Genomic DNA, 121,896 nt, shown 5'->3' on the forward strand with positions numbered 1-121,896 from the left:
TCAGGTGAAGAGCAGAGTGACCCTCTTACCTCAGACACACAAACATACAGATGACTGCACACAAACAGAATCAGTAGCCAATTGGATGAGTGATGCCCCATGCGTGCCAAACATGCAAACACAGGATGTAATGTGCATTTCACCAGGTGTCTTTCTAATTTGTTTTACTAATTCCATGTATAATCTCCTTGTTGTCTTCAGTGCTGTTTAACTACTTAAGTTATGCACCTTAAACTATATATTTCTATGTATTTTATATATGCAAGTGTCTGTTTATAGCTCAAGCATGTTCCTCTTTTGATGCAACTGATGATTGTTGTCCAGATACAGTACTTTAACAATCTTTTGATAAGATCACTCTTCTTATAGACTGTTTGTTCCCGACAACAGAGTCTTGAGTCATCACGCACTTCTGTCTTGTTTTGTGTCTGCTTGCTTGTGTCTCCCGTGACCCTTGACGTTCTACTATCTCATTCACACAGACACGTCAAACCTACACTGGTCAGCCAGCGGCCTTGCTCCCCTATTGTCTCCCATCCCACCAGTCGTGACCCTGACGATCACACTGCAGGGGTCTGTTCCTATTTATAATGGGGGGGGTTTCCTCCTCTTGTATTGTTGCTGTTTGCCAGCACTTCCTCCTTTCATTCACTGACCTCTTCTCTACTTCCTGTTTGTGCGGTGGACCAGTGGTCATCCTCAGGGTAGTTTGGTAAATCCTCTTAATTACTCCGGGTAAAAAGAGGGTGTGTTTGAGGCAGAATTGAGTGGAGGAAATCAGTATCAGAGTCATGTCTGGTCAGATCATCCTGTTGGACCAAAGTGATGCACATTATACATGTGTTATTCACTGGAATTATCTTATTAAATTTAATGTCCCAAGTGACTTTCTTGTGACATGTGAACAGGAGGAGCTCAGGCTCAAACTACCAAACTATTATGATTTAAGGTGTTTGCTCAAAATGAACTAATTTGTATGATGTGTCATCCGACAACATTGGAAGGCAAAGGTGTTTATAGCTGTTCCAAATGGCCACACCAGAGGACAGGGTAGAAACTTAGTAAAAAGGTATAGAAATTTTCGAATGCAGCCCCCCAATTCCGAGGTTTTAGATGCTGTTCGGCCATCTGACAAGCATACTGACACCTTAGTTTTTCTGCCAAGCTTCAGCTGCCTGTAGCAGTCTGCTATGGACAGAACATACTGTAAAGGACTCCACATGTTCTTTGACATCTTTGCAATAACAAGCTATCTCATGCTTAACATCACAGTAATTTAGGAATGTTGTCATTGCGATACCTTTCAAACAAAGTTGTTGTGCATGCTTTATTTACCAGGGAGGTTGCTTTCAATTTCTTTAAATACAATATATCAATAAATCATGTGATGTCAATCATGTCTTCAATGTTTTTTACTTAATACGATATGTAATCCTAGTAAAAAAGGCTAAATCTACCGCTGACATCAACAAATCCCTCAATTAACTGAAATTCCTTCTATGAATCTGAGAGCAACAAATATAATCCACTGACCTTTAATGAAATGTCATCAAATGAAGTTAATTCTGGTTCATTCAACCCTCTCAGATGTTAAGTGCCCAGTTTAGAAACCACAGGATTTTTTTTATATCTTTAGCAAACTTCATCATCAGCATTGTTTGGTAAAGTCACACAGTAGCCATAAATAGTGATGCTAACTTTTTAACAGCCTTGCTTAGAAAATCCATATGAAATTACCTATTCACATCTTTACTCTAAGTAACTTTTCTGTAACTTTTGCATGCCACCAAGGACCCATTATTTATCAATTTATGAAGATCCAGGCTGGTGGTGTGCAGTCGCCTCTGATTGCAGAACAATCTGTGAGTTCCACTTCAGATCTCATGTCCCAAGAGAGACCTTTTTATAGTTTAACAGGAACCAACCCTCCCTTGTGGCTTCTACTCATCTGCGCGAATGACATAGTTTTCTTCATAATTTATCTCTGTTATTTTCTCCTCTGTTTTATGTTCCTCATGCAAAGTAATCAGCAGGAGTGAGTATACTTTTTGTGGTGATGGTGAGGCAAAGGGTTAAAAACTGGAGCACAATAATATTTCACTGCTGAAATTCCAATTTACAGTCACATACATACACATTTCTGCTAGTTTCGTGTCATTTTCTTTTATTTTGTTTTTTTCAGAAACAATGTCCGCAAGTGTTTAGACAATTGAAAATAAACAATACAGTTGACACTGCAATTCAATATCAAACAACAATGAGCTAAGTCATGGGCAATATGAGTAAATGGCTGACCATTGATGCATACTTCACTTTGTTGCCCAGCCGATGTTAAAACTATGGCAGGAAATGATGTAAATGGTGACCTGGAGAAGCAAAAACATTGTATAAAGGGAGTCTCATGAGAGTCTGGCTGACAATGGATCAAAATGAAACCAGGAACAATGGAAACACAAGTTACTGACAACATTCACAGCCTCAACCAGATGCTAGTGTGAGAAGAAAAAAAAAAAACTCTGTAGTTTGATTATTTGGACCTTTGAGCTGGTGGAGCCAAGGCTACAGCCCACCTGGATGTTACAAAGCCTCATCACACAGAGATGGGAGGCTGAACTCTAACTCATAGGCTCTTATCTCATTCCGACATCTGTTTGCTCTGGGTCTTCCAGATGTTTCCTGCTTGGCTTCTGCTGATTCTTAGCAGGGCCAAGGGCCTGCACACTTGCCTGTCGTCCAAGCTCAGTGTTGGTGCTAGACCTTTGGGTCCCATCAAATGTGTTTACCTAAGGCCCCATGCTGATAGTAACTTGGCGACAAGGCTAAATCATATTCCAAATGTCATCATCTGTTAGTGGGAGAGGCAAGTTATTTTTGATACAGGGCAAGTGCTTTGGCCTTCAAGAGGCGCAGAAGGGAGGATTTCTCACTGAGTACTTTCTTATCCAAAGGACCTTATGTAACTGTACTCTTGATATCTATGTGCTGAGGTACAGCTAAAATAGTCAATCAAATGTGATAATCAGCCAGATGAAGTGTAGTCATTCAGGCCTACGTGACACCATTCACTGCTCATTTCAAGACCTAATAATGTCCTTTGTTTTGTTTTAGCTATATATTGGATGGCAGCCAAAGTCACCTTTTCATTAAGTGCATTTCCAGACTGAAATATGAACAATAACTCCATGGTTGCATTTATAACTGATATAACATTTGATAAACACTCAAGAGTCTAGACACGTACACAGCCTTGTTTTTATAGGTCAGTGAAGCATCATGTTTTCAGAATTTTTGTTGGATGAATGTGGACAGAAACTGGAAATGTGCCATTCAATTAAGGTCATTATGTGACCCTGTGAAGTAGGATTGAGTATTCAGAACCAGCTCTGAATATATATGGGGATTTGCTGAGAAATATGCTTTAAGTTTAGACTTACTCTGCTCCCCTTAATTCTACAGTTATCTAATGTGTCAAACAACGGTACAATATGAGCAAAATGTGATCACCATATATGAAATAATATCATGTATCATCTAGTATTTCTAACATACTTCCCCTTGAGCATGGAACAACATCATTTTTTGCCATCATAATAACCAGAATTAGCAAGTTAAATTTAATTTAAATGAAACTGAATTGAAGTAGTAGGCCCTACCATGAAGGTGAATGAGAAGAGCATTAACATCATATTTCCCTCTATATGAGACATGTAAGCACATACTGTATGTACTGCTTAGCAGTTAGGATAAAAGCATCCATCAAGTAGTTCTCTCTCATGCAGTAAGACTGCTTCAATTTCTAGTTTTATTGGGGGCTGACTTTGCAGGTTGATATTCTACTCTTACATTCACATTAGTGTATGCCTAGTATGGAGTTGTCATGAACCAACTGTAACTCTCCACCTCAGAATCACTACTGATGGTGAATTAGTAACTACTTTATGTATCTGTCCACATGGACTGGTTTCGGGCTTTGATCTTCTGGTTCAGCTGCAAAACTAAGATCTTCAGGCTCTGTATCTGAGCAGCGCAGGGATCAGTGTTTTACTGCAGCTTGATAATAGTTGGAGACAGTCGCTTACAAAAAGCTGAGTTACTCTATCATCTCTGACAGCAGTGGAGACTGCTTGCCTATCTCCTGTCTCATCCTGATATACCTCTTCATCCAACTCTGTGTCTCACCCTCCTCCCTGCTAAACCATCCTCCAACTCATCCTTATCCCATTCATCCTGTACTTCCTACTTTCACTCATCCCTCTTTGCTCTGTCTTTCCTCATCCTCTTGCTTTATTACGATTTTTTTTTTGCCCAAATATAGAACACATACCCCTTTCTAAGCACATTCTTGTAACCATGCTGTGTTTGTATGTAAAGCCATATACATTTTTTTTTCTAAATTTGGAAAATAACATCTGCTGAAATGCACAGCAAAAGGTGTCTGTCATGCAAGGTTGCAGAGCTGCAAGGCAAGGCAAAGCCTGAGGACAAAGCGTAGCACGTATTACATCATGAAATGAGTGTCTGAAGCCTGCAGACAGATCGCAGAGACATTGTTTGATGGTTCGGCAAATGCGTAAGTGCCACTTCTCTTCAACCCACACACACAAACAAACCTGGAACCCTACATCACCCCAGAGAGACTGCGGTTCATGATGATTTCTTTTTCTTCACTTTTTTTTAAAATCCCATTTTAGATTACAAAAAAAACTTTTGGAGGAAAATTATTGTCATTAAATGATAGAAGGCTACTTAACAGTGATACAGATTAACCATCACATGGTTCACTCAAACGTTTTATATAGTGTAGTAATCTAATGAGGGCATGGTTTCACACATTGTTTTGTTTTGTAGGTTTGTGGTTTTTAATTCTTATGTCACGTTGAAACTCCATTTATGTCATTTTTCTCGCTTGCTGATTTGAAGCAATTTCCAGAGAAGAGAGATGACAAAGTTTAGTCACTTGGAAATGTACTGACAAATATGGTATACTCGACAAACAAAGACGTATCCTGTATGTACATGAATGGCTGCCAGTTAAATGTGACAAAGATGTGAGATACACTGTATAGTTGTAGCAGAGGAAATTGTAGCCAGTCTAAAGCCCTGTATATAAATCTGTTATCAATTTTGAGTTATTTCTAGTAAGCGTCTATTCGTGGTGAGTTACTGTACTTACACCACTGGCGCTGATATACATTGGCTTTCAGGCAATGGGATCTATTTAATATCCTCCTACGTTTCATTTGAATTATAAGGATCAGAGCATATTTATAGGATGTACTGCCAGGATGTGTGATTCTTTCCAGACCGTTTGGCACAAGGCTTTGCAGAGTGCCCTGCAGATGGTTCTTTTATTCACCTTATCTGCCTTTTTTTTCTTTTTTTTCTCATTTTTCTTTCATAAAATGCTTCGGCTCAGTCTTTTTTGGAGAACGAAAGAGGAAATCCATCAGATCTGCAGTGGTGCACCGTACCTCTGGGCTCATAAATTGTACATGCCTCAAAGTAGCAGGAAGTACAGGCCTAATAGGGTGTATCCTCCAGGTTTCCTGTTAGGTTAACCCATTGGGTCTGGGGTATTCTACTCTGCCATTGGATCATAAGACATGACCCCCTCTTGCCCTAACACTTAAAATGAATGGGCCCATAATGCAGTCAAGCTGCAAAGCCATGACTTGTATTGTATTATATTGTAATGTTGTGTATTTTTGCACTGTGCTTTTTACAGCAACAAACCCTGAGCTATTTTAAAACTGTGGTCACTATTGTTGCCAGTTCTAGTAGGGAGAAGTTGATCTGTGAGCTGGACTGGAAGGATCTCATTCCAAGCAGCTCATGGTGTTACCATTAATGTCTTGTTTACATGGCAAAGAACAATCAAGGACTCACACTTGTCACACAGTTATTCAATTTCCATATCATTAGAGGAATCACACATGTTCGGATACACACACGCAGACACCTTTTCTCTGTGTGATTCAATTCCCAGCTGCCCCCTCAGTCTCCAAGGGATGAAGTGTTGTCAGCATTGAAAGGGTTAGATCTGAAACTCCAGCCAAAGAAAGAGAGGGAGAGAGAGAGAGAGAGAGAGGCGATCAGGTGCCCCATCTGGATCCAATCACCTGGGCCCAGATAAAAATAGAGGCTGGGTGATGGGCCATAGGCACACCAGTCCTTCTTCTTCAAAGGTGTTAAGGGGAAGTGTGTGGGTCCACAGTTGTCCTTGATACTGACCCACAATTTCCGCTTAATTTTAAATTAGTCTATTTTTACTTTAATTTCATTTTACACAACTAATCTTTTTTTTTTTTTTTTAGTGAAGCTTCAGGAAGCCTTTCCTCGTCTCCTCCCTTGGTTTTCTTACCCCTCCTTTCCGTCCTATGGACGGGTTGCAGGTGTTGGGAGGAGATTTTCACGCAGTTGGTTGGTGAGGAGTTGGCCACGGTTTCATCACTAACTTGAGGCAGGCCTTTGAACCGTGGGGGTCATCCCCCTTGTGCCTCTTTTCACAGATAAAATGCTCAGATAGGACATGTTGAAAGGATATGTTTCCAATTTGACTCGTGCCACCCTTATCCCTCTCAGCCTCCTCATCACCATCATCTTTCTTCCTATCTCCCTCCCTCTGTCTGCCTCCCTTTCTGCCTTGATGCATGTGTCAGACAGCTGATTAATTCCCCCGAGGAGGGAGGGGGGACTGAGAGAGAGTGGGGAACAAGAGGTGAATTGATAAATCATGTCTTTATTCATCCACAGGTAAATAAAAAAACATGGCCATGCTCAGAAATACATAGATCTAACCCCTGACACCCACAGATGTTCTGCATTAATGTCTTTGTGGCCTCAGTGTAGCACGATAATTTATAAACTGCTTCTACATGCAGACCCCAGGGATGACTCTTATTTTTGCTGCACTCATATGCATATGTGTCTAGTTGCTTAAAGAAGGATTGTGTGCATATAAGAGTATCATCTCATTCTAACATTAATTTATAGCTGTTTTCAATAATTTGGTACATGGCCACAGGCCACTGGCAATAAAGAGCCAGACCTTGGTCTAATAGTATTATAAAACAATCTTTGGATTTGTTTAATAGTTTCGAATAGCAAAGCCTGAGATTCATAATATGAGATGATTTTTAAAACACATATTTGTCTTTCAGTCGCATACTCCGTGTGTTTCAAATTTCTGTGTCAGCAGTTGCATTGTATTGACATACAGATGTGGCCAAACCCATCTGATGACATCTAATCATGATTAAAAACAAACTGATTTAAGTATTTCCAATTGTTCACACAGATTCAGACCCAGCTGTACAGTCTCTCCAGTCTCTTCAACACCAAAGCCCCTTTTTACAACTGCTATCAACACTGTGATTATTATTCATCACTCTTTTGTAAACGTTAACTCGTAGCCATAATGAATGCGTTCCGTGCAGATTTCTTCCTGTAAACGTTGTTCTAATTATATTTAACAAGGTATGAAATATGCAACAACGTGAGAATTGTGTTATGTCAATTTGTTGAAAAGCCCAAGTGGGTTTAGAGTTTTCCTTTCGAGCTATGGCTGCTTTTTATTCCCACCACCTGCTCTCTCTCTCTCTCTCTCTCTCTCTCTCTATCTATCTATCTCTCTATCTCTCCATTTTTCCCTCTTTCTCTCTCTCTTACTACACACACATACACAAACTCACACATACATGTAGACACATGCACATATATAGATGATTTCATGTAAGTTGGACATACTAGCCTTGCAAGCTGGTGTAATCTCATTCGCAATGGTGGACAGTAATATGATTACTTTTTATTCAGTGACAAGTGTTTTAAAAGATGCAATTACAATACATTACAGTTTCCAGTGCTCTGTTGGGTGGGAGGTTAATATCAGTCTGATTTCTCTGGGTTCTGTGAGGAGTAGAGGTATACAAATACAAATATGTTATTTGGCAAAGCACAGATATTGGGTTTTGTACGAATATTTGTTTCATACAAATATTTCAAAAATTATTTGTTTTTGGGAAGAAAAAAAAATACATGTCAAATACCAGCGCACAGGTCGGTTACATTGCTATGTCAGTCTCTGTCCTCCGCTCCACTGTTACGTCTATCAGCAGGACTCAATGAGGGGAGTCACACCCACCTGCTACATGACGCACATTTCCTAATTTGGACATCACTCCCAGAGTTGGGGGTGTTCACCAGAGATAAAGTTGAGCTACTGACACGCAAAGTGCTATCAAGGGACTCTCCATAACCTGTCGGTCCCCTTTTCCTTCCCACAAAGTTAGGTTGTAAAAAATAGGCAATGAATGAAAAGAGCAAAGCAAGAATCGCCTTTGAAGTTCTTCCCTACACGACTACACAGGGTGCTGTCGCTGTGTTATGGGTGTATAAATAGGTAGAGGTCTGTCTGTATTGAGGCAACAAGTAAGGTTTTAGCTCAGTACTCAGCCCATGAAATATGTATCCAAAGTTGTCTTGGGTCTTAGTTAGCTAGCTAGCACTGATAAGCCTGCATCCAGGAATCATGGTTTGTGTAAACCAGGGATGTGATCAAGTCACTATTTTAGGGGTTATAGGCCAACTTGGGACCAACAAGTCCCAAAGTCAACACTAACAATTCTCAAGTAAAGTCCAAGTCCTTGACCTTGTGTTCCGAGTCCTAAATAAGTATGTGGCCTAGTTAGTATAGTACATTTACAGAAATAATAAATGCCTTTCAAGATTTGTACTTCTAACTTTTGAATTTCCTATCAAATTTAAAAGCAAAATGATCGGGTGTACCCGAGTATGCTACTCCTTGGACTAGGATTGACTGTTTGAAATTTGGATTTCATATAATTTTATCAAATCTGAATCTAGTTATTGAATCCATTTGACTTCAACTTTTAACAGTTGTAACAAAAAATAAAATAAATAAATAAATAAATAAATAACTAAAACCCAAAGATTTAATTGAGATTTGTACATCTTGTTGGCTGATGAGGTTCAAGTAGGTTATGATGATTTTTTTTAACCCATATAAAAGCTGAAAATGATATGAGCAGCAGAAGACATAAAATGTTGATTGCATATGTACCTGACACACTGAAATAACACCTGTAGCCTACTTACTTGACACACTTGATTTTTCATGAGGAGGTGCTGATTCATAACTATTTACTTGATCTGCTGAAAATATTGATATGATATGAATTAAACTGGGAGATTCCAAAAGCTGAAATTGACGTAAAGTAGTTGGCTTTTTTTCTAGAGAAGAATCACCACAAAAACATACAGATGTTACAGCGTGATCCTTCTTTTACGTCAATGATATTTGAATGAGTACAGACAACAGCTTGCAGAGAGCACTTTAACCAGAACACAGCCAAAAGTTGAATTATGACCATTTGGCAAATATCTCTAACCAGCAACAGCTGATACAATACCTGAGAAGTTTATCATTTTCATCAACTAAAGATAAAAATTAGAAGTCTGCTTACCCGAATATAATAAGTCCAAATTTGATAATGTGGTGGTGTGCGCTGCCAAATATAACTTTCCCTCCTGCTTGTCCAAGTGAAGTCATAAGCCACTAGTGTTAAAGTCAAAGTCGGGTAGTGAGTCTTTTTTTGATTTTGTCAGGTCGAGTTATAAGTCATCAAATTCAAAGGTTCGCTTGCGCCACATGTGTTAATTACCAATGCTGACACCTAAAAGTTATGTTTATGTTCTACCAATTTGCAACAGTAAATTTAGAAAGAAACGTAATTCTTCCAGCATTACAACTTTATCAACATAATAAGGAAATACATCGAATTAAAATATCTGCAAAGCCACAAAATGTTCACACTGAAAAAAAAGCCTACTGATAGGGTGCTTTCCCTACGATATCCGTGCACGGCAAATAAACAGTCTTTAATGATTTTGTATGTAAAGGTCATTTCTAAGAGATGTGTTTGTATATACGGAAAATGTGACGTGTGGTTGTGTTGACTTTGGAGTTGTTGTAAGGCACTTTTGGAGCTGGGCTGAGTTACATAAAGTAATGTAGCGAGTAATGCGCAGTAACAATACTTTGTGCTGTTGAGTAATTAGTAAAGTAATGCAATTACTGTTAGTGTTAAACCTATAATGAGTAATTAAACACATTATTCAAGTGGCTTGCCCAATGCTGCTTCACTGCGTTAAAAATCAAAGTCATCAGTGAAATTAAGTCAGTCAGTGCACTTGGTATTGTCACTGGAGCTCCTTGAGCTCAAGAGCTCACTTTCAAAGTTGCAGCCATTATTGCTGTTGAGGGGCCCATCAGCACAAACCAGACTCTTTTGGGAGAGAAAAGATGATTGTGTTAATACATTGTTTTTATACAAGCAGTGTTCCATGCTGTTGAACTTGCAGTCAGTGAATATGCAACTCTTTGAACTTTTGTACTGCCAAATAAGAACTCTTGTGCTAAACATCTGACCAAAATTAAAATCTGACCATTCAGAAAAAATGTCATTATCAAAGTAAAACCACTGTATGACTCATTACATTTTTAACTTTTTTTGATCTGGGGTTTTTAACAGTCAAATAACATTCAATCAAAACAAAGGTTGTCTTGCTTTGTGTTTTTTTTTTTTCTGTCTTTCATTTCTTCTGCAGAAATGTTCTTCAGAGAAGGATTGTGGTGCAGGGCCGTCACAGAGCTGATATTTTAGTTCAAGCCGGTTGAGGCCTCACAGCTTTGCGGGTACAGCAAAAAAGAACTTCTGGGGTGGAGTTTCTGATAAAGGTGGTTTCCTGTATTTGCTTCTTTTAGTGTGCGTATTTGTGTGTGTGTGTGTGTGTGTGTGTGTGTGTGTGTGTGTGTGTGTGTGTGTGTGTGTGTGTGTGTGCGTGTCTTTGTGTTCGAATGAGAGATACAGAGAGAGAGAGAGCTATTGAGGAGAGCGATTCCTGCTAAACGAAAGTGTAAAGGTTTGTCAAATCAGCAGAGATGATCCTCTTGGTCATTCCAGTGTCACAGTGTGTGTGTGTGTGTGTGTGTTTGTGTGTGCCTGTGCGTGCTGATATGCATGTGCAACCACTCCATTTCCAATGCATTGTGTTTACAACTGTAGAGCAAGTTGCTAGTAGTTGCCTGGTCAATGATCCTCAAAACAGACCACCTCCCACCCAGTCTCCTCCCGCGTGCCCTGCCTTATCTCTGCTACCACTGCCGCCCTCTCATTTTCATCCACTAACAGAGAGGGGTGACTGAGTTTACAGAAACTGAAAGTGCTATATCTGTTTTAGCATTTAACACTGCACACACATTGATTTCAGAGTTCATGTTTTATATCCTGTTTGTCAGTGTGTTAGTTAACATGTTAACATAAACAATAACAGTACCGCTTTGTATAATATACTATATAATACTTTCTATTATATACTGTGCCAGTCAAAAGTTTGGACACACTCTCTCATTTGATGTGTCCAACCTTTTACTGGTACCATAATAATAATGTGTATTATAATGTTATTAATACTTGTAATATACATTATATGGGCTTGTTTTATGACTATTCAAAAATGACATAAATTTTGATTCACATGCCACTCATAACTATGACCAAGAATAAAATGCACATTTAGATATATTCAAAAGGAATGAAATACATTTGAAAAAGCATAACGTGAGAATGATGTGTTGACTGAAATAGTGAAATTCATGTACTGCACTCACACAGGATGTAAAAACCTGGAGGTATATGGCTACCAATGACTTGTAATTTCATTTCTTTCACCAACTGGAACATGAGAGGCAACGCTGGAGCATCAGGGGACGTGAGGAGAGCAGCCACACCCAGGCTCAGACCCTCCTGGAGGGCCTATAACAGCTTGTCAAAGTTCAGAAAATGTACAACAATGCAATAAAGTTAGTTTAGGGTGATTAAGCCTTATCATTAATCTGCCTTGGTGATGCTCTATTTTGCTCCTGATTGAGTTTTAAGGCTATTTGATTTATGTATGTATGCATGTTGCACCCGCTGCAAGAGTGAGAGCAGACATTACGGAAACTCATCTGATACCAGAATAATGTTTCAGATTAATACTTTTCATTTGATTAAACTGACTTCTTATGCAGATGGATATATATTTATATTCTATGCATGTCTTTAACACTTTTAGATCCATTCATAAGTGTATCTTTAAAATGAGTTAGAATTCATGTATACTTCACAAGACAACATGACATGCTCTGACGGTGAATAACCAGTGAGATGACCAAGTGAAATCAAATCAAATGCTGTCATTAATTTTTAAAAAAAATCACTTGTCTCAGTACACAGAGTGTAAGCAGAGACGTAAGCATGAGGTCCACATGTTGCGCAGGCACGCTGAGTTGTTAATGTTATGCAGTTGTCCGATGAGTCACATGAAAAGCATGGCTACAGTTTAGCTTTGGATATGGGAACAGATATAAACACAACTTCTACATCAGGAAAACACTGATGTTAATCTAATTTATCTTTCCAACAACACAATAAACTTGTTTTTTTTTCCCAAAGTCAAGACCAGTGTCCCTATTACCAGTCGCTCTGCTCTGCTTTGTAACAATCTGTTATCACCTGACAGTGAGTCCCCTCTCACCGCACATCAGCTGCCCTGTGACTCAGTACTCTGGGCCGATTTCCTGACCACACATTGGCCTCGGGTATCTCTTCCTTTCTCTGTCCATCTCTCTCTCTCTCTCTCTCTCTCTCTCTCTCTCTCTCTCTCTCTCCCTCTCTGCTGGGGTAGTGACTACAGGGGGAGATGGTGAGAACAGTGGGCCGTAGCCTTTCCCAGCCACAGCCCAGAAGATTGCTGTGGAGCACCTCTTGCCTCAGCCCCCGGCCCCCAGGCCCCCAGTGATGTGGGAAAAGCTTGGGAGGGTGTCCCACTGAGCGTGCTCAGGCAATCGTCCCAGGCTGCAGACCTATCACTACAACCTTCAGTCGCAGCACCAGTCAGCCCAGGCCAAGCTTGTTAAAGATAGCTTGCTTCATGAGTGTTTTCTTTGCAGTGTTGTTTCACCTTGCCTCAGACCAAACAGAGAGTGCCACACAAGTTGCAGTGGGAGTCAGAGAGGTTGAATTGCGCCAGTGAGACGTGACTTCTTGTTGCCACTTAAAAAGATCTGTTTAAATATCTGTTTGGCTTGCCAGAAACAGACACGAGAGGGCTATTGATTGACATTGTTTCGTCAGTTGTTTTCCAGATTTGAATCTCTGGTATCAGTTTTTGTTTGTTTTCCTTTTTTTTTACTGCTTTTGAAACATGCAGCTGTTATAATCATTACTATGATAACTGTATTAAGTGTAATGACTCTTATCCAGTTTCATGACTAAAATTCGAGAATTACAGATTACACAGTGTCCGTGTGGAACAAGAAGGACCGTATGGTGGCTTGGTGAGTAATCTCCTGCTAGTCCCTGTGTGTTAAACTGATAAAGAGCAGGAGGATCTGCGTAATGTCAAATCCTAAAACAAGCCAAACACAAGCGCACACGAGCACATGCACAGATAAAAAAAAAAACTTCACACCATTGCAGAGGATAAGAGTGCCAAAATATGAGGAAAGAGAGAAATAAAGAGAGATCACAGACCATCATCTAGGCTTAGAGAGCATTTTCATTTTAAGATCCTTGCATGTCTCCAGCAGCAGTGCTTGCCATGGGAATGAGGCTTGCTCCACAGCTTACACCTCCTCTGTCACAATGTTTTCATGTGAGCAGAGCACATCAAGGAGAGCTAAACTTCTCTGAAGTTCCAAGTGCAATGATTTTTCACAAAATACACAAAGAAGCATAAATCATCAGTGCTATGTATGTTCACATGCACACCCCTCTCTAAGCTGAGAGCTTTATACTTTTCCAGCCAACCTTTTGCACTGATTCAGTGTCCATATGCGAGGGAGCGGATCTTTGTATGGGAAACTCTGTGACCTGAGGAGCGCTTGTCTCCTCCGCAGCGTGTGAAAGCCACTATCCTCCCTCCCTTTCCCCCACGCTCCCCCTCTACCCGCTTCATGCTAAACATGGCATTATATTTTTCTCTTGTCATATTTAAGTCTCATTGTCTTGGAAAAGTGGTGGCTAGTTGGCACCAGACCACCCTGTGCCTGCTTTACATGAGCTATGAGTCAGCAAGGAGAACCCTGTTTACACTGACTGAGGCAAGTAAGCTGGGGAAGACAGCCAGGAGAAACCCGTCTTCATTCTTTTACAGTTGTTTTTTTTTCCCCCCAAGTTTCATCTTGGATCTTGTGAGGTACGTGCACTGTCAGAGTCTGGGGGGAGGCAGCGTAAGCAGATTGTATGTGTGTGTGTGTTTGTATGTGGGGTGGGGCATTGGGGAATGGTTTGTGGTTATGTGAGCAAGAGCTTCTTGGCACATCATCATATGACTTTATTCTCTCTCACACTGTGAGAAAAAAGGGGATGTGATCACACAGATTGTTTTATTGTGGAAAAAACTATCACTGTTGCACAGTCACAGTAAACACATGATTACATAGCAACCGCAGCAAGTTTTTACAGCATTTTATGTAAATATAGGTGAGCTGTTATTGACTCTGTGGGTTTCCAGGATATTCACTGCTCGTTTAAAAATACGGTGATGATGTGGTCCTGTGGTTATGATTAGGGGAGAAATATTATGCCGATACTGCTTACATTATACCTGAACAGTACTTAGAAAGCAGACAAATTTGCTCATTTTATGTCTTTTTTTTGGTTTAATTTTGAAACTTAACATAGTGTGTTTAGCATAAACACACAGAAGAAGACTTAAGAACTTCCAGTTTACACAGCAGGAGAACATTACTGCACACACAATAAAATAAAGAAAAACACAGCTTTTAATCATAACATTTAAGAAAACAGACTCTGAAACTCAGGTCTCATGTTTTGCAATAAAAGTGAATTATATGAGAATTGTATAAGAATTTAATTCTCTTTATTCTTACTTTGGGTAAGGTGATGGGAAGGTTCTTTTGAGGTGGAAAACAATCATTATGTAGTGAACACAAATTAGAGTTTTTAAGGAACATATTATTTCATAAAATGTTGAGAGGCCTTTCATGTAATTAAATCTCTATTTGTGATCTTAAAATCAAAGTCACAGATAATTACTATACTCTGGCTTTTCCAAGATAAATTCAGTTCAAATTAAAACATGCCTTTTACCCATGATTCCCAGGAGCTCTCTATATAAAATCACAGACTGGCTACTTTTGTCCTCCGGACCTCTTGAGTCCCCCTCAGTTGCCAAACACAAACACATTTCCGGAGACGAGAAGCTTAAGCCTTGGAAAATGACGTGATATCACTGGACCATGTCTTTCCACAGCCTGATATGGTTTAGGATGGTAGTTAAGTCAGGAGTTGGTGTTTTCGGTGGGGTGGAGCTGACCTTGGTGCAGCACAGGTAAGCTCTGTGACACACCTGCTACACTTCAGCCTAGGTGCTGGAGCTCTTCAGCCCCTTTGGTCTCACATCACCCATCCAAAAATGAAAGTATGACTGAGGTTTAGTCAAAGTGCAACATTAACTTCTAATAGTTTACTGTGGTTTTGCAATAGTTCCAAATCATTCACTGAAATGTAATCAGCCTATTTACTTGGAAATAATACTCATAATTTACGAGTAAAACTCTTGCGTATGACCAGAGAACATTGAACTGTCTTTTATACACTTATCATTTTTTCAAGACACCCCCTGGTGACCTGTTCACTTCTCTGATGACTACTCTGGTCTCAGTGGCCTTCTCCCTGAGTGCCAGGGGAGCTGCCCTTCTCACTTCTCCCTCCCTTCCTCTACTCTATGCTGTTATAGCTCAAGGCTCAAGACTGAGTAAATGTATTCACTGTGTTATTGCAACAAAAATAGTTCATTCATGTTGTATACATGTGCCTTCACACAAACCCCGGGTGTTTCTGTCCTTTCCCACAAAACTTTAACCTCTGAAGTGCTAAAGGTTGGAACAGCTTACTTTACTCACTGCAGGCTTTGTAGAAGGGGTTGGTCTTAATCTCTCATGGGTACAAAATATTTAGTAGCTCTCTAGTCTTCTAAGCAGGAAGAGTTGACTTGACAACTGGGGAATTTTGCTCATAACTAAAACTATTAATCCCTTAGTCCAACCTTTGATATCTTTCAAATTTATCTTGTAAAAAATATACAACAAAAGTGATCTTATATTGAGCTCATCTGTATGGAGAGTTTACTGAGTCATCTGTTCCTTAAGGTAAGCCAAAGCAGAGCAGGCAACATGTCATGAAGCATATCTTCAGCCAGTTCTAATGAGTCACTGCTAACAGGTGCTGAGATATGCTGAGCTGTTCATAGCCTCCTCCCTATCCGCTGTACAGCTTACTTAGCCATGTTTGCACAGATAATATTTCATATCTCTGTGTTTTGTGTTTGATGTGCAGGGCCCAGCGAGCCGTGTCAAAGAAGCAACTGAAACAGAGAGTTAAGCCGGACAAGTGTCATGCAGACTGCAGTGAGCAGGCAACCTGCAGTGAGCAGCATGCACAGACTGAGGGGGAAAAGGGCAGCGCCACTGAGAGTACCAAAAGATCCAAATAAATTGCAAAGACACTCTTAAGTTTTACATTGCTAATATCTACTTTGGTGTAACGAAAGAGTGGCTGTGCCTAGAGTGAAAGATGTGAAAAACAATAAACAAAAGTGTATGTAAAAGTATATATTTCCAAGTACAGTAGATGAAGATAATACATCTTTACTCCAACAACATACAAACATATAACAAATAAAGGTGAAGAGTGGAGTCTGGGCTGTTGATTTACAGCTGATGATGTTCACTGATTTTTCTTTACCCACAGGGTTAATCTTTTTCCCTCGCTCATCATCTCAAGCTCTCACTTACCCATTTACTCTTTTGTATCCATGTTTCCTCCATCTTTAACCTTTTCAATCTTTCTGTAGCCACTTGCAAAAAGGCTGGTATGGGCAAATGTAATTGCAAGTGAGTTACTGAGTGGAATTATGATTCGTAATTGGCATGATTATATGAAATTCTATGGAGGGAGAGCAGTCAGCTTAGACATAAGAGCTCTCCTTACACAATTGTGTTATTAGTTTTGACTGGCATTTCTTCTCTGTAAATGCTTGGCTGATTTTGCATGTATTGTTATTGGTTAAAAGTGGTAGTCTAACCCCACTCACTCCCACAGTTTTGTTTTAACATGTATGTGTGAAATATACTCTGAAAACTATCCCCACAACAATGTAATATAGAATTTACAGAGATTGTTTGGATGCTGTAGCAGATGTCATGTAAAATGTTGAAAGCCAAAAAAAAAAAGTAAGAGAAAGAAAGAAACAAAGACAAAGAATGAAGGAAATAAAATACACTTTCCATAAATCCTGTGCTGCAATCTTAAGGTTGGTCTGACCCTCTCTTGGAGTGGCACACTATAGATTTATTAGCTCGGTTTGACCCAGGATTACTCCTGAAGACCAGGCAGCACTACTGCGCTGTAAATCAGGCCTTGCTCAGCAGGAGCAGGACCACAAAACCAATGGTGTTAAGGGTCAAAGGTCAATGGGAAGGAAGCTCAAAACTAGGCAGCCACAAGTAATATCTTTATCTACTCTAGAGGACACTGTTTGTTCATTAGGAACAAGTTTAAAATGTGGTTTTCAACACCATAAGAATAGCGGTTATGGGTATTGTGTAATTCAAAATATCCTGGAAGCTCAGTAGTATTCAATTCCACTTTACTTTTTTTTTTTTATTGTTGCCTGTGAGAAAGATTTGTTGGGGGAGCCTCTACAGTTTGGTCCAGCTGTAGCAGAGAACTGTTAGTAATAACTCCAACATTTCACTTGACCAACCTCATAACCTCCAAGTTATTTCTCCCATGATTGTTTAGCTGTGGGGGCCAAAGCCTATTAAGCAGTTTGCTGGCAGAAACAACACAGTCAGCCTTACTGATAATAGCGAGCTATTGCTAAGAACTGGAGTAACTGCTGCTTACATTGTGTGTTTCTCTTTGGCTACAGTGAATCACCATGCTTATTTCTGAATATCTGTGGAAAGTACCTGCTATAATAAGCTGGGTTTTCTACAGTTTGTTGACTTGTTGTAGTTGAAAGTCACGCAATAAGAGCAACAGTAATGACCACACAGGAGGGCCGAGCTGTGAATGAAAGAGAGAAATAAAGTCAGAAAGAACAGCAGAAACTGACGCTTGTGGTCAAGAAAGTTGACCCTTAGTACTACTTTCTCATGAAAAGGGTGGGATGAAGTGCTGATGGCAGCAGTCATAAGGTTGGTTAATGTGTGTGTTTGTGTGAAAATAGTTTTCTCTTTACCAGTTTCGGATCTTGTTGCTGTCATTCAGTTCAGTCAGACTGATTCATGAATAATGACGTATCATTCTTTGCAGTCAGATGTTCATAACTGAGTGTGAGTCTGTCACCTATAAAGAAACAGAATAAAAATCATATTATAAAGACAACATTTAGAAAGGTACTTGAATGAAGTCTGTAAAATATTTTTAAAAATGCATGTTTAATGTTGCTCACGATGACGCTTACAACAAGAAAGCTCTATGAAAAAGGTTGTCTGGTGTGTGTGTGTGTGTGTTTGAGTGTGTGTGTAACCCAGACAGCAGGGAGAAAGAGAAGTGGTCTTTTCACTAACGTTGATTGGAAGCAGATGTTGGCGAAAGCCAAGACAGAGAAGAAAATGTTTCGGAAAATTCTCAGGGCTCAGCCTTCCCTTTCTGGGCCCTGGCCCGGGCAACCAATCACTGCACAGCAACTGCTGGTCTTAGGGGTGTAAGAAGCACTCCTATTGGATGAAGATTCAAGCGTGGGCGTTGGGAGCAGATGTCCTGGGAAAGTTGCTGAATCCCAGTCGACTCACAGTAAAAGAAAAGCGAAAACATTTGCTTGTTCAACTGGACAGTGACCAAAACCTGTTTTAATCCAGCTGAACTCCCCCTCCCTCTCTTTCTCTATCCTAATGCTTGTACATACACTATAAAGTTTCTGAATGCCCCAGCTATGCATATAGACCCATAAATTTCAAATAGAATGGCTTTCAAGTGGTTAGTTATTCAATTGCCTCACAATAGAAACCCTAAGAATAATCTTTTGTAAGAAAAGAAAGTTGACTTTAAGACCCCTCTCCTTTCTGCTGTGTTCTTTCATCTAGTTTGAAGAAGACGTTTGAAATGAATGCAGTTGAGAGCTTCCACACCTTTGCCATCTCCCACCACTCTACCCATCCCTCCACTCCTCTTTCCCCCCCTTCGCCCTCTCTATATTCAACCTTTCATTCCATCTCTCATCTCTCTTCGTCTCCATCTCCAAACCCCCCTCTCGTCTCACCTCTCCTCTCCTCCCATCATCAGCTCCTTGATTCAGTCACACTCTAGTTCACATACGGCCTCACCTGCACACAAAGCCCCATCTCACTCTTTTATTGTGCCAGTCTATTGCCTATTCACAGCAACAGCACAGCACAAATCAATCATCTTTCCTAATGGAAAGTCCACATTAACATGAGAGGACACTCCATTTCCGTCCCAGAATGCCAGGTCGACTGGTACCTGAGCTTCAGCCAATGCAGATCCGGAGGCCAGCAGGCACTCTCATTTCAGGTGGGATAGCAAGGTGATGCCGTTAGGTCCAGGGGTGGCTCTGGGAGTCAATGGTGTATTAACTGAGGATGCGACAACGGCAATAAAAATGCAAATTACCAGCTAAAGCAGGGGATGGCCTGGATCTGCCCTTCATAAGCCTGGATAATACAGTCACCACACCTGCCAAGACATGTGGTTCAACACATCTCAGCCACAACAATACATGAATGAGAGGAGGGGAAGAACAGGAGAGGTTTAGAGTGTGTGACAAACCTTAAGAGCATAGGTGATATAGCAAGGGAAGACACCTTTTTTTAATCTGTGACAGCCATTGTAGGTTTGGGAAAATGTCTCCATTATATTTATTTGGTATCGAGTTTAATAAGAAAGTTATCATAAACAACATCAGACATTTGTTGTTTCTTAAAGATCCTCTCCAGACATGTATTAAGACATATAAAAATACTCTGCTTGCAACAGTTATGTGTGTTTGATATGGTTTTTCCACAAAACAAGTATAACTACCACTTTCAAATCCTTAAAATGACATCTACTCCTTCTCCCTCATTAAAAATTCCAGAATCTATGAATATGCGAATAAATTCATGGAGGCGCGCAACAGTGCAGTGGCTTCTCTAGCTCCCAGCTATGGTGTAAAGAGTGTTAGGGACTCTTCTCTTAACGTGACTAAGTGTGCAGATAACACGACCAGTGCAACTGGAAACTTGGCTGACGGAAACTTGGCTTTAACAGCAATATGCTAATTAGCCAAGAGTCTACCACCTTAAGTCTTCCTCCTTAGGAAAACCCAAGGAGATAGACTCTGCATATAATTATCTTTAATTATTAATGATTGGTTCCTTAGATTTGTGACATAGGAAATCTTGCATGACTGAATCTGTGTTTATGAGATTGTTCTTGGTACAGTGCAGTTTCAAAGCGGAAATGCTCAGCCATGGTGTTGACTGCTTATTTCTCTCCATCTTAATTAAAACGTGTTAAAATGTAGCTGTACTGTAAACAGAAACAGCAACAGGATGCTCATCTGTTGTATTTCTAGACATGATAGTAACTGAAAGAGTATTTGCTGTTGTGTTAACTCCCACTTATTGTTACTACCAGTAATCATGGGTGTTGCCAATTCAATCAGGACTGAAATATTAAGGATTACAACTTTAAGATTAAAAATTACTTTTACCCAAGACAAGTGATGTTTGAGTCTAGAAAAGAGAGACTTTTGTCTGAGTGAGTTTGGGCATCAGACTCTCAATTCTGAGCATAATTCTGCACCATCATTTAATCTATTGAAACAGTTTACGCGCTTCACAGTTAAGTTGTGCTGGTGTGTCTTGATGTGAAATGAATAAACGGGGCTGCAGAGCGCACACTGCTACCAATTCATGGACATGTGTAGAGTTGAAGATGCAGCTGCATTGAGAGTGTTGATATCAAAGTATAGCTTCCCCAAAGTAGCTAATAATCTCTCAAAAGCTTGGCCACTTGCATGACTTTTGATGCAGCGGTCCGATTTGATTAATTTGTTTTTCAATCTGTGTAAAAAGCCCTAAGATAACACTTTCTGTGATATATGGTGCACTGCCCAGTGTATGTGTGTCTAAATTCTGAGGTTGGCAATAGATCAGATCCATAGGCAAATTATTCACCTTTATCAACACTAAACTCTCTGTCTGGTTGGCTGTCTCTCCAGAAACCATGAGAAGGGTCATATTTGGGAGGACACGCTGGATGTAACTCTGTTTATGGTAGTCCCTGGACATATTGGCCTAAGTCAACCCAACCATGAAGGACAATAGGACATGGATATATCCCCAGGCAACTGCGTCTTAAGTTGGGCCATGGATGGGGGCCCTCAGGGACACATTGGTCATATTTCACAACTTCTCTGCGTAATGGAACCACTGAGCTGGTCTTTTGTGCGTCACAGGGATTCTCTATCTATGAAGAAGAAGTTAATTTAAGGCAGTGAAGATAGATATAGTTGTGTTTACTCCATCATAGCAGAAGGTCTTAAATCCGAAGACTGTAGACGTACAAGCATCATGACTGAAGCTAAGAGCTGACAGGGATGTTGCAATGTTGTAATGACATCTAGACTGTGTAATATTCATGACTTAAAAATTTACTAAAAATACCAATACAATATTTCCTTTGGAGTCAATGGGTGGTCAAGTTTTACTTCAATGTCATTAAAATACCAGTTCTGCTGCACTGATCTTTATAATTCACTTAGATGACATACACATGTACTGTAACATTCTCATATGGGGATTTATGTAACTTTCTGTGGGGATTTATGGTGTACAGACACATTAGTTTCACCATAAAAGCAGTTTCCTCTGGTACGATTCACCACCCCTGATGAGTGTGACTGGTTTAAGAGATATGGGGACAGATTTACTAAATCTACTGCAAATTACTGTCAGGACCACAAAACTTAGTGTTGCTAGCTGCCGCATGTTTTCAATTTAGTATTTTGTATTTGCTACGACTGGTTTTGTAATTTGGCTCAGCTGCAGTGCTGCCTATTATTTCATTTGAATGTTATGCTACTAATTAAGACTAAATCCAAGGCAAGGAATGTGTTGTGTGCATTTCTTGAAAGCAGTAAAGCGCGTCAGAAAGCTCTGCTACTGAGCTCAAAATATTTTAATGGTGTTAAATAGTGCTGTCAGCTTGATAAAAGGATGAGTAATTAGATAGAGAAAAAAAATAATAACTGGTACTTATCCCAGACCTTCAATCACAGAGACAGTTTGCTGTGCTGCAGTGGTCAGTCATCATTTATAAATCAGTTTCCATTGCCTCATCTCATATTTTGCACTCCCACACAAGACTGCCCTAAAATACATGTTGCATTAACTCAAAACTCTGTCATTTTGCTCTCCGTAGTATGGACAACTGTGATTTGACCCATCAGTGTCTTAAAGTGCCTCTGATTTTTTGTAAAGCAACCCCATCATGTTTCTGGCTTCCTATACTGCAGTAGTATAGTTGTAATTTAAGAAGTAGACACAGTATACTAACCCCTGATCTCTTCTTTAATGATATGGTTGTAGAGTGAATATAGCCATGAGTGGTGTTGGAGAAGTAGATGTGAAAAAGAAGCAGTTCAAGCAGTGCATTCACAGTACTTGCATATATCCCACATTGCACTGTTAATGTGATAATGGGTTTTTCTTAAAATGGGTTGCATGCCAGTATGGTGAACTCAGACAGACCAGGTGCAGACAGACAGACCGAATCATCTTGATGCACCAAATCCTGTACTAGGAAATACACGTCCTTCCATGCACTGATAAGATAAATCTAGAGGGTAGTTACAGTGAGTTATTGATTTCACCTAATAAATCCTCTTCAGAGGTTTAAGTTTTTGTTGGAATAGTGTTATTAATATGGCCACCCCAAATATTTCCCAATTTCATGGCTACACCAGTGCATTATTTAAGCTCCCTCCCTGTCTTTTCTAACTCATGTTAAGACTACATGCAGGAGACAGATGTAGCATGGTAAGACCCTTTAGATAAATATTTAGGTTTGAAATCTGACAAACGAGCCGTACTCCAGTGTCAAGAGAGCTCTAAGCTGCTGACGACAGGAGGTGAGAGGCAGAAATCATCCGACATCTTTCTGAGACTGCCATGCGTGACAGTTCTCACTCTCTGCACAGACTTCCTCTTTTCTTTACGTCTCTCTCTCTGCTGTCTTTCACTTTAAAATGTCACTTTAGATCAGTGGAAGCTGTCTTTAGATGAGGCGCGGGAGGGGGGGGTAAATGGGCAGAATATATCTGTGTGAGCCAGCTGTGTGTCTGGGTTTGGATGTGAAATAAGCAGGTATGAGTGGTATCATAATTGTTTGGATTCTGTTCCAGGTCTGTTGGAATGTGCACTGTCCGGGCAAGTATTTAAAAACCTGCCTAGCGGTCCCGTCTGGTCTGGATCATCAGCCCAGTAAGAGTGAGGGAGGTGGAACAGGAGAAAAACCACCTGGGTAACCTCAGTCTGCCCTCTGCCAAGAACACCACCAACAGGTCCAACAGGAGTATATGGGTCTGATTTTGACAGAAGACAGCTCTATTGTGGAGTTAGCTGTGGGCTGAAGTATGTGAAATCATTCATGTATGTGTGGTACATTCAACTAATTTACATAGTATGTGTCTTTTTTGATCAGCATCACTGTCATTTTTATATTTCCATGAACAGTGTAATAATTACATTTGTCATTTATTTTAATTTGTTCCACCTTAAATACACATTCTTAAATAGTGTCTTTCTGTAACATGCTCTGATGTGCATTTCATTTTGTTTCTACATTCAGGCTGACATTTTCTGAAACTGAAAATCAGCCTGTTCTACTGGACCTGTATTTTGGCCTTATTGCTAGACTGCTGCACCAGGGCCAAACAGCTGTGCTGTTTGGGGCAACAGGCCACAGCCCTGTATGTTTTCTATCTACAGTGGAATTTATATGAGCCCGGGGTTACAAGCACATGAATGGGCCCCAGTGTGCTGGTTCTGTTTTGACGTCACCTCATCAGTGCGCGTGGGACGTACTCGTTAAACTGGGACACACCATGGCCCGCTTGCATTTCAAAGGAAACCTAGGCCTCCTTTGAAGGACCAGAATGTGTTGATTGGAACAAAGGGCAGATTTGTATGAACAATCTGACACAGCCTGTGCCACTTTGAGTTAGGAAGTATTGCAGAACCAATCATTCATTCTATCTATCTATCTTTAATATTTAATGCACACTGTATATGACTCTTAATGAGTTTTCCTGCAGTATAGAAACAAAACAGCACTATGTTGCCATACAGAACAGTGAAACTAACAACAATAATGTTCATAATACTAAATTAGTATAGTAAAGTAAATAATATATAATAATAGCATGTTATAATAGTACTAATAATAGTATATTATTGTGGATCAAAACACCAACAACACACACAATTATGAAATCTTTGTTCACATATATTTTATAACATTTTGAAGTACATTAAGTACATTTTAGAAATAGAAGCTACAGTTTATAAAACCTTTCCAGCAGAAATCATTGATGGGCCAGCATCAGCCTTTTTTCTCTAGCAGACAGGTCTATTTTCTATGTAAAAAAAGAATAAAAAAAACAACAACAAAAAAAAAAAAAATCGCTACATTATTTTGTCCTGCGCTACCTTTAAATTCCCATGAAAGCACCAGCTGTCTGCGTCTCTTGTCTTTTATAAAATATAAATTATTGAAAAATATTCAAATGTTTGTGAACTAAATACAATAAAAATGATCTCATAACAAAAATACAGAGACACTATAAAATATACAAAAAACATAAAACAAAAATGGTTTTCCTTCTGAATCCATTCTGAGATATGCATATGCCACAAACTATTGGTATGTACTGTATACACTTGCCCAACAAAGGTTCCTTAATACATAAATCCTGCAGTAGATTGTGATCTGTGACATTTAACAATAGACAAAATAATTTTCAAAATATTAACATTTTAGGTAACAGAATGTTTACTCTTAGCGCGTCGATCTTTTGAAGCCAACCGTACTGACACTACTGTGTGACCTTTTGTTGAGAACAAAAACTTTTTTTCCAGGGCATTGTCAACCATTACAAGTATGTTTAAAAATCTGTAAAGCTCTCTCTAACATAAAACACTGACATCAGAAAAAAAAAAGAACCTGAACAATACAAATAACAGTGTTTTGAAACCATGACATCAATGTGCAGAAAAGAATGAAAGTACAGTGCAGCTTATGACAAATTAATTTGTTGAAGATCCAATTATCTGTGTTGGATGAAAAGCATGGGTGAGGGTTTGCGAGTCACTGCTAGATGATGATGATTGACAAGCTTGTTACCAATTTAACATTATGAACATACACAGTATCTCTTCTCACAATCAGTGGGAAACCCCTATCAACGAAAGGCGTTTCTTTTTGTCCTAAAGCTGTGTGCTTCCAATGTATTAACAAAAGATAAAAGAAAAGTCAACACTTTCCAAAGAATGTGAGAGAATTCTGGTCCCTGTCTTCTAACGTTGTGGACGATACCCAAAGCACCGTGGCCAAAGACCTCACATGGGTTTTGGTTATTATTCCTGCTTTGTCTCTTGCTTATTTGTGTAATCTGGGTCTCAATAAAGCATTATGAAATACAATCTGTACAAATAGACATCTCAAAAGCTATTTTCATCCATATGGGTAACATTCAGCCACTGTAAACAATAACATTGTATTCTAAGATGATATTCGACTTTGGCATTTCCCATAAGGCCAGTGTACAGACACTGTTCCCACTGTTGGGAGGAAACTGCTGCCAATTTGCTCATACAAAACCAGTGAATCTTTATGCATGTATTCTGAGCAAACTGCACATATAAGGGTGGAATCATACATAGGTTACTCACTATGAGCTGAAAATGATCTTGTCCATAGATAGGCAACACAGAAACATAAAAATTAAATGACTACCACTAGTCCTAATAGGTCTCCATTTGTGATGGTGTTTCAGCTGAGAGCTGGAACAAACCTCGATGGCAGTGGCAAACAAAGTCCTCAGTACACAACACATAATGCAAACCTCCAAACAGTGCCAGCTTGAATCATTTCTGTCAGTCATTCTCTGTCAGATCTCACAAGCGATCCTCACTTGCAGCATCAACATTTTCTTTCAGTTACTTCCATCTGTCACATACAGCTTCCGATTCTCTCTCTGAAGTCAACATTTTTCTATTGCCTTTCCCTTTTTCCTGCACTGTACCTTCACAAAATACTGCATCCATCGTGATGAAAAAAAACAAACAAAACTCTCTGACATTCTTAGGATTTGGTAAAAATCCCTCCCTCAATTACTTCACTTGTGATTTTATTGTACAGACAGACAGACAGAAGACTATTCAAACACTTCTAAAGCAACGCTAACATGGACAGTGAATTGACAAATTATACTTCTAATCTGCACATTAAACAACTCTTACCAAGGACTCCTGAATTTCCCCACAAAGATTGTCTACAGTTTGCTAATACTGGTGGTATATGCAAAAATGCATAAGTTTCAGTCACAATATGTGTGTCTCTAACAAGGTGGCAAACATGTACGTAAAGGTGAAAGCGTCAGTTTCAAAAGCAACGGCTACTTTCAGTTGTCTGTCTATCAGATACTCTTGGTATGAGTGATCTCAGTGGGTCCTCACACCATATAAGCACAGGGCCAGAGTCTATAGTGTTGTCTGATAACGAATCAGTACATTTCAGTTTAAGGCTTCCTAGATAACAGAACAATTAAACTTGGCATCTAATGTTTGGTTCCACTGTAATACCTTCATTGACAACATAAGAAAAATACTCTTTCCAATATATGCCTGGTAGGTTTACATTGGGTGTTTTCAACATCAATAATATAATACTGGCACAAGCATACGCTCCTCAAACAACAGACTATAAATGACGCTTTTTGGTCCAAGCTGAAAACTCTTTCCTTGCAAAAGAGAAACAGTGAGCATGTACAGTATGTAAATATGACATTATACCTTCCTCAGTTCAGTTTTTACATTTTGGCAACCATTTTCTTAGAGGGAACTTTCCACGCTTACCCCACCGTTTACCCCGACAATCATTTTATTTTTCTCTTCCTCTCTCTTGACTTTCTGTCTCCTCTTGTCTCACCACTGTGCTACTTAGGCAGAATGGAACCTGAACTCTACCTGATAGCACTCCATCTGCCTCGAGCTGCTAAATAATACCGGTATATATCACACATACGCACGCTCACACACACATGCGCACGCTCACACACACATGCCCACACACATCTCAAATGCAACAGGGTATGAATACAGGCTTTTGGCTTGTGCCTTCTTTTAAAACATGGTCTGAGAGACAAGAGCTTCAAAGATGACAAAGACCACAGTTAGTCATTAAAAACATTTTTGGTCCCCAAAAAAATGGTTTACCGACTATCAAACAGTTAAGACCACTTTATGAGCCCCAGTCCACGTGGCTTCTTAACTTTTGTCTTCACCTTCTTTTTCATCTTTGCTTTCACTCGTCCGTATCAGGCTTAACGTCCAACATTGCATGCAGCTCCTCAGGAGTGTACCCCAGCAGGCTTTTTAAGTCACAGACAAAGCGGTAGACATAGCGTTTCCCTGATGTCTTGTGGATGATATTCTTGTCATAGTAGTAGCGCAGGCCACGGCTCAGCTTCTCATAGTTCATCTTGGGCTTGTTTTTCCTCTTGCCCCACCTCCGAGCAACCTAAAACAAAACAAGGAATAAGGTGGTTACTATGTGCCATTCACAACTGAGAAACTACAAACAACTAATTCATTTAGTTTCAAATTAAGCAACCATTCTTGAAGCTTAATTTAATCTGGTCACCTAATTTAGTACATTCATTTGCATCAATACATGCTTGCAAAACAGCAACAACTCAGAGAATGCCATCATCTAATTTTTTTTAATAGCAAAGAACACTACTTTGGTTTTTGGTATCTTTAAGTTATTTTGAACTAAAACACTACATTTGTAAAAACCAAGCCAATCTAACCTTTCCAAAAGTAGTAATTGAGCCAAACAAGGCATGCAATCTGTTTACAAAGTAAGAAGACATCTTGTTCATCTGGCTAACTACTTAGGACCTCCCAGCACGTGTGCCAGTGAGCAGCGGGGTCACAACCTCTCACCTCATCTGGGTCAGAAAGCTTGAACTCCCAGCCGTCGCCTGTCCAGCTGATGAAGGACTGGCAAGACTTGTCGGTCAGCAGCTCCAGGAGAAACTGCCACAGCTGGATGGGGCCGCTGCCTGCAGAACAGATGGAAGAGAGAGAGAGAGAGAGGGAGAAAGAGACGATGTGGTTTTTAAGAAGAGCTATTTAGACTGAGAAAACACATTGTTGTTGGTGTAGACGCTGTGTGAGGATTTAATTAGCAAAGTGTGACTTTAGGGCAAAGAGATCCAGATTCAGGGAGTGCTCTCATATTCTGCAGTCTTATTTTTTGTTTACTGCTCCACAATACTCTATTATGTATAATATTGCATTTCATCTAATGTATGTTAATGCTAAATGCAGCTTAAGCGGTTCACGGAGTGGTATGTGACATACAGTATGAGCATAACAGAGTTTAGAGCAATGAGGCACATTAGAGCCATGCAGAATTTCTGTTTATGTGCTGCAAAGATGAAGAGGAGATTGAAGATATTTGAAAAGCAAAACTACAACCCAAGTCCAAAGGAGGAATATGCTCCTCTATACTTCTGCTATGTATAAAAGTGTTAAATATTCATGCCAATTATTCATTTAGGTCCGAAGAAAGACAAAGTAAACCTTCTAATCTGGGTCAGACTGAAGTACAGCAGTGGAACCAAATGTCCTCCTAAATACAACAGTCCCATTCATCATGTATTCCCTTGTCTGCCAGTTGCCCTGTGCAGTATGTGAATCTAGAGTCTGTGTCTGTATGAGTTCCACACTGATGAAATCACTAGTTTAAAATAAGAGGGGCTGCCTTTAGACTTCAGTAACATCTCTGGGACTTGAATACAGACTGTGTGTGTCTGTGTGAGAGTGAGAGGGGTTGTTAAGTCATCTATAATATTATAGTGGAATGTATTATTTGATAAATAAAGACTAATATAATAAGCAGTTAAAACTGAACTTCAGTGCTATTACAACAACTTATTACATCTTGTGGAAAAAGGAGGGAAAGCAGAACAACACCAAAAAAGGCTGGTTTTGTTTCTGAGCTAGATTCACTGCAGTACACTTTGATCTTGTGGTTTTTCAGCATATGCACTAACCCACCCACTTTTGAGGCTCGCATGTTGAAATCACACCTGCCTATGCAGCACACCGCCTCAGCAAAACTGAAGCTAAGCAAAAGTCACCTCAGTCGAGTGCCTCAGAAAACCAAATGTACCCTTATACAACACAAACAAAAGCTTTCAGGGAAACAGATGCGTGGGCTGTACTCTTGAAATCGTGTTTCTGAGCCCTCTTTACTCCTGTTAGGATTGGAGAAGGTGCCTGACAACAGCCTCCCCGACTTTGGAAAATACATGGTTGCAACACTGGGTCTCTTTCAGACAGAGAGCTTTGACTCGCATTCCAAAAGTCTGCTACTGTAACAGCGTGCCCGTTTACCAGCCCCCTGTGCTCTCACGCCAGAATGTAGGCGACCCCTTTACACACAAAAAAAAAAAAAAAAAGTTTCCAAAAATATGTTACAAGTCTCCATGCACAATGGGCCTCATTGAATAAGCATACAGTGTGCCAAAATGGTGGGTTGGGTGGGGGGGTCACATTCACAGCAGCCTTTAGTCTCTGACCCCTGGCATGCTAAATGAGTCTTGAGCATATGCAGCTAAAGTGAGAAAGCAGGGTGGTGATTGAAGCTGCAACTACTGATTATCATTGAATCTATGGTTTCTATAAAAGTTAGTCTATGAAATGTAAAAAGTAATGACAAATACCAAAGGGATACCATAGACCAAACTCATAGAGCATCTTAACTTGAACATACAAGTATTTGAATTGTGATTCTTATATTTGAAAAGGGGGAACCAGCAAATATTTTAACTTCATGAAGAACTTGAAAACAGTAAATTATCAAAATTATCACTGATTTACTTTTTGTCACTTAACTAATTATTTCATAACAAGTGGCGATGCAAATAAAACACAGAAGTTTTATGATATAGACTGAGTTCACCACGTTGTAAGGCTGCTTAGTGTTACTGTAGGCTGAAGTATAAATGATGAATTGTCACAGGAAACCACGGAGATGACAAATGGAGCTTTACTTATCTCTCTGCAGCCTTATCAGGCTCCCTGTCCTCGCTACAAGTGTCACCTGTCACCCCGTGACTGGGACAGGAAGCCATGCAGAGCAAACTGTCAAGCTGTCATAAACATCGATTTGGAATTTTACAAAAACCTCTTTCTTTATTTTGAGGTTTGATTTCTTCTTTTTTTAGGTTGAGGTTTTTCTCTTTTGCTCGCCCTCTCCCTCTCCCTACACCTACACGTACCTACACGGGCATGCGCATACAGTACTTCTACACTCATAAAATGCTTCCACCTTTGAGGGCCTACACTCTCCTTACACTGTTCCTAATAACAGCTAGGACAAGAGTCGGCTGCCTGACATTCTTCTCTTTCAGAAAAATCGAGGTGTTTAAGCATGATTTTTTTTCCATCTTTCCCTTTCCCATTGTGTAAAAGCTCAGAGGAAGCACATTCCCCTCAGTGAGAATACATTACTATGCATTAGGCTGGAAACACTCGCCAGGCTTTCACACATGAGCTCTTCGGAGTCATCTGTCCTGACATAATAACTGATACTTCAGATGTCAGATTGAAGCGGTAAATGGAGTCAGAATTTTAGGACTGCATGAATCTGGACTGTTTGCCTGGATGTACATTTGCAAAGGTGGTGGAATAAGATATTTCCACATGGTTAGGTTCACAATTTGATAGAACACTGTGATTTCTGTCAAAGAAAATTCATCAAGGGCGATGGAACCATAATATGTTTGCATGATATATTATCTTCTGCATTTTAGTCTGTTGGTTCAGTCAGGGAGCGTCACTGCTTCTAATGGTCACTAGAGGGGCTTTTAGACTCTTAGTCTTACTCTTCATTATTCGATTATGTACATTACAACATCTTTCCAACATCATTACGAATGAATGACTCATTGTTCTATACGCGTCTTTTGAACTAATAACCATACAGATGACCAATTAACTTGTGCATACCAACTTTGGGACAGTCTATTGAGATCTGATGTATGCATTGTTAGTGACGTTGAGAAATTTGCTTGGACTTCCCCTTCTCCAATGCTGGCAATCTTGCAGCCTTGTGACTATAATTTAAACACAGTGGAGAAAGTCCCAAACACTTTGGAGCGATTCAGTGTCTACTCTGTAACCGTTTAAACCTCTTTATAATCCAGTTTTCAAGCGGCAATGCAGGCTCAACTTGAACTACTTAATATTTATTTTCTTATGCAATGCATGACTTGGAAAGTATCCTCTTCATGTGTAGAAAAGTTAATTAACATCGGGATGCAGTTTGCACAATTTCAGAAAAGCTTTAAAGTTATTTATATCCATTTCCTATGCTCGTATAATTATAGATGAAGCATTTATGGCTCAGTGTTAGCAGACATCCTGGTAAACTGTTAAATGTAGTAACACACTTTTTTTTATGCACCTTTTTCAGAACATAAACCATGACAGACTCTAAAATAGTGCATTTGCTTTAGAGGAGCATGTGAATATATCTCCACATCTCATTGAACTTGGAGAACATACATAAACCAGCTCTTTGAGCATGTTCAAGTATGAAGATGCCTCGTGAGATGAAGAGATAATTTCACTCTGGTGTTATGTGCAGGGGCAGGCGTAATTTCTATGTTTCACCACCGTTGCTAGGACGACCTGGAAAAAATAGGTTGAGATGCGGGCTGCAGATAACAAGAAGGTAGATGAGAAGTGAAGACAGAACAGAAGAGAGAAAGAAAGATAGAGGGAGAGAGAGAATACAGAAGAAAAAGAAGAGTGTACGAGCAAAATCTATTTTGTTTCCTGTAATGTGCATGACTCGGGCTGCTTGGGTAAAAGGTGTTTTTTTTTGTTTTTTTTCGTCTAAAAACCATTAAGGCACCCCCATATCTGGGGCTTTTGCAAAGCATCAACAAGTGTGTTACAGCTGCACTGAATTCTAGTCCTTATAGAACTGGTGGTAGGAATGAAATCATACACCTTGTGAGAAAATTTCACCCGAATTACAAAAAAAAAGATAAAAAGTAGCAAAGCAACTAATAGTTTGGCTTTTATTTGCCCTGATTTTGAGACATCCACTGCTGAGACTTCTGCCATCCTTGGAAATTCAATTTTGTTTGTGATGCTCACAGTATTAAAATTTTTTTGATTTGCTCCAACCTCAATCTGTTTTTGCAATACATTCTGTGAAAAGACGAGATTAATTTTGTAGTCTACTTTTTTGTTTTGTCTTGTTATCTTTTTTCATAATGTCCAAGGTTGGATGTCAGAAAATGTCTTCTTTTGAAGGTAGAAAAACAAGACATGAACAAAATCTCTAATATAATTCTTTTAATGAAGAGCTTAAACCCTTATCACGTTCTACTCTAGATCAGGTCTGTTGAAATGGTTCCTTTTTTTTTCTTGCCAGTGCAGTTTAGTTAGAATCAGGCTTGGTAGCATACAGTATGTGTAGTTTAGTATAGCTCTACATGTCTGTATGTTTTTTTAGGTGTACCAGTGTCAGGGCCTTAGTATATGCATGCAGGCTTACTGGCAGACCTAAATGGAACATGTCTATGATTGATGTTATTGGCTACCCTGTGCTTGAAATATGTGACATTTTAAAAATGACTGCAATGTGAAAGGTCTATAAAATGCTGTAGCACTTTTCAAGGTAGGAATCTATACAAAATTCGAATGTATAAACTATGACCTTTAGCCCTTTTACCTGTGTATCCTGCCAGTGCTGCAGCTGGGATGACAGGTTTATCCTTGCTGAGGTCTGAGCGCTCCCTCACATAGTCTTTGAAGGTGCCCTTAGGCTTGTGGCCGTGCAAGGCGGTGGGGTAGTCTTCTGAGTCAAAACTGTCATATGAAGGTACCCGCTGCAGGCTGCTGAATGAAGACTGGCTGCTCCATGACTGGGTCAACCGGTCACAGCTCTCAAAGCTCTCAATGCTCTCAAAGGAGTCCTGGCCGCCGAGCTTACCTGAGAGGAAAGAGGAAAGAGAAATCGAGTTGTTACAAAGCAGCAACCTGTAATTTGTAAATTTAAAAGCCCATCACAATTAAAAATGTAACAAAGTCTGAATTTGTTTTGAAGAATGGACGTGTAACTATTTTTCAATATATACACTTAAATGCATAAGAATTTAAATTGGTATTGGGCCTCTGAAAATGAAGCTATATTTCTGATAGTGACATAAAAACACCTTGGGAGTAAATTAAGTTCCTTCTCACTAAGTTATATTGTTCTCTATGATGCCATGAATCTCTCCATTTCACACCTAATTTCACTTGTACAACCACCATTTGGATTTGATTTTAAATGGAAGACAATCACACAAATTGCCTTGCTATTTTTGGCCTTGGGAAAGATAAGAGGAGCCTTTCAATGGTGAGTCATTAACAAATGACAGATAATGCAGCGCCTCGATTGATGCTGAAATCTTCAACTGCTGAAATTGAAGCCACATGTGGATATCAGTTGTGCTACAAAATACTTTCCCATGTTGAGAGAGCACAATGCAATGCTGAAAAGCTTGGTATGTGTGATGCATGAGGATTGGACCTCATACCTTGCAGGCAAATGCCTAAAGCACCGGAGGGAGGCTTGTATAGTGTACATGGCACATGCTATTCATTTATGCAGCTGGGGATTTGTGAGAAGAAAATCCTAGCTTTATGGCTATAAATGTAAACCATGCTGCTAATTCCTCTGCAAACTATCACTGGGAGAGAAAACAAGCCTAAGCATTCAGAAAAGCAAACAGCTTCATGAGAAAACCCCACGCTTGCTGAGGATGACACCTCTATCTCCTTACCCAGAAGTTTAAGGTTGAGTCGAGGAAAAGAGGCCAAGACAAACGAGAGAGAAAAAAAAAAATTCTTGAAGGTTACACCACTTGAACTATTTTACATAAAGGACAGGCGGTAAGAAGAGAATTCGTTGTGGCTTTGTTCGTGTATCACTCTGACAAAAACAATTGAGTTTTTTTTTCTTTCCAAACCCAGTCTAGAGTGTATGAGGCGGGTTTGCTTGAACCACAAACCAACCAGAGGCCCTGTTTTTCTTCTCTTCTAATACATGCACACTGATGTGGCATGACAAGATTCTGGTAGCTTCAGCACAATCACACACACGCAAACACCCACAGAAACACTTAACATTTACACGCACTCACACATGCACTCGTGGACACATTTATCAAGCGCTCAATCCAAACTATTGAGTGCAACAGAAATTCACTGCAATGGTCTCTCTCTATGCTTTAATCTCAGATATGTTTCTCACATCTGAAGTGTGACCTCTCACCTCTGCTGAGGCGTCCCACACACATGTTGTCAGGGGATACCACCTCCTGCTTGACAGAGAAGTAGTCCGCTTGCAGGGGGTTGAGGGGTGTGTCCCGTAGGATGACAGCAGGGTATTCACTCTCATATTTGAGCGTCAGCAATTCTTCTGAGCTGATGGGATGAAGCGTCTGGTAGGACTCTGTGATGAAGCCGGGCTCTGAGTATTCAGAAGGAGGGACACACTGAGCATGCTCAACACCATAGCCTGGAGACACAAAGGGGAATATGTGTAGATAGAAGGCAGAGCAGGAAAGCGAGGAGCAAAACAGAGAAGGTAGATCAATCTTAAGAGAGCGGAGTCTTTATCCCTCTTGTGTTGAAGTGCTACCCAAAAACCTTAGTGTGTGAATAGTCCTGAGTGCATCAGATGAATCTTGCACATTTTAGGCAAGGTTAGACATGTACCTAATCTTGGCAAAACATGATGCAATATTAATTCTTATGAAATATGGCCGATATTTACAGCTACACAGCTGCACAGCTGTACTGGGGATCCATATCAAAAAAATGTTTAATCATTTTATCATGTGCAATAAGAAAGGATCCATTTTTCTAACATTAAATTCTCTTTTATTCACAACACTAAATCACTCCTCTTTTCGCCTTTCCATACATATTCTAAGCATGTATCTTGTGCTATTATGCAGTGATTGACAATGGGTGTGATGAGTACTTACTGACAAAGTAGTCTGAGGTATAACGGGATTCCTGGAAGTTGGAGGTCAGTCCATTGATGGGGTAATGCTTTGTATCCTCTTCATGAAAAATAGATAGAGAATGAGCGTCAGTGACCTCGTCATTGATTTCATGTATCATGTAACTGCATCCAGCATTATCAAAAATTAATGGCCTGAGCTAAATTGTTTCTTCCCGTTTGGCTCTTGTTACTATAGCAAATGCCTACAGACTCCTAAATTGGTGCAAGTAATGATATCACCCTGTGTGGTACAGGTTTTTCTCACATACAGTAAGTGAGAAAAAAAAAAAAAGTCTCTTTGTCTCTACTCCAAACCATCTTATAATACATAATACTCAGAACATCTCTATATATTAACTTGTCTTTAGATCAATGTAGCCTTACCTTTTTGAAGCATTTCTAAATGTTCCCAAAGGATGTCACCCACAAAGTCAGGTGCTAAGTCCAGGAAGCGTTCCTTCCCCATCGCACACAGGGTGGCTCCATTCATGCAGAATTTGTCAAAGTCAACATTCTTCAGACTGAACTCGTTCACTGTCCACGTTAGCCACTCAGCTACATTGTTCTCTGTCCACTGTCTGGGATCTGAAGAGGATCAAAATTGGTTATTGTTATATTCACTCTTTACATCTGTATGCCAATTATTTTGTTTAAAGTCACTCGTAGTATAGTATACATAAAGTATATAGGTGCATTTACTCTCCTTGCTGCATATACGACACATACACATTAATTCAAACATTCATATCAACTTGTGACCATTCAGATTACGTTTCCCCTTTTTCTGGCTCTAGCACTATGAACTACAGATCATATTTCTATGCATACATACATATTATGCTCTGGTTTCAATGCGAACCAATCTAAATCTTTGGTTATTCCGCTCACTTCTCTCGAACCTCCTTTGTGGTAAATATACCTGCCCATAACTAGTCAATCAAAAACAAACAGGGAGGCAGCAGTGGATGTAGACAGCTGTAGTAATGACAAGCCAAAACCATAGTTTGCAGATAAAGCACGATAACACAAACAGATACTGAAAGTCCTGCTGTTTCCAAAGAGCATGAAGAGGCTCTGCGGTCGGCCTCAATTTAGGAAGCTAACTCATTATTTTACTGTCTGTCTTTGTGTCTACATTCTGTGGACGCTGCAGTCAGTCAGTCTGCCTGGACTGAAATGTATGTAATGTAAGCCATTTCTAAAATAACTGGGTGTCTCTTGGTTTTCAGTGAATCCTTCTAAGAAATGTCTTGTGGAGGGATCTGATGAATGTGCATGCCTAACATGTGACAAGCTGTGGTGGTTTTGAGTGCTTATGCTTTACTGATAAGATGTAGGTAATTTCCTCAATGAAGATGTTAACTGGGACTAATGAGAATACAAGCAGCTAACAGTCTTACCTTTGGGAATACCCAGCCGCTGCTGCTCCTTGGTGAAGCCACTGAAGGTGGCCTTCAGAGCCTGGGACATCATCTCTTTACTTCCAGGAGTTAGTAGGGGGACATCTCCACACTCTGGATCTGCAAATAAAGAATGACAAAGAACAATGATTATGATATTATTTTGAGAAATAGCATTATCTGTACCATGTGGGATTTTAATTACTCATATGCTAACGTCATATACTGCTTTAATTATTATTGACAACCCAAGCCACGGCAATGCATCCTGTATTGTATTTCATGCCAATGAAGTTTACTAAATGGAAAATTTAGTTGAGACAGAGAGAGGGCGGGAAAGAGAGACTTGTGTGGCTCAATTACACACACACACACACACACACACACACACACACACACACACACACACACATACTTACTCAAACAAAATCAACACAGTTGTATCTGACCGTGATCAACAACACCACTCAACAATTACATCCCGTCTAGACAGACACTGTCTCCGCATCAGATTCAATCTATTTAAACAAGAGCCGTCACTCTGTTGGATTGAGGGCAAGATGAGTTGGGACAGTTCAGAAAATGTCATACGGTTTCTGGTATTTCAGCAGGGTCCTATGGAAAATCCCATTCATCTAACACTCTGCATTAAAATAAACACACACGTTTATTTGCAAATTTTGCAAACACCATCTCTCTCCAACCCACACATCCTGGGTGGGAGTGCAGCGCCTGGTGCCCATAAGTGACACCATGACCCCTTCCAGCCCTCCTACCATGTTACCCCTACACAGTGGGCCTACTGTCACCAGACCAAGCATGGGGTCAAACACTGAGAGAGGTCAAGGGTCGAGCGATGAGGTGATGATGTCACCATGGCTGCTGGCGGGTGGCTAGGAGAGCTGGGGGTGGGCTGTCTCGAGGGTCTCGGTCGCACACTAGGCTTACTGTTCTCTACTCACAGCCAGTGGGCACCCAGTAGGGAACAGAACTCCCTTTGATGGCTTTAAACAGTGCCTGATGACTCGCACTTATCTAATTAGATTGACCAGGCTACAGAAGTGTGGGATAAGGGGACAAAGGAGGGAGATGATGAGGGAAGAAGGGGAAAGACCCCTAGGCCACTACTACTAGAATAGACTGCTAAAAACTAATCGGGCCAAGACTCAACAAATGACTTGTAAATAGACACAAAAAGTCTCTATAGAGTTCCAATTAACTAGCGTGTCTTTATCATTCAATCTGCAAAGCGCCCACAAAGCGCCTACACAAGAAAGACAGACATATATCATGATTTGTTAAAATCTTCAGTATGACATAAAGATATTATCTTGTCTGATCAGCTTGGGTGGTAAAGTGTTTTAAGTAAAATTTTAATAGACCACAATAGGATATATTGGGGGCTCAGCAAGTTAAATCATGAGTTCAAATCAGCATAAAATATTTGCAGCATGTCTTTGTTTTTAGCTCGTCTTTCCTGTCTGTACTGATTGCATGTCAATTAAAATCGTTAAAAACCAGATCACAGGAGGCTTGGCTGGAAGGCAAACTAGTGGTGAGGAAAAGTTGTGTCACTCTGCTCGCAGCACCACCATTCGTCGAACCCAGATGTTCTGGCATCTCCACTGGCTGGTGGTTTTATCTGCCAGCAGTACACTGGGGCAACGTACAGTTCATGCTTGTTTTCACCACTCACTGACGTCTCGACCTCGTCTGGAATGCACAGCAGCTGTCCCTCCTTCGCCCATGTAACCAATGTCTGTCTGGCTGTTTGTAAAATTAGGTCTCCCATTTTCTTTTTTCTGTCTTTGACTTTTTTTCCCCCTCTTTTTCTCTCTCTAGAGAAAAAAACCCTGCAACAGACTGAAGACAGAGGACAGACAAGAGCTCTTTGCTTCTCCATGTGATTCAATTAGGCCTGTAATAATATATTGCTCTCTGTTACACTGGTGAACAAACACAAAGTTATTCATTCTAGTCTGAAGTAAAATCAAGGTAGAAGAGTTTTACAGTCTCACATAAGACCTCAGTTAAGCCATCGTCAGACAGGTCGTACATCAAAGTAAAACATGCAGTTTCACAGTGAAAATAAGACCTGAGCGAGCTGTCTTTGTGTACAAGTCGCCCCTGACAGCAAGGTTGTCTGGGTCTCTACTGAGCTCATTTTGTCTTCTAAGAAGCGTTGGTAGTGCAAAAACGTACATGTTGCAAACGGCTGCAAACTGAGATGGGGTTGGGGCTCAGACAGTCTGCGCTTTGATGTGAAGGCAAAGGCGAAATGTGGCAGTTTATTTAAGCTGGATCGAGTGGAGTTTGGCTGCAGTTTCGAGCCGTTTACGCCCCTCCCTCCCCATCACTTTTATCAACCCAGCCTGTACTTGCCCACACAGTCTTGAACCCACTTTAACACTAAATCCTCCATCAAAGACACTCAACACCATAGTGCATGAGAACTACCATTAGGCATTCTGCAGAGAGAAATATGTTAACCATGATTATAGAGCAAATTGAAATGCAAACTACAATTTGTGTGATTTCTTTTGTTTGTTTTTTTTTATTTTAAATTACTTCTTTAAAATGAGTTTGAAGTGGCATTTTTGTTTACTATCTTGAAGCAATTCAAAGCACAACAAAAGTTTCAACTATTAGGTGACAGTGTTACAGATTCTAGAAAGACAAATTTCTTTTTTTTTTTTTTGCAACATTTTACTTTTAAATAGTATGTAATGTATGAACGTTGCTTTGCTGGGGTTTTGTATACTGAATTGAATTTCAATATTACAAAATGTGACACATAGGACACAGCACCGCTGAAAGACAAACACAAAACCTAAATGTGCCATTATAATAGAGCAGTCTCCATGGTGAATGATCCATAAGAAAGTTATCTGCGGCAGAGCTAATGTACAGTGTGCATCCATTAGTGAGAGAGGGGAGCTAGGATCCAGACAATCTTGAGTAAATGATGAAGTCCTGATAGGATTTCAATGCCTGTGAGTCCCATTAGAAACAGAATGGTCAGTATGTACTGAGAGTTAGAGCATCCACAAGTCATCACTTTCCGCATTAGACAGTGTGGGTCTGTCCACAAAATGAGTCCCATCCACTTAGCTCACAAAATGTGGGAGCGGGTGTAAATCGCAATATTATGGCATTCACATTTCACTAACAAGACTCAGAGTAAAAAGAATGTCTGCAGAGAAAAGTATGAAATAAAACCAGTTTCTGTTAATGATGAACTATTCTAAGAATCACTGATGAAGTGAGACTGAGGTTGTCTAGATGAACAGTAAAAAGGTATTGATTAGCCACTCCCCTCTTGCCATGATATGAGTAATGGACAGGCTGCTGAGTGCGACAATGATATTTTCCCCCAGGGGATTCCAACTGACAGACTGTGCACCTTTACTGCCCTGCCCTTGTGACCAAGCCCCAACCCAACTTTCGACGAAGGTTGTATTCAGCACCTCAGGCTGTTAAACTGACACACATATAAACATACACACACATGATCTAAATTAGCAACCCTCTTTGCCTGTGCACCAGAGCGTGGGCGTGAAATTGGGATTCTTGCTGCTGTAGCCAAAGTCTATGGGACTGGAAGAGGCAGGGCTGGGTAGGACAGGACAGGGCTGGGGAAGATAGCAAGGGAGCATCTCGGGTGGGTGAGGGGTGACTGAGTAGGGGGCGATGAGTCACCAGCCTGTAATATGAGCCCATCACAGGACAAGAGAATCGGGGGTGGGCACACACAGAGAGGGAAAGAGACAGATGAATGAATGGGAGGTCTCATAAAGCTCCCTCTCTTCTCCTTGTCTCTGGAGTGACATCACAGTGGGATCAGTGCCATCTCCCAGCCTCTGGCGGAGACTTGGTTCATTCATAAAGCCTGGACTGCTGCCTCCACTCAGAATGATGCAATGATACAAGCAGAGCAGGCAACCAGACCCAACAAATAAGGGACAATATGCTTTCTATCATGCGATTGAGCTATAAATAGCCCTATAGAGTTATTCAATCAGTGGGTGTGTGTTGGTGTGAGGAGTGGGCTGTGAAAAAAAACATGAGGACAACATCTGAAAAGGGTATGTATGCCTTTCTATGTCCCTCTATGCTAAAATGTATGGTGGGCTTTCTTAAAATCAGTTCAAGAGTCCATTTCCTGTGGCTAAGTTGCCACTTCCTGTGGGAAGTGAGGTGAGTTGTGGGTTCAGGTGAGGGTCAAACATTTCAGATCCACCACTAAGGCCTTCCTGAATTTCCCTACATGCAGGTACATATCAGCGGGGTCACGATAAGGTGCAGGGAAAAGGAGCGGAGGTCCTGGCTACTTGCCAAGGACTTATAATTGGCTCTTTAAAGCAGACCAGTCTACCCACAGCAGACCAGAGGTGACAGTGGTATCTGAGAGAGAGCCTTTGATGGCGATCCGTATCTGGACCCCTGGTCTGAGAACGCGGGGTCATAAACCCGACCAACATGAAGGGGGCCCATTCAGCGCCACAGGGTGATAAAGTGGTGGCTGAGGGCTGCAGTGGAGCAAGAGGAGGAGGACGGGGTGGCAGTCTGGTTTTGAGAGGGCTGCTTGTTCAGCCAGCCGCTTTGCTGTTTAGATTTCCATCTCAATGCCAAGGACCAGGAATAGAAGTGTAGGGCTGGCTCAAGCCAAAGTGAAGAAGCCAGACCAGACCTAGACCATGCCTGCTCCAAAAGCAGGACAGTGTTAACCTAGAGAGATCCAACACACAAACCAGGGCCATCCCACCCTCACGAACAACGGTGCTGAAACACTAGTTTTATTCTTAGGCCTCCACCACTGCCTTCTGGCTGCACTCTTGCAGCACAAGCCTGTGGTGGTGTAAAGCAGCTGTATGGGACGAGGCCACTACTGCTGACATCTGTCTTTGCCCATGAAACTAGAGTTGTCCAGGATCACCACCACCACAGACACACCGGCTACTGAAGCAGACAATAAGTGAGACGAATACCCCATAGCTGCCTTGCTGTCTTTCTTTCTTCCACTCCCTCCATTTCTGAAATCATATTAGCTTATGATGTGAAAGTGCATTAACTCTACTGTTTATGCCAAAGTCTGAGCACTTGATATGACATTACCTCTGAGTTTGAAATGATCCGCGCCACCGCCAACAGACGCTAGACATATTTTTGCTGAAAGCTTGATGGAAATACTTTCCTTTCCAGAGGAACGATGGGAAACAGAGACAAAGCACTTTCAGCAGGATTTGGCTCCTTATTGCTTGTTTAACTGCCTGCAAACTTTGTTGCTCTGTGATCTTCAACAGTGTGAAAAGGCCTAGTTTTTTTTAGATATGCTACAAGTATCAAAGATTGAGCAACAGTAATGCACTTTTCACAACAGCCCATTGCACAATCTTCAAGTTCTCTATTACTTCAAAGAGGCAGACACATAATATTTCTTTTTAAAAAGCTAAAACTCGATATGCACTAAAATTATATACCTACAGTAAGAGATCTGACAAATCACACACAACTTTGTGGTTTTCTGTGACCTCCTTGTATGTTAAATATTTATAATGAAAGCACTACTTGATCCAAAAACCTTGTTTTATCCATCTCTTCAATGCATATTCCCAAACACTGTGGCAGGGAAAATAGAGCTGACATCTGACTACTGTACTGGAGAGTGCAGGTGGTGCTATCCTAGCCGTATCCAGGCTAGCTGCACTCCCAGGCTCCATCCCTGTTGTAAACAGACAGGGGATGCTCTGGAGGAACTGTTTAGGCGTTAAACCAAACACACGACGTATCTGACAAACAGTTTACTCTGTGTGTTGCATTTTTTCCACAAAACATGGGGCCTGCCCCATTTCTTAGTCCAAACTGATAAATTCCACAACCAAGTTCTTGATATAAGTGTGAATTATGTGGGACACTATACAGCCACACATTCACACACAGCCACTCGACCATTCTATTGTACACATACAGTGTGCACGCATGTACGTCTTGTAATGGCTGGGTCTAATTATACATCATACATATATAAGAAGCTTGTTGCTTGTTTGAAGGCGAGCTATGGGCGACAGATGGATACTTGATAAATAAATTCCCTCCAGACCGCAGTGTTTTCATGTTGCGTGCCTCACATTCCACCTCTGTTTTACAATCACTAATGTGCTTCTCACAGCTTTCTTGTTTTCCTCTAATGTGACCAAAAATGACTTGTGGTCTAAGTGGCAAAATGGTTTCAGCTCAAGATGATGAATTACTCTTCTATTTTAAGCTCAGCGTAGACTCCATGGCTAATAGAAGTATAAAACATCAAACATCTGGCCACATCTCTCTTTCTTTATCTTATTTAAGATATGTGTGTTATTTTTCATGACGGTGTGAAACACCTCAGCTTTGGCTGACTGTGCTGATGAAAAGATCTTAACCACAGTTTGATAACTGGAAAGTTACAACTCAGTGTTTTGCAATAAGAGATGGAAGTGATTTCCAAAACATGCACATATCATTGCAGAAGTGTAAACTCAAGCTCATCGTGTGTTTCCTATATCTGTCTTGCCAACTCTCTCTCTCTTACACACACACAAGCACGCACAGACTATGACTCATTCCATCAAAGAATGACTGGACTTCAGGGGATATCGTGCTGTTTCAGTTGACAATGTGACTGATCATGATGAAAGCAATGACCATATCTTGTAAAATTCCTGCTCAATGACTCAAAATTTGACCCCGTTGCCATGTAAGTATGAATAAAACAAACACGTTTAAGGCAGCAAACCGAGCATCTCTAATGAGCATTTATGTGAAGCCCTTAGTTCATTTTCCACCGACACAATGGCATTTCTGTAAGCAAATACTGTCAAGTTCTCATTATGTTGTGGATGTGTGGGCCTACACCAGATGTAGTCAGTAAAAGTAACTCATTTCAATATGTAAAAAGTGCAGACATGAGGGAGGTCAGGCAGACAAAGCTAAGGAATCCAGCTGCTTTTACTCTCATAGCAGCAACCCCAGCGGCAGCCGAAAAACTTCCCATTGCTCGACCTCCTCCATGGCTGCCAGAACACATGTGCCTCCCATTTGACTGCGTCACTGAGGTCCAGCTCATCACGAGAGCCACGGAGTCACACCTACACAGCAGACCTGCCACCTCCTCAAACATACCCTTCTTTATCAGTCTTTGTTTTGGCAGGCCAATAAATCAATACAACTTTTGATGCTTTAGGTCTGATACACATACAGTCTGTGGCTGTACACTATTTGTTCACCTGATTACAAAAGCAGCACGCAATGCATACTGACTCCAAAAACAGGTGGTGTGCAGAAAACACAGACAAAAGAGAAAACAGGGGAAGAAAATCTGGAACATACACTGAACAGAATGAATGACATAGCCTCGTTGTGGACAGATGAACATCAGCGGTGAAACAAACCTGCTGCCTTTCGGGACAGTAGACTGATTCTCAAAGCAGGCATGTTTCTAAACTAGCCCACTTTCCATTCCATTATAGGAAACACAGCTCCTAAATGTGGAACTATAAAATAGAAACAGCAACAGAAACAGCAGGAGGACGAAAAAAGTTAAAAAGCACTCAGGACGATGTGGAGATGCGTGGGTGTTGTGGAGCCATTCCGGGGCAGCTTCAGGCCAGTTAGGGTTCACAGTCTGACTGGTAATGTAGGAAGGACAGAGGCCTGTGGCAGCACAAACCGGCAAGCGAGCCAAGCAGACGCACAGTCGGACAGCCAGTGGCGTGTGGTGCAGCAGGCGTCTAGTGCCATGACTCAGGAATTACAAGCAAGGAAGGAGTGGGGATGGGACAACATGCAAACATCAGGAATGCACTATACACCACATCAAGGTGACATGAGAGAAACTCATGTGGCCAGCAGAAAGAAATAGAAGCAGAGGAAGAAAGGGAAAGGAGTGGGAGGAACACTGGAGGGCGAATTGGGTGAGTGGGTGGGTGAATGATTGAAAAGATTTGTGTGTTACAAAAGAAGCTTGTTAATGCCTTATTTCTCCCGCCAAGGAACATATTTTCCTTTGTTTTGGTCGTTGGCTTTTTGCAGAATGTGAGTAAAACGAGAAGCTGTTGAAGATTGATTGCTGGGAGAGGCACTCTAATAATTTTAATCTCTAATTATTTCTTAGCATAGCGAAGACTTTTCACTACCATCAAATCAACCACACCTTGGAAGGTCTCTCTCTCACCCTGACCCATATGCTTACTATTTAGCAGACTGCTGTATCTGGTGCTAACACGCCTTACTTTATGACTAAGCTTTATAAGCAAAGATTAAGGCGTGTAGTCACTAGGGAAGCGTCAAGATAGGACCCACGCAGTAAAATAGTTTTATGTTTATATGGGCAACACTGCAGATGACTGGCTGAAAGAATAAGTAATGAATGAAATGCCAACTGAATGGGGGGATAACCCATTTGATGTAACACAGTGGCATCAATGAGTAGTGCGGGAGGGAAAGAAAGACAGGGTCATTGTGGAAACTTACAGACAGCCACTTTACTACTACTCGCCTAGTCTGTTGACAAGCCTGACCAGCACAGGGAGGCTTATTGAGGATGCTGGTATCCATTGCCCTTTAGGCATAAACATGGCCTGGTCAAACACTACCTAATGACATATGGGTGATGCACTGAACACTGGGCTGACTAATCAGGTTTTGAGCCGGCAAACCATATCGCCCTCCGTTTGACATGGCGCATACAGATGAAAAATGGGCTTGTTTGCTCCGTTTGGCCCGATTCATTGACAGACCACATCAAGAGAAGCCTGGATCACCCAAACAGTGTTTGCACAGCTGCCAGGCAGCAACGCACACTCAAACATTGGCATATATTACACTGCACTACTGAAGGAGTGCTGACACAAACACACCGAAGCAAAAATCTCAGGCTTATGTAACACTGTTCTGACAGAAACTACCCTTCTCCTCACCAAACCAACATGGGAGCCACCTCGGGAGATATAAGTCACCGAAGCCTTTATAAGAGTCATCCGTGTGGTATGGCCTGTGTGTGCTTGTGCGCATATGCAGCAGGCGTGGAACAAGATGCCATATAAGGGCTCTCAACAGAATCATCAGGAACGCCAGCTATAACAAACAGCAGTGTTTTGATCAGATAAAAGTGAGACTCCCCCTCTTGCTCCTTCTATGCCTCCATGCATGCCACCCAGCAGGGCATGCTCACAAACATTCCTGTCAGTTACTGAACCCCGACCTGCAGGCCTGATGAACAGAGAAGGAAAGTAAAAGAGGGACGAGTCACTCAGGTCTGAAACAGACAACTCCTTGTACTGTAAATGATTGATATCTTTCTCGTATTAAGTATTAAATCAATACTTAGATGACCTTAAATGATAGTTATTTCACAATCCAACACCTTCCATATGAAGTAATGTTCCACCCATCTTTAAAACTTGTCTCTGTAGAGCTGACAGTTTTGTTTTGACTACATGATGCTTTCAATAATAAGCTGCTATGATCTGGGTTACACTGAAGTCAGTGCACTGTATCAGGATTTGACTACTTTAACACTGAACAAAGGAATAAAAAGCTTGGTGGAACGTTAGAAGGCTTGTTTGGGTGCACCTCTGACCCTGGCAGTGTGTGAGCGCTTTAAAAGGAATTACCTCTGCTGGAGAGAGATAGAGAGAGAGGACAGGCCATGGGTAAGCTGACACTGGCTACACTTCCGTCACAAAGGAAAACAAACAACATAGTAAGGTGGGCTGGAAACCACTTTAGCCTGTTATGTATGTATGTACAGCATGTGGTTTCAGGAGGTCGGGCAAAGAAAAAAGAAAAAACAGCATCTGAGATTCTCACGATGCCATAGTTCTGTGCTGGAGAAAAAAAAACCAAGGAGCCATGTCCACTGGGAGAGCTACTACTTCCCCAATTGAGCCAATCAACAAATTCATTCTTGTAAGTTGTAAGCATCACTGTTGTGTCTTTTTGGAATCAGGAACAGCGAGGGCATTAGTAGCACATTTATCTTGTAAGCACAATAATACGAAGGAGTGAATAGAACAATGTGTGTGTGTCTGTGTGAGTGAGAAAGAGGTGGAGAAAAGATGTGCTTGTATCAAGTTGTGAACTGCTCTTTGGCAGCCTCAGCTTGACCCGAGTGCACCCAAGTTGAATGCAAGAGGGAGTGAGCATTGCGAAATGGTTTTGCAAGATAGCGCTACGCTTTGGCAACTTAACTGCAGCCATCAGCACTTTTAATGTGAGTTTGTGAGATGTGTATGTGAGAATCTATGCTGCGCAGGTATTGACAGTGAGGAGAAGGTGGTTAATGTGGTGAGTCACAGCTCCTTAGTGGGTCAACACTTGCAATTAGTATCAAATTTCTGTGATGCATCAGTGCTGCTTACTGCTTTACAAACACCACCTGAGCTGCAAAAACACAGGGGATTAGTTAATGTAAAAAGCTGCTAAATGCAAATTATCCAAACACACCACCATGTGTACCATCGCTCTGTGTAAAAATACAATCACACAAAATGAGAAGTGAAACCACACAAAGGTTTAAACCCAAACCCAAACACAGCTCACAGTTGTGGGCTTCCCTGCCCGTGCCCTGGACTACCCCTGCAGCAAGCCAAGTCTTCCAGGCAGCAGGGTCAGAGAGGCAAGCCTCAGCACTGCAGATTCATCACCTCAGCCTGCCTCTCCTTCCCTCTGGAAAGTCAGTTTCAACCACTGAAGAGGAGGGGGGGAGATAGAGACTAAAGGAGGGAGGGAGGGAGGGAGAAAAGACAGTGGGGCTGGTGGTGGAGGGGGGGCAGGAGGGGGGTGATTAGGCACCACGGCCTGTCTCCCATGCCGGCTGGGCAGAATGCCTTGGCTCTCCCAGTGTGGCACTGACTATAGTCAGAGATGGGAGAGAGAGGAGACGGAGATATATAGTGAGATTAAAGGCATAAAGGAAAGAAATAGAGGATATCATTTGTACAACAAATCTACAAAGCATAATCAATTCAAGCAGCACCAGTCCAAAACCAAACGTGACAAAACTTAAATTAGACAACTGTTTAAGGATAGGCTGTGTGTACAAGCAAACCTGGAAAAGCCATTAGTGTAGAACATGATCAGTGTAAAACATACAGCGCGTCTGAAAGTGTGTCACTTCAGAATATCAACACTGAAAACAAAATCTTTTGAATGAAATTAACACTTTTTGTTGCTATGCGTTGTGCCTGCACGACATAATCAAGTCTGCTTTTGTCATCAATGTCTAAAAATGTCTTAACTCTTGTGTTGTAACTTTTTTTCATATTTGCACCCTGTTTCACAGACAACGTCATGTTATGTATTATAACACGGGCACACGGGTCAGAGCATGATTCATTCAATAAGAAAAAAGAAACACACTGGTCATACTGTACAGCATATTGCATGACTGTAGAACCCTCAGGCGTGATTGCATTTCCCTGTTGCGTGTTGTCCAATATTGAGCAACCAACACGTTTTCACACTGAAATACCTTCGGGACGTTATGTCCCTCACAGCGCATCTGTTTACCGAGAATTATTACTGTAGTTAACATCACAGTAATCACCAGCCAGCAAGCTTACAAACATTAAAGGAGTAACGTTAGTCTCGTGTTAACTGTCAAGCTCTTACAGAAGAGTTGTATTACTCACCGTCCATTTTTTCAGCCTTTATGATCGTTAACGTCGGTTTCATATCGACAGCTGCCGTCATGATCATCAGATCAGTGTGACTTAATAACGCCGCGTCCCTCTTTTATTCTAACAGCTCCAAAAACACAATATAAGGGAAAATATTGTCTTCCTCTGGCGCCCCGGTCAGTTGTACTGGCAGATTTTTTTTTTAACCTTCCCTCTCACACTGAATACCGATTCCGTTTCTTGTACTCCTAACTTATCTTTCTCTTTCCCTCTTTCCCTCTCCGGCACATATACACACACACTCCCTCTTTTCCTCGTTCTTTCTTACTCACTCACACACTCACTCACTCCTTCCTCTATGTTTCTGGCTATGGGCGTTGCATTGCAAAGAGCGGAGTGCGACGACAGCTGAAGGGGGCGGTGTTTGGGGCTGACTTGCCAGTTGATTCACAATTCAATTATAATGCCCCCCAACCCACCCACCCCCCCGCCCCTTTACACACACACACACACACACACACTCATGCTCACACACACGCACACACGCACACACTACTGCTACTACCACCTCCCCCGTATCTCAGTGAGAACCTACTTGTACCCCTTCACGTCATCAGACGTAGTTAGGGGTCCGCATGTTCCCGCAAATTACTCTCGTTTTACAAGGATGAGAAATACTCAGGAGATGTCAGAGCTGTGAGTTGCTGAGAAAGAACTTTAGTAAACCTTATTATAGGGCACACCATCCTAACATGACAGCAAATACTTCATCATGTTATCTTTTATGGCAAAACACATTGTGAAGTTTTAAAAAAAATACTATTAAAGACTACTTTTATAGTGTTGGTCCCTCTAGGGATATTACTGAAATGTTACAGACATATTATAAGAACAAAAACAACATGGAGTACAATATGGCTTCTAAATTTGCACCAGAGAAACACTGTGAATCTCTTTAGGAACTTTATAGGAATAGTAGTCTACTGTTGAAGATTATTTCCTGAGTGTATGTAAGAAGCAAGTCCTTGGAGATCGTTTTTGATCTTAAAATAGTTACATACGGATGAATACCAGCAGTTTAGATGTAGTAATGTCCGAAGAACTGGTGACTATGAGCTAAAAGGAGAGACACGGCTGTCTGTGTCCTATATTCTGCACTTCCAGGCGTCCTCATAACTTGTAACTCACCCTCATAAACACCTCAGAGTATTTCCTGTTCACCTTGTACTGATCAATAAAAACAAACTATGTCTTTTTTTTCTCCCTACATAGCTAATCTGGTCTAAATCTTTGCAATTACATACAACATTAACTATGAAATTTTTCTTATATAAAAATGAGACACATAAATGTTGCATGGTTTAAAAATAGGTTAGTCATACAAATATTAAAATCAATCAGACTCGGTCTTATGTCACCAAGACCATCAATGAAAATCCAGTTTGAACAAGGCAAACTGCCTGTTCTAATTCTCAGTTTGCATTGCTTTTTTTTAGACTTTTGTACCTTCTTATCTACAATAATCAGGAACAATGACCATGCCTTACTGGAAATTGAATCAAAAATTTGCTCTGCCACTGGAAAAGAACAAAGACAAGGGGAAGATTTGGCTTTTTAGCCACAGTACGGCTCCACTCTGAGCAAACCACTACCATTAGGGAACACCTCCCATGGCAACAGAAACAATAATAACAGATTATTGTAGTAATTCTTGCACAAGTTCCAGTGGAACCTACTGCTTTTAACAAAAGCGAGAAAATCGGGCTCCAGCAAGAAACACTGGAGGAATAGTATGGACTCAGGTTAACGCAAATGCTTTCCTTCTTTTTTTCATTAATCAAACAAGGCAAATAGTTTTCTTGAAAACACCAGACCTCTATTTCCATAACTCCACCCTCATCATAAGCAACCTTGTTAGGGTGAGTCATACGGCGCACCCTACGATGAGCGTAAATATGATACTTCTGCATGTACTGTACGCATGTACTTCTAAATGGGATGATGTGGATGGAGGCAGGGGAGCCAAGGATATTGATCATACATGGATTTTTAAACCGGTGGTACTTCACCGGTTCCATTAGCAGCCCCGGATCAGGTTTCATTGGCCTGATAGGAGCCTCGTCTGGGAAGAGTGCTGGTGGGTTCTGTGGTGAGAGGAGCTGCATCACCAGGGGCAAAGTGGAGGGGGTGATGGAAGGAGAAGAATGGACGAGGGAACAGTTCCTCTCACTTCATCCGAGTCAGTCAGTCAGTCAGTCAGTCAGTTAGTCTCTCTGACTAGACCTCTTTGTTTTCTGTTAATGAACTCCCCCGTATCTGTTCTTAAAAGGACAGCCTCAGTCCTTTTGTGCCTAAGGGCAGCCATTAGAGGTTTAATGGTGTTGCTGACTAATACCTGGGCTGGCGTCACTGTAGCTTGTTTCAGTTTGTGTTTTCTTCTGCCTGTCTTCACATCTTTACATCTGATACTCACATAAGAGAATTTAGATGGTATTTCCCAAAACACTTCTGAGAATGCACACTAAAAGTGATATGATCAAAACCAAATTATTAAACTGAAAATGTAAAAAAAAAAAAGAAGTGAATGTGCAGCTTGTTGACAAAGTGATTACAATCAGCATTGTTGCTTTAAATTCCTGTTGCCAGGAAACATCTGAGCATATTTCTGTTCTCGTATCGCAGTGCAGTATGTTACTGATCTGTTTCTCAGAGCAATGACCATTTCTATTGCCAAAAGACAACCGGGTGTACAATGACCCTGAAACCAAACACATTTTTATGAAAAGGACATACTGACATGAGGAAAATGATTCCCATAAAAAATGTAATTGTTAAATAGCAAACAGTCAGTTTATCTCCAGAGAGATCTCAATATCAGCTACTTGTGTCAAAGTTTTGCACAATACAAACCCAGAAAACAACTATTGTTGAAACAAACTGTGTCATTTCCCTTTTAGATAAAGAGATTGTTAATTGTCTTACTGTCTCATAAAACAACCAGCTAGTGTATGTACCAGTACGTTTGAGGACAGATGTCCCAGATCAAACAAGTTTTGGTTTCAGTGTCTCTTTTCTTCACCTGGCAAATGCTGTTGCCATGGTTTTGACAGTTAGCTGGCTTCACTCATTTGCGTTGCAGTATAGCACCCCTAGCTGAAGCAGCTATCTCTCTCCTTGCTGCTCTCTCCTGCTGTCTGTCTCACCCTGGCACATCTGTGTTGTCTGCCTGTCTATAATCCTTAGATGTAACCGTTGCACCTGCTACTTTTCACAGAGTTAACTGAAAGGTTATTCGATTTAGAGCAATCCATACACCTGTCAAGTGATATTTTGTCTTTGATGTTGGAAGAATTTGAATTGCTTTAAGTATTCTGCTTTCAACGCTATTCATTTTTCTCCCCCACATTTACAAATATAAAATATGAAGTGAAGATTTAGCCAGAATTACTTGGAAGAGTTAAACTTCTCAGACAATGGATACATTGTGTGAATAGACAGCATTTAGCATGCAATCAATCAGTCACTGATTTACAGACACTCAAGCACAAGCACAGATGGGTGATGGACACACACACACACACACATAGAGAGGGAGAGAGAGAGAGAGCAGACAGTGAAACAGTAAAACAGTGGGGTCCTTGTGGCCTCGGTCTAGTGGCTCAGTCTCAGCTCTATCTGTGGTGGATGCTGTCTGAAGGTGCCACAGGCTGGATGCACTCCTGCTGAGATCAGAGGGTTGGCTGGGACAGGAGCGGTGTATCCCTGTGTGTGTGTGTGTGTGTGTGTGTGTGTGTGTGCGTGTGTGCTTGCTTATGTATGGTGTACTGTGCTTGTGTATGTCTTTCCCTTGTGCCTCGCATTCCAAAGTCTGTTCAGACAGAGTGTATGTGTGTATATGTGCGTGTGTGTGTGTGTGTGTGTGTATGTGTGTGTGTGTGTGTCAGCGTGTGCACTACTAAATTGTGTGCATGTAAGTGCACTGGGAAAGTAGCAGGGCCTCCCTGAACAAAGGCTCAGCTCTTTTCTGAACAATTAGCTTCGCTAAAAAGGACATCTCTTCCTCCATTAGCGGCACCACGTGCCCCCCATCACTCCATTGTGCAGATAATTCAATTATCCCCACCCCCCTCTGAGTCTCTTTGCCTCCCAGACCTCCCTCTCTTCGTCTTGCCCTCCCTCTATCCCTCCCTCCCTTTTACCAACACGCTCTCCGATAAAGCTCCACTAGTCTCCACAGCTGAAGGGAAAATACATCAGTCTGTGGTTTTAATTTGTTTCTCATTTAATAAATTGTGTATTACAGTAAGGAGCAACACTCAAAATAATGGTATACAGAAATGAAAATAATCCTGCTGTTGTACAGTTGCTGGTTGTTGTTTTTTTTTGGGGGGGGGGTTGTTAATTGTTATATAAATGCTCTTTATATTGTGAGTTATTATGGGAAATAATTGACCTTTCACTGAAGGACTGGATTCAACTGTGAACACACATAACAAGACAAAGTAAGAGGTCTTACCGTCACTGTTGTACACTCATTGTAGTTAACAGTCTGTGAATATTGCAGAGCTCACAATATAAACATTAAAACAATGGGAGGTCTCTCTTAGGACTCATTAAAGCGCCACCTTTCCTGATGAGCTGGCATCTGTTGCATCATCACCCGTCAGTGATTGCATGTGTTTCAGTACTGCATGTTCTCCAACTGAAGTGGTTTGTAATTAGTCACTGCGCTATCAAGAGGAACTTACCACACTAACGCTTCCTAGAATAAAACTCTAGAATTCTGGGAAAGTTCAATCTGAGTATTTGGCTGATGCTCTAAAGCAGAGCATCTTTAAAATAATGGTAGAATAATGACTCTAAAATAAGAGGACCTTCAATAGATGTCAGTTAGGGCAAAATTCTGAGACATTTCATCAAGGTCAAGAGACTCAATCTTAAAAAGTACTTTAAATGATTTTTCAAAGAAAGAAGAATATTCACCAGAAATTAGTCTTTGAGATGATCCTTTTAGTTCTGTCAGTTCTTTTAGTACTTTGAGATACAAATTACACACTGACTCTGTTGTAAACACGCCATTTTAATGTGCAATACATCCACTTCTCAGAAGTCTAATGTTGAAACTCAGTCAGATAGTTAAGACTTCTAAAAATACTATAAAATTGACACACATACAGAGAAGCAGCAACTGACTACCTCTTTCCTCTGTTTATTGACTAACACCTCTTTCCTCAGAACTATCATTATACCATGCGGTTCAAATCTAGGACCACGGCAGTGGTATAGACCATTCCTCCACAGTTGTCTGTCGCTTTTCCGTGTTTCCACTCTTGTTTTGTTTTATTGTTGGAGGGGGAAGTGTGTGCCGGCCTGATTAGCATCACTGTTTCCTCCTTTCCCATAACCCCCCAGACCCCCGCAGGCTGCCTGTTTACTTTAAGAAATAAAAAATGGGCCTGCACCCGTGAGGACGTGCCCCTCATCAGAGGCGAAGCCCCCCGTCCCCCCTCCCCCCCCCCCCAAGGCTCCACATCTCAGATCCTCCTCCCCTCGTCTCTTCTCCTCCTACCAACGCCAGTCCCAGTCCTGTGACTTATCCCTCTCCTTATCCGTCTTTTCTCCTCATACTCTATTCCACCCACTCTCTCTTTTCTTTCCACCCTGTTCCCCTCCTCTTCCAACTGCCCAGCTGTCAAATCACATCAAATAAAACACAGGCCAATGGTCCCTGAGTGCCAGATCACAGCTGTGTCTGCGTGTACTAAATGGGAGTGCATGTTTTAATGTACAGTGAACTCACGAGTGCCTGGGAGTTGATGTGTGTGTGTATGTGTGTGTGTGTGTGTGTGTCTGCTTTACTGAATGGGAGGATGCTGTAATACAATACACACCAGAGTGCAGGGTGCGAATTTAATGAATGAATATGCGGAGTTTGCATCACTGCAGGATGTTTGCTGGAGGTTGGAGTGCATGTGTGTGATATCTGTGTCTGGATTTAGATAAAATTGGACACAGAAATACGCACTCACTTTTTTTTTTTTTTTTTTTTTTTTTTCACACACACACTCGCACATTGTGAGTTTCTACAATGGGAGTTTACAACAGGCTCTGTGGTACGAGTGTTGGATAGTGAAGAGTAGAGCTGGGTTAGTGTAAACATCACTGTGGCATGGCTGTTGTCAGGAAGCAGTGTGTGTGACATTGGGCTCTGGGCCAAACATGCAATGGTCCTTTAACATCCAACATCCCCGCCTCACATCTGCTCTGTACTTTTTCTTTCTCACACAAGCACATTTCATTTTAACAACACCCAATCCATTGTCAAAGAATAAAGTGACTTCAACTGCAAAATCATAACCTACCTCACTTTATCATCCAATCATCATCCCATACATCCAAGAAAGATTTGGTTTGTGAGGAAGTTGGGGGATCTTGGCAACTAAGAACTTACCTGCTTTAAAAAAAATATCAGATTTCATTTTCATGTCAACTATTGTGACCGTAAAATATTTTGAAATGGTTAATTTATCTTTTCAGAATATCAGTTTCAGTCTTCTTTCACTGAAGAGTTAAAGGAAGGGAGGAGTTTGCATTTACACATATTTATCTTTTCATGAATGTACTGTTGCTGATGACAATTTAAGCTCTATACACATGAATCAAACGAAAAGAGGTGCCTTACAAGCCCTGCCTGCCACATGACCCCACAGGTGAAGCCATTATTTCCAATTCAATCTGAACAAATCTTCAGCTGATTTGATTGAAGGGATCTAAGATGCTTCCTAGTTGATTAAATAAAACTCCTGTGTACTGTTAATGAGCAAAAACATAATCAAAATTAAAAACTGCCACAAATTTGTTGGTAAAAAAGAATGGTATTCACACATGAAGTTATCCAAAGTGTCAAATCACTAAAACAGCAGGAGAAAGCCAAAATCATGTGTACCTTCAAGTGAATATGAATGATTTGACATTTGCAAGCCTAAAATATTCAAGAGGAGGGTATGCTTTCAGTTTGAGAGAAATGAGTCAAAGCAACGGCTACAGGGTGTGGAGACTGTGTCAGAGGTTATTTAGCTGCTTTGAGGTTAGCACAGACTCATAACGCCGTATGCTGGTGGCACAAAAACCTCAGTAGCACTTTATGACACCGAAGACAAGAGCTAAATGACTCTAACAACATCTCCAGGTGGCTTCAATGCTCTTAGACCTGTGGTTTGCATAGTGTAGGATTTAGGAGGAGAATGAGAAAAAAAAAAGGTCAGAGCACGGTCATTTTTTTCCACTCAGCAATGTTTATGTCAACGGTTTAGCGCTGGGAGCAATGAAGTGAGGGCTCCAAAGGAGTGTGTCTCTGGCAACAAACATCAGCAAATCCCATCAAATCCTGACTCCCTCTCATACATGCACACACACACACACACACACACATATGCACACTCAGGCCCCCTCCACCTCTCTAGAGACCAAACCAGAGGCTTGGGAAAAAGATGGCCGCCCTTTGGCCCCCTGTCTTGCCCCCTGCATCCAGCTCAGGGAGGTGACGGAAGAAAGCTTGTGCCCCCCAGCACCCCTACCCTACTCCCGTGGCATGCGTCCCAGTTCGCCAGCATCAATCACTTTTGAGGACGAGAAGAGGCCAGAGTCAAACACAGGCAAATGCACTGGAAGGAATGTTCCAGTTTAAAATAAAACTCATTCGAAAAAAAAAAAAAAACCAAACAAACAAAAACAAAAAAACAAAAAAGAAAAAGAGATGATTGGAAGCAGAAAAATGCAGGGCATTTGGTTGTCCCCACAAGAAGAGTGGATATACAGAGGAAAAAAAGGAGAGAGATGGTGTGGGGGGTGGGGTATCTGGTAAAGGCATTGCCCTCTGGGTCAGCATCACCAACATCCCTCGTGCAGCAGACGCAGAACAACAGGCCAAGTGGAGACTGTGCGTGCATGTGTGTGTGTGTCTGTTCAGAAAAACTAAATGAGGGAATTTAAATGTGTGTGTCAAGATTGCAGGCATGAATGTCGGAGTGTGACTGATTGTCGATTTAGCATTACAGTCAACACAAAGTCTTTTGTTAAGTTGTTTATTCGCAGTGAACTATTGTCTGTTTTTGATGCATTATATATTGAAGCATATACAGTATAACTAAAAAAAAGAAGGTAAATTGTTTTTAGTGATTTATACGTATGAATTTTTTGGTTTGGGTACATACATGAAACTGTTTTGATCAAATATCATCACGTTCAGTGGTATGAACTGATCATGACTGAACATATGTTTGCTTCTTCTTACAGTATCTTGTACCATGTTTCAGGTCAGACTGTCTGTGTCCATGTCCTACCTGTAGGGCACATGTCATGTCCATTGGGTACCTCCTGCAGCGGTATATCCTGGGGGTAAAGGGGCTGTGATGGGTAATACTGTTGCTGAGGGTGAACCACACCTGGGAGCTGGGTCTGAGGGCCCACTGCAACCCCTCCACTCTGCCTCTGGGAACAAACAACACGTAGCAACATTACACATTTTTCATTTAGCCAAAGCATTAAAGCGAGCTTTTATCTATTAACCATTGGAAACACTTATTTTTCACTCATTTTCACTACATCCTGAGGGGACGAAGCTGAAGCTGAAAACAACTGATCAAACTTTCCAGTAGCGTTGGCCGACAGTACAACCTTGGATTTTGAAAACTATTTTTTTCATTGTTTTCCTGCACAGATAACCCTCGCGGCTAAATTTGACTCATTCAGTTTATCTTTGCTGTGTTGTTTTATCCTGCTTATCACAGCAAAGTTCACGTAAGAGGTTGCACCACGGGGGAAGTCTAAAGTCAGCACTTGACAGGGGAGCCAGGAGAGATATGAAATTCTATGTGGATACAAGAGATAGTAGGGGGGGAAGATAGCCACTTGGCCATTTTTAGCATATCAAAACCTTCATTTGACAACAAACAAAACCCTCAATAGATATTGTTGGACGTTACTGTTTGACAGTGATGTGAACAGGGGATTGGCGTTTTTCTCACAAGAGTGTAGACAAATGAGCAAACAGGATTTTTGCTGTTTTTCATTTAAAATTTGAGAATCAAAATAAAAATGTTTCTTCAGCTCATGCTGAAATAACGTATTCTCCACAGTTGTGTACACAGCATGTAATCTGCTTTCAGACTTTATGTACATTTCATTTTGTTTCTGAGCCAGTCATTCAAAGGCGAGAATTGATCATTTTTATTTGTAATATGCTAAAAGAGACTCAGAGCAATACCACAGTTAGTCTTGGCAATGTAGCCTGCACTAGGGATGTTAGAGTATCATATGTCATATGTGTAACTGACAGACTGCCGATCTGATAAGCATTCCCTGTTTAAGCACAGCAGCATTTATCAGTAGCTGGCCAGCTTTATGGATGGCTAACCTGACCAGAGGATCAGGGAGGCAGTTTACGAGGCTCTTTAGGGGTTTGCGTGGGACGCTACCATCTCCTATCAGGTCAGTCAGTAAGGAGGGAAAAGTTACATAGGCATGGAGGGAGCCACATGGATAATTTATGGATTAGACAGATAGACTGATGTTGATAGCAGTGGAGATAACAGCAACACCATGTTCTTTGATCAGTTCCTCTTAAGTGTAGGGTAACTTTGAATGCAGCATACAGTCTACAATTTGAAAATTGAACAGGGATGGCTAACAACAACCTTCAGTGCCTTTTCAATTTGAAATAAATAATAGTATAAATACAGTACCGTACTATTTTTGTATGTATCTCCACAAAAACTTAATATCTGCAATATAAAACATTTAGAGGAGTTTCCTCTTCCTCATCTTGTCGAAACAGTGTTATTTATTTTATTTGATTTTATTAGCTTGTTTTTTGTTGTTTTGTTTTTGTTTTCTCCATACTGTACTGTACAGTGAAAAAAGCAAAACAGACACATGGCATTACACATGACTTCAACTATAAGAACTAACATGAAAACAATTATTTGGATGTGAGGGTATTACAGGCAAAACATTTGTGACAGGACAAGTTAATTGTCATTTTTGAACAATAAAAAAACAATGGTACATCATGTAGAAAGCACTGAGACCATAATTTACTACAGTAATAAACCAACATTTAAATAGAAAAAGACCAGAGGACATACATTTTCACTCCTGCGAGGTCTGACTGAAACGGCACATGTGCACTTTTTCTGTGTTTTGCAATATGGGAACATCAGAATTTCAGCACGCACTAAAAAAAAAACCCAAATTATAATTGATAGCTAAATTGACATCAAAGACTCATTGTTCTCGTATAGTGAATCAAGAACATACATGTACACAGTCATTCATTCATTTTTTTATTCATTCGCCATTTGTGTTTAGTTTATCTGCCCCCTGCTGGCTCTAAGAAGGAACTGCTGTGTCTACAGTTAACGGACAGGTGTAATTAAACGCACCTGTGCGTTAAAAGGAAAAGCACAGGTGTAAATTATAATGTCTGCCGTTCCAGGGCTGTGATGTTGTGCATGTTGGCTAACTGGAATCATTTGCAACTGATTGCCTTCGAAATGAGGTGTCTTCTGGAATTTTCTATTTAATTAAAGTTACAGTGCTGCTCGGGAGCCCTTATTTTAATCCACTGTTCGTTGCATAAAGTCCTTGTTAAGCATATAAGACACTGAGAATCACTTAAGAGTAAACATAGAAAAGAAAAAAAAAAACTTCAGAACTTCTGCTTTCTGCTGATAATTCATGTAAATTCAAGAGAATAGAGCTACTGAGGTGGCCTTGGTTCACCTTTTGACCAAGTCTGCCCTGGTACACAGTAGTCTCAATTTCAAAGGCAAGCCCCGCCACCTGAGCCAATTAGGATCCAGGGAGCTATATCCTTCTGTGTTTTCTATCAGGCCAGGGTGGGGTTGCCATTTGCATATAACCTCAGTCTCTTATCCTAATGTGCCGGCGCTCTGCATACAAATGGAGGCATTTATTTTGCCGCTCCTTGGCCTTCACCCTTCAAATGCTCACCTGACAGGAATCCCAATGTTCCCAGCTACCACTGTCTCTGACTCTGTATTCAGCTCTCTCATTTGGGAAGCGTTAAGAGCCTTGGTGTTCTTGCAAACAGACTGTTGCAAAGCACTGAGCGGGTGGCTTAGCTGAGAAAAGTGTTATTCGTTGGAAATGGTCTGACTCCAATTTGATTGGTTAGTGGCAAGGTTGGAGGCCTACAGGTCTCAATATTTACAATATTACTTTGCTAAAGAGAAGTGTCTTGGCGCAGGGTGGTTGTGCAACACAGAAGAGTTCATGAGGGTGATTTCACAGCCTTGTAGAAAATTGTCTTGTTCAACAGTTCTGTTTCCTAACTTTTGATGAAATCATGAGGAACATCATGTACAGGGACGCTATTAGTGCAACACTGGTGGACCATACTCAACAGGAGAGATGTTCAGATAGAGTGTGTTCCTGTGAGGTGATGGAATCCAGAGTTGCTAACACACATAGGAGCACACCACTCATATGCTCCTGCACACATTCCCACACTGCCATGTGGCTGAGCAGCTAACACACATACACACACAAACACTCATTCCCTCACACCAGCCGGCTGTGTGGTAGGTAGCTGAGGCAGCCTTAGCATGGAGGTAATTTACGAGGGAGGTCTTACCATTGCGCCCAGACGGTCACAGGGGTGAAGGGCCGGGTAGGAAGAAACTGGATCCATGTAGTAACTCATCACGGACGCTGTGGACAGGAGAAGCAGGGCCTGCTGAAGGGATCAACACGCAAACAGACGAGGCAGGGTGGAACGACCTATCTATCACACGCTGTTTACACTTTGTGTGTGCAAGTATGTGGTATATACTGTGTGCGTGTGTGTGTGTGTGTGTATGTGTGTGTGTGTGTGAGTGTGGAGAGAGGGGTGGGGGGAGGGGGGGGGGTGAGTATTTGTGTGTGTATATGTAGGTGTGTGGGAGAGGAGAGAGACAAGGAGGGAGAGGGAAGGGGGTCAAAGAGAAAGAGAGGGGAGAGAAAGAAATTTGAGCTGGGTTTCAATAACCTGCAACATCAGCTGCGCAGTTCAAAAGGGTGAAAACAGTGGTTTGAGGCTTTTTGAGAAGACAGTATCATCTCATACAATCACTGTCTGATTTAGGTTTTAGGGCTGGCAGGAGTTTATCATATTTAGAGGTGTTTCTGTTGAGGTACCGGATCTTTTTTTTCTTTCTTCTTTGAAAAAAAAAAAAGGATTTCAATTGAAGCAAATCCAACAATCCAGAGGCTTGTCAACTTAATGTTTCCATCACTTCTGTCTCACCGTCTCTCCCTCCCTTCTCCTTATGAGACTGCCTCCTCCCCTCATCTGCCTCACATCTTCTTCTCCTTCCTCTTCCTCTCCTTCCTCCCCTCCTACACACTTTGCTTATCACTTAACATTGTTTACTTGGAGCAGCATCAACAAAAGAGACTGGAAACTGAGCTGGAGGATCACATTAGAGGAGGAATGGTGTACATGGGCAGTGGCACGTTGCATACAGGTCCCATCCTCCTCACATTCATATGTTAAGCAATTTGGCATATCTGGTTTGTGGCAGCTGTTGACAGACTGAGGGGAAGATGCGCCAGCACTCAATGCTTGCAGATGTTCACCAGCTCAAAAAGATTCAGATGCTCTTGTTTCAGAAAAAAAACTACCCATACACAAAGTGAATAATGTGCAAATCAGTTATGTCATTCAAATGCATGCACTACCTTTAAGCTTTCACTTAAATGTCATTGATTTGCTGGAGAAAAGAAATCAATGGGAAATAAAAGAGTAAAGCAACTAATTATGCATTTTTTGTGATATAAATAGGTCCTACTTACATATTGTGTATTTTAATATTATATTTAATCATAGTTGGTTTCGGGTCTATAGGCTAAAGGAAATTTAAAAAAAAACAACTATTGGAGTAAAATTAATTTTTAAAAGAGATGAAAATGTTCAGCCAACTGTAATTTGTCATTTTGAACGCTGCTGTAAACTCGCTAAAATAAGCAGAGATGAAACAGGTCGAAAGCAATGAAAAAGCGCGCTGCACGCTTTATGAGAATTCCTGACGGGAAAAACAGAAACTTTGAAGCCAACACTTTCCGCCTGATGAATGAAACGATCTGACCGACAGCCGATAATATGACACGTTCTTTCATTATATCAATTCATGTATGGTAAAAAATCGATACAAAGAAAAAAAAAAAAAACTTTGCACTTACCGATTGTGAAGTTTCCTGTGAGCTGGAGGCGCCGGGCAGCTGAGTGTGACAGCTGAGCGGTGGACTGCAGAGATGCTGTACCTGCTCGCAGCGAGTCCCACAGAGGAAGGAATATTATGCACACTTTTAGTCCCTCCCTCAATCATACGGTGATCCTCTCCAAATCCCTTTTTTCCTCCTGTATGTAGTCTTTGGACTTCACATGCAGTTGTGGTTCACATGCAACCACGTTACAGGTGTAAAGTTGTAGAGAAGCTGCGATGGTCAATAATGGGTTTGGAGACACCTCAGGAAATGTACAGCACTTTTTCAAACTACATCCCGACAATATTCACTTTCTTGGAATTTTCCAAAGTATTGTGGGAGAAGTGTATTTATTCAGTGTCCATCTAAAATGAACTAAAAAGTGTCTGTGGAGCCTCACAATGAAACTGATTTTTCTTTACAGACTCTTTGTTCCTTCAATAACTCACATATATATTGTTTCCAAGTTAAGGTTTTGTAAAAATGACATATTTTAATTTCAGATGCATTTGAATTCAGTTTGTTTTATTTGTTTATTTGTTTGTTTGTTTTAGCCCATATCTTACTGGGAAAAATAGCAGGAAAGAGGCAGGAAAACATCACATGGAGACGGGGGTGATGATAATGACAATGGCTGATCTTCCTGTGATGTTGTCATCTGAAAGAAAGAAAAAAACATCTGTGTGTATGTGTGTGTGTGTGTGTGTGCGTACGTGTGTGTGTGTGTCACATTAAGTACATGTGAAAACACCAGATGGGTGGGATTTACCATTTTTGGACATTTGTATCAAGCTAATATTTTTAATTTGCTTTAGCAAATATCTCTTAACATACACTTGTATTGTCCTGCATGGTGAACCTCTGAAATCTGGCATCAAACTAGGCTAAAATGAATCACTTGAAGAACTGTCGCTGTCAAATCAATTTGTCTCAGGTCTTGCCAGAATGCCCCTGAGAAGTTTCTTCTTCTTCTTGAATATTTATTTACTGTACATCACTGACTATCATATCATCCCCCGCATCCTACCTCCTAAACCCAACCAACAGCCAGTGCATGTGCGACACTGATTAAAGCTATGACAGAAACGTTGACCACTCTTCTGCGAAATGAGAAGTTCCCCCCAGTACAACACAAGATCTACAAGCACCTGCTCTGATAGGGGCAGGTGATAACCAGGTAAGAGTGAGAAGGTTTATCTGTCTATTTGCCTATTTATCGCTTTATTTGTTTATTTATTTACACGCTGCAAGCGCACAGGCTTTACACTGCATTGATACCTAACAGCATAGAGCGCCGTCTCTCTACCACACGCTCACTCTCTCTCTATATCAGCTTAACACTCAACACTTGTGAGTCATCTTAAACACCTTGTGGCACCATGATAATTCCGTGACCTCAGTGCAGCATTTGTTTGAATTAGAAAGTGCACGGTTCAAACCTCCTGACAGCCACTGCTCTTAACAGTAAATCTTGAAGTCTGGGGGTAAGGAGATGTGTGTCTGTGTGTGTGTGTGTGTGTGTGTGAGTGAGTGAGGAGGTGAGGGCGGGGAAGGTGGTGGGGAGGGGGCGTGTGGGGGGGTCAAGTCCAAGGTGAGAGGCGTGAAGAAGTACCATAAGGGGCTCAGTGGCAGGCAGCCTGCATTTTCTCAAGACCTCGTCTGAATCCCTCTTCGTTCCGTGGGCCTCAGCGCCCTGGGCCCCCAGGGGACACAGATGGGCAACACGTCGAGGGCAAAAGGCGAGGGTATGACTTATTGCCATGTGGAGAGAGAAGCACGGGACGCGCCCTGTGATGAGACCAAATTGAATAAAAGCGGGGATGAATGTGATCCAGATCCTCAGCCGATGCCCCGGCAATGCTGTTTCAATTAACTGGCTCACCAGTTCAAAGGCGAGGCCCTCGATACACTTCTGCTCCGCATGAAGCCGCTATCATCACGTTGCCCCCTTGCCTTTCACCTCCCCATTATGGTGCCACCTTTTTCCACTCAGAGGCTCCGTCTATGTGCTGGCTGTGCTCATGTTTTACATTAAACAGACAACGCCCTGCCATCACAGCCAGTGAAACCCATCAGTCAAAATACCTGCAGGGGTTTATGGCCTTCACCACCACTCTCTTACTAAAGTCTTCTTGGTTTTCTTGCATCTACATCAGCTCCGAATTAAACTGATATGAGTCCATTTCTATCTGAAAATCTAAAATCTTTCAAATAGCACTTGAAGAAATCATCCTCTATCACTACTTTTCTTTTTTTTTTCCCTTTTTTTTTTGATAGATGACAGTGTTCAATGCCACATTCCTCACTTTATCCCATCAGGGGTTTAAAATCTTGACCGGATAACTTAAACCCTGAAACAAAGATTTCATGACAGGTTCATTCTCTGCCTTGAAAGATACAGTATCTGGAGTCACATAGGGGTCATATTCTTATCCTTACCATCTGTCCAGAAGTGACAATCCCACATTGAAAACACAGAAAAAAGTCCCATAAACGAAGCTATAGTTTGCTTTAAATAAACCGAAAAGGGTGAAGCAAGCTTTGAGACGTACTACCAGTCCCACAAACCCAATGTTTCAGCTAAGGAAACCATGTTTTGTAGATGAAATATTAGTAATAATAAATGGGACAGTTCTGCAGTCCTTGTGTTGTCATTATCAAGCGACATTGATGGATTTCTGTCATCCCAGTGCTTTTTTTAAAAAAAATCAGCACACCAAACCATACCGCTGTCTTTCCTCCACCAGTTCCTGACGTCTTGGTGAACAGCTCCAGACTGTGAATCCTTTTGTCTCATTTTCTCATTTTGGATCTTCCAAAGATAGCGCTGACAGGTGATATTAATGGTCTTTTATTAGCATCGTCCTGATTGCTACAGATTTTTGGAAGCAAGAGATAGAGAGGGAAAGAGCAAGAAAGAGAGAGGGTGGGGGGGGGGGGAGAAAGAGAGTCCTCCGCCCACCGCTTCTCACAGGAGATCGCCTCTCTCTTTGATAGCCTGCCCGAATCTGTTCCCCCAATAGAAACTGCCCAGCAGATGTTGTTGCTGTATGTCGACTACAAAGAAGGAGCCCTTTATGAGAAGAACATCTATTTTGGGCCTCAGTGTTTCCGAGCTGTGGTGCTCATTGCTCAGTGAGAAAAGTACAGGCCTAATCTTTCTGCTGCTGAAAACTGTTTTATTCCCTGCCCATGATATTTTTAGATTAAAGCCCAGTTCTAATGAATAAAGTGAGGATGTAATATTTTATGACAGTATCAATATGGCATCACCGCGGTGGGCTGGGGCCTGAAAAAGCCTGCGTTGCTATTGGCATCAGCAGAGAGAAAAAGGGGTAATATGGAGTGCTAACCTCAGTGAAATAAAGAACATGGGGCAGCCTTTGCATCAGGCCTGACTAGATTAATTTAGAAGTGTTCGTGGTTAAGAGTCTCACCCTCACCCAAAGAACCGTGACTTTGTTGCACTGTTGACTGGGAGGCAAAGGTCTTGGGGGCAATATTAGCTCTTGATATTATCTTTAATTAAAGCACCAATCCCTCAGCCAAGTTGTCCAAACAGTCCTAAATAGGCTCTGTAAATCAGACAAACATCCTCAATATTTGATGGGTCGAGAGTGTGCACTATAGCCTCCAGATGGTTTGTGTTTCTCAAGCGTTTCACGAGGGATGGTACGGGACAGCGATCTTCTGTTTGAGTGTGCCTCTTGACAGAACGAGTTCCTCCAAATCACATGCTGAGTTGTTGGATTTCTGCCTAGGTCACTCTCGCTCCCCTTTTTGTGTTCTGTGCGTAGGTTTCTCTGTATGTGTGTGTGTGTATGCGTGTGCTGTAACTTCAGTCTAATTCTCTTATTTATCAGTAAATGTTGTGTTTATTCACTGGCATACCCCCAACACACTGATTCAAACTAACACTGCACATTTAGCATTTTATGCAAAGAGCCAGTACAGCACACAGGACAGTGAGCAGCGACAGATCATGAATTTGCATGTATTTTATGTCATACATGATGACTCAGAGAACAAGTGTCGTTTTCAAAGCTTATACAATCTTTAACCCTTACATACTGTTCATATTCTGACCCTTCACAGCATTACATTATATTCTGCATCACTTTTGGGAAAAGTCATAACATTTAAGTGTAAAAGAATGGTGTTAAGGGTGTTTTTACTGTTGTCAAATGTAAAAAATTGGTCAATTTGATAAGAGCTAATAAATTTACAGTTAACATTGCGTGGCAAAATAATACCCTTACACTGATCTTTTGTGAGAAAAAAGATGAGAGTATAGTAAGATGAAAGGAAAAAGCAGGCTGAGGAGGGAGGGAGAGAACGAGCTGCTGAGTCCAACATGCCCCGGTTGATAAGCTGCTGGCCTGGCGCCAGAATAACCCCCCACCCTCCCCTCTTCAATACACATATACACACACAAACACCCCACCCAGTGGCCAGCTTGACCCCCCCGTCCACCCTCTCCCACCACCACCACCACCACACACACACACAGTCACACCACCACCTCCACCACTCCAGTGGCGTCTACAGCTTGCTATTCCTCTTCATTAGTGTCCCAGAACGAGATGCTTGTCATGTAATTAGCAGAGGAGGTTTTCTGAATGCCTGTGTAAAACACACTCTCATTAGAGGAGCGAGGGAAGGCTGGAGCGAGAGAGGAGAGGTGGAGAGGCAGGCCTGGGAGGCACGGAGAGGGAGAGCAATCAGTGAGACAGATGGGGAGAAAGACAGAGGGACAGAGAGAACACGCAGGAGACAAAAAAAAAATTGCTGAGAGCAGCAAGAAAAAAACAGAAACTTACATGATGTGAGTGACAACTACTTGGTCTGGACAAAATTATAACCTCTCACCTCAGTCAACTGGTATTTTCTGCAACAGGTATTTAATCCAGAATGTGTTTGCTCAGTTTTAGTCAAACTCAAATGTGATAATCAATGAGTCAAGTGAATCTGGACAATCGGAGATAACAGGGATAATACATGAACTTCCAATCCATCCAGGACTGCAAACACAAACATCCTCTAAGTTTTGTAGTTTTTGTCCACTCTCTACATCACGTACACTCTGCTGAAGTGGTTATCTCCTCTGAGAAGAGATGGCTCTTCTTCACAGTGTTAACCCATTCACACACCTTTTACACAAAACCCAGGCTGATTAAAGTCCACTAACCTAAATCCATCCTGGAGGTAATTAAAAGATCTCAGTGATCCCATTTACACTGACCCTCAGTATTTCCCTGCTCACTGTTGTGAGAAAGAGGTATCATTAGCTACCACTACATCCTTGTTGTGTTCACACTGATAACAACATCAGTGCTGCTAGTAGACCTGTCAGCTTCGTTCAGTTCACCCAGCCTGTGATGAGGTGTGGTTCAGGCGGCAGAGGAGGGCTTATCGGGGTGATGAGAGGGAAGAAGGAGCAGCTTGTCAGTGGCTGGTTTTCACCAGATCTGTCTTGTGTCCTGGGTCTGGTCTCCTTTCCTGTCTTATGTATTCTGTGCAACCCGCTCATCCTCCAACTCTCTGTCCTTGCCACACCTTCAGGGTTGGAAAGTATTTGGAAATACCTTTTATGTCTTGTTTTACCACACCTAAATGACAGACAGGTAAAATAAATGTAAAGCTTATTTTAGAATTCTCCTGATGTGATAAACCCATCCAACCTGGTAATATAATCATGAAACAAATGCTATAATAAATTTATTATACTCAGGTCTAACCATGACCAGTCTCCCTAGCAGATACTTGCTAGGTTACTATCTCTTAGTCACTCCTCTGCGTCATCAGAAAACATATTATAATGAGGTCTAAGAGAGATAAAGATCATATATTGATTTTTTCTGAAGTTTCTGAAATGATTGTTGCATATGGCCATGGAATTTTTTTTTGTAAACCACCAGCTTACAAGAACAGCTAATTGTATTCATGAAACTAAACTATTCTCAAGTCCCCTTAAAGTGTAACTAGCAATTATAGCTGTCAAATAAAAGTGGAGGAAGTAGTAAATGCACTTTGTTAATGGCGTCTTTATGATCCCTTGAGCCATTGATTGGTTGTCTACCAATGTCTCTTTGCTGATTTTTCCCACTAGCTTTCTAGCTGCAGCAACATCCCTGTGCTTGCTCATGGGGGAACTGTTGGGTCTCTCTAAATCTAAGAGTACGGCCTTGACCTGCTTTATGTGAAAAGTGCCCTGAGATGACTTTTGTTGTGATTTGGTGCTATATAAATAAAATTGAATTGAATTGAATTGTGATTTCCAAGTCAGTCCACAGGTGAACGCCACTTTGATGCTCTGCCTGAGCCAAATTTCATTCAGGGTTGAAGACCAGAGAAAAAGTCTTTCCAAAAACTAAAAAGTATGGACTTCTTAATCTCAGAATATCTTTATCATTTGCTTTTGTGTTTACCAAGTGAAAGGACTATGATAACTGGGTTTGTGGAGTTCTCTCTCCCACTTTAACTCTCTTACTCCGATACTATCTCTCTCCATCTTTGTCTCCCTCTCACACACATGCACACGCAGCCGTGCAATCTCTAGCCCATCTCTCATCACCACTGTCTGGCAGGGTGGTGCGTCTTTGTTTCTCTCCAACTTTTCACTCCCAGTCTCATGCTCCGATTCCCATTTCCAACCACCAGCTGCCCTCACTCACCCACACCTCACTCACCCCTACTCCTACTCCCACCTCTTACTGTGCAGAAACGAGGGTTATTTTTAGAGCGCAGTTGATGGTTTAAGGATGTTAAATCCATATAGTGCCATGGATTTTCAGTGAGGAAACAGGCTGTTTCTCTTTTTGCCCCGTAACTTCCATTTCATTTCCTCCTTTGCATCCTCTCTTTCCTTCTCAGAAGCCCTCTCTCTCCAGAACCCCCCTCCACCCCCCCAACACTTTCTCTTTCTCTTACCATAAGCTTACCTTCTCTCTAACCACTCGATTGTCAACACAGCACCACCGCCATGTTATCGCCTCCCTCCTCACACCTACACAACTCATTTCTCATTCTCTGTTTCTCGTCTTCATCGTCTCTCTTCCTAGCAGTGTGCTTTCTTTTTTTTTCCCTGTGCATGCAATCTGGGCCTGTCATCATTCAGACTGCTAACCAACTCTGCTGTCTGTTTATGGATGGAAGATGCTTTCAGTGTGGCACTGCAGAGTGATGTGTATTACCATGCTTTACTTTACATGGTTCATGTTTGTGATGTAGGTAACATCCCGAAAGCAATCAAGAGCACACAGCATATGTCTCCTTCCTTTCTAGGTATATCCATGTTATATCATTAAATGCTGAGATGACAGTAAACATTTTGATTTGTCTTCCAGACGGTCAAACTGTGGTTTTGCACACTATGTACCTGTATGCATGACATAGATTAGTATCAAGTTGAGAGAATTTTAGAGGTCTGCCACAGCTGACTTAAAATGTATTGTTTTGTGTTACTTGTGAAAGTAAACATTACTATAAAGGCTCCAGGAGTAATGTAGTTATAAGAATAACAATGTTGAGTTTTATGTTAACGGTGCAAACTTTAAACTAAATGCATACATTGGCATACTCAAAGGTTTGCACCGTACTGAGGAAAGTTTCAAACACAAGCCTGTTCGTAACACGCTGCTGCTATCACACTTGTTTCACAGCTCAACTGTGCCCTCTATCACTGGATCTCTGAAATGCAGATACAGCACATCTTCAACAATCATTTTTAGCACAAGCATGACACAAACAAACAAAAAATTGATGTGAAATTTTGAGGTGTCTTTTGACATTTTATTAGTTTCTGTCACATTGCATAGAAACAAAATATCTAAACCTTCTTTTTTTTGTGAAACGATATCTGACATAGAGCTGGAATGCTCTTCTGTCAGGATGCAGTCAGAAAGCTGGCATGGCCACCTACTGGCTTCTGTGCGTCTCACCAGCCGTCTCAAATGGCCCTCACCATGTGTTAACACTTTACTCCCCAAATACCCATGATGACAGCGTCGCTCTGTCTCTTTAAGACCTGGTGTGGAATGCTGTGGTTTGCCTAGGCGTTTGGGGTAGTGCCCTCACCCACACATAAACACAACCCTAAAAGTGACTGTGACTCACTCTCCTTCTTGCTGTCTCTCTCTCTCTCTCTCTCTCTCTCTCTCCTCTTTCATTCTTAGATGCTTTCCTTGCCTCGTCCTTGCATGTGTAAGAATATGTTGTTTTGTGGCCTGTACTTTCATTCTGCTTCACTCGAGTGTTTGAAAGAAAACAATGTCCCGCTCTCATCTGGCTGGCACAGATTCAGTGCACGGCAGCGTGTGCTTCCTGTTTCACATGTTTGTTTGTGCCACAGGTGAAGGGGAGGGTGCCATTGTTTGTCTTTGGCCTCAATAAGCCCACAAAGGCTGTTTTTTTTAAAAAAAAAAACTTCAAACAGTTCAGGATAAGAAACAAACTTCTTATCTTGCAGATGTCAATCTCTTGAGTCAATCACAGGTATATGTGCCTTGATACGCAATATAAGCAAAATAATAAAAAAAAGAAAAAATGATTAACTTAAGAAACTGACACATTTTCATCATGAATCACCTGCTAATTTGCACAAAAAAATACTTGTTCATAATGTCTCCCATTATGAACAAAAGGGCACCCAGAGCCTCAATGAGCTGCTTCTAGCTTGAGCCAGAGAGCCCTCCAGTGGTGAGAGTTGGCATTGCATTTTCCTATGAATAGGATCAATAGGCAAGCTCCCTTTATTAGATCCAGATTTGACCGTCTGAAGGCACAGATGAATGATTTTTGTAGTCTGGTGAGCAGCCCACATCGAGTTCAGCCTGTCAGACATGTCTGGGGGGACGTGGGGGAGGAAAGAGACGCAGGCCTCAAAGTAAAAGCCTTGAGAATGCGGGACAGGGGTAAACCCTAAACCTGAGAGCTCAGCCCAGGCTAGCAGCCTTCCAGGGAACAACACTTTTCTTATTGAGCCAGCGGGCCAGACTCAAATGAGAGGTGACAGCATATTCATTTCACCTAGTGTTTTTCTTTAAGGGCTTTTTAAAATGCTGCTGAATGATGAGCGGTCAGTGGATTTATAGTTCAGGGGATGATTTAGGCTTTCTAAATGGCACTGCTTTCCTCCTGAGCCTATTCGCCCTGCTTTTTTCCACAGGAGCAGTCATGTTCAGGGGCTTTATTTCAGCCGTGTGTTGTTCATGTAGGGATGACTCCCCCCTTGGCAACTGAGATTGATTTTAAATGTAAAGGGAGCACCTTGGTTTCCCATGCCCAGTCTGGACCAGAGGTGGGGTGTGTCCACACTTATAGCTGAATTGACATAAGATAAGTGGTCTGGGAAATCCACATATATTCCCCTCAGAAAAGAGAAATTCACCGTATTTTTTTGTGAGTTTTGTGAAAAGTAATTGTGGGCACACACACTGTAGATGCATAAAGCGTATAAAGTCATGCACATGCACGCACACATGCAGACACTGACTCTCATACGCACAGCTCTTTTGATGAAGTGCATACCAGAACATATTGTATGTAATGACAACATGCATTTTGTCTCGACACCACATGTTGCTCCCCAAACATCCACTCTCCTAAGCTCTCATCTCAGCGCTTAACCCCCAGGGCGAGAATACCAAGACTGAACAGATGAGGTCATATCGTGGACGTATCAGAGGTTTGCTCTGGACCTGATGAGTGGCAACACATCAGGAGGCATTGGGAGGTCGTTAATTTATAGGGATGCTATTACCTTCATAAATGCTTGCCTCATAAAATGACTGCCTTGCTTTAATTTAATACTTCCCCTTGCTAATTATCACCGCAGACATGAATGGGCCACTGTCTGCACTCTGTGTGAGCTATTTTCAATGGACAGGCGTAGTTTTGATAAGTTTATTTGAATTTTTTGGTTTCATATTGTTAAGTTGTGTTGAGTCACTGAACCTGTTCGGTTAGGCTGGCAGGACAAGCACGTGTTCTAAACTCCCTTACCCTTATCTTTTAACATAAGAAACAGTAGCTTTGTCATCATTGCAGTTTGTTGTATGTAAGTGTTGAGAGAGGGTACAGTGGTTAAGACCCCTTACAAGAGCTACAGGTCATCTCACATTTCTCCATTAGGCCTTTCTTTTTTTTTTTTTTTAAACTGGTACAAACATTAAGGTAAGAAAACTTCCACTCTTTTGAACATGAGCTCTGCTACATGTTGTCCCATGTCTGGCCATGACCGCCTGGAAGCTTGCGTGAAAAGATTTGATATTCTGCCCTGCCTTCCCTGGTGCCACACTGCCATTTTCTCTCTCCCCAAGGAGGGGAAAAAAAGGTCTGGAATGGGACCAATCTCCATCTCCAGATCATCTCTCGGTAGCCCCTTCAACTAAATAAATAACTCATTACAGTTCAGAGTAAGGAGCTTCATTTACTCTAGGCGATGTAATCACAGATGTCTGTAGGTTGCCCACATCATCTCAAATACAAGTGTTTTTGGTGGAATCCCAAGAGAAGGAGCTCTGAAATGTTAACATACCAGTGAGGAAAGACTGGCAGTTGACTGCATATGGGGAACTGTTGATGGCAGATTGTTTGGCCTCGTTGCAGAATGGGATTAAGTCTGTTTATTATCACACAAGGGAAGATTCTGTTTGCAACATTAAAACACATGAAGCTAAATAATAACAAAAGACAATCACAAGACTCCACCAGAAGCATAATCACCTCACAGCCACATTCCATATTTAATGTCATTACCAAGGTAAAGTACAAAAGCCAAGAATGGCAGGGAGGTGCAAGGCTTGATGAAACAACCAGACAGATGATTTGCAAATATATTTTGACACAAGAGAGGGGGTGTTGCCACATAGGACAAAGCAATCAGTGTCAGAGAGTTTAGACAATCACAGCAGGTCAATCTGACAACCTCTGATGACCTGGTGCAGTTTGAATTGTCCCCATAAATCATGAGTTCAACCTAAGTTTAAACAAGTCCATTGAAAATATCAATTGACCTATAGTGTAGTGTAGGTATAGAAAATACTGTAGGTATAGAACAGTGGATGATCACTTGAATGAAAATGCACCGAAAATGTAGACTGTTTTTGTCTTTTTGGTGTTAATAAGTAAATCACACAACTTCTGTTTTTACTCATTCTAAACTGAACTGCTTCTGAAATGGGATTTTACTTCATATGTGATGTCTTTATGTCTTTTGTAACAATGCTGGTCACTAAGGTTGCCATCAAAAGCTCTTTTTTGGTTAAATGGGGACACTTTGCTTAGCCCAGTGTCCCATTAAAACAGCTGATGCTCCAGCACTTAATTAATATTAATGCTAATATTAGCTCAGCATAACACATCTCTAAATTATCATATAATATATATGTATTTATTTTTCTTTTTTTCTTTCTTGAGAATTTAATAGTTGCTGTTCAAACGTGTTAGAAAACTTCTTCTACTGTATCCTGAGGAAGGCAACACAGCAGGCGCATGAATGCCATTTTTCAGTAAAACGGATGTTGGGATTTCCGTCCATTGTTTCATGCTGGGAACACTATTATCAATGTTGTTGTTCTTAATCATTGCATTAGGAAACGGTGCAACAAACAGAAGGTCTAGCCGGTGATGAAAGACGACCTTTTTACCAGATGACCTCTGTAAAAAAAAAAAAAAAAAAAAAAAAAAAAAAAAAATCATCTTATAAAGTCACTTAGTATAGTTTTGCGTTTTAGGATTGTGCTGTTGTAGTGTTGTTGTTGCATTTGTTCCCAAGGAAATCATTTTTCCCCCCAGATCAACTTAAATCTATCTGAACTATTGTCTATTTGAAAAGAAACAAATTAAACTGTCTATAAAAAATAATGAGCAGGAAAAAAAGCAACTGTCGGATCATGATAAAGATTTAAATTAGAGCAACAGATCCCAAATCTCTCACTCATCTTTGGCATCTTTATATGCTCTCCAATGCAAAAAAAAAAAAAAAAGTTACAGGCAACTTCTCTGTTTCACTTCGGTTGCTCTGCGTGAAATAGCGACCTTGATGGGGCTATAAAATGCCATGGTTGGGCGACTTTCCTCACCGTGAATTACCCTACATCCTTTGGGGGACTCTTGGTCCAAGATGAGGGCAATGTGAAGGAAATGAAGTTAGTGAACTGAGTGGGGTCAACTGAGCAGGAAAAGACAACCCCGCTGCAGAGGAACTCGTGTTGCTGTTGTATTCCTGCGGGAACTGTCACCATGAGGACAAGCAGGAGCATGAATGAATACCTGCTTATGAATTATTGTACAGATGCTTTTGTTGATTCATTATTAAAATAAATTGCACTAATTCATCGCTAATAAGAATTCACATTTGGATTGTATTCACCTTTGCCTTACTGAAAGGAGTGAAGGTTTATCTTGCAGTGTAGAAGTGTGAAAATCGAGATGACCTTCTATTTTTCCAGAAATATTCCACATCATGTTTGATCCTCGTGAGTGATATGTTATTAATTAGTAGAAATCTGTCACATAAAACCTTTTTTTCAGTTATAGAGCCCAAATCCATAGACATTGTACATCAATGTGGTGAAGGAAAGTTTACAGGTGAGAGAATATTGATATTTTCTTGGAAATAAACTCTTGTTTTTGTATTAATGTCTGTGTTTTTTTCAAGATCACATACTGATACCATATGCATCCCAGTTGTTCAGAAATTTCCAGTGTTGTGCACATTCACTTCATCACAAATTAACACCAACAACTAATAAAACAACACAAAAACAAAACAAAAAAAAATCTTTAACATTTTTATCGACAATTGTCTTCGCCAAAAGACTTTATAAAGCAGATTTATGACGTTCTTTCTGGCTTTGCTTTTCCCTTATTTCATGGTTCAGTGGCCTCACACGGCAGGCAAGGGGAGGTTTTCTCTCGCTGCTCATTGGTCGCGGCTCTCTCATCTTAGGAGCATTTCCATTCATACACCCGGCGCTCCTTTTCGACCCTTTCAAAATATCTCACTGTCATCATCATCATTGGGAAACGGCTTTGCTTGGACGGGACTAATTATTTTAAAATTGGAGGAGGAGTGATTAAATCGAAAAGATCAAACGACCGACACAATAACGACAGGTGAGTGAGAAAAATAAAAGATTCGCGTTTACTAAAGTCTTGCTCAGGCAAACTCTGCAGCGTAGAGGTGCATTCAGAAGGACAATAAATCATTTACACTTGTTTTATTGCTATAATTGATGCCCAGAACAAAGTCAAATTAGAGGATTGCACCTCAGTCGAACAAAAAAAAGAGTGAGCGTTACGGAATGACTGCGGTAGTGAACCTCAGTCTCAATCTTTGTTATTTTTGTGACTTGCGAACTTTTTTATACAAAGTTTTACCTCATTCAAGGTCCGAGTTTTGCACTCGAAAACTACTGAACTTTTTGTCAGTTACTTTCTTTGCAGCCTCACTTTAGGGGAAGTCTAGTCAATGGTAAGGAAAAATGGAATGCGTAGTTGGCTCTCGTTTATGATGGATAACAGCAAGGTAAGATGCTTAAAATGTAACACTAGAGGGGTCCCGGCCCACGGGGCCGTCTCGGAGGAAGGTTCACGCCGTTATTCACCAGTCCTCCTCTGCGTAATTGGCTGCAGATGCGGTATCCTATGCGCGTTTTACCGCTTAGAAATTGGATGCATTTGGGGAACTTTATGAGGCGAGCCCTGCGTTTGCCTGCAGGAGCCGAGAAGACAAAAAAAAAAAAAAAAAAAAAAAAAAAAACAGTGGTCCCCTACAAGTATTTAAACCGTGCCACGTTCATATATAAGCCCCCCCACCCACCCCCCTTCCTTGGCTAATTTATCATGGGGGGAACTGAGGCAGGAATTCAATGCGCAACAACACTTCAGCAGAAACGTGAAATTGCGCTGTAAAAAAGAGAACTTGTGGTGCCATTAACCACTGATCGCGTGTAGGTGCTATAATCTGCCCTGTGCTTTTTTTTATTGTTCATCATTTTTCGTTTTTTGTTGAATTTCTCTGTCAGGCATTGGCTTAAGATCACACGGGCCCCTCATGTGCATCCACCCCTAATTATGCTAAAAATACAGAGTCGGAAAAAAAGGTTCCTGGTTATATATTTATAATCCTGACAGGTCAGAGCACGCATGCTACTGATCAGGAGAGGGATGTCCCATAGGTCTGGTTAAGATGTGTTGAACTTTAATGGTGCGTCATGAATTCAAATATAGAGGTCCATATACGTTCATCTGCTTTATCACACAGTCTATATAACAGCTATTTGTGATGGTATATGCCTCTGCCTTCCTAATAATTGCGCAGGGAGGGAAGGGCTAAAGACACCGTCCTCTAAGTGCCCTTTCACCCTAGACTTTGTAAGCTGCACTTATTAAAGCGAAAAGTGTTTCAATATGTGGTAAGCTTTAGGGGAAAACGTGATGGGGGTTGGGATGGGGCCCATGGACCTCTTCTTCTTGCTGCCCAGCTCCTATTGGGCGACTTGGAGTAATTCATCCATGTTACCAGTGCTGTAATTTCCATCTATTGGTGTTGTTAATGTTCGGACAACTGCCATTAAAGCCTACCCGTATCTAATAGCTCTGACCACTGTTAAAAATTAGGGTTATATGAATAAATCCAGGCATTATGTGTGCAGTCAGACATACAGGGGGCCATTAAGCAAATTTGACTTTCTCTTTATTTTGGTGTGGTAACCCCTGAGTGCCCTATGTGTGTAAGTCCACAAAACCAGCGGTATTTTGTGAATGATTGCTCCACAGCACGTCTGGTATATCAGGTGTAACTGATGACAAGAAGAGAGGAAAGGGGAATCTTAGAATAAAAGCAGCAGATTAAATCGAAATATTAAAAACAATGATGATGATGATGATGATGTTTTTCAGGTGTTGTTACTTATTCTATTCTTTCCCCCCTCCCAGGGCCCTTTGGACACTGAGCACCCTTGGGCCTGTCTGTCAAGTAGACATGTTTCAAACTGTCCCTGACACGTCGTCTTACGTAAAGGTAAGACACCACCGTCTCTTCGACCAGGTAATGTTGGAGGGACAAACTGGGGTCCTTTCATTTTTTTATGACTTAGTCAGACAAATATACGCATGTTCAATCTCATCTATTATCCAAAAAAAAAAAAAAAATCTAAAATCCCCAAATGCTCATCATCACTTACACTGATTGTTAAAACAAAAGAATTATTAATGTGATTGCTATAATATAAAGGAAATGATGCTTGAGTATCCTAAATGTGGTTGTCTGCATTAGAAACAAATAGAAATATCTTTTCATGGTGCATTTTAACGTGATTTTACATGAGAGAATAGATTAAATGACTTTTTAAAAATGATTACAGCCTACTGTAGGTTAAACACCTGTAGCTTTATCACAGATGCCAAGCTTATTGCATGTGATTGCCATCTTGTTGTTTTTCCCTCTAGTTTAAAATGCCTTCATTCTTGCTGTGTAAAGTCGCTTGTTGAATTGTGCCTCTGTTGTGGTCTATCTGGGTTGTCAACATCGATTTGACTTTTTCGTCCTCAATCCAAAAATGGCTCATTATGTTTGACGTCACGACCCCCACCACCCCTCCATCCCCTCACCCCCCAACCCTCTCTCTCTCTCTCTCTCTCTCTCTCTCTCTCTCTCTCTGTCTGTCTCTCCACCACAGTCCTTAGAATGTAAATAAAGCAAACAGCGCACACATCTGGTTTTAACATTAAAAAAAAAGCTGCATCGCGTCACATATGGCGCAGCGTGAATACCTGAAAAAGCTAGACATTTATTTGTGATATCAACCCATTATGACCATAAATAATAATGTCCACATAATATCAAGTTTAACGTGCACTTTGCCCGAGGTTGTGTCAGTGAATTTGGGTTTGGCTGCATGACGTTTGCTCACATCCATCATAATCATCTGCAGAGGGTGACTGTTCCGATTGTGGCTCATTAAAATGAGCCATTGTGCCCTGGCGAGCTATGGTAATATCTTCATAATCAAGGTATTTTTCCAAGGGCGACTTGTTAATGTTTTGAAGACTTATTTCCCCTTTGAATAAGGAGTCTTTTCATCCAGCCACAGCGTTTGTGCCACTGCAGAGAGACCCGGCGTTTCAGAGCTCAGAACAATTCCTGATTTGTTGTGAGAGAGTTTAATAGCGAGGAATGTTTTAGGAGAAAATATGCTTTTAAATGAGTCTTTCTGCTCTCTAAATAAGAGGGGAGGCCAGCGAGGGAGCAACAGAGGTTACTGGGACTTTAGCAGGAAGGCGATTTTTGAAATAAACTGTCAATTTCACAGTGCTTGCGTCCCTGAAGATTCACATACCTTCTTTTATTTGCTGTGGAAATGCAACCTATATTATATCTGGGTTTTTTTTTTTTCAAACAGAGTATATTTTTTATATTGTTTTTTTTTATTCTTCCCGGATTCAGACTTAGCATGTGTTTTTTGCGTGCAAGTCCTGCACTCAATCACTCACATTCAGGGAGATATTGGTCAGAATGTGGCACGCCTCAATACAAAATTTAAAAGAAATATTCTTCATTCAAGCGACTCCACGGCCCAGCATTTGGTTTTGTTTGGTTAAGGCCAGGCGAGACTGGAACTCTCCAATAAAAATAAATCTCAAATTAATTATGGCCTAGAGCGAGGGGCCAGACAGTTCGTGCTTATATATGTGCTGCAGACTCCACTTTTTGCCCTCGGTATTTTGACTCGGGCTGTCTTTTAGCCCGAGAGAAGGAATGATCTGAATACAAGTCTGCAGTCTAATAAACAGCAACTTTATCAGGCTCACATAGACTGGGACTATTTCTTTGTTGGAATAACACTGGGGCAAAAAAGTTTCTCACAACACTCAGTACTCGACACATCATTTTCCACTTCAGGAATGATCAAATGAGGTCGCCATGCGCATGGGCAAAGAGTGACCAAATTATGTTCAAAAATACAAACCTTTGAATTCATAGACTACACTGTAAAAAGTATGGTTTTACACAACGCACAATAAAGGAATAAATCATTTGCTTTGGACAATTCCACATGCATGATGACATGTTTTGAGAATTTGCATGTTCACTTTTTTTTTTTTTTAGAAAAAAGTGACAACACTTGCATGAAGCAGAACATTCACTGTCAAGTTAAAATGATTCAAGACACTTCTTTAAGTTTATTCCCCCCTTTATAGCTCTCTTTTGACAAATTGTTTTCACTTGTTAGGCCTATGTGATGAATAAAAACCTCAGCACTCACTTTTTTCATGCAAGTCTGTAACCAAATTCTACAATAAACCCAACTAAAGGTTGTAATACTGTAGATTTTCATATAAGCTAAAGCAGAAAGGATGGGTCTAACAATTGAAAGGCTGCTGAACATAAACCCAGCATAGTGTCCGCCCACCTCTGGCTTGTTGCCCCAGCGGAGAGACTGAGGAGCTACTGGCTCGTGGTGTAAGGAAGAAATGTCTGGCTGTCTAGTTCCAGCGTCAAGCCAGATGTTCTGTGGTTCACTGTGTAAACCAACTTGCATCTGTTTATTGGCCTTCCAAAATGTTTGTTACCACTGTATTCATTATGGTCTTGGTAGGTCCTGGACCCCCAGACTTCCTAATGAGCTTTATGAGTGGGATGGTTGCAGTTATTTGAATACAGAAAGTGAATGATCTTGTCTGAGTCAAGGTTTTGGAAAGATGTTGTCAGATTAGAAAATCAGACATCTCATGAAAACATGAGGATTTCTGTGTCAGTTGAAAAGAATCCTGTAAATTTGCAGCTGTATTTCATTTCACTGAATTTCAATTATACACACCACTAAAAGTCATTTTGGTTTCTGCGGTGAAATGGACAGTAACTCACCTTTTTTTAATACATGGACAATGATGACATAAATCAAAAGAAGGAAATCATACAATAAAGCTTAAAGGATCCAAAATATGAGATGTGTTTCTACTGGTGATGAAGCCCGGCTCAAGACCACATTTTAAGCACCTCTTTAATTTGCCACTTCATCACTTCTTTTCCTACAATAAAAGAAGTAGGCTATATGAAAACTCCAGACACTGGAATGTATAGGAAAACAAAAAAGGACTAAACCAGCCAGTGAAGAGTTAAACAAGGTGTCTCCCTTAATTACACGAGTCTGAACTGGCCTCAGGCAGGAGAAGCCTTGACCCTTAGCAGGATCCAGATGTGGTGGTCCCAAGGGTGGGGCCCTCAGCCCCACCAGACCCCCAAGTCGAGAGCAGACAGGCCGGCCCTGCTGTCACTCGTTGCGGCGCAGTCTCTGTTTGGCCACTCTGAGACCGCTCCCCGAGGCAGAACCCCAACACTGCAAAAAATATTCACCATCAACAGTTCAACTATTGCAGTTTTAAATCGTATTACGTTCATAAACAATGTAAAAAGTTGCAAACTGAATGAAATACATTAACTTTTTTTCCAAAGTAAGGTATCTATCAAATGTGATTTTCTTGATGTTGGTGGAATGAAGTGTTCAAGCTTGTTCCAAAAAATCTATGCAACAATCAAAATAGAACTGTGTCAAAGTAGATTTTAAGTGTCTAAATCAATAAGTTTTTCTGAGTCTTTTGTGGTGTGTGTGTGTGTGTGTGTGTGTGTGTGTGTGTGTGTGTGTGTGTGTGTGTGTGTGTGTGTGTGTTTTGTCTTGAGAAACAAAATAACACTGATGTGTAAAAATTGACGTTTTTTGCAGTGTTATTGGTCTGGTCACGTTCAGAGCTGGCTCCATGTCTAGCATCTGCGCTAAAACTATGCTTGAATTGATGAGGGCAATTTCATAGGGTAGACGAAAAGGGGAAAAAATACCTATGTGGGGGGTGGGGGTGAGGATTTTTTTTCTGACTAAGGCGAGTAGGGGGAAACCACTGAATAACAACAGCAAACACAACAACAACAACAACATTAATAATACTAATAATAAATAGATAAAAATTTGAGCCCCCTTTTCAAGTGCGCCCTATAATTTCTTGCTTCAGGCTGCATTTCATCCATTCAGTCCTGTGCTGAGCAGCAGACACACACGTGTAGACCAGACCCGCAGACTATAGTGCGGTTAGAAGCTGAACGCTTGAATTTTATTAATGGTGTCTCAGGAAAACTTCACAGAGGCTTGGAGAGTTGTAACAAATAAAAGAAGGATTGCAACAACTCCTGTCATAGGTGTTCAGGTTACTCTCATTTTTTTTTTTTTTTTTTTTTTGATTTACAGTTCCATCAACTTTCTTTCATGTAGATAGATAGATGTTTTACTGTCACTGCGTATTAAAAACACAACGAAACTTAGTTCGGAAGCAATCCACTCATTTATCAATTTAACTGTAAAATATAGAATATAACAGAGAATAGGCTGATTTACAGAAGGATGGAGGCATGGCCAGATGCAAGCCTGGAGTGTAGGCGTGAACCAAAAGCGCTCTAAAACATGGGATCACATAACTTATAGTGTCCTTCGACAGTAAACCTCTTAAAAGAAAACCTCTGTTAAATGTGTGCAGAAATAATTCAAGTCGGACAAATAGTAAACCCCTCCACACCATCTGTGGCATTACTGGGAAAGCAAAACACACAACACTATTCTATAGCAGGCTACACCGCTATGGCTGTGCACAACGCAGGCAGCCATCCTGTAAATATTTCCGAGCAGAAAAACATAACAGTGTAGCGAACACTCAATTGTTTTCCCTGCTTATCTCTCTGGGACAGTATCCTGCTTTTTTGAAGGCAGGGCTTTCGGTGACACACAGCTTCCTTCTCAACCTTCTCAACAGTGGTGACTTCACTTCCCAAATTTAGAGGAAAGAAAAAACTCAATCCGGTAAAAGTGTCTCTTTCTCTCCGCCACATACCGGGGGCTGGAATTAATTCAGGAGCGTGTCATGTTTGGGATATTGTCGGGGTCCGCTGAAAATTGCGCAAAATGGACGGAACTATTAAGGTAAGGGTGGAGAACGGGGTGTATGAGTTTGTGGGAGACCGCTTTTTCGGAGTTGCGCCTCCTTTTTTTAAGCAATGGGTTGAAATGCCCCTCTGTGTCGGTCTGTGAGCTGGGACCTCCAATCTGACGACGATGAGCGGCTTTTTTCTCTCGGTTTGAAAGCGGTAACCAGATTTCCTTCTTTTTCCTCTTTCTTTGAAAGTATCCCCTTTCCTTTTCCAATAAGCTGACTGGTTATGAGGATACGCGACGATGTGGATTCAAGTCTAAATCAGAATCACGCTTTGGATTTTGGGGACCAAGCGCACAATTACGCACGTCTGGAAAGGCACAAAGGAGTGACTATTTGTTTCAGACACGCTATAGACTGTGCTTTTTCATAGGTATAAGTAATCCACGAGTTCTACGATTTGGTTTAGTCTGGGCAGCGGGGATTGAGCAATAGCCATGACTGGATGTACCGCTATACGATGTGTCGAGCTGCGCAACAGCGGTGTGGCACATCGCCCGGCTCGGTCCGAAGATCCTGTCGTTCGTCAAAAAATGCGATGGTTTGGTATTTACAAAAGAAATAATACTTCTCTCTTTGTTGTTGTTAGATTATTATAACTGTTTTTCCTCCGTTGACGGACAGAGAGTTTTGTCAAAGTGTAAGGAAAGCTGTCATTTGGTAACTTTATGCGGTAACTGCACAGTTTGCAACACTTTAAACCACAAGGCTTCACAATGATACCTTGGCTTGCTCCTTATATAGTTACACAACTATTTTGAAACGGTATGTTGATAGTCAAGAGCGCTGGTCTACATTAACATTGGCTACTGGCCCCCGACAGTCAAATTCCAGATGCATTATGGCTGCAGCCACCAGATGTTGAATGGCAAGTCCCTATTAGTTCACTCTGCGATGCGTTCAGTATGTGTCTTCCCGTTAACAAGTGTAAGCTCAGAAGAATGCAGCATCTGCATTTACTCTTATTGTTGCTGAAAAACGATGCGTCTTGTTTTTCTTTTGGAAATTTAAAGTAGCGGGTTTGTGGCAGCTGGGTGTGGTATGAGTTTTGGAAGAGTGTAAACGTTGGCCAGACAAAAATGTCAGGCTCCATATAGTCACTTAAATCCCGTCATTCACCGCTCACAGCGCTGTGATTATTTTGTTATGTATGGGGGATGAATGCCAAGCTGCGAGAGGACATGAATGTCTCAGCCTGTATGTTTGTAACAAAGCAAGAAGTTGTGACAATTAATGTAATCATAATTGAATCCTTGGGTGTAAATGACTGGCTGTTAGCTGCATTCATGCTCGCTAAAAGAAAGGAAGGGCTCTCTAGCCACGAGAGCTTCCTGTTCTACACAATCTTTTCCTGACAGGTTTCCTCTTCCTCCTTAAACAAAAGACAGGAATGCCCCCCCTGGGTGGCTCCTGCTGGATGGCTGTGTGTGAACGCCAAACAGACGCACGTGTAGTCTGGATGTGGAGATATTGCATATATCCAGTCTGCTCCAGACGCGTCGTGACGCATTTGGGGAGATAGACTTGACTGATGTAAACAGAACAGAGGTGGCTCCCAGCAGGTGTCACACTCACACAATGCTTATAACTGTTTGCAGCTTAACAGCTGAGCTATGATTCATTTGATGTTTTTTTCTTCTTTGTTTGAGGTACTGTAGAAAGCTGTATTGTAAAATGTAATTCACATTTTAGGTGTTTTCAGAAAAATGTATAAAGAGAAAAATTGTTTTACTTTTTTTTAATTTCAGAAGTTTAATGGAGCTTTTTGTGGCTGTGTTGAAATATGATAGTCAGGAGAAATTCATATGAACTGTTTAAAAGTGACACACAACTATTTTTCAGAAATTATCTGTGGACATTGTGAGACAGACAGAAAACTGAGAGTAACTGCCAGTAGCTCTGACTGGCAGTATGTGTGTGTTCCCCGCAGATACTGGAAAGAAAACACTGCAAATTGGCACTGGTCTGTTGTCCTTTCAGCTCTCTTCATGAGAGTGGTGTGCTCCTATTTTTAAAAAACCCTCTGCAATCTTGATAAGCACACGCCACTTGCCAGTCATAGTCTCAATTGCGCAGGCTGATATGTCACTGTAAATATAACGTGCAACAGTCATATTAGTTGATGCCCTTATCGAGCTGTAATGAGACATTCAATCACTCTTCTACACTTTATCATCCACAGACTAGCTGGTGTGCTGTGCTCAGATAGTAAGTCTAGCTGCCAGGGTTCAGACTATGATGGATCCCACTGATGAAATCACTGGAAAATCTAATTCTGGCGAGATGGTTAAATGCTCTGGAGAGGTTCAGCCTTTATCTCTGCCCATTAGCCTGAAGAATAGTATTTTATAAAGTCCCTTAAGTGTGTTTTGTATTTGACCTGTGGCATTTGTTTCTAATTGTGTGTGAAGAAAAATTAATTATAATATCCGAGATTTCTTCATCACGCTGTTAATCCTGAACACAGGTGCATTTTAGTCAAGGGTAAAGACAACTTAAACTCATTTTTAACTTTCACACTTTGTAAATCTTTGTATCCGTACGTTAATCATTTTAAAACCTTTACTGGTGTAAAGCCAGCATGGGTCTGTGGCATTACAATGGAGGGCACTACAGTGCCAATGATTATTAAAAATATACATTTTTTCCACTGCAAAGTTGTCATAACTTTAGAAAATAAATTGTTCAGACTGACAATGTCAAAATATATCATCTAAATGTTAGGTCCAGTATCTTTTGACAAATAGAATCATTTGCAAAATAAAAAAATCATCTTTTTTTCTCTTTACACTTTTTCTTTACACATAGTATCAATTCAGAGTAAAAACATTGTTATTTTGTCTCTGTTTATAGTGTATAAAGCAGCTGTAACTTACATAAAATCTCCCCGAAACAAAGATGAAATATTACTATTATTTCTCAAAGTAAAAAGTAAATTTTAGTAAATTATATTTTACTCACTACTGTACTGTTTGTTACTGTGTTTCTGTGTATGTCTACTTCATACAGACTATAGTCAGTCTACAGGTGCACCACTGAAAACTTTTGCGACAAAATAAGACATATATGGCTCAGACAAACGGATAAATGAAAACTTTCTGCTCGCATGAAACGTCTTAGAGTGGATTGGTACTGAAGTTATGTGAGATCTTGAGGATTTTGAGAGAATGCAAACAGCTACATGTTGGAAATATTGATCAATGAATATCAAGTAGCATTTTTTCCCCTGAAGCAGATATGTGGCATTTTGGAATGAAATAATTCAGTCCTCGGGGATTAGACACGTCTCGGTCTAAGCTGTGCCATCAGATCCTATCAGATCCAGATGTGCATCAGACCCGAGTCTAATCCTCAGCAGAGCCATATGACTGTAATGATTTCACTTGATATTCTTACTTATTGTTTTCGGTATTTGTTTGTTTGATTGTTTTTAACAATGACAGATGGAGCAATAATGACAACGACCGACTCATCAAATCATTGTTAAGCAGTATATGCATCCTTTCGGGCCATCAAGCACTATGAAGTTTGTGCCTGGCACAGGTCTGAGATGGTGACATTGCCTGACTCTGCTCACTGTCAAACACTAAGTGGTGACATCTGCATGTTAAAATGTAACCCATCAAGTACTTAATCCATGCTTTACTTCCAAGACATTACACAAGGAGCATGTTGGAACCACGTAATATCTTGGCCAGCCTAGACTTTCTGCGTTTGTTTTCTTTAATAAACTTACATTGCTCCAGCTGAGCCACAGCAGAGGGGTCAGTGTAGCAGTGACCCCCCCTGCTTCTGTTGAGTCTTCAGCTGTGGAGGGAAACCCAAGGCCCAGACAAGACAGACACACCATGGCCTGACAGAGGAGTCTGCTGTCTAATGACTTAAAGAAGATACAGATAATAGGCAAAGGAAAAATTATTACACAGCCAGGAATCTGGGAAATTTTATTTTGGAGAGTTCTTTAATTGTCAGCTCATACAATAAATGTGAAAATCTCAATTTAAGAAGCTTTTTGTTTGTTTGTTTGATCTGTGGACCAATGGCTCATTACCAGTAGAATAGTTGTATGTATTCACTGATAATGTTAGTAAACCAGTATGTTGGTTGCGCCCAAGCTTACAACTCTGTTTTACTCCACTGTGGGCATGATTGAAGTCATTTTAACATCAACAGGAAGCTACAGTTGCTACGTGGGCTGTATACACAAACTACTTAGGATGCCAGACTGCGATATGACCCATAACTGCACATAATTACTGTAAACAAAAATACTCAAGAGATTAAAAAATTTGACATCACAAGTTTCTGGGTAGTGTCAAATTATCACTCTCATTACATGACAATACCTCTGCGTTCTTAAAGGAATAGTTTGAGATTTGGGGAAATACACTTACTCACTGTTTTGCCAAGAGTCAGGCGAGAAGAGCGATGCCACTCTCATATCTGTACAGTAAATATGAAGCTACAACCAGGAGATGGTTAGCTTAGCTTAGCATGAAGAACACAGCGGGAAACAGCTAGACTGTCGCTGTCCAAGGGTAAAAAGTAATTCACCTCCCATTACTTCTAAAGTTCACTAACTAACACATAATATCTTGATTTTTGAATCAAGATATAAAATCAAAAGTGTGAAGTTATGGGCCAGGCAACCAGCAGAAACTCCAGGAAGTCACGGAACCCATTTAAAAAATTGTCCAGCACATAACCCCACCTAAAACCACAACTTGTTGTTTTCACAAAAGAGTGTTAATTAGAGGTGCTAGCAGGCATATATTATACTACCTTTGGACAGAGCCAGGCTAGCTGTTTCCCCTGCTTCCAGTCTTCATGCTAAGCTGAGCTAATTGTCTCTAATCCTTTAAAGTACATATTGGTGAGGCTGTATATGGCCTATTTGGAATTTGCTCACACACTTGTAACATAAGTGAAGAAAGACATACCAAGTATTTGCTCCTTCTACTTACAGGAGGCGCTATCAGTGGTGAGTGAAGACCAGTCCTTATTTGAGCCTCCATACGCTGCTGCTGCCCCGCTCCCTAAGACAGACATGACTGCATCTGGCACACAGGACTACGGCCAGACCCACAAAATCAACCCCTTACCCCCACAGCAGGAGTGGATCAACCAGCCAGTGCGGGTCAACGTCAAGAGAGAATATGAGCACATGAATGGATCCAGGTATGGCATGAAAACCACTTCTTGTGTGTTACATTCTTCAGTGTCCTGTAAAATATGACTTTTTTAACTATCTTTACTAGACATATTAGACATTTGGTGTTCATTACCACAGCTTCTGCTATTATCATTGTCATTTGTCATTCAACAGGCCATTTCTTTACCACAACTAACCTTCAGTTTTGCTTCTAATCTTCGACATACTTGGCCCTGGCCAGCAAAGGGCTTAAATATCTTATGCCAAAGTCAATGGCTGGAAAGGAAAACCAACAACACCCAATTTATCTGCTGATAATATTTTTACAACTTACTCATGTGTGTGCGTGCGTGTGTGTGTGTGTGTGTGTGTGTGTGTGTGTGTGTGTGTGTGTTTGTGTAGCAGGGAGTCTCCGGTGGACTGCAGTGTGGGTAAATGTAATAAGCTGGTGGGGGGTAATGACACATCTCAGATGAACTATGGAAACTACATGGATGAGAAGAACGCCCCTCCCCCCAACATGACCACCAATGAGCGAAGAGTCATTGTACCTGCAGGTAAGGTTTTTTTTTATTCTTCATGCCTGGCATAGGATGGATTACATTGTTTATGTCTTTTTATTTATTTGTTTCTTTGTTTATTAAAATCCCCGGGGGTCCACACATAAAAAAACACATCAACACACTACATACAAGAAACAGTCAGACAACACAATCATCATACCTGTCACCCCATACCCCAATTCCTCTCAACCCACCCAGCACCACTCAGATTGTCTCAAACCCTCACACAGAAGACTCTCAACTTTTAAAGAAAATCACTCCAATAACAACAACAATGATGATAATACCAACAATAAACAAAGAAAACAAAATAAAATAGAACAAAACACCATTTTTACCAGGAAGGAAAGAACTCAGGAGCAAAATTGAAACAAATAGATCAGACTCAAACAAATCAAGACAAGATCACTGTGAAGGTCCACACCAGAAAACAACAAGACCAAAAGACCAACACCAGACAACAGTTGATAGGTCATTTATTTTAAAAGAATCCACTTTTTAAGTGCTTTTTAAAACAATTTTTGCTAGTCTGCTGTAAATGTTTTATGAGTCCCTTTTTTATATAGCTGGTTCATGGGTTAAAGCATTGTTCCAGTGTTTTATGTCACCCATGGAAGCACGGCTGAATGTGTGCAGGTAGAGATGTCTGTTTGTCTGCCAGACCTATATATTTCTCCTCTGGTATCACAAATTGAATCTTTAAATACAGTACCAGTCAAAAGTTTGGGCACACCTTGAGTTCAAACTGTGTACTGTATGTGAAATAATACAGTTCAGGGAGTAACAAGTGTAGTTTCAGGGTTAGAGCCTGTAAAAAAGTTATTTTAATGTGAAAGTTGATTACGTTGTTACACTTAAGCCACAGATCCAGAGAGAATGACTATATTTTCCCCAAAGAATGAGCAAATGAAATTCATAAAATCAAATGGAGTCTTGGCAGATTTTCCATTGTAAAGGCCATTAAAATGTTAGTGCTAAACTGATGCAAAGGGCCACTCATCTATTAACCTAATAGGAGCCGCTCCTTAACCACTAGTGGTAAGTTTGGGGGTTGGTTTTCAGATTAACTGTGCAGTAAGATACTGTGTGTTTGTGTTAGTCTACTTTGTTGCCAGATGGAACAATACAAGAAGTACCACAAATGTTGAACAATGACAGGATGGGATTTCAAAATGAATACTGTCAGAGATGATTTACCTGAAATTTCATATGAGTCATGCCACTCCGGTAAACCCTTGTGGTTAAAATAACACAACGAATAATTTACTATCTGAACCAAGTCTGCTACTGATACAAAATTCTGTTTCCACTTTGTTCGTTTCTCCCTCTTCCTTTACTCTTTCCCTCCTGTCTGTCCAGAACCAACTGTTGTGAAGTTAATAAACTTCTTTTCTCGTCCTGCAGACCCATCATTGTGGTCCCAGGACCATGTGCGTCAGTGGCTAGAGTGGGCTATCAAGGAGTACGGCCTGTTAGAGATCGACACGGCCATGTTTCAGAACACAGACGGCAAAGAGCTCTGCAAGATGAGCAAGGACGACTTCCTCCGGCTCACCACCATGTACAACGCCGAAGTGCTTCTCTCTCATCTCAATTACCTCAGGGAAAGTAAGTATGCTCAGTAAGAATTGGGTTTAAGAATAAATTGAGCAAATCAAGAGAAATTAATGATTAATCAATTCAGGGATCAGTGGAAGAAAGACTCCAACAGCAGTTGTTTGATGCTAAAATGACAGAAAACTGAAAAGAAAAATTCTGAAATTTGATCAAAAGACTGAATTTCATCCGTGATTTTTTTTTTCTTATCGAGTATGAGACAGCAAGAGGACAGTCATTTTGTTGAACTGCGCTCTATTCCTACTGTTTGTGCCTAAGTCAAAGTCTGTACTGGCGTCTATTTTTGCCAAAGAAAAGAAGTCATAATCAACTTTCTGTCAAGACACAAGCCTCTTTTCATACACTTTTCTTTATTTTTGGATGAGAAGTAAGTGGAAAAAATGCCAAACCCGGGCAAACAACATGACACTTTTTTTTTTCACCGCACTATATTCATATTACCATCAATAAACAATGAAATTGCTTTTACTGGAAACTCATTTCTCCATAATGGCTACCCAGTCTTAAACAGAGCTGTGGAAACCAGGAGGGTTTCTTTCCCTATCGAGATAACCATCGACTACATCCCCCACTACACTTTGCAGCGCCTTATTCCACATGGTCCACAGAAAGATGAAGCCCAGGTGCATTGCCTCAGGAATCACGCTAGGCCTGTGTGTTCAGCACAGCAAAGAAAGCTGATCTGCAATTTGCAATGGAGGCAACTAAATTTGAGCCTTTTACCTTTGAAGAGGTTCTCAGCATAATCCTGCTTCATATGTTTCAGTAGGGAAATGAAGCCAGTTTTCTGAGGCAGTATGCAAATGACATTTTAATAGAAAATATAACATCTGGTGTGGGTGAAAGCTTGAATACGCAGCGATGTCTTGTTCAGACACTAAGTATGTTTACCGTAAAAATAAGTAGATTTTAATAATATGACTGTTGGACATACAGAGACCTATTTGTCCCATCATTGAATACTTTGCATTCTAAACTGAAGAATAGTGAGAGCTGCCTGTGCTGCCACTGCAGAATATCATGACGCCACATTGGGTGGAGTGAGTGATGGCTCAACTAAATTTAAAATTACTCCCAAAAAATCGCGATGGGCCTTGGTGTGATGTAATGGGAACTGTATTTTGTGGGTGTCAACAGTTTTCTCTATGCACGGCGTCTGGGCAGAGAGAGATGCTTGTCATGAGTATAACAGCCTCATTGTGCAGCGCTGCAGCGGGTGGATCTGTCTGACCGCCACTGGGCACACTCCGCAAAGCAGTTTTCATTATGGCCACTGGCTGCGGGACTTAGCCACGGCTTAGGCGTGCTGCACCACGACTCTGCCCAATGCTGCCCTTTTTTTGATTTAGACCTTGTGTGTTTTGGAGACAGAAGAGATGTCTCGGGAATCCTCTCCACTTGCCAGCTGAAATTGCTTTGGATCTGTTCCCGACAATCAAAAAAGATGAATGCTCCCATCCCGTGCCTGGACTGACTGACCTGTTTCGGGGCAGCTCTCTGAGAAGTGAGCAGTGTGTATTATTGACACTGGGAGCCTAAGGGCAAGAGGAACCATGTTAGTAAATGAACGTCTAAGAAAGACAGCGAAGGAGAAGGAGAAAGAGGAGGAGGGTTGAGGCTTTATGCAGACCCTGCAGGGCTGATGATTTGGAAACTAAAGCTGGTCTCTCTTCTCCCCCCGCAGCACAAACAAACACAATCATAGACGAGGAGTAACCCCGTCCAGAAAATAGACCTCTGGCTTCACTCACAAGTGTTGGAGCTGGGCCGAGCTTCCAGAATACAGAAAAAGAGAGAGCATGGGGGGGTGGGGGGGTGGGGGATCTGAGCCAAACCCTGGAAGTATTAGTGATTACAGGTCATGTGATGTCTTCCTCCTGCCTCATTCATGGCTCTTTCATACATTACTTCCCATCCTCCTCCAAACAATGGATGGTCCAAAGGGGTACTGCAATCATTTCATACACATCTGTGTGCATCATGCGTGTGTTTGGGTCTGTTTATTGAACCTCTGATTAACATTCCTCAGAGTCATTAAGCCCTGTATGTACACTCGGCACGGGGCAGGGACACACTTCCCCACCCTTCGGCCATACCATAACAAAACATTCCTGCCACGTCATGCACAGAAATATCGTTCAAACACCCACACTGGTGCAACCGCGGGCACAATCTGAACATCTGTCTGGCTACCCAGCTGCTCGCAGTAACAAGGGTAGTTGCCCATGCATTATTTTGGCCTCATTGTTGGTCACTTATCCAGATTTTTATAAATGATGGCCGCCCGCACCCCAATGTGCTTTCAATTTGGGGTGCAATTTGAGAATTTGTTCAAATTAGTCTGTCAGGGAGGGACCGCGGACTGTTTGCTTTATCACACCCATGTAGGTCGGTTTGATACCACATGTGCTGGAAACGGAGCAGAGCGAAAACCTCAGACAACGAGAGACTGTATCCTCCAACACACAGAGATGCAAGAAGAGAGAGAGAAGGAAAGAGAAGGGAGAAAGAGGGAGTGAGGAGGGAAAAGTAACAAGACTGAGACTTGAAAACAAATCTACTGTAGATCAAAAGAAACAGAAGAAATTGGATGAAGAAGATATCCTTGACAGGGAGACTTTACAGTAGTTAACTGAGGACAAGGGCAGGGGCAAGAGAAACAGTTATAGAATGCAAGTGTGAGATAGAAAAAAGAAGTCGGGGGGGTGAACTGTTTTTTAGAAGTGTGTGGAAACGGTCCGAGGTGGTCATGATTGAGTGCCATTGGAGAATAGCAATAGTTCTGTTTCCCAGCTGTCGCCGTTGCTTGTGTCTGGATAGATTTACAGTGAGGGAGTCAAGACAGAGGGAGAGAGAGAGTGATAAGTCTGGGCTCCTGCACTCCACTGCTGCTGCTGCTCGCTCCAGAGTGGGGGACATTCTCGAGCCCTCAATAGTTTATACAGACCATAAACATCTGGGCTCGAAGGCTGAGTAGGGAAAAAGGAGGTCTGGAGAGCTCTCTCTCTCTCTCTCTCGCTCTCTTTCTCTCTCTCTCTTTCTCCCCTCACAACATTTTTATTGAGCTCCCCTTGCATTAGTTCTTTCTATTGGCAGATTATCACTGGTGCAGAGGGGCTCAACGGCCTGGCTCTGCACCCTTTACTGTTAGCTGTCTGCTGTAAGCCACCATTACAGAGCAGTCTGCGGCTGCTCACTTGACTGCTGGGGTTCAGACACTTAGCACTGCAAGAATTTATGAACATATCACATCAGCATAAGTGGAGGTGAATAATAAGCTGTTGCCGTTCATATAAATACTGAGATGAGTTCAGCAGTTATTGAAGCTAGCTGCTTCGGGGTATAACGTAATTGTACTGCATCTCAATTGCCAGATAAGAATGTTGATATTGGAGAATTCCACAAAACCCGTTCTTTAACTTTAATGCTAACATTTTGAAAATTCTTTCTTTCTGCAATAACATTATAACAGTAATACAAAAAAAACAGCATTGGTTGTTTGTATTATATAGGTGACAAGATGTGAACAGTAATCTCTCTTGTCAAACTCACATACTTACTCCATCCATCCACCCAGCCTCCTCCTTAAAAGGGTTTGTGGAGCTATGACAACATTTCCACCTTTGAATTTGAGAGATAAACACCATAAATTTCAAGGCCACAAGTGGTTCATAAAAATAGGTTGTTTTAGGCATTTGCACAAACGACCAATTCTGTAATTTCTCTGGTGAGTAATATCCAGTATTCCAAGGAATTACATTCATATTGGATCATTCCGCAGCTCATGATTTACTTCCATTGCCAACGTCCAGTGCCAATGCAGGAGTTAGGGTACCCCATATGTAGCATGGCAGAAAGTAAAGGGAAGTCACGGTGGTGACTGGGTATGTAGTGCATTTGCCTGTCATGAGACCTGAGTTTGGGTCCAGTCACATACCTGTAATGAATGATCTTTCCCTAAGCTTTAAGGAAAACCCACAGTTTTTGGGAAATACTACTAAAGTGTTTTTTGGCTCCAGAGGGAGCGGCGCAATATCTAAAAAATTAGATCACCGTCGGTTGGGGTTGAAGACTACCAGTTTAAAAATGAAAAAAATCTAGGGATGTGGAGTTAGAAAGAAGTGACCTTACCAGACCTCTGTAGCCTGCTCCTCATCTCTACTTTAGGCTACATTAACCGCTACTAGCATAACACCCAAATCTCCAGACAAACTTTCACTGGTCAGGTTGCATCGTGTGTAATGTGGGTGGCAGGTTTTGACAGGGAAGAAGAATGTCTCTAGTTCTGTTGCATTGATTTTGATCCTTTTTTAAAAAACTGTCCACAAGTCTGACAGTGTAATAGGAGTGCAATGCTAAATCGCTCGGTGCTAACTAAGTGTTTTAATTGGAAAATATATACTCCAACCATAACCAAGTAGTTACTGTAACCAAACCATGATATATTCCCCTAATCTTACCCAGTATTCTGCGCCTTAACCTTACCAAACTGTAATTATAGCACTGGCTGATCAGAAAATGGTAATCGCCCATATTTGTCATATGCATTTTGACAGGCACTTACAAATGATGTTTTGACGATAGGGGCATCAGATCAGACAGCACTCATATGAGTCATTTTGGAAGAGTAACAGCCTTTTTGAGGCCAAGTTTTGAGGACTTGTTGTAAATTTCTCTGGTGCACTACATAAATCTGTTATAAAGATGGGCAGTGGCTCTAGCCAGTGCAGCTTTATTCTATAGAGCTAAAAGGATGACTTTCTGTTGGCTTCCTTTAGGTGGCAGAATGCCCAAAACTGCACAACTGGGACTTTCAGTTTGTTGACAAAGCCTGTGCCACATGTTTTAGGCGATGGTATCATATGGCTCTACAGAATAAACAGCAGGGGCCCAATGGAGGTCCATCACAATGCTGAACAAGCCCTGAAAAATCTCTGTCAATATTATGGGCATGCCAAACTGGAGGACAGGGCCTTTTGAAAGAGCCATCAGTCATAGGAAGGAGAGAAAAGAAAATTGTTTGTGGATGTTATGTAATCTAACAGACTCTGAGCAGATGTGACTAGGGAGGGAAAGGGAGAGTGAGGGTCTTAAAGGCTGAACACTGGCCAGTCCTCCCACTGTGCTGTCAGATTACCAGGATATGTTTGTTTTCTGAGAGAGAAAGAGGCCGTCCAAATAAATAGGCAGCACAGCCAAGACTCCCTCCACCAAACTGTCAGCTGTGGCCTCTCTCTCTCTCTCTCTCTCTCTATCTCTCTCTCTCTCTCTCTCTCTCTCTCTCTCTCTCTCTCTGTCGCTCACTCACCCCTCCGCTCTCACTCACTCTCACTCTCTCTCGTACAGCAGTCCTGAATTTCTCTGTGGGATGGTTTTGAGGTTTTCTCAGCAATGCTGCCTGTTTGCCTGTCTGGGTCAGCCCACATATGTAGCACACAGTAGGAAAAGGGTTAACAGCCCCTTCCTCCTCCCTTCTTTCCCTCTCTTTTTCTGTCTGACTGTACACCTTTTCTCTTTCACTTTCTCCCTTATTCCAAAGATTCGGTGGCTTGCTTGCCCCATGTGCGCTTACACTCCGCGTGTGGAATTATTTTTGTACGAGGAACTGCGTTTGATTGCTGTGCAGGGACCCTGCCTCATACAATGGCTCCCCTGTTCTGAGGCCCCCAGGTTTCTAAATTAGACCCAGAGCCTTGGGGGTGCCGTGGAGTAGGTAGAACTGGGAGGGGTGGGGTGTTGGGAGGTTAGAATACATTTGTGGAGCACCCCACCTCCCACTAAAAAACAGACCCCTAGTCTGCCACCATGGGCCCCTTCACCCCCAACCCCACCACCAGCAACACAGTGAATTAGGATCCTGCATCAAATCTTAAGAAGAGCACATCTCAAGCTAGATTTTTCTTTCCAGTTTTTGTTCTTTGTCAGATCCCCCCATTCAGAAAACGTATCTTCCCTACTCAGCAGCTCCTCTTAGCAGTCGTAGTGCTAAATCTTAACACTCCCCATGTAGTAGCAGCTCTTGTGTTTTCTCTGTGCATTTTTGGGTCTGTTTTTCCACTCGCTGATTTATGCCTGGGGGCAGCTAAAATTAAGAGAGCATTTTGGTGCCGCCCAGGGTGCCTGTGTAAGTGCAGGAATGCAGCGCAGAGTTCTGCTCCATAAGGTGAAATGAATAGGCAGCCATATGCAGAGTCTTGCCTCTCCGACTTTATTATTCAGGAATAGGGCTTTGCAGTGAAAATGCTGGCAGACTTCAGGGTTTTTCCTACATTTAGCGGACTGACAGTGCGCACATGTTGCTGGATTTTTTTTTGTATTTGGGGCTAGATTTATGTGTCATGAATTATTTTCCCTCTGAGATTATTTTTTAAGACAAAATAGGAACACAGTTCAAGAAATGAAAGGGGCTTGAGTGCTGCATGACAGTAATTGAGCTGAACTTTCTACTGCCACCTGCTGGCTATTGTTATATCATATGAGTCTGTCACTTAGAGTTCAATAGGGGTACCCAAGGGTTACTCTCCTTTAAAGCACATTGTCTTGCTGATTATAAAAGTTAACATCTGTAAATTTTTTAATGCAAGATTACTCATTACACTACAAGGAATTGTGCTATTAATGCTGAATCTGATAAGTGTAAGAGACTTTGTGAAAATTATCATATCACTTATTCAGATTTTTATGTGCTAGTTTTAGATGTCATTCATTTGTTTACAGGACAGGTGCATAAGACATTGTTTTGTCTTAATGTGCTCTCTTTTGTCTCATTGCAGGTAGCTCATCATTATCCTACAATACGCCATCTCACACAGACCCATCCCCTCGCCTAGCTGCCAAAGAGGGTAGGAACACAATTTCTTTATTGGCTATCCTCTATCCAATTCTCTATCCATGTGTCTATATATTTGGTTTGGTGTTTGCAGAGTTCAACTGTTTTACATCAAGGGAGTGAGGTGAGAATAATAGGCTCCAAAGAGATAAAGGAAGAAGAGTGAGAGAAGGAAAAAAGAGAGAATAAAAGACAGAGAATTTTCAGCAGTCCTTTAAAATTCTCCTTCACAGTACCTGCCAGCTTCACACAAGCAGATGCAAACAAATACACACACTTGAGAATACAGAGCACTCACACAAATTCAAAGCACACGCAGTCACTGCTTGCCACTGACAAGGCTCTGGGCAGGTGCACCTTTTGTGTTGTTAAAATAACATGAGGCAAGCTGTTACAGCAGTCCGTACTATTCAGAGCCAATACCTGTGACAACACATTGCAGCTTAAAAGGGTGGTTTCAGAATAGAGGCGTATTAACAAGAAGACAAAAGCAGTGTGCTGATGAGTTCTATCCACAGCAGCTGGGGTGGACATAGCCTGTGAATGTAGCGATTATAGGTAAGGATGCGGGATGTAAGACATGTGAATGAGGTTGTTTATTGGAGAGACATGCATCAGAGACAGGTGCTGAAGCAACAATGTGTACGGTGCAACACACATGGCAGAAGAGGCTGATTGGCTACTTTAGACCAGATTGGATTGGAAATTAGTGTGTGTGTCTAGATGTATGCGGGTGTTCATGGCAGAGGGTTGAAAAGAGAGTAACTATACAGTATATGCTGGGGGGCTTTTTTTCTTTGTATTAAACTCAAGAGTAGAGCAACTATCTGAGACTGGAGTTAACCACCTTGTGCACATTTTGCTCTACAAAATCAATTTCTATACTATTTGTAAGAGATTACTATCACTACCTGTTGATGAAACTTATTCAATGTATGTCTAAAGCACATTGAATGCTGGGTATTGGGACTGCAAAATACTCATCAAATATTATTTGTCCGAAAACATGTTTTTTTAAACAAATATCACGTCAGATAAGATGATTCTACTTGTATGCAACACAAGTCAGCTTTATCCAAATGTTCTTGAATTACATGTATTATTCGTACGTATGATTAATTTGTTTTTCTTCAGCTCATTTTTATATTTTATTTCTCAAAAAGTGAATTAATCTGAATTGGAAACTGTTTGGAATAGCTCACCTCTGTAGGGGAGATTTTTTATGTGTTTGTTAAGAGATTCGTCAACTTTTTTTTTTTTAAATCTCAGAAATTAATATTAAACTTTCAGGTAAGTTAAGGGCATTTTGTTTGAATTATTATCAACTAGGCTGCTTAGTGATTTTTTTTCTCACAAAGTTAGTCAGATTAGTAACTAATATACATTTACATTTTCAAATCTGTAATTAATTGGAGATGCAACTGTCAAGTTTGAACTGCTGACTAATTTTCCATTGTTACTTATAGTTTTGATAATGTTACCAGTAAAATCCTTGTAAAAACCAAGCTGAGTTTCTTAGAACAACGCCCACAGCAGCTCGGGATGACAGTCTCTTTCCTCTGGATACCTTTTCACTCTACAAACATTATTTTGTGCTGACACGACATGAACTAGGCGAAGGCTGCACTGCGTATCTGTTAAAAAAAGCTACACATCCTTTACATCGGCTATATGGTGTCACCACCAGAGACGGGAGAAAGGACTGCAATAACAGTGATAGCCTTGCTCACAGGATGAGAGGCCCTATCAAGGCAGGAAAAGAGGAAACACTAGGTCTGATAAGTGTCCGAGAATGCCCTCTGCCTCTCTCTATCTGCTCCAGTCGTGAGCGTTAGCAGGCTTTGTACTTGTTCTCGCCCAGCTTCAATACCAATAGACCAATGGGCAAGCCAGATAAGATTCTGCTCGGTCACCCCCGACCTCGGTCTTCCTGGTTCTCAGCACCAGGTATTTGGACTGGCAGGAATAGAGGGTCACTCCCTTCAACAGCATTTCCCTTTCACAAGAGGTGATTTCTATTATGGGCTCCTGTAACACTGACTGTGCCTCTAGTTGTGTCCCATGATCCCAGCCAGTGTACAGCCAACTACTTCTAGCTGAGAAAAGGCTTACATATCCAACAGGGTGACTTTTTAGGAATTGGGAAATACAGCCATGTTATCACATTGATGTCCGTCCAATTTTGAAATAAATCATCTTGTTTGGAAATATTTTTATTGGCCTTAAAGTCATGCAGCTTATTAACCACCATTAAATATTACAAAATTTAACTTTCATGCCAAATTAAGTGAAAAAAATGAAACAAGATGAAAAGTAAAAACATCAAAATTGTTAGTCATGAGTTTGTGACTCAACAGTTCTCCATTAAAGAAACCTTGCTTCAGGAGAAGCCTTTATCAACATTTTCTCAGATCAGTATTGCCAGATGTTCAAGTTCATATTGCCTTTCGAGAACAGTCAAATACCATACAGGCTCTTTGGGGTAGAGTAAGCACGAGCATACAGCAGGAGACAACCCTTAATCTGCTCCAGACTCTGTGGTGTAAAATGCAATGTTATGAATAAAAGAGAGCATATAAAACATGGAATGCAGCAGCTATGAAAGGGAACGTGTGTGTTTGTGTGTGTGTGTGTGTGTGTGTGTGTGTGTGCGTGTGTGTGGCTCTGTGTGTATCGTGTACTATTTGCCTGTGGATAGGCATGTGTTTGTGTGGGTGGGTAGGTTCCTGCATGTCTTCCGTGCAGCATGTATTACAGTATGCAGTTGTATTGCTTTTGAGTATTGGAAAGTATGTATATTGTACAGTATGTGGATGGTAATGTTAACACACAGTATGATACACTGGCAGTCCTGGCCGGTGCCTACTTTTCCAGCTATTTTCACTGTGCCGTGGCTTTGTACCTTTATTGACTTTTTTTTTTCTTTTAGCTTTTGTTTGTACTGCTGCTATGATATTTTGGAATTTTTTATTCAAAGGAAGGACACTCATACTCTCCACTGCTTCTCGGTAAAAGATGATGATTCACCTCTGTGAATGTATTTGCTGCCAAGTCAAAACGGCAATACAGCTTGAAGTGCACCATTACGCGAACAGGCCGTCCACATATTCAGGACTTTCAATTGCTCCCTTTGCATTTCTAAATTAAAGAAAAAGAAAAACATAGCCCATAACTTTTGCCCATGCGTATACGCAGCAGTGTTACAGTCCTCTGTTGCTCTATTCCGGTGCACTCATTGTCTACAGTGTTTCTAACTCCTGTACTTTACCATCATTATCCTCCTCTTATGGCTCCTGCCTCACACAGATGGCTTTTAAAGCACCTGTATTACGGGTATTAAAAAAGTTTACCCTGTCTGAGTCTCTCTCCTTGGCTCAGACTGCGGGTTAAAAACAGTACACGACTCGACTCTCTACCTCTTCTCTCTTTCTATCTCACCCTCTGTACTCAGTTGCTCTCTCTTTCTTTCTCTCCCACTATGTCTCCCTCTGTGCCTCTTTCTCTCTTGCTCCTTGTGTCTCTCTGCCTCTTTCTGCCTCTCTGTCTAGCGCTCAGGCCTTGTTTTGACTAACTGGTCCTGCAGTCGAAGTCTCCCAGGAGCGTGCACCACACCCCAGACCAGAGTGGAAACTGGCTCAAGTCGCAGTCAGAGCGAGGCCTGGAAAAATGAAGGAGGGTGGGGGGAGGAGGACGGGGCTTGGGATGAGGCAGCTCTGTGTGTGCACATTCAGGTCTGTGTCTGTGTTTGCGTGGCTGGCTCGCTCCGCGTACCCCCGACCACTTGGGTTTTGTACATTTTACATCTGCTGCTTCTTCCTCCTGCACTTTCACTTCCATTTCCCCACCTTTCTCTCAGTCCAATTAACCTCAAAACAGAGTGAATACTGTTGAAATCCTTTAATTGTGCAGCACTGTTTGAGCTTTTTGGCCTTCTCCTTCTCTATTCTTGCTTGCATGTGGGTAAAGGAACATCTCTTTTTTGGAGTTGAATGTAGTCTGCTGCCAACCACTTCACCAAGGGTATATAAAAGATGTGGATGAGCCCATAGTACTGGGCATCTCCTCTAGCCCATACCAGACAGTAGCTGGGTTTGCTGCCATTGTTTTCTTTTCAAATTCCAAAGTTGTGTTTTGTCTGACTCTTTTTTTTTTTTCAATATTTTTTCTTCCCTCTCTCAAGTTTTTTCTTCCCCTTCTCGTTCTTTTGCCCTTTCTCATTTCTCCTTCACCCTTTTTTGTGCACTTAATCTGTCTCCATCTTCTGCCACACTTCTGCTTCTCCCCCACCATCTCCTCTTCTGTTTGTAACCCCTCTCTGCACGTAGATTGAGGTAGCCCCGTTGTGTTTTTTTCGGGGTGGTGGAGAGTGGATGGAGGTGGGGGCTGGCGGTGAGTAGAGGGGAAAAAAGGGCCAGTAAAACAAAGAGAGGTTGTCTGCAGGCGAGGCAGGCAGGAAACGCAAGTCTCCCAGGACTCTCCCCCAGTCACTGCTCCTTGGCTATCCTGCCGGCCCACACCAGATTGAACCTGACAGCCCTGCTGAGCCACGGGAGCCCGCTTGTTCTTTGTCCCTCTTCTCCCTCTTTTTGTCTTTCTCTCTATTACGTTCTTCTTTATTTCATTTGTTTCATCATATTCTAATCAATTCACTTTTTTGTATTTTATTTTGTTCATTATTTTTTATCCCTTTTCTTCATTTTGAATATCACTTTTTCCAGTCAGAGACCAGAACCCCTCTTGTTGTCTGCAGACAGGAATGGGCCCTTTGGTTAAACATCAGGGGTTAAAAGTTGAAAAGTTTGAAATTAGTGTAGAGATCAAGAGGTCCCTTAGCAGCAGGAAGTTTTCCCATTGGAGGATATTCTGCCAATAAGGAAAGGGAAAACAAGGCAACAAAATGGCCTTTTGAAAGAGGCACAACACACATAATTGGATTTGAAGTGTTTTTACATTGCCATTGGTGGGTTATGAAATTAGTGAAACAATAAAACACTTGTGGCAAGTTACTGGGCAAACATTGTTTTTATGGTTGTCGAGAGATTAGAGTCTAGAGTTCAGTTATGCTGAAAGGAGAACTGAAGTGATTTATTTGCAGTTTTTTATCATTTGTTGTTTATTTTAGGGAAACCAAGAGGAGGACATTGTAATATTGAAATGTCAATATGTCTTGATCCACAGGAGGGCAGTATTGTACAGTGTTTAGAAATGGCGGGACCTGTGGTGGCAGCTGATGATGATAATGATGTATTTGTATGGTGTGGTTGTATGAGGTTATATGAGTCAAGATGGCACACAAAGCCCAAATGAGTTGTAGGGAAGATGGCCATCTTCATTTGTTTCAGACCTAAAAGACTGAAAAACATGCCATACATACAGTTGGTCATTGTTTAACTATGTCTTGTATACCAAGTGGATGGACTTTTTCAAATATGAACATAAATAAGATTCAGGAAGTTTAGACAACTACAGGGAGTACATAATAGTGAATCTAATAGTCTTTTCGATGCCTGATAGCTCATCTGGCAGTATGTGAATAATTTTAGTGCACTGGATAAAATGACAATAATTACATAAGACATAGACATAAATATTCATGTCCGCCAAAAGACACCCACCCACACACACATACACACAGACAAAGCATTTATAGTCAACACAAATACAACTGTCAAAACATATCATTCTTATCATCACACCTTTTCAGATTAATAATTAATCATGCACATTGCGTAAAAAGACAATGCCATTTTTTCCCATGTTTAGTTATTGATTTGAGTGCCCGATGCTATTTATAAGCTACACTGTGCTTCATATTTGAAGTTTTTACAGTGGTCAGTCAGTCTTTGCTGTGCTATTGATCTGATTCATCACAGAATTTGGTGTCGCGTTTGTTGCAAAAGCATCAAGTCTTGCTCATTCTTCTTCTCTGTTCAGATTTTCAGTCATATCTAGGGATTCAAACTGCCAACTTTAATCATCCATACACCTGATTCTCAAAAATTCAGCCTACACTGATGGGAAATGGGATTGCCTCTTGACCTTGTAACAGCTTGCTGATCCCAGCAACAATCTCTGTCATCACCATTACACCGTCTCTATTCGCTGCCCCCTGGGAGAAACACTGCTGACGAGAAACACTGCTGACAAAAAGATTTGCAGAGCATGATAACACTTTGAAAAGCATATCTGGCCAAAATACGCATCATATTTCCCTGTATTCTAGCAACTATTTGAACAGTTCTAGCCCACAATAATACAAGGGCGCTGGCCAGGTGCACTGTGAGTATACCAGGGTGTTTTTGAGACATTGCCAGGGGAACGATACATCCTCTGTTTTATCTGCTTGTGTCAGAGTGATTGATTGTTACTGGAAGCCGTCCAGCTTCACACTCAGTCAGGTTTGAACCGCAGACACACAGCAGGTAGAACTCATGCAAACTGGGCCATGTTGGCTGTTTGTCAAGGTTTCATGAAAGCCGCTTGTGTGGGGCGATGGGAAGGGGGTGAATGCCATGTACATGGATTGTCTATGTATGTGTCTCTGTTGTACGTTAATTTGCATCACTCCCTGTATTTGTGGTCAGAGTGTTGCAAGCTGCTCAACTAACTGTAGTCTTTGTCAAAGATTGTGCCATCTACATTTAAATCATCACTGCGTGTCAAACAAAACCACATTACCATGCCCAGATATCCTGTCAAGAGCATCTTCAACCATATTTTGATAGATTTATTGATGCCATTTGGCACTGATCTTTTTTTTTTCTCTGTGACGGTTGCATTCCTGAGAGAGTCTAGCACACAATGAGATGAGACACTTACTGTAGTCACATACACAGGCAAATTTTGAGTATCGACATTGAGATTGTAATTTCACTTAACACCCAGCATTTTGGTCAAGGAACTGCAAATTTCTATAGCACTTGAGTTCATCCACTGATCTTTTATGAGTTGTACATATTTCTCATCCTTTTAGAAAATATTTTAAAATATATTCACACTTTGTCTTCCCTTTTTTTCTCTTTCTTTGTCAGACCCTTCATATGATGCTGTACGGCGGACAGGATGGTCAAACAATATGCACAGTGGCAAAGGTGAGGACACAAAAATCATTAAAGCGGAATTCTGTCTGAAAAGCATACATAACTGTAACCTACTGAGAGGGGGTCTACTGTACATATAACCTGATGTGGTAAACATTAACATCTGTCATTCCATGTAGGTTAAAGCCACCAAATTATTTGCAAACAGTATTAAACACTAAGTCTGCATCACACTAGAGGCAGTTCCAACATCCACAAAGTCTAGACGTGTAGGACAGATTCCTGAAGATTACAGCTTCTCTTGTCAGAACATGAACAGAAGTCAGTCCAGCCATCAGTTACTGACTTATTGACTTTGGACCACTGCTTACGTGCCTTCAAGATGTGTAGCTTGCTTATCTGAAGCCACCCCACTGATGTTTTCTCTGAACCTTTTCATGTCCCTCTCTCCCGCTCTCTTTCTGTGTCTTTGCAGGCTCACCAGTGGTAACTCAGAATGTGACCAAGTCCACTGAGCAGCCCAGACCTCAGCCAGGTAACAGTTTACCTGATGTTTTTCTTGGTCAATATTGTAATATTGTACAACAAGAACTGCTATCAGCCTTCGTTTGTGCCTTTATTTTTATTTATTTTTTATTACTCTCTTGAATTTCAAGACAGTCACGTATGGTTATTATAAGAGAATTATATGTACTCCTAAGTTGCCTGACTAATTTTAGTGAACTAAAAACTGCACCTTTTATTTTTGTTACATACAGTATGTTAAAAATTGTAGTATAATCAGCCAAAGATCTAATGTTTAAAAGTAGCTGAAATGTTAGTAAATACATTTCAACATGACTTCAATCACCACAGCCTCAGAAAAGTGCAAAACTATTGCTTACATGGCTGTCAACAACAATTTAATAATGGACTTTTGGAATACAGTCTACGACCAAGCTTTGAGTTTACGAGTGAGTGTTTGTACTTTTCTCTCTCCTCTCAGCCACATATCTATTAGCACGTGTAATTGGTTTTCCTGGTCAGCTCATTATGTAGTGGGTGTGCAGAGCACAATAATCCAAATACATTCATCCAAGACTTCACCACAGTCAGTGTTTTGCATATTTAGCTCTAATTACTCAAGCTGAAATATAATATTATGAGCAATAGTAATAAAGAAAGATGGATTATTATCATTTTAAATGTATTCCAATTAAATTGTTAATGCCTGTTTGCTACAGCAAAATCACTGACCTGTTAGTACTGCATACCAATTAGTGTAGGTCACATTCCTTTAAATCATCACAGCAGTGTGTATTTCAACAGATCTCTCCTTTTGTCCACAGATCCTTACCAGATTCTGGGTCCCACCAGTAGTCGCCTAGCCAATCCAGGTAACAATCTGAGCATGCATCCATATTTATAATAAATTTGCTGTGAATAGGCCACTGTCTTGGAAGTTTCTCAGAAATGTCCTTTCATGCAGACCTCATACAGGCAGATAATGAGCTGTCGAGCTGTGAACAGTGACTAATGTGCTCTTAGTTGAATGACTCTGTGCCTGACCAATGTTCGTGTATGTGTCTACCATCAGGGTCAGGTCAGATCCAACTGTGGCAGTTCCTCCTGGAGCTCCTGTCTGACAGCGCCAATGCTGGCTGTATCACCTGGGAGGGCACCAATGGCGAGTTCAAGATGACAGACCCAGATGAGGTGGCGCGGCGCTGGGGCGAGCGTAAGAGCAAGCCCAACATGAACTACGACAAGCTGAGCCGTGCGCTGCGCTACTACTATGACAAAAATATCATGACCAAGGTGCACGGCAAGCGCTATGCCTACAAGTTCGACTTCCACGGCATTGCTCAGGCGCTGCAGCCTCACCCCACTGAGTCCTCCATGTATAAGTACCCCTCGGACCTAGCCTATGTGCCTTCCTACCACGCCCACCAGCAGAAGGTCAACTTTGTATCCCCCCACCCTCCGTCCATGCCAGTCACCTCCTCTAACTTCTTTGGACCCACTGCTCCATACTGGAGCTCGCCCACTGCAGGCATCTACCCCAACCCAAATGTTCCCCGCCACCCTAACACCCATGTGCCGTCCCACCTGGGCAGTTACTATTAAACACCTCTATCTGACCATCCACTACCCTCGAAAACCTCCCCTCTTCCACAACAAAGTCCACAATTGCTGACCTGCACTCCCAATGACGCCGAAGCAATGAAGACTAAGTCGATAGAGGCCTTTGTCCTCTGAAGAAATTTTGCTCATGAATGAAGGATGATAAAATTGAAGGATATTATTTTATATTTGTAAAAATTTATAAACAACTGGATGCTATGGTCCAAAATGGAATACTACTTACTTTACAAGACTAGCAACTGTTTGTTTATGTTTTGGACGTGCGTCTGAGTTTCCTGTGCCTTTCTCTTTCCCATCCTCCTGAGAGCTGCAACTACAGGCCAGTTGGTGTCCCTTCCAAAACCTTCCCAAACCAAAGCCTAAGGACAGGAGAGCAACCCGAGTCTTTCTTCCTCCTCGCCTCACTACCAGACATGGGCCTATTATTTATGGGTCTCAATCTACATCCTCCTCAGTACATTATGTACATTATGCTTTAAAGCATCTGCCCTTTCCGCTGTCTACAGCCTTGTCGGGGTTTCTTATTCCCAACACATCTAGCCTTCTGTTTCCACTGTCTCAGTCTGCTCGTCTGTCCATCTGCATCTTTTTATGTGTGTGTGGAGAGTCTTCTGGAATTCGCTGGACAAGAAGGAGCTCTCAAACAGATGGACTTTTCTCAGCACTGAATGAAATTTGGCAACTGGAATATGCCATTCACGATTTAATTTATCCTCCAAACTGGAAGGCTAGAGAAGAGTTAAATACCAGAGAAGAAAGCGCTGTATGTTTTGCTGACCTGTGTCAACTCAGTTACTTAAAATGCTTTCTGTGTTGTGTGTGGAGTTCAAGATGGGCAATGTATACAGTTGACTCTGTTGTGCTGAGGAAGCTGAGTCAAGATGTAATTGAAGTAATTTGCAACAATAATTCAACCCAGGTCAGATGTTTTCAGGGGGCCACACACTAGGCTATTAAATGTTTGCCATGTTGTTGCCTTTCAGTCATTTCCAGATGTTTTGTTGCTCGACCATGTCAGTATTAATGTGAATGTCGTCTGGTTTGTGAAACACGTGTAAAAAGGATATCCTAGAGCAAAATCAAAATTTGTCAGATGTTTTCATTTTGTAAACATTTAATGAAAAAATTCATTCCTTAACACCACATTTGCTGCACACAAAAATGTCTAAATTTAAAACATAAAATGCCTATTTCCAAATGTAATGTAATGTAGATGTCTACATAACAAGATGTTGTTTAGTGGATGTTTCTTTTATCCAAAGTGCCTTACAGTGCCACGAGCGCATCTAGTTTTACTATGTGCCAAAATGAGAATCAAAGCCTGACCCTCACAATGTTAGTGCCATATCTTAACTGCTGTTTTACACCATTTATTTTCTATTCATTAAAGAGAGACAGCATTACATCTGAAATGTATAGTAAGATACATACAGCCATCTCCATGTCTGAAAAGAAATCTGACAATTTTTGATTTTGAAGTGCACTCTGACAATAATGGCTGTCACGGTGTCTCCCTCTATGTAGGCCAGTCAGGACCATATAGGTCACACAGACACAGAGAAGTGGCTTAGCAGTAAGTCATGTTAATAGACAGTCAAGTTGCATTTTACCAGGGCTGGATCCTAGTTTGAGAGCAGCATGTGTGTTTGAATGTTAGTTTCTCACTGATCTAAAGCCCAGCCAAATGCACATGAATCTCAAGGCAGGATTTCATCATCATGTAATAGTATCATGTCAAAACATATCCATCTTCAGGTGTTCAAAGCTGTTAATAGCAAAAGTATTCCTTTAAAGAAACTGAAAATGGACACTTGAAAATAAATTACTTTGGACTAAGTAGTTCATCAGAGAACAAAACCAATAAAGTATGACGAGATGAAACAAAGAAATCCTCAGATTCGCAAACGCTGTGCGTTTGTCAGACCTATTTTTTATTATTTTATAAGCATCAGTCAACTAGGCATTAAAGCAACTTACTGTATAAATTATGCAGAGTTATTTTCATATGTGACACAGTATTAAAAAGTCAAGAGAATTAATACGAGTTGACCTCGGTCAAAAATGCAAACCTTTTAAGTCCATTTCTGCTAAGTAGTTTGTTCAGCATTTTAAGCGTTTTTATATCTGTACATTTGGGCAATACATTTTAACATTTTTTTTGTTTTCTTGTTATTGTTATTATTTCTGAAATTCAATTTGTAACATCCTAAGTGCCTTTACGTGCACAAGATATTTTCTAGTATTCCCAAAACCACAAATGCCTGCTTAAATCATAATCCAATAACCAGGGATTCCTTTACTCTATAAGCAACATGTGATTATGGCGGTTCTTTTCCACTGTTAATCACTTTTGATGCCAAATAGCCCTGGAATTGGTCGCTTTTCCTGTGCATTAAAGAATTTCAGGTATTTTATGCAAAATAATACAAACAGTATTCATATCCACAACAAGCTTCTCCTGAAGTTTTATAGCTTTAAATGAACAAATAAAAAGGGAACATGTAATTTGTAGCATAAAGAAATTATTCTAATGGACCCTTAACTTCCATGTTTCACAAGCATTATCAATGAAAAGGGATCTGTGCTACTTCGTATATGCAATGTATTTTGGATATCAAATATATATATATATATGTGTATAATTTTACAATTAACCAGTGTATTATTATTATTGTCATTCCTGCAATGTATGAAGTAATACCTTTTGAAAAAGGGCTTTTGTATAGGAAAATGTGACAAAATAAATGTTTTTACCTCTCAAGTTATCTTCCATTGCATGCCCATGGCTTCACCTGAGTGTGAACACAACCAGTGTATTTTCCATCATGACATTTTGAGAATATACTTGTCTCAGGTGTGTCAGGTTTGGACATCCATTCCCCTCAAGTTTATGACAGTTCTCGACAACTTATTACAAATGTTCAAAATGTATTGTATATTTCTTACACTATTTGTTTCTTTAAGGTAGTTTGAGGGAAGTGTTGGCACTGTCAGTGTTAGCATTTGCATCCTTGTACTGGGCACATCTGAGACAATGATGAGTTCTAACAAAACAGTCTTCCCAGTCAATAATTTTCCTGACTGAAGTGTAGCTTTTTCACCTGGATTCACATGCGATTTACAGAAAGATAAAGCAGCCGTTACAGTTTGTAGTTAGGCAACTTCAACTTCAACCATGAAAGTCTTGTTATCTGATTGTAATATAATTGAATTTATACACAAACTAATTAAGGCACTACGGAAAAAATGTTTTAGAGAAGTGTTGATTTAACATTCTGGTCATTTTGGAGGCTGTAATTTGCAGTGCTGATGTTAATCATATTTTGTCCACTCCATTTACTGTATATTATGTAATGAAGGTAGCATAAACATTAGACTGCATTAGGTTTAGCTGGTTGTAACTTATAGACAAGCTTATATTCTAAGCACTAATCATTGCCAGTAGAAAGACATGGGTTGAGGGAGGGTGAGGAAACTGCATCCTATTTACAGGCCTTCTTTTCTTAACGCCAGCTTTTTGCCATGATGATCACAACTTACATTTTGTCAGTGCAAAAATACTGTTAATCTGTGTTTACACCTTTTTCAATTCCAGAAAGTTTTAAATCAACTGAAATACGAGGCCAAAGGCTGACATATCAAGGGAATTGTATTTCTCCATTTGTAGAAAATAATACAGTAAAGTGACAGATGTCTAGAATGAAAAAAATAAGTTTTACTTTTACCTTAACCATTGCCAATCTCCAATATTTATTTATCAAAGTAGGTGAAATGCTGAGAATACACATTCCTTTTTTAAATATTATTCATACAGTTTTGCATCTTGGGATAATCAGAACATCCACAGTCTTCCACTGCTGTTCATTAAGCAACACTACAATTATCCTTTGCTTAAGGAAGTTATTCATTCACTTTAACAACCTGTATTATTATACCAATCACCACTAAAGCATACCCAAAGCCTTTTATTTTTTATCATATTTGTTTATATTTTCAGTCTTATCTCCAACAAATTTCTCTTCATTCATGCAGTTATTGGGAATGGCTTAGGTTCATTTTGGATAAAGTCAAGAGGTAATTATCTTGTTATTAAATAATAAAGATGTCAATGCTGACACCCTGACCTCTCAATCCTCTCTGTTGCACTACATGTCATCTTGAGTGTTGCCATTTAATATCAACTGCACATACAGAATAGTCACATATGAGTGTAATTCATAGGAAGCATGGTAAAAGTGTAAATATTTCAGCTGGAAACTCACTTTGACCACCTCAGCTTCTCTCACCTTCTTTACAACACACCCTGTGGTTTATAACAGCAGGTGTAAAATCATCCTAGTCTGCAATATATCTACTCAGTATTTCCTTTCCTCCAAACAAGTTGATGACTCTTTGAGTAATTTAATTCTCCCACTGAACACTGCTTCAAATGATAGGTGTTGGCAATTTAACAACTGCTATGTGCACATGGTGCCTGTGTGAAATGACAGCTCTACAAGCCTAGTTTGTATGTAGACAAAAATATGTGCAGAGGCACTGAACAGCCATGTGGAGTTGCTTTTTTAATCAAAATGTGCCTGTGCTGTTTAGTCATATCACATATTTGTCAATAATATTCATATTATTGTCTTAATATTATTGTCATATTGTATTCGTCTTTCATCTTAGCTTTTCTTACTGAATAATAATACTATTTTTTATTATTATTGCTACAGTAACATCTCTGGATGCAGACACACTAAGGATCTAAGCATGCAGTTCATTAAAGAGGTCATGGTGCCTTGGCAAGACCAGTTAAAGCTCCATGCTAGCATACAGTATGTGCTGTCATTTTCTAAATGGAGAATTCTGGATTCATGTTCAGAAACTGCAGGCAAAATAATGGGCAGTAAGCAACAGCTCTTATCTACAAAACACTTTGACTCTGTTGTGTTTGGATGTCTGTTTACTGTCACAACTTCACTTTGTTTGTAGATGAGAATCTGTGATAGGGGTTGGCACCTGTCATTATGTTGCTTTGACCTTTTTGATCACAGTCCTTATATGATGTTCCGGCTCGGTTAGACAGAGAATAATATGACACTGATATTTTTTTTTTTTTAATGCAAAAATAGCCTTTATTTCAATGTCTTTTTCCCCTGAGATTAAATTCAAAAAAGACTTACAAACAGAATTGATTTTCATACTATACTCAGTGCTGCATGCAGCCATAATTTTAGTGTTTCCTGAGAGCTTTGCTCTCTCACAATGTCTTTACTCAAGAAGAAAACCACAACTACATCACCTACTGTTTGAAAAGACTGGCCCCTGAGCCCAAGCCATAGTGTCTCAATGTCTGAATTGTTAAGCATACTTTAATGCTTCGAGTCCAAGTGTCTCTTTCTGTACAGCAGCCTACAGTAGCATGAATTATTGAGCAACCACTTTATCTTTTTCTCACCCATGACAATAGCATGGTCCTCAACACCAGTCCTTCAAGTAATTGTTAGATTTACACACAGGATAATACATTTGTTTTGTTCTCTCTCTCCTTACTCAGTAAACCTGATGTGCAAGGCCATGGGTAAATTAGAACCACTCATCTTCATTTACAGCAAGAGCTCACAGTATATTTTTTGTGTGAGCAATTGGGAAAAATTTCTTTTTCTGTTCTTGAATTGTAGTTTCACCGTTTCACCACCTTCCCTTTTGAGAACAGGTTTTTGGTCAATAGACAGTGAAAGGTGTGGTTTAACATACAAAGAGCTCATAATACATGTCCTGACCCATAGACAGCTTTCTTATCTGTGTTAAACACAAAAAAATGACAAAGAGGTGGGTTTTCCTTTCTGCGTATTTAAATGCTACACAATGTGCTGCCATTAGGTAACCCCACCTGCCTCCAGCACTTGTTTATCCCTCAGAGTCTTGAGGAGTTTGTCAATGAGAGCTACAAGCCTCTACCAGTGTCTGTTTCTAATGTTCATTGTCAATGTCTCCATCATGTCACATCTTGGTGACATTCGGCTGATCAATATCAATCACCTCAAAGCCATGGTTGTCATGTCCATCTTTGGAGTGGTGATGATGACCCTTGATGTTGTGGAAACAGTAGGCACAGTGTGCAGTGGCCATAGGGACCACCTTTGAGAAGTTAGAGAAATCGACCCTGTACTTGCCCTCTTTGCTTCTGGAGATGATGGGCAAGAAATTGTAGCCCCACATGATCTCCTGAGGAATAAAGGAGGTCCGGACTTGGCAGGCGGAGCTGGTGGACTCTGCGGTGCCGTCTAGGAAGACGACCAGCTCAAACTCTTGCTTGTGGAGTGTGTCTACCGCCATCTCGAAGAATGGGCTGCTCTTGTCGATCATGTGATACAGCGTGAGAGGACATACAAAGAAAAGGTTGTCCTTCCCGGCGTCCACTGTGAAGTCAATGTTCACCTGGTCCATGATGATTGTCTCCCCATCTGGTGTGATTGTTGTCCTCAACAGCTTGCCATAGATCTGGCTTCCTATCATCAGGGTCTTGCGCAGGTTGGCCACTCTGATTGATAAGCAGAGGGAACCATTTTTGGGGCTGATGACAGCCATGTCACTAAATGTGATGGTCTTAGCCCTCTTTTTAGGCAAAGAGATTTTGGACAGGATGACTCCACACATAAAGCAGTTGATAATTGCTCCAACGAGGGACTGGATGATGAGAAGGGCCACAGCACCTGGGCAGAGAGGGGTGAGCGCTCGTCCACCATACCCAATAGTTGTCTGGGTTTCAAGGGAGTACAGAAATGCAGTGGTGAGTCCTCCGACATTATCAACACATGGAATGTGGTCTGGAGGGGGGTTCTGCCACGTCAGGTCTCCATTACTTCGGGCAATCCAGTACCAAAGCAGGCCAAAAATGAACCAGCTAAGGGTGAAAGAGGCAATGAAGAAGAAGAGGACAAAACGCCACCGGATCTCCACAAAGGTGGTCCAGAAGTCAGCCAGGAAGGCAAAGTGTTTACTGTACTTGATGTTTCCAAATTCAATGTTGCAGCGACCATCTTTGGTCACTAGTCTGGTCCTGCGATTCCTTCGCTCCACCAGACAGTCCTGGATGCGTTTGTTCAAGGATCCACACATTTTCTACAAACCAACCTGTAAGACAATAAAATGAAAAAATATTTATACAACATAAGTACATAGTTGAAAACAGTCATCAAGCAATAGTGTGAAGTAAAGGTACTGATGAATTCCTTGTAATAAAATTTCACAAGAAAAGAAAATCTCTATTTGGTAATGGTAAACATCAACAACAAAATGGATACAAACTTTACACTACTTATAAATACAAAACAAAAAAGCAATCTGTTCATAGGTGACTTGTCCTATAATCACACCAGAAACTGCAGCTGGGGCCCCACTACACTTTGGCAGCCCCAGTAATGACAAAAAATCTCTTCACAGAAATGTGCAACAAAGTTTGATGAAAATATTCCAAGTTTAAAAAATGCCAATATAACAAATGTACTTGATAATGCCCCAGCTTTGCATCACAGTGCACATCATTTAACTAGTCAGCCTGTCAGAAAGCTTTACTCTCAAACTGTCAATCATCCTGAAAAAAATGTCACAATCAAAGCAGAATGTTAAGATGACACTGGCTGTCAAGTGCTGGAAGGGAGATGAAAAAAGGAGGATATTCTTGCACATACTGTGCCAAGGACAAATATAATATACAGTATATGCCCAGTTATATATGCAACAACATTTGGGACTTGCAAAGAGCAAAGAATGACTCTGAGTCTAGATGAAATAAATTCCATTTTTTGTTTTATTTCTTTTTTGTGTTTGTTTGCTTTTTTTGTATTTTATAAGCAATTCCAGTGAGCACCTGTCCTACTTCTGTATACAGTAAGTATCTTCCCTGTTTTCCTGCTTTACTCCTCTCCCCATAGTTGTATGACTGAGTCTCACTGTGAACTGCTTACTGTATGTACAGTCTCATATGCTCCAAGCTGCTCTGTCCCACTGCAGTTTTAATCCTCAGTGAAAGGCTGTAATCCTGGGTGGATGCAGCACTGCAGTAAAGACCTGACGTTAATGAAAAACAAAAGTTTCCAATGAAGAACGCATGTGGTCCAAATAAACCAAATAATTTGGGAATTTTGGTCCAGTGTAAGTGTCTCAACACAAGGATCATCTTTGTTTGCTAAGTTTCAATGCAGCAAAAAATAAATGTGGCATTAAAATAATTTGGGCAAACCCAGCCAGAAGGCCAGCTGCTCACAGACATAACAATCTTTGACTTTATTCAAGCTCTGAGTTCTCATGAGTCTAGTGCTTGATGGATGGTAACTGGCAGTATTGGCTGAGGTTTCCAAACAAGTATGGCCTCTGTTCTTGCCAAGTCATGCAAACTACCCATTTGGATCATGGCGTGCTTGTTAGTGAGTGTTAAGTAGTACAAAACGATCAGTGCAGTGAGTTTATGTTTTTGTTTTCAGCCCTCAAGGCTCACACACAGTGATTTTGCCAAAAGAAATCTGATAATCACATGGTGTAGCTTGTTTGCAAGCTTTAATCCCTTTGAATGTAAACCTTATCCTTCCACACCCAGTGATTAGGTCAGCATGTTTTCATACTGTAATAAGATATGAGTTGAAATAATTTCAGGTAATGGGTATTTTAATTGCATGTATGACGACTTACTCTAAATTATTGCTTTGCATTAGAAAACAACTAGCTTTCAAAATAGAAACCACCTTTGCTTTACTGTCATGATTCAGAGTCAAAGAATTTTAACCCTATTATTATTTAGTTAGGATCAAAGTTTAAATTCAATAAATCAATCAATAAAAGACTAGCAATCACTGTGTATGAAAAGTTTCCTTATATGAATGATTGAATTGTATTTCACTTTTTTTCTTGTATTTTTGGCACTCCAGGGTCCTTACACAGAACTTTTGAATGTGCCTTGAATGTTTTAGTCATTGACTGGCTGTATTGAGCCAAGTTACAGTCAAAAGCCTCTGAGTCATGACAGTAATAGTGTTTTAGGTTTAAAGCTTTAACACTCTGCTGCCCTTACTGTATTTAATGTTAACTGATACTTTTGATATATATATCAGAAGAGTTTACTTTCTTCCTAGTGCAGGCTTATTGTAAATGATTACATCTCATGTGTTACAGTGAACAGCACTGGAAACTTAAGGACAACCTCTTCTTTTATTAATCCACTATAGTGGAAACAGATAAAAATGTGGCTGGTAAAGAGTAAAGTAACAATGTTGCTTCTGTTGCATTAATAGCATTAATTGACATTAAGATTAGCAGATATTAGATATAAGATATATTAGATATATTATCAATATTAGATCTGTTTCTGTGTTTCTAAGTGTCTAATTCATTATAATGATCCATTTTCAAAGCATATTCTGATGTCAGAGTTATAAAAGTCTACTTTGGATATTTACATTATTAAAATGGTTTGTGACTGTTACATAACTTCAGCTATAGCAGGGATTAAGCAATACTTTTGATTTAAAGAGGAGATTAGTGAAATAAATCTCTAGTGAGCTTTAGTGCCTTATTTGTTGTGAATGCTTTCTTTTGTTAATGAGCTACAAACCAGCTTCAACTAAAATAAAGTGTTTTTGTAAAAAGAAAACTGAACCAATCAATTTATTTGCAGCTCTCTTTCCTTTTTGTCTAATAATAACAGTGACAATCATATCTCCCATTAAATTAACTACATCTGAACTAGTCACACAGACATCATGCTCATCTTTATATAATGTGGTACAGCTGAAAATTAAATACGAAAGTCATGTTTCTTCAAGTCCACACTCACCTGTTTACTGAGGCACATCCAAAAAGTTGATGAATTGCAATCTCCAGCTCGACCTCTCCTCTCTGTGTGTTTCTTGTTCAGAACTGATTGAGACAGCTTAGGTGTGTCCTCCTTTCATGCCTGTTCACCCACACCTGTGTTCATTTATACTGTCCTCTCATGGTGCGCTGGAATCATCCAGGTGATGTTTACGCCCACAGAGACATCAAGTACCCCTCCGCCCCCAAACACACATACGCATGCATATTCTTCCCCCCCAGCTTTAACAAGTTGTGTTTACCCCACAGATGCCTGGCACCGAGGGCCAAGCTGACCTCTATCTACCACACTCCCAGTCCACCTCAGTCTGGGAGCTGCTCTGGATTTACTCTGTTTCTAGTTTGTTATTAGAGTTTAAGCTTTTCAAAGTTGCTCCCAGTGTACACTCTAGAAAAAGAGGCCAAGTGAATGGTTACGATGTAAGTGCAAAGCCTGTATACTGTATCTGTAAATAGTTCCGATTCTCTGAATCTCAGTGACGTGGCATTGTTTACTGTAGACACACACGCACACACGTTTTTATTAGCTGCTGTTTTGGGTAAAATCAATCAAGTTTTTTTTTCTTTTTTTCAGTTGTTTCCAGCTTTTGGTATATGCACCAGTGCACTGAAGCTATGATTTCTGAATGTGAAATATGTTCCAAGACATTTGAGCAGAAAGGATGATTAAAATATTTACTTTCACTGCTTTGTATAACCTGATATTAACATCTTATAATACTAACATTCCATGTTGTCCCTGGAATGAGTTCATAATTGAAAAGAAACTCATGTTTGTTTATGCATATAAACCTCCAATTCACTGAGAATGACCACCATAAAAAAAAAAGTTTAACACATCTCGGGTACAGCGTTGTCACTATCAATCAAACATCACTACTTCACAGCTCTGCACGGCAGAGTTGTCTTCCCCCAAGCAACAACCATTTCCCACTCTTCGCCACAACTACAGAGCTGTGTTGTGATGAAATATGGGGACTATAGAACATAAATAGGTGATGGAGTGAGACAACAGAGGCTGAGGAGATGAAAAAGAAGATGCTCTAGATCCAAATAGATAGCTCTCCAGGGTTGGCCAGGAACCGAATCGGTTCATGAGCTGAAGAAGCTCTGAATGCTGAGTGGAAAAAAGTTGTGAATTGTTATTGGGCTCATTTTTCAACTCTATTGTTCCCAGCAAAAGTGACAAAAAGGGCTGCAGTATTACCTTACATGCTGCAGAAAGTGTATTCTATTGACAGCCACAATACATTACTGTTGACACACAACAAGATTAGGCCTGTTTTCATGGGTTACGCTATTGTAAAAAAGATGACAAGCTTGTATTTAAGCTCATTCTTTTGTGTAAGAGCTGATTTGCGTGTTTGTTTAACCAACTCCCTCATTTTAATACCTTATATTTCAGACAAAAGCATGTAGCTAACAGATTAGCTGCACTGATTGTTGGGCCGGTTTAGCAACTTAAGACCTGTGGAGGCCACATTTAGTTGACAGCAATGCAAGACAATGCTGATACAATTACAACCACTGAATAATAATGACAAAGAAACAAAAGACCAACAGATAAGTCCCTCAGATAGGGTGGAACTGTTTTCGTACTTCAGAAGAGAGCTATCAGAATTATTAACATAACTGATTATTCATTATCTTTTGTAATTATTGGTAAAAATAGGTTGTAAAAGTATTTCATATTCAATTTGAAATTACTGGTCACTCTGTTGTTATTTTTACTGTTAAGATAAAAAAAAACATGATGTAGTTGCAGGAAAAATAAACCCAATATAAAGAAAAAGTCTCTGCTCTACATTAGTTACCACAGTTTACATTACATTGTGGCATGTAAACAGATGTTCATGTTCACCTTTGCACTTCTACTAACCTGATTAGTACAAAAACACAACTCTGTCACCCTGAGTCCTCATTGATCAGACATATATGTTTGAGAGATCTGAAGTGCCTTTGATAACTAGATGTCTGGAGGTGATAGTAAACAATGGCAGTTTCTCCCTGCATCAGTTGGAGCACTCAGATGAACAATGATGGTTTCTGTATCAGTTTCTGTCAATTAACTTCGATTGGCAGCAATCAGTGGCTTATCTTCATTGCCTGTGAGGTGATTAGCACAGTAGCGGAAAAATACAACAGATAAGAAATGAAGATTTGTCTCTACATGTTGCTGCTAATGTTCTTGAGTTAGTAAATACTGTATATTTGCTTGTCTTAAATCAACTGACAATCTTACTGTGATGAAATTCACGTTCATCAAGTCAGTTTTTTACCACAATTAAAAACATATTTGATAACAATCACAGTCCACACCTTTTTAGCCCCAGATTTGATTTGACCAGATTTAATCCATTAATTGTCATTAGCCTTATTGTTTTGTCATTTTGTTATTAGCTTTCTTATTTTTTATTTTGTGCCAAGATAAGCATCACGAGTTAATTAACCTGTAATATGTCAAAGTCACATGATCAAATGGAAAAATTAAAAGTGAGAATCTAGAGCCATGCTGGAGTTAATGTTTGAATCCAATCTACAAAAGAACATGACATACATTTTATACACATATACTTGTAAATAACACGACAAACATCTAAACAAGACAAAATTTGACAGCCACATATACATCTACAGTGTTACTATAATTAGAACGAAGCTTTTCTGATGAACATGGGTTGCTGGTGTACTACTGTGTAAGATAAAATTCAAATAGTATGCCAGCATCTGAATCTGAAAGTAGTAGTGAACCTTCATGTGGTTGAGATTCCAGCCTCCCAGCTCAAATTTTGGAAAAGCTACATTTGTTTTAAGTGGTCAATAGATGAACTGAATTGACAACACTTCTTTGGCAATAAAATCAAGGCCTCTTTTTAAGTCTGTTAAGATCTGACCATGGTCTTCCTTTGAAGCTGTTAAACATTCAAAATGTTGTCATGACCCTTTAAGGTTCATATCCTGCTTTGCTTTAGCATCTCTGTGGTCTCCTGACCCACAATTGCACCCCCAAAATGTACATTAAGTAGATAGTCTGAGTAGTTGAAGCTGAGAGTTCTTTATCTAAGTTTGAAGTTGCCAGCTGCTCACGCTGCTTCCTTTATGCCATCATTCTTTGGTTAATTTTTTGCTTTTTTAAAAAAGACTGTTCAGTTAAAAACCACATCTGACTTTTTCATGACTGAAAAAAATCCATTGCAGTCCGAATAAATTATGAACTATAGCCTTGAGCACTGGGATAAAACCTTTTAATTAATTCTGGTATAAATAAAATGAAGCTTTTTTTTTTTTGTCTTTTTTATTTGTGATTTGTGATTTGTAATTCGGACGTGCTTTGGCAACACACATAGTTTTAACATTCACCATGTGGCTTCATATTCTATGATCTGCTGTGTGTGTGTATGTGTGGGTGTATTGACCAAGTATTACTCATGTTGTGGGGACTTGCCTCCCTTATGGGGACAAAAAGCAAGTCTCCTTGACATAAATCATTAATTTTAGAGTGTAGGCTTGGTTTAAAGTTAAGGGAAAGTTTAGGGTTACGTTAAGGTTAGGGTTAGGGTAAGTCTCCAAGAAACGAATTTAAGTAACTGTAATGTCCTCTGAAGCAATGGAAACATGTCTATGTGTGTGTGTGTGTGTGTATATGTGTGTGTATGTGTGTGAGTGAATGAGTCAGTGGAAAGCGGATAGAGGGGGCTGTACACTGATGACAGCCATTTTGCTGGGTCATCATGTCACTGAGCATTCATATTCCATATCCATCATTCTCAGAGTAAAAATGGCAAAGTGCTAAATGCCAAGCATTGCAATCCCAAGCTGTGCAACATGCTCATCAGCCCGTCCTCAAAAGAAAAACAACAATATAGGTTGAAAATTCAGCCAGCAAAAACGACACAGAGTTACGTTTGAGTGACAAACACCATCTAGCGGCCGTAGTGATTACGACCCGGGAAGTGATACAATTCAGATGGCGGATGGAGGATGTGTTGCGTAAAGCATTTGCCTCTTGTGATAATATAAACATAAGCAGCAAAGCATTTTCTCTTATTGTCAGCATGCTTTTGTGCAAGAACAGTTTGTCTGGAAAATTCAGAGATGTAGGCATGCAGAAACAGGCAAGCTGTTGTAATTATAATGATCTTAGGATCTATGCATACAGTACTGATGCCTTTGGGTGTAATGTGCATATCAATAGGAGCTTATACAGATGAGAACTTTGGCTGTCAGGTCTGTATGTGGACAAAGATGAGAAGCCAGGCCAACAGGGTTTGTGGGGATTTTCCATTACAGGACTTACACTCCGCCTGCTTGTCCTCTAACTGTTAGGCCTCATCAAAACCAATGGAATCATGTATGTTTTTACTGTGCCATAATGTATCCCTGTGTAACCACAGTCACTCTCTAAGATTCTCTAACACCTATTTCAGCTTCACAAGCAGATGGCTGGGATGTGACTGCAGTATGTAGGCAGTGAAGTGTAAGATGAAAAGCATGGCTCAAACATTTACAGTACAGTCGAGTTAGATGTGTTATGCAGGGTTGCAGGGTGATGAATTTGAGTTGTTTGTCTCTTTTGTTTCTTGAACAACAGGGTGTCGTTCTATTTGCTCTGTGAGAAAAAGCAGAAGTAGAAGGTTTGAGATTGCAACCAGAAATAAATGAAAAATAATCTTATTTATATTTTAGTTTTAAGCTTTTTATGTATATTTTGTCAATTGGATTTCGTTGACTATAATGTATGGCATAAATGTATATAGTGTAATTAACTGTAAAGGTGTGTAAACTGCATGTGCAGGGTATGTGGGGACCTCCCCCTCCCCTGCTTAATCAGTCAGCAATTTGGAGGTTCCCAAGGTCGCATGGGGAGCACATAAGTATTTTTGTCCTCCACTCAATATTCTCAGGTCACATTATGATCCTGATCCTGTCCCGTCTCATGTCTCCTGTCGCACATCCACCACTCAAAGGACTTCAGCCTGATTAAGCAGCAGCCACCTAGCCTGAATAACACAAAACCCCTCTTAAAAGCTTAAAATCATTTCTCTCACTTCTTTTTTTTTTCCCTCCCACGAATTCAATTTTGCAAGTTGTAAAGTGACACCCGGTGAAAAATCTGCAAGAGAACACTGCACTTCTGTTCCACATGAGGGAATACCTCTCCTCAGCTGTGGATACAACTGCACAGCCATTATATCACATTTCTCAGATCTACAGTTCTTTGTCCTTCTTTATGGCTACTTCATTATTTTTTGTATCTCAAAGTAATAGTCTATAAATGAAAAAAATGGAGCCTCGCGTTATAAAGACTAATCTCTGCTTTGCAGTGGTTATAATGACGGGCCTGACAGTGCTTCCCTGCAGACTTTATTGAAAGAGCACTATTTGAGGAGAAGGTATCTCTTAACTTGCATATTAAACCCTTCACAAGAATTGTGGAGCAGGTGGGTCCAAGAGAATTCAAAAATCCCTCTGGAGGGATATGCTCAGAAGGTACATGACTATGGGTCTCAGTGAAACTCAAGCAGACTGTCAGCCAAAACCACAAATTGCGCCCGTTAATAGTACCGTGAATTGCGCAGCATGTGTAGCCGCAATCTGCCCCGTTCCAAGGTCCTATTCACGAAAGATTTTTGCGCTAATGATATGCCGTCGCAAACACGCCCATAAAGTTTTGCAGCTGAGTGTAATTTCCTTGTTTTGCGTCTGATTGAGTGAGCTGAGCGGTTTCCAGCGTTTAAGGCTTTTCTCCACATTTCAGAACACAGATGGGTCCATAATGAAAACTGCAGAGAGCATAAAAGCTCCAGATTGCGTGTCTTTAATTAGCAGAGGTGCACACACAGAGCTCTCCACAATAACAAATCAACTTTCATGTATTTTGCTTCTTTTACTTCTCTATAACATAATCTACTGAAAGGTTAAAATACAGCTATTAATGTGACTCAGGCATGTCTGAAACGTGTTAGATTAATGGCTGAATCTTACACTAATGTCGTTCATGTGTCACTGAATGTATCCTGGATTTTGCAGAAACATCAGTACTGATGTTCTGTTTGTTGTTGGCACAGCTGGCTGTGTGTCGCAGCTGGCTGCAGCATCACACAGCAGCTGAAACGATAAGTGCGTCTCCAAACTGAGAAAGAGTCATGATCTGGCGGTAATTAATGTTCTGTGTTCTGCTAAACATCTACACAGATCAGCTGTTAAACACAGATTCCAGGTTTATACGGTGGAACTGTTTGTAATAAAGCAGCCTTAATGGATGAATCCTGAGCTCCATCAGTACTGTCAGGACATTTTTTATTTTTGAGTAGCTGAAAGTCCGAGATAACCTACCACAATAACCACAATAACTCAATATTATTATTATTCGAGAGAGAGAGAGAGAGAGAGAGAGAGAGAGAGAGAGAGAGAGAGAGCTTCAGTTACCACCAACTCTCTGAAGACACTATTTCATTCTATGTGCACTTCACCTTTTGCAAGTGCTTTGTGAATTACACGTGCAATCCTTTTGTTGATATTTTTTAAGACATAGCCATTTGAAGAGGTGGTTGCACTAAACCATGGATGTTAAACCTTTCTGACATTGATTTCTTTGGTCTTTTACTAAAACATAGCATAGAGCACAGAGAAAAATGGGTCATGGAGCAATAGGCTGTAAAAGTCAAGTGCTCCTTGACTGTTTCTTGTTTCACTTTGAAGGCCTATGATGAGATACATCATGGTTTTGGAATGTTTCTCCAAATTATTTCTTCAAAATAATTTAATTAAATGAAATATTTATATCTCTCTGGGGCTATTTGTGAGTGTCACTCATGCACTAATTGCTCCTATTTTGGATTACTTAACTTAAAATAAACATTTCCTCATCATACAAATTCCTTAACCAAATAAGCAGATTCCTTTATTCTCATCATATTGAAAAAGATGTGGTTTATCAAGGTAATA

At 40.8% G+C, this 121,896-nt stretch overlaps 3 protein-coding genes across 13 annotated transcripts; 1 reads left to right on the forward strand and 2 right to left on the reverse strand.

Annotated features, from left to right (window-relative positions):
* Positions 1–24,584: 24,584 nt before the first annotated feature.
* On the reverse strand, positions 24,585–61,853 carry ets1 (v-ets avian erythroblastosis virus E26 oncogene homolog 1). Of its 4 annotated transcripts, none has more exons than XM_044353581.1 (10): positions 61,765–61,853; positions 60,179–60,375; positions 56,865–57,012; positions 36,866–36,985; positions 35,850–36,050; positions 35,446–35,523; positions 34,728–34,925; positions 33,141–33,401; positions 28,328–28,446; positions 24,585–27,899 (listed from the first exon to the last, which is right to left on the reverse strand). In XM_044353581.1, the coding sequence occupies exons 2-10, from the start codon at positions 60,245–60,247 to the stop codon at positions 27,684–27,686; spliced, it is 1,410 nt and encodes a 469-aa protein (XP_044209516.1). In that variant the 5' UTR covers positions 60,248–60,375; positions 61,765–61,853; the 3' UTR covers positions 24,585–27,683. The 4 variants fall into 4 exon arrangements, with proteins under 4 accessions (XP_044209516.1, XP_044209514.1, XP_044209515.1 ...); XM_044353579.1 differs by having other exon boundaries at positions 34,728–34,973; XM_044353580.1 differs by having other exon boundaries at positions 34,728–34,973; positions 60,179–60,255; positions 61,765–61,830.
* Positions 61,854–74,759: 12,906 nt separating this feature from the next.
* fli1 (Fli-1 proto-oncogene, ETS transcription factor) lies at positions 74,760–107,857 on the forward strand. 8 transcript variants are annotated; one of them, XM_044354274.1, is made up of 10 exons: positions 74,760–74,907; positions 76,732–76,816; positions 86,738–86,949; positions 87,329–87,480; positions 88,891–89,094; positions 95,877–95,945; positions 102,964–103,023; positions 103,448–103,507; positions 104,301–104,348; positions 104,549–107,857. In XM_044354274.1, the coding sequence occupies exons 2-10, from the start codon at positions 76,778–76,780 to the stop codon at positions 105,076–105,078; spliced, it is 1,374 nt and encodes a 457-aa protein (XP_044210209.1). In that variant the 5' UTR covers positions 74,760–74,907; positions 76,732–76,777; the 3' UTR covers positions 105,079–107,857. The 8 variants fall into 8 exon arrangements, with proteins under 8 accessions (XP_044210209.1, XP_044210207.1, XP_044210208.1 ...); XM_044354272.1 differs by having other exon boundaries at positions 74,761–74,907; positions 76,732–76,843; positions 87,326–87,480; XM_044354273.1 differs by having other exon boundaries at positions 74,761–74,907; positions 76,732–76,843.
* A 2,365-nt stretch (positions 107,858–110,222) lies between these two features.
* kcnj1a.1 (potassium inwardly rectifying channel subfamily J member 1a, tandem duplicate 1) lies at positions 110,223–112,211 on the reverse strand. Its single transcript, XM_044354507.1, has one exon. The coding sequence runs from the start codon at positions 112,198–112,200 to the stop codon at positions 111,082–111,084; it is 1,119 nt and encodes a 372-aa protein (XP_044210442.1). The 5' UTR covers positions 112,201–112,211; the 3' UTR covers positions 110,223–111,081.
* Between the last annotated feature and the right edge of the window lie 9,685 nt (positions 112,212–121,896).

The sequence above is a fragment of the Thunnus albacares genome, chromosome 6 (genome assembly GCF_914725855.1).
Source record: "Thunnus albacares chromosome 6, fThuAlb1.1, whole genome shotgun sequence".
Lineage (NCBI taxonomy): Eukaryota > Metazoa > Chordata > Actinopteri > Scombriformes > Scombridae > Thunnus > Thunnus albacares.

Bases quoted from the DNA above. Each gene is read 5' to 3' on its own strand.
- ets1 (XM_044353579.1), bottom strand. From the start codon at position 60,247: ATGAGTTACTACATGGATCCAGTTTCTTCCTACCCGGCCCTTCACCCC. The intron at 36,051-36,865 runs GTAAGACTGTTA...GATCCTCTTCAG, and splicing joins GCGGCTGGGTATTCCCAAAG to ATCCCAGACAGTGGACAGAG. The intron at 33,402-34,727 runs GTGAGAGGTCAC...CTTTCCTCTCAG, and splicing joins TGTGGGACGCCTCAGCAGAG to GTAAGCTCGGCGGCCAGGAC.
- fli1 (XM_044354272.1), top strand. From the start codon at position 76,778: ATGTTTCAAACTGTCCCTGACACGTCGTCTTACGTAAAGGTAAGACAC. The intron at 86,950-87,325 runs GTATGGCATGAA...GTGTTTGTGTAG, and splicing joins GAGCACATGAATGGATCCAG to CAGGGAGTCTCCGGTGGACT. The intron at 89,095-95,876 runs GTAAGTATGCTC...GTCTCATTGCAG, and splicing joins TCTCAATTACCTCAGGGAAA to GTAGCTCATCATTATCCTAC.
- kcnj1a.1 (XM_044354507.1), bottom strand. From the start codon at position 112,200: ATGTGTGGATCCTTGAACAAACGCATCCAGGACTGTCTGGTGGAGCGA.